The 144,179-nt window shown below is 44.1% G+C and overlaps 2 protein-coding genes across 4 annotated transcripts; both read left to right on the forward strand.

Annotated features, from left to right (window-relative positions):
* Positions 1 to 5,630: 5,630 nt before the first annotated feature.
* On the forward strand, positions 5,631 to 59,281 carry Dusp22 (dual specificity phosphatase 22). 2 transcript variants are annotated; one of them, XM_027409303.2, is made up of 8 exons: positions 5,631 to 5,651; positions 9,183 to 9,216; positions 13,547 to 13,629; positions 40,834 to 40,883; positions 53,234 to 53,308; positions 55,887 to 56,058; positions 57,041 to 57,113; positions 59,235 to 59,281. In XM_027409303.2, the coding sequence occupies exons 1-8, from the start codon at positions 5,631 to 5,633 to the stop codon at positions 59,279 to 59,281; spliced, it is 555 nt and encodes a 184-aa protein (XP_027265104.1). The 2 variants fall into 2 exon arrangements, with proteins under 2 accessions (XP_027265104.1, XP_027265103.1); XM_027409302.2 differs by lacking the exon at positions 59,235 to 59,281 and having other exon boundaries at positions 57,041 to 57,223.
* A 42,487-nt stretch (positions 59,282 to 101,768) lies between these two features.
* Positions 101,769 to 114,776, forward strand: Irf4 (interferon regulatory factor 4). Of its 2 annotated transcripts, none has more exons than XM_035441520.1 (8): positions 101,769 to 101,984; positions 102,892 to 103,078; positions 103,906 to 103,994; positions 104,653 to 104,797; positions 106,381 to 106,488; positions 108,653 to 109,006; positions 112,496 to 112,608; positions 114,636 to 114,776. In XM_035441520.1, the coding sequence occupies exons 1-8, from the start codon at positions 101,769 to 101,771 to the stop codon at positions 114,774 to 114,776; spliced, it is 1,353 nt and encodes a 450-aa protein (XP_035297411.1). The 2 variants fall into 2 exon arrangements, with proteins under 2 accessions (XP_035297411.1, XP_035297412.1); XM_035441521.1 differs by having other exon boundaries at positions 104,656 to 104,797.
* Positions 114,777 to 144,179: the final 29,403 nt, after the last annotated feature.

Consider the following 144,179-nt stretch of genomic DNA (forward strand, 5'->3'; position numbering starts at 1 on the left):
CTTTGGCCATGTGAAGAAGCAGAAGTGAGTCTCAGAGTGGTGGCTGCTTGTGCAGGTGCAGTAAGTCCCAATGGATGGAGTCCTCTGACCAGGAACACTTAGGGGCTATCCCACCCTGCCCCCCACATTGCAGCTTCTATGGTCAGTTTGAACAGGGTTGAGGAAGGTCTGGAGACTATACTTAGTGTACTAAAGAGAGGCAAGAGACACACCTCCTGGGTGTGTCTTAAACCCAAATGAGTTGGAGTGTTGGGGGTGGGGGCAGGTAGTAAAGCAAGGCTCTAGTTGGATCTTACATCAGGTCTGTCCTGTCAAATACCAAGTTAAAGTCAAATATTCTACAGGGGCTAAGGAGGTATCAGTGGTTCAGATATTGCTAGTTGTCACCAGCCTTAAATATTTTTTGTTTATGCATTATAAATTTTAAGGGAACAAGTTTATTGTTGCAGAACCTTTCTTGGAAGACATAGATAAGGACTTAGGTCAAGCCATTCGCTGCAGGGAAAATAACTATATACAATATCCAAGATGGAAGTGACTAGGCCAGGTAAAGTTTCTTACCCAAAGCTCAGTCAACAGACTCTCAAGGAGTGCAACTCTGGAAATTCATGGGATCTGACGCATCAGCAGTGCACTGAAGAGCCGAGCCCAGCAAGTAGAAAAGCACCCTCACAAGTTTAGCAGTCTCCTCCCCAATCTGTCTCCCTCCTCTTCTCTATTCCCTACCTTTCGACCCCCTTTCCCTGCTCTCCCTCTCTTACTACCCCTCCCCTTCCCTCTACTAGAGTGACACTGTATCTGTTTTTAAAATGGAAGTCAGTAAGAGTTTGGTCACTACTGGATGGATCCAAGAGTCACCACTCTATGGCTCCAGCGAAGTTGATACTGCTCTATGGAAAAAAGAAAAGACAGACTTGAGTGTGTACACACATCCTTCCAGCACTTGGGAGACAAAGGCAGGGAAATTATGACTCTGAAGAGAGCCTTGGCTATAGAGAAATTTACAGGTTAGCTTGAGCTACACAGCAAAACCACATCTCAGACAAAAAGGAAGTAAAAAGGAAGAGGAAAGGGAGGGTGGGGAGCAGAAGGAGGAAGACAGGTAGTGTCTGGTGTCTGGTGTATAAATGCATGAACAATTAGGGAAACTCGTACCTGGGACAATTTAACAGCATCATGGCTACAATTCTTTCCTTATCTAATAGAAATTTCCCCAGACCGGAGGTTTGAAGAGGAAAGACCCCCATAGGCTCATATGTTTGAATACTTGGTCCCCAATTGGTGGAACTGTTCAGGAAGGATGTGTGGCCTTGTTAAAGGAGGCGTATCAGTGGGATAGGCTGTGGGGTTTAAAAGGACTATGCCATTCCAGTTAGCCTGCTCTGCCTTGTACTTGTGGATCAAGATGTAAGCTTTCAGCCTACTGCTCCTGTGCCAGCCTTCTTGCCTGCTGCCTTGCTCCCAGCCTGCCTGACACGATGGTCATAGACTCTAATGTGGAACTGTGAGCCCCAAATTCAACACTTTCTTTTATAAGTTGTGTTAGTCATGGTGTCTTATCAAAGCAATAGAAAAGTATCTAAGACAGAAGTTTAACAACATCCTGGTGTGTTCCTTCCTTTACTAACATAAATTTTCTCACATTAGGAACTATATTTTGTGTGCTGGATGCCAAGTTCAACAACAACTTTACTTGGGAATGGCAGTGTAGCTCAGTGGTAGAATATGTTTGAGGCCCTGGCTTCAATCATCAACACCAAAAAAAAAAAATAAATGTGCAAATAAACAATTGCCCTCTGCCTTCAAGAAACTACAGTTTTGGCAATGGCTGGTTGCACTGGCAGTACGAGGTGTAGTCTATGAATTGTGTGTTAAAGAAGCATTATTTCCACCAACTTTTAGCAACTAGTGTTCTGTTTTTGTGGGACATTGACTTATAATGTGCTCACATTCCTTCTAGGTCTTGCCAATATTCCTGGACTTTACAGGTCAACAGACTATTAACTCTCAGATAAAAGCCTGGCAGCATCTCTGTGGATCTTGACAAGCTCCTTTCACTGGTCTACCCAGTCACCTGGGAACCAGGCCTCTTGCCCCTTTCCTCTGAATCACACTGAACATATCTGAAGTTCTGAGCACTGAGCTCTGTAAGACTCTTGTTGGAAAGAAGGAAGCTATCTTCAGAAGGCTGACTGAAAGCTGGGAACAGGTGACTTCTGAACGATGAGGTCATCCTCTACAGAGGTCAACCCTGTGGCTAGGCTGTGCTATAGGCTCAGAGGCCTCATCTGAGCATCTTTCCTCTGGATGGAGCTGCAGAAACAGAGAAAACTATCTATGCTTATGCTTTTGAAGTTCCGGGCTCTGCCTTGTTTCTTTTTCCACACTAACTAGTGTCTGTGTTTCTTTTCCTTTTGGTGCTTTGCCCAATGCATAGTGCACAACCACTCACTTGAGTAGAAGTTTCTCTGAATTTTCTAAAATTAGCATTAACATGCCTAATGATCTGACTGGTTCTCTTGAATCTCTGCTTGAGGACTTTTATACATCATGACAAATAATTGTCATTGTAATCCACATGCAAGTATGAGCTGGTCACAAGACATTTATTGCGTCATGAGTACTTTACTCATCCCTGATGCTGACCATACTGAGGGCAGAGGAAATGGTAGGAAAAAAGATTATGAATGGAATCCTTTTATGGAGTGAAAATCCACTTGGCTTCTGGCCTTTAAAACTTTTATGAATGTGTGAAAACACAAGTGAACAAACACATTCTGCCATTCTGCACTGGGTATGAAATACACTGTGTTTGTTTAGATTTGTCCTCCTTTTCATAATCAGAAGCTATCGAGAGAAAAACTCATTGAACTGCAAGAACTGAAAACCAGATACCAATCATGTTATGATGGAGGGAATTGAGTTTAGGTTCTAGAATTAAGGTAGGAGATGAGGAGAGACATTACTCATTATGGAACTCTCTCTCTCTCTCTCTCTCTCTCTCTCTCTCTCTCTCTCTCTCTCACACACACACACACACACACACACACACACAAATCCATACTCTTTGACTTCTGATGTTAATGATCTTTTCCTCCTCTCCTCAAAAAATGAAATGTAAGGATTTGAGATGAGTTCTGGGCATGTGAGCTTCTGGAAGGAGCCAAGGCAAATGCAGGCAAGAGTGCCAACTTGACTGTCAGGAGACAGGTATGAGGAACTGTGAGCTCATGACCTAAGCTATAATCATAGTAACATCAATAACAATAATAGAAGAATAGGCACACAAAACCATATTCCAACTAGATGGCAGAATTAAAAACTACATATTGCATTTGTCATTTATGTGTATGTACCAACTTATGACTAATTGTGCTTTGTGAAGCTGGCCATTCTACTGGAAACAATGACTTAAGGTGAGTGAAGGAGATTAAGCAATTGGCTGGTTGCCTTCACAAACTCATAGTCTAGTGAACCCATTTTAAAGAGGAAAATGCTGAGAAAGTGAATCATCTTGCCCAAGATATTCCTAAGGGTTGGGGATAGAAGCTGATCATGTGATTCCCCTAGTAGTCCATCAACTATGCTGACCCTAATCAGTAGGAGTGATGGTGTAATGGCAGGATGCTGCAGAGGGAAGAAGGCAGACTGCCCCACTGACCAGGAGGAAGAAGCCATGACGGTGATAGGGTAGGAACGTTCCCATAACAAGGAGCAGAATCAGGCCACAGACTCATCCTGCAGGCAGAGACAGTGCGAGTGCACACGGAGGGAGGGAGTCCCTTTTACTGCCCAGGACAAGAGCGTACAAGGAGAAAAATGACGCCACACAGAGTCAATAAGCTCTTCCCATATTTTCATAGCACTCTTTAAAAACTGTAAAACTAATTTTTGCATATATTTGTTTACTATTTGTGTGTGTGTGAGTGTGTGACCACACTCACAGGTGTGATCAGAGGACAAATTACAGAACTTGGTCCTCTCTTTCCACCATGTGGTTTACAGGGATTGAACTCATGTTGCTTTGGTAGCAAGAACATTTACCAGCTGGGCCAACTCAACAACAGCATTTCTTTGTTTTTGTTTGTTTGTTTGTTTTTTGGTTCCTGTTTATTTGTTTTTAGAACCTCCCCACTGGTTTCTCAGCCAAGAATCCATTAATTGATTTAACAAATGTTTAGTCCATTTTGTGCCAGTTGCTGTCCCAGGCCATATGGCTAAGCAGTGAATAAGACAGAAAGGCCCTTTTCAAGAGGTTGTTATAAGGCAGGTCAATAATAAGCAATTAAGTATAATTTCTGATCCTAAATGCTATGAAAATTAAGGTGCAGTAATGTTATAGTTACCTGGAGTACTCCTTATACATTGGTTTAGTAGAAATAAGATTCTATAAGACGACCTTTATTCTAAGACCTCAAAAGAAGCTATGCAAAGATTTGGGGATTGAGATGTCAGTAGCACAGGACCCTGGGCAAGAGCAAGCCTAGGAAGCCTACAAAACAGCAGAGCAGCCTCTGAGGATGAGCTCAAGTGGATGGAGTGGCACATGATACAAGGCCAGCAGAATCGGACCTGTCACATCAGCTTGGAGAATGGCACATCTTCATTCAACAAGTACTTCCTAAGTATCTACTGAGTGCAGAGCATTGTCAAGAATACAAAATGAAAACGAGAAACCTCTAGCTCAGTGTTTCTCAACCTTCCTAATGCTGCAACCCTTTAATACAGTTCCTCAATTTGTGGTGGCTCCCCAATCATAAAGTGATTTTCCTTGCTATTTCATAACTGTTAATTTTGCTAGTTATGAATTACAACTATATAATTATTATATAAATATGATTATGTTCCGCTGCTCTAGCTGAAGGATTTTTGTGCCAGTAAAGGGAAATTTAAAATTTAGGATGGATGATAGGTGGCCCTCAAATAATTTTATTACATGCTAGAATGTACATAATAAAACATGATACAGGGCCAGCAGAATTGGACCTGTGGCATCAGCTAGACAAAACCGCAATACAGGCATGTGGAGTAGGGGGCTCCCTGGGAGCAGTCATCTCAGCACACTCTCCTGAAGGAAACCGTCGACCATTAACAGCCTCCAGCTGCCTTCCTGTCCTAGACCAGGCTTGTATCTCCGCAGAGGTGAGTCACCTAGCCCACCTTTCCCAGAGCATGCTCCTTCTCGGTCTGGGTTGGGTGGGGCAGGGCCACAGGAATCCCCCCGCCTAAAACGTTGGCTCAGAAAACCCAGACAGGGGAGCCCCGAGCCCAGGCTGTGCTCAGCACCTGATTCACACAGGCAGTCAAGGCTCGACACTGCCGGTAACTGGCATCAGGGAGCCCCAGGGGAAAAGGCCTTTGGGGACATGGGGACCCCCTACCGCAGCCACCGCCTCCACCCCAGGCGCGCTTGCGCCAACTGCAAGCTCGGATGCGCGTGCGCGCTGGGCGTCCGGCCGCGGGGCCCAGGGCCGCTCTCCCCGACGTGCGCAGAGCCGGGCCGCCATGCCGGGTCTCCGGCGGAGCGCGCTGCGAGCGCCGCCCTGGCGCCGCCTCCCGCCGCCCCGCCCGTCCGCCCGTCCGCGCGCCGTCTCCTCCCGCGAGCGCGGAGCGGCGAGCGCGGCACGGCCATGGGGAGTGGGATGAGCCAGGTAACGTCCCGGCCCGGCCGCCCCTTCCCTTTGCGGCTTCCGCCATCAGGCCCGGCCCGCACAGTCTGCCCTTTGAGAGCCAGGGCCCGTGCTGGATGTGGTCTGTCCCCCTCCCTTGAGACCGGGCCCCTTGACGCCTGCCACCCACAGCATTGGTGAACTGGGCCAGATGGGTGGCGGCTTCTGTAATTTCCTCTCCTCTTCCCCAGACTTGTGTGCGCGTGCACAGATAAGCCGCTCTGGTGGGGAAGTTGATGAAAACCCTAGAACTGACCTGGCTTTCGGTGTCTGGAGCTGGTTGACCCTGGGTTGTGGGGCTTCCGTAGGGCAACCTGTTGGCTGGCTGTTGTGTTCACTAGGCCTTTTAGAAAAATCTTTCCTTGACTCTGTTGTGGCCCAAACCCGCTGGGTCAGTTTCTTCACCCCTACCCTCTAGGTTGAGGATGGTCTGGTGGTGACAGCCCTGGGGGGGGGGGGAGGTCTATTTGTGTCAGCCTCAAAATTAAGAAACTTGCTGGTTTAAAGAAAAACCTTAGTATGGTTTTAGGTGCCCGTGACTAAGACAAGTTCTCCTGTACAAATATTTTAAATATTCTTGGGTTTGATGAGCTGCTGGTCTTGAGTCCCACCCCCAATCTGCATCTTATTTCCACATACATTCCCTGTCATGTTTGTGGACACTAATGGTGTGGCTTGCTTTCTCCCTTCTCTTTCCTCCACTTCACCCATTCACATTTGTCTCTGCTTTGGAGTGAGATGCACTGCAGTGGTTTAGTTATTACCATGAGAATGAAGGTTGAGGCAGAGGTCCAAGATGCATGACAATAGGAAAAGGAACCTGCCCTTGGTGGAATCTTGCATGCTCCTTCACTTTCCACAGGGTCCACGATTTTGCATGTTGTGAACCAGGATCTCACTGGGGTATTTTGGTGACTAAGATTTAATTCATTTAAGATCTCTTTTGCGCCAGGCCTTGGTGGTGTATGCCTTTAATCCCAGCACTCAGGAGGCAGAGGCAGGTGGATCTCTGTGAGTTCGAGGCCAGCCTGGTCTCCAGGATAGGCTCCAAAGCTACAGAGAGAAACCCTGTCTCGGAAAAAAAAAAAAAAAAAAAAAAAAAAAAAACCCTTTGCCAGTGATCAAGTTTGAAACAAACTCCCTCTCTTGGATATATGCTTGCATTATGTTCTCATTAGTGTAAGGATCTGTCAGCACCATGAGCCTTCTGCTTTTAAAATTAGATCAGTGGAGACATCCATCTTTGGTTGGAGGCTCCATTTGCTTTCCCACTGACTGGGGGTTGTGCCTCAGCTTTCCTTTGGTAGTCTAGTTTGCTCTACCGTCCACTGCCCCTTTTTGCATTTGGTTTCTTGTATTTTATATTATAATTGAAAGAATAGATTTAGGTATATAAATGATTGCCTGTGGAATATTAACTTCACACTTAGCAAAAGTTGTAGTATTCATATTTATGTTGTACTATTTAAAAGTAATAGATTTCTTGACTATTTTATTATCTTAACTACCTTGGGCAGAAACAATTTCCAGTGTAGAAATGGAAAGCTATATGTACAGAGAGATTTAGATCCTTGGATGGTTCAGCACATTCTGACTTCGGAACATGAGGCAGGTGTAGTGCTTTGGTGAGGAAACCAGTGCAAAGGACAGAAGTCCTTCACAGGCCTTCTCAGTGTAGGCCACGGCTTATCCAGTAGAAATATATCGTGAACCAGATATACCATTTAAAATTTTCTAGTAGAATTTCTTTGAAATTTGGAACAGATGATGATCATCTTATGAATATTATGAAGCTGAGTATATTAAAGCATTTTAGCAGTAACCAGTAAGTAAAATTATTCATGCAATACTTATTTTGTGCAGAGTCTTAGATTCTCATTAGGTACTTGCTACATTTTAAATGCTGGTGCCCATCATGGGGCTCTAACCCATGACCCTGAGATTAAGAATCTCATGCTCTGCCGACTGAGCTAGCTGGAGTTCTTAATTGGTCTAGATAACAAAAAGCCAGAGTCAGATATAGAGGGAAATGCTGAGAGATCAGAGAGAAGGAGCAAACCACAGTACACCTTATCGCCTTAGCCTCAACAGACAAGAGAGAGATTTCCTGTTTCTCCCTGCTTATATCCTGTTTCTGCCCCACTACATCACTTCCTGTCTGGTACAGACCTCCAGACCTCGGTGGTTAGCTAGTGGTAAGCTCCATTCTCTGATCCCAGACAGGCTTTATTTGTACAAGCAAGATATCACCATAAGTGGATTTAACCCTATGGGAAGAACTGTGTTGTCATTGTCAGCAGGCACCCTGGCTGGGTTAGTTATTCATGCATCCATCCAATCACCATTTAAGTTGTACCACTCTATGCCTGCTGCTACCAAGCATCAGTGCTGATTCCTGTAGTGGGGTAAAAAATACTGAAACAGGAAAACTCTCCCCTAGGCACTGGTTCTAGTCATGAAGGATATCAGTTTATAAAGTAAACATGCTTGGGCTGGTGGATGGGTATATAACAATAATGTCTTTCCTATATTCACTGAATCTTGTCTTTACTCATTTTTTGAAATCTTATACTGGGGATTGAACTTAGGTTCTCACATAAACTAGGCAAGTGCTCTTCCACTGAGCTGCGTCTCCAACCCTTTTTGATTTATTTTGATTCAGGACCTTGCTGTTATGACCCAAGCTGGCCTTGAACTTGTGATCCTCCTGTCCTAGCCTCCCAGGTAGCTGGGACCATAGTGATGTACAGCCAAAAGCTGTCAAGGAATTTCAGCTTGGTCCATCTCCAAGATACTGTTTTGTTTTACAACAGGAATGCTATGGTACCTGTTCTACTCTGCTTCATAAAAATGGGGACCTTGGGAGACTGGCACTGAGGAGGCAGAGGACAGGACGACTGTGTGGCTACAGCATCTGGGAATATGTAGAGCCTGGAAATTGTGGCAAGAAGGATTTGCTTTTAGTTTCCAGAACATTTTTGTAATTGAATTTTACTGTCTTTGCAAGAGATAGACAGGAATTTGCTTGGTACTTTGAAACACCTGCTCTATATAGCATCTTAGCATCTTACACCTTTGAATTCTTCTGTGGGGACATAAGGAATTTTCTAGTCCTGCAGAGAAGCAGGCCTGCCATAGCATCATTGAATGGGGTCACAGAACACTGTGGTGCTGTTAGTAGCACTTGGCAGTGGACATTGTGTACAAAGATCTTGAGCATTGAGGGCATATTTGCCAAGGAAGTGAGGGAGGCACAGTGGGGAGGAGGGTGGTGTTCTATCTGAATGCCCAGAGCACATGCTATCCTGGCCCAAACGCAGGGAGCTGAGGTTACAGTCTCACCCTTTGAGCAAATTTCCTTAGTAGTTGTGCCTAGGGAGGTCCTGGGAATTGGATATGGTGGGTGTGGGGCCCTGGGCTTAGCTGGGAAACCTTGTGAGAGCCTCATCTCTTTAGGCAGTAACATTGTCCACTTGGCATACTGTGACAGTCATGCCTGTGTCTCTCTTCCAGATCCTGCCTGGCCTGTACATTGGCAACTTCAAAGGTAAGTGATAGTTCTTTTTTTTTTTTAAGGTTGTAAATACATATATATCACATTATGGTCATCTCCATGGATAGGTCAAAGCTCTAAGTTTTTTGGTTCCCCCCCCCACCCCGTGGTTGTGTAACTAACACCATCCATTTTCCAGAACTTTCTCCTCTTCCCAGGTTGAAAATCTGAGCCCCTGGCCCTCCAGAGCTCAGTGAGTTGGGCATATGTGACTCTGGTTCGAGGCATGTCTGACACTACTCTTTTTTGAAGGAGCCCAGGAAGATCTGATTTCAAGCTTACAGGCTTTTATGGCTAGTGAGCTACTGTGCACACATGCACAGCTCACTGCCGCAGTGGCTGTGCGTTTCCATTTAGAATGCCCAGTGATGTGAAGTCAGTAAGTACCAAAAGTCCACTGTCATCCTCCAACCAGACGGATGGAGGATTTTGTGCATGCTGGAGTCCATGATGAGCTTCATGAGAGACAGTGATCCCAGAGTAGTTCAGCCATGCAGACATACTCTGAGGCTGCAGAGAGAAGGCAGGTGCGGCATCCTTGCTTGCCTGTCTTCAGGGACCCAGCAGCCCATTGGGTCATGTGTAGTCTTTATTCACACATTTACAGTTTTATCACCAAAGCACAGTTTAAAATGGCAAGCTGCTGCAAAATGTATTTTGTGGGTAATGAAAAGTTTTAAGTTAATTGTGGTCATAGTTGCACAACTCTCAATGGACTAAAAACCACTGACGTGAATGTGTCCTCTTGAAAGGGTGAGTCTTATGGTGTGAGTCATACTTTTGTGTGACCATAGCCAAAAGGCTGAGACACTGTTGTGTCTTACAGTGCAATAAAGCTAAATAACAGTCTTAAATAGTCCATTAAGTATATTGTCCCTCAGTATCTGCTAGGGGCTGGCTTCAGGACCTCTCACAGCAAACTAAACCCAAATCAAGTCCTTTATTTAAAGTGATACAGCACCCTCATAGAACACCAGTTGTTGAGATGGGGACTAGCCAGCCACGGGCCAACCAGGGTCCTCAAGGCCCTGGCTGGTGAGAAGACATCCATGGCCTGGTGCCTTGTGGTACCTGGCAAGTGGGGCTATGACAAGCAAATATGTGGTAGAGACATGGGAGAGAAAGAGAAGCAGAATGGTTCATGTGCCTTGGAAAAAGGCAGAAAGGAAGAAATGAAGATGGTGGGGGAGGTTTGCTTGCCACCCAGGGCCATGGTGATATCCATACTGGGGGGCTGCTGCCAAGGGCCATGTCTGTGTTCCTGGTCTTACAGCAGCCAGGGTCTATGTTGATGTCTATGGCTCCTGTTGCCATCAAACAGAAAGCTGCTTTGTACACTGGAATTTGAGCTCGGGTCGTTGAATCAGTGAGGAGAATCATCGAATTAAAAACAAACATTTTAATATTACATGCTGATTCTAAAGGTCTGGGCCGAGACCTGGGGCTGTGTTGGAATTCAGGGGCCACATTGTTGCTGGGGCCATGCCAATCTGGGTGGCTTTTGCTGGCAACTGTGACCATGGTGACAGACCCAGACTGCTGCTGTGGAACATGTCTGGGTCCATAGTCCTACCATGGCTGGAGTCTCTGCCTTTTAGCTTTACAGCTGTTAGATCACTGCAATTAAATCTTTTTCTTAAAAAAAAAATAGTTAAAAAAAGAACCTCCATTGTCTCCTCTTTATGTAAACCATCTATTTAGATGGTTACCTAACACAAAATGGACATTGTATGAGAGTTGTACTGTATTGTTTAGGGAGCAATGACAAGGACAAATGGCTGTGTATTTTCAGTCCAAATGCAGGTTTTCAAACATCTTTGATCCAATTTTAATTGAACTTGGGGATACATTTCTCATGACTACAGAGAGGCAACTTGTATAAAGTCAAACAATAGCTGCTAAAATTTAAATCTTGTCAAAGTGGAAGATCCTCATATTTAGTGACATAGCCAGACTCAGAAAGACAAGCGATCCCTTCATACGGAAAGGAGATGAAAGTGGAGGGGGCTTAGTATAGAGGCAGGAGATGAAGCACAGGACAGGGCGGGAGTGGGCCGAACATGATTAAAATACTGTGTATACATACATCAGGTGTCAGAATGAAGCCTTCTATTGTTTGCAAATGATACCTGCCAGGAAGTTTTTCTTGAAATTTAAATCCTGGTGGACTTGGACTCCAGAGGAGACCTGAGAAACATCAGTGTCATGAACCTGCTCCATCAGGCTTTCCCTCCTAGGTCTGTGGGCCCCAGAGGCTACAGCCTTATCAGCATGTCTAAGCTGCATATACAAGAGGAAAGTGGGAGCCCATACCTTGATGTGAATGTGTGGGTGGCTGTGGGTTCCTGAACTGTTCCTTTTTTTAAAAAACATTACTTATTAAGGTGTGTGTGGGGGGTGTATGCACGCGTGCGCGAGTGCGCGTGTGCACACATGCTGTTTGTGTGTGTACATTCATGCCACAGTGTGGGGATCAAAGGTCAACTTTGAGGTTCGGTTCTTTCTTCTCTTTACACAGGCTGCAGGTATTAAACTCAGACTGCTAGGCCTTCAAAGCAAGTGCCTTTATCCTCTGGGCAATTTAGCCAACCCTTTGCCTAAACAGTCTTCCTCCTGTTTGTGTTGGTCATCTTTTTGATCCTGGAGTAATCAACTCAAAAAGAGGAAAGGTTTGCTTTGCTTTATGCTGAGCAGGTTTCAGCCCATAGACAGTTGATCTATTGCTTTTTGGAACTGTGTTCGTATATCATGTTGGTAATGGGGGTGGGGGTGGTGTCGGGGGGGAGGAAAGGTTCTTTTCACCTCATGGCAGCAGGGAAGTAAAAAAGACAGTGGGGGAGACTAGTATCCTCTTACCTTCTTCAAGGCCATGGCCCACTGGACTTAAAAATCACACCTTGAAGGACCTACCACCTTCCAGTAGCACTAAGCTGAGGATCAAGCCCCATGTGAGCCTTTGGAAGGCTTCTACAGTACATTCTATAGGGCGGTGTGATTCAAAGCTATGTTCCCCTGATGGATGATGGTGGTGCTGGGCTGTGGTTGAGGTCACTGGTAAAGCAGAAAGCTGCTTTGTACACTGGAATTTAATCTCAGGGTGGTTGAATCAATGAGGAGAATCTTCAAATTAAAAACAAACATTTTAATATTACATTTAAAGACCTTTTTCCTGACATTGCAAAATATTTAGAAGATTGTTTCTTAGTGTTTGTTCTATCCCAGGGCTTGTTGATAATGTAAATGACCTAGTTTGACAGTAGACCTGGAACTAGACTGGAACCCAGAACTAGACTGTTTGATGTGCCGCCTAAAGAGGTTGTTCACAATAAACCCTTAGATGCACACACACACCCACTGAAGAGACAAGACAATCTCTCATTATCCCACATCTTGATAAGTATGTTTACTGTTTGCCCCACGAGATGCATTTCTGGCTGTACATGTTTGTGCAAACTGAGTGTACTTAAATTTGGTGCCTCCGTTTCCTCCTTGCCCAACAGGCCCTGGGTATTTATTTTCCCATGTCACCAGCTATTCTTGAGGAACATCACCATGGAATACTTGCATTTTGGTTTCTTTTCTCTTGTATCCCTTTGAAGAGCTTGGCCAAGGCTAAGGACTCAGATGAGCGGGCCTTCTTCATTCTTGCTGGACTGTTTTGTAGATTAGCCAAGATTTCTGAACTCAGAGTATCCCCAAATTAGTCTTCCTCCTACAGCTGGAAGCACAAGAAAGTGCTTCCTTATGAAGATGACTTAATAACCAGTTGGTACTTCTGTATGGAATTTCTGGAAAACTATCTGGATTTTTGTTTGTTTGTTTGTTTTTGCTGTGCTGTGGATATAGATATTGTAAACCTTAGTCCTATCTCACGCTTTACTGCTGTCAGGGTAAGAACTGTCCATTATGCTCCTCTGTCTCCTGCAGCAAGTGGGTCCTTGGGTTTTACTTTCAACGTAAGTAATAATTAAGAGGTAACTGTTTTATTCTAAACATGCTTATTTTATGTGTCTCATGTAAAAACATACTATTGTACTGTACTGTAACATTTTCCATTCCCATCTTTCAGCAGCCTCCCGATTACAAAGCTTTTTAATCTGAGTACTGGACTTGAGCTCAAAAGTTGCATCAGTCAGAAATAAATTAAGGCAAAATACATAAAAGTAGTAGTCCTAAATCCACCAATCTAGAGTGTTCTGAATATGGTTAGTTATGAAGTATCAAGAAAAAACCTGCAAGTCATGTGATGTTTTCTGCCTAGACTTTTAAGAGTAATAAGCTCACAAAGACTATTAAAATGCCCATGTCTTATCTTTGATGGCAGATGCAAGAGATGCAGAACAATTGAGCAGGAACAAAGTGACTCACATCCTTTCTGTGCATGACAGTGCCAGGCCCATGATGGAGGTAAGAGGGGTTCGTGTGTGTGTGTGTGTGTGTGTGTGTGTGTGTGTGTGTGTGTGTGTATGTTTGTCCTCTGTGTGTGTGTGTCCATGTTTGTTTATACTCTGTAGAAGTGTACATGACATTATTGAAAGCAGCCATATTCTGACACCAATATGTTCCTGTGTTCACTGGCTGGATTACTTTTGTACTCAAATCAGATTTACTCCTGTGCCTACTTGAGGACATCCAGTGTTCTGACAGAGAAGGTGTCCTTATTATATACTCCTGCTGCATTGCTTGCTTGGCTTTTTTCTAACCATCAGAAACTAAACTGATATTCCATTTCCCTTTGAATATGAAGGATATTTAAAACATAATTTATGATGGGTCATACCTCTACTCCTAGCACTCAGGAAACAAGATGACTTTGAGTTCAAGGTCAACCTGGGCTACACAGTGAATTCCAGCCTGGCTTAGGCTATAGAGTGAGGCCCTGTGTCAAAAATAAAATAAAGTTCAGGCTGAGGGTGTCTTAATGGTAGTGTAGCCAGCACACATGAAGATCTAGGTTCCATCCCTTGAGCTACAGGAAAACAGCTAAATAAGTAAGACTGATTGCTGCCTTCAAAATTATATCTGTCTTAGTAGGATGCTAATAATTCAAGTTGCTCATTTCCTGATGTTTTCCACAGAAGTTCTAATACCATTTGTGTTAAGGAGTAAAGGGGAAAGGAAGGCAAATAACCCCTATGATTTTCCCAGGCCTGGTCTGAATGGACACTGTCGGTAGGGAGCTGTTGTTTTTAGTTTTAGGGGTAAACAGGGTGTGTCTGTTTGCACACTAATTCCAAAAACATCTTCAATTTTACCCTGATGGGCCGTTTGAGCTGTTGCTCAGGACAAAATCTATTTCTGTTTCTGCTGTGACATAGCCCAGATTTAACCTCTTTGTAGAAAACAATGCCGGTGTGGTTGTGATACACGTTTTTTCTACTTTAGGGTGGGGTGTTGGGAGGGGAGGGGTGCTTGTTCTGAAAGAAAGAATCCTGGTTCAAGATGTTTTCATTGACAGTCATATCATGCAAGAATAGGTAGTATTTATGTATTTATTTTCCTAGCCTTTGGAGCTTCCAGGGTGTAGCCAGTCCAAACCAATCTAAAGTAGGTAGATGAGAATGGAGGCTGAGAAGCTGACTTCAGCAGCTGATCACTGCTGCCCAGACCCCTCCCACTCCATCTTCCCAGTCAGAAGCTCACACTTCCTTCTGCTGTTTCCAGGGGTGTTTGCTGGGGTGCTGCCTTAGCTTCAATGAGAATGACAGAATACTTTTTTATTTCCCAAGTCCGTCAGTTACTCTGAAAATAGTTATTCCATTTTTTAATCTGTTAATGGTAGTTTGTGTTTAAAATATAGACAAGCTAAACTACAAAGTGGTCATGGCTGACTTCCTCTTAAATCACAAGATGAAGCTTGAGGTTTCCTTTATTTTAATAAATTGCATAGCCGTCCTTCCCACCCTCACCCGCCAGGTCTGCTGTGCTATTGTCTACTCATTTAAATGGAACATGTTGTCATGTGAACACTGCTCTTAATCTTTTAACTTGTGTCTATATACAAGGTATTGAAGTGTTAGAAGTGAGGCCACTCCAGTCTTTCTTTCTGTCAAAATCCACCCCCTCTACACACACAAACTCAGGCTGGACTAGAAAGTAAAACAGATGGAATTGTAACCCAGGTATAGAGAAGGCATGAAAAGTCAGAGTTCTGGGCAGACTGTGGGCCTCCATTCTTAACACACTACATGTCCCTTGTATTCTGTGTCTTTTGTCTATAGGAACACATTTTTCCTTTACAAAGAGAAGAGGGAAATGAAGGGAGAGGGAATTCATTGTGCTCCTTTGTTAGTTTTTATTTTTCCCAGAGCATCATCATCCGATACCCACAGTTTACTAGCCTGTGCATTCAGAATCCTCAGAATATTGTGTCATAGCCATTGGATACTGTTATTACCTCAGTTTGATAAAAGTGCTCCTGTGGGATTTCATGTTCACTCAAGGTTATACTATACTTTTATAGCATAACATAGTTTAACATTGCCCATATTATTGTATTCATTTTTTATGTCATGGGTGATCCCTTGCTATGTTCCTATAAAGCTGGTCAGTAGCCTCTGCAGCTGCGTATGTGGTGTGGTGTGTGTACACAGTAACTAAGTTACTGGGATTCTAGAGGTTTCGGGACTTTGTTTGGCCATCTTGTCTCTGAAATTACAAATTCAGCTCCAGAAACCATGGCCTAACCAATCTGGAGAGGAGACTGGAAGTTATTGGTGTGTGGCCTTCCACAGCTCTGTGTTCTGCTGGCCCTGATCCTTGAAGGGGAAATGGGGCAGGAATGAAGGTAAGGTGTGGGATCGTGGACTGGGTTACATAAGCAGGCTGAGTAGATCCCCTACATAGTGGGGAACCCTACCTGAGGGTAGAGGAAGGGGTGAGAGAAGAAAGAGCTGAGACTCCTCATTTTCTGAGAACTTCAAAACCAGGCATGTCTATGAAATGCCCCTAGATTACTCTAGGCAGCCTTTCTCTGGAGCAGACAAGAATTCAGGAGGTGGTCTCTTCCCCAAATCAAGAGATTTTAGTCACATAACATCCAGGACTTCCAGAGGCATGGCTGCCAGGGAGCCGTACATGGGGTTCTATAGTGTAAGTACTTTGTGGGTACCTCAAGAGTTTTAAAGCATTGAAGTTACTGTCTTAGAGGCCTTTAGAGTCTTAGATCAGCTTTGATTGCAAGAGAGGCCAAGTGAGAGCATGTGGTCCCATTGTTGAATTGATGAGGGCATCTGAGAATTCTCTGAGGATGAACTGCTGTGGGTATGGAGTGTGATGCTTTGGGGAAACAGTTTGGAAATTTAGTATACCATAGACTCCTGTGGAAATCCAGGTCAGGTTGAGAGTTGCCAGGTAGACACGTATTTTCATTCTCTCTGAGCAAGGATCCTGTGTGTGCGCATGTTGGTGTGACACATGACTGCCACCAGTATTGTGTAGCTATATTATCAGAGTGACCAAAGAGTGCTCAAGCATCTGCCACTCTAAGGCCAGAGAGACAGTACCTAGACCCTGTGAGCTCAGGCTGCCTTTGTACAGATTGCACCTCCCCACGTCACTGTACTTGTATGGCTGTGAGATTCTGCTATCTGTAGAAGGGAAGGCTCTGTAGTTCTAGTACCTATTGGATATATATCCTCTGTGAATATAGCAGTCTGTTTTCTGTCACAATTTCTGACCAGCACAGTATCCTAAACTGCATCTACCACAGGTCAGATGAAACCTGTTTAGTCATTATGCATTGCAGATTTTATTTTGCAACCAAACTAGGAGCTCATGCTTTGTTATACTTTAGCTTAACTACACATAACTCACCGTTATTTGGATAATTTGGGAGAAAGTTCCCGGAATAACACTTGAAGTGTCTAACACTCCTACCAGAGTGCCTGGAGGGAAAGACGGGAAGCCTCTGATCTCAGGCAACCAAAGCTGCTGAGCCACTGTCTTTGGTCAAGTGGAAGCATGGATTTCTGATAAGACAAGGTTTGTGTAGCCTTTGGTGCATGGAATAAAATAGTCCAGGAAGAGAAGCCTGGAACTCCAGTTATGCTCCTCACAAGAGTTTCTGAATAGATAGATCTTCCAGAATGAAGGCGCTTTGCTTGCTTGCTTATTGAACTCAAGAAGAATCCCAGTATGGGCAAGCTACAAATCTAAGGAAATGCCTGGGGGAGAAGAATGGAAGAGAGAAGGAAAAAAAGCCACACCGTCATGCTGGAATGGAAGTCTAACACAAGCATCCCAGCTTTGGAGAAGGAGTATGGGAGGCCAGTGTCAGGGAAAGCAGCTTTGAACACACAGAAAGAAGACAAGGAGGAATTCACCTTCCTGAGTTACTCAAGACAATGCACAGAGCTGCACTGTGATATGGACAGAAATTGTGGGAAGGAAAGGTACCTCATTAGAGGACTGATTCTTCTGCCTGTTTCTAAGGTGAGCCTGGCTTCCTAGGAGTGGTCCTTTAGCCAGGGAATTGGCCAGGACCAACTGGACTATTAGGTCTCATCCAGGCCAGAGACTCTGTTCTCTTTACCAAAAATTTTCTCTTAGTAGGTCTTCATTGCTACTTTAATCCCATCCCCAAAGCCATCGTCTCTGAAGAGGTAACCCTAAAATCATTCAGGAACTGGGTCAGGCTCAGAGCAGAATGAAGATCCTCAAAAACATCATAAAAGGGTCTGAGGAGATGGCTTGGTCAGCAGCGTGCTTGCTTTGTAAGCATGAAGGCATGAATTTGGATCTCCCAGTATCCACCTAAAAATACCAGGTCCACAAGTGCATGCACTGGGAAGATAGAGACAGGAGAATACCTGGGGCTTGTTACTAGCCAGTGTAGCTGAACCCATGAGCTCCAGGTTCACTGGAAACCCTGTCTCAAAAAATAAGGTGTAGATTTATTAAGACATCTCACATTGATCTCTGGGCTCTACTTGCACACACATACATGCACAAATATGGACACACATTTCACATATAAACATAAAGCGGCACACAAACTTAGGTTCCTTACTCACTAAGGTAACCCCAACTCCCTCTGAGATTCTAAAGAGCTATAATCCCTTTTCTGTTCCTCTGCCTCTCACCACCACCATATGTGTGTATGTACTGGTGGAAAATTCTTGCTAGGCAGGTGCTGTAACAAGAAGCCACACCCCCAACCCAGCTACTACCTTTTGTCTGACAAATCCCAGCAGATTGGGTTCCTGTAGTTGTTCTCTCCTAGTTTAGGCAGTTTGATGAGAAGCTAATTCTTCTGTCCTAGGCCAGAGATTTTTTTCCCAGCATGCTCCCTGCCTCAGTCCTTTGTTGCCAGGGCTGATGCTTCTAATGGCAGTGTTTCTACATTAGGGAAGTTGTTTCCACATTAGGGAAGGGTGTACTTATTGAGCTCTCACTATCAGTGTGCAAATGTGCCTGTTTCCCAGTGCCAGCACAGTTTTCATTTTTAAGCATGTATTAATTATACAAACTAATGGATTTCATTGTGGTATTTCCATACCTGATTGAAATATACTTTGATAATATTCACTACCCTCTTGTATTCTTTTCTCTTTTTATTTAGCAAAATTTCTCTTTTATTTTATTTTTTGAACAAAGTCTTACTCCTTTCCAAGACAGCTCTTCCCCATGGAAGCATGAAGTCAATGGCATATTTGCTCCTTGAGCATCTACTATGTGCCAGGCCAGAGACAGGCACTGAAGATACTGAAAGTGTGTTCCCCTCCACACCTATCTGCTTTGGCAGGAACTTTAATGCATAGACAAGATTATATTCTGCATATTTTATAAGTACTCACAGTCATTACAGCCTAGTGAAAGAGAACTGTGGTTTGAGGTAGGTGACAAATCAAATAGGAACAGTAGAACTGAAGACCCATTGCAGATATGGAGTTGTTGTACTGAGTATGCATTTGAATGGCCTTAAGTAATAACTAGGAATTCATATAATCTGTTTATGGTATTATAGCCAGAAGGAAACTGGTAGAGGGAACCAGAATGTAAGCCCCTCTGTGTGACCCAGACACTTCATTGTCATCTTTTAGATCCTCCAAGACCTCTGAGCCTAGCAAGCAGGCTGACTAATGCATTTATAGGCAGAAACCATCAACACATAGATTAATTTCAAATAAAACCCCTCTAGATCCGTAGTTACAGTATTTAGGGTATGAAAATTCTTCATCTGCTTGGGCTGTGTCTGGGAATTGTTTGTGTTTATTAAGTGTTTCCTTATTGGGTTGCAGGGATAGTAAATGCTTGCAGTCAATAAAATGCTTGCAAAAGGACTTGAGTTTTATCCCCCCCCCAACTGATGTTAAAACTAGGCATGGTGGTAGCTATGTGTAATCCCAGCACTGAGGAGGCAGCCTGATCCCTGAAGCACACTGGCCAGGTAGCCAAACTTTGTTGGCAAACTCCAGGCTGAAGAGAGATCTTGTCTCAAAAAATGGTGGATATCACCTGGTGGAACAAGACCTGAGGTTGTCATATTAACTCCACTTCCAGGCTCAGACATGTGCACCAGCACATGCATGAATACATGCAAACAAGCACACAAAAGAAATGCTTCCTTATTTGAGAGACTAGCATGAGCTTAGTGTCTTAAGAACTTAAAGATTGCTTCAGCATTGAGGAGAGGTGAAAAATGTTAATGGTTTTCCAGTCAGAAACTTGATATTGTTTGTAGGTGCTGAGGAAGTAATATTGAGCAATGAAAGGTTTCTCCCTTCCCCTGAGAAAAGAAACAGAACCCTGTCTTTCTGATGTAAAAATTTCAGAGTTTGTTTCATTTTTCGTTCTATGTATTTGACAGAGCACCTGCAGGAAACAACTACTTTTAGCTATTAATAGAAATGCTTTAAAAGTGCTCTTATTCCCTCACACAGCATCTTCACATCAAAGATTTTAATTTTGCATTGATAAACTCAATAAACAAAATTTACATACATGTGTGTTAGTTATATGTTTAGCAGGTAGATTGAATGAGCTGGAGTTATATGTTTAGCAGGTAGATTGAATGAGCTGAAGTTTGGTTTGAATGCTTTTTGGTTTTAAGCTTGAATTTGTATTTTGAACCCTTTTAATATATATGAGTTAAATAATAACCATCATGTTTTCATAGGTAGGCATTTGTGCATTCATTCATTCATTCATTCATTGTATGGTAGATTCTCACTATGAATCTAGGCTGGCTTAAATTCCCTATTCTGCCTCAGTCTCTTAAGTGCAGGAATTACAGGCATGTGCCATCATGCCTACCTGGGTTTATTCTTAGTGATTCTGTTTTTATTTTCCTTAACACTAAAGATACTTTTGAGCTATCTTTGCTCAGCATCTACTTCTGTGGTTTTGCTTTACTTGGCTGCTTCTGTTTATTCTGACATACGCTGTTACCTATCTGTCTCCACGGCTGTTTGCATTGGCATACCTCTTTATGAGGGCACACTGACTAGGATGAAGTGCTGCATTACATGGACAGTCCTGTGCTTTGACCATGGGACTAGACTCCATGGCTGATAGAAGGACTCCTGCCTTGGTCCTCCAGCCCTATGTCCCTCTGAATTTCTCTTAAGAAGTTCTCTTGGCTTCGGAAATATGAAACAAGCCAGAACCAGTGTTAACTGGTGTCTAAAGTTTAAGGAAAAATGCTTCTGTTGCCCCTCTTCTTCCCAGTGTGGTTCAGAATGGTAATGCATGCATGTGGTGAATACTGGTACAGTCCAGCCTCTTTTCTTCAGTAATCACTGCTGTCTGTTCATTTCCTGTGCAAGAGAAAGGGGGTGCTTGTCTGTCTTCATCTGTTCTTCTTTCCCTCAAAATCCCTATCTTAGGATTCTTTCCATTTCTGTAGTGTCTATCCTGTGTGTTCTTGGCTGGGACATGAAATTTGTCTATCCACGACAAGATTTGTTTGATGTTCAAAGTCTTTATGGCCCATGCAACAGTTTTGAATTGGTGGGTAGGCGGCTGCCTTTGTAGAAGCTTTCTTTGGTTCCAATGGTGTGCAGCTTAGTCTGGAACACAGGGATGCAGATGCTTGCCAAAGAACTGGGTACATTTTAAGCCCCATCCCAAAGTGAGAAACCATGTCTTTGGTCACATGTGGCTCACTGGTGTAGTAAAGCAGACCTGTGTCACCAATGACTTCCTCGTGCCCAGAGGCTCTTGTTAGTGTGTTACAGTCTCCCTCACATGGGCTGCTGTCACAGTTCTTTACTTGCCAGAAAGTCATGATGTACATGGTACCTACTTTTGTCGTGCTGCTGGAGCCTGCATTGTAGAATCACTCACCTACAATCCCCTCAGAAGGTTCAGTGACTTTCTCATTGACCTCTAAATACCCTTCAGCTGCCTTTGGTTGGCAGTGGAAGAATGAGCCTATAAAAAAAGACCATGCATCTTCGTAACAGTCAGTTCACAGAAGCTTTGCCATGTCCAAGGTGGTCACATGAGGGTGAAAGAGAAGGTCACAGACTTCTTGGAGCCCACAATAAAGTCATAGAAATTGAGGTTACATTTAGGGCAGAAATTCATGTTCTGGAAAAGAAGAGGTAGCTACCCAAGTGTACACTCAGGCGTTACCTTCTCCTCTGCCTCTCTTGTCTGGTGCCCACTGCACCCCTCTCCTTAGGACACAGAGATCTAACAGGCAGAGTGTGTGTGGGCATTCAGGCTTAGCCCAAGCTGTGGAAACTGTAAGTCACATTTCTCCTGACACAAGAATAGACTCCCCAAAGCATTCATTTTAAACACACAGAGGTGTAGAGATGTTTGGGTGCACTGAAGTTCGGGACACTGTGTTAGTAATGGCGTAGCAGTGGGGCCAGTCTCAGCCCATGCATATGCATATGCAAAAGAAGGGATGCCTGTGTATTTGTATGAGAGAGCTCGGAAAGAAACAGAAACAAATAGTAGCAAATATCTACAATATGATCTCATTTGTGTAAAATTCAAAATCAGCATTATGTTTCTATTATATATATAGTTGTAAGTACACAGATAAGGGTCTGAAAGGATCATACCAGACTCCCAAGAATAAGATATTGTTTTCTTTATGTTCTCTTACTCCTTCATTTACTTGTTCCAGTAAGAGCAATGATTCTCAACCCTCCTAATGCTGTGACCCTTTAATACAGTTCCTCATGTTGTGGTGACCCCACCCATAAAATTATTTCATTGCTACTTCATACCTGTAGTTTTGCTACTGTTATGAATCATAATGTAAATATCTGATATGCAGGTGGTCTTAGGTGACCTGTGATGGGAAGGAAAGGTTAGTGCCTGTGATGACAACAGGTAGATTGCATGTGCATATTCAGGCTTAACTTGAAAAGATTCTGTATTATCACTGTGTGCCATGGACTCATGTGTGATATGTGGCACTAAACATCATTTGTGGTCTGTGGTCAGCAGATACAAAGAAAGTACATCATCCACTTCAAGTTGTCTTAATCTTCCAAGGTAGCCCAGGACATGTTTGTTATGATGGAGGCTTTATTCTGAATATCAAAACAGTGTGTTTCTACTGGATTGACTGCACATAAGGTTGCATTTATGCCTTTCTTTCAGGACTCACAGATTGACCTAGTGCTACAGCGTAAAGCACTGGGCCAGGGTTCCTGCTTAGATGGCTACCATCTCCACCAATCTGGGTGATTTTGTTTCTTATTAGCATTGCACAAGAACCAAACTACCCAACTGATAGTGAAGCCCAGTACCTTTAGAAACAAGCCACTGTTCATCCTGGGATTAATTTCTGGTTGATGGTTGTTTCTAGCAAACTTAGCGGGTTCTCACTTCTCTAGGAGAATTTCGAGATGTCATCTAAAAATCAGTGGTACCTATTCTGCTCAGAGATTGCAGTACCTTTTGTGTGTTAAAGCAAATTTGTTTGAAGTCAACCCCAGACTTAAATAGATATGACTCAAATAGAAATAATTACTGTAAGGATCGAAAACTGTCTAGTAATCGCTCTTTCTTGAACCCAGCTGTCTGAGCTTCTTGTGTGGGGGCAGCCAAGTACAGAAGAGATTGACTCCTATTTGCCTGCTGATCTGCTAGCAGTTTATTTGCAACTGGAGCATTAGTATGATAAAACTGCATGGAACAGAAGAAAGGCTGGAGACCCCTAATACCAGACTGATTCTTGGGAGCTGGGGGAAATGGTGTTTTTTGAACCTCCAGAATGAAGGAGCTCCATGTCTGCCTCCTGGCAGTGTAGCAAGACTTTCTGCAAGCATCTTGTCCCTCTTCTTCAGACTTCTGTAGTACTTCTCCTCACTAACCTACCTTGTATAGGGAGTGCAGATACAAAGAGAAATAAGAAGAGGTCCCACATTGATACAAGCACATAAATCTTCACAGTGTGTAGGGAGACACCATAACCATGCCTCCTAAGGGCTGGCTACAGGTGTGCCTGACCACCCCTGTCAGGGCGTGGTCAAGGTGAGGTCAGGATGACTCAGGATAGGTTCTTTTTTTTTTCCCAAAGATTATGCTTATTTTTTTCATTTTTTATTAGTTTAAATTAGGAACAAGCTTGTTTCACATGTCAATCCCTTCTCCCTCTCCCTCCCCTCACCCCCATCCCTCCTCCCCCACCCCTGACCTACTCCCCACCCCATCCACCCTCCACTCTCCAGGCAGGGTAGGGCCCTCAACCAGGGCTCCGCAAAGTCCATCACATCATCCTGGGCTGAGCCTGGGCCCTTCCCCATGTGTACAGGGCAAGAGTGCATCCCTTCACGTGGGATGGGCTCTCAAAGTCCCTTCTTAAACCAGGGAAAAATACTAATCCACTACCAGGGGCCCCCTGGAGTGCAGAGGCCTCCTCATTGACATCCATGTTCAGGGGTCTGGATCAGTCCTATACTGTCCTCCTAGACAGCATTTGTGGTCCATGTGCTCCCCCTTTTCAGGCCAGCTGTTTCTGTGGGTTTTTACAACCTGTTACCGACCCCTTCAATCTTCATTCCTTCCTCTCTTCAACTAATTTCCAGAGTTCAGTTCAGAGTATATCTGTGAATCTCTGTCTCTGCTTCCATCAGCCACTGGATGAGGGCTCTAGGATGGCATAAAAAGTAGTCATCAATCTCATTTTAGGGGAAGGGCATTTAGGTTATCCTCTCCTCCATTGCCTGGATGGTCAGTTCCTGTCATCCTTGTAGGTCTCTGGAAATCTCCCTAGTGCCAGATCTCTCCTCGGACCTATAATGGCTCCCTCTAATATGGTATCTCTCATCCTGCTCTCTCTCCTCTATTCTTCCCCCAAATCAATATTTCTTCTCCTCCATTTCCTCTCCTCCACTCCTCTTCTCCTGCTCTCATTCTGGCAGCTCCCTCTCTCCTACCCTCATGCTCCCAATTAGCTCAGGAGTTCCTGCCTCTTCCCATTCCTGGGGTCCATGCATTTATCCCTTAGAGTCCTTCATGTTTCCTGGTTTCTTTGGTGAAGAGGATTATAGGCTGGTAATCCTTTGCTCTATCTCTAAAATTCATATATGAGTGAGTACATACCATGTTTGTCTTTTTGTGACTGGGTTACCTCACTCAGGATGGTTTCTTCTAGTTCCATCCATTTGCCTGCGAATTTCAAGATTCCATTGCTTTTTTCTGCTGAGTAGTACTCCATTGTATAAATGTACCACATTTTCTCTATCCATTCTTCAGTTGAGGGGCATCTAGGTTGCTTCCAGGTTCTGGCTATTACAAACAATGCTGCTATGAACATGATTGAACATATGTCCTTGTTGTATGAACGTGCATTATTTGAGTATATACCCAAGAGAGGAATTTCTGGATCTTGATGTAGACTGATTCCCATTTTTCTGAGCAACCGCCATATTGATTTCCAGAGTGGTCTTAAAAGTTCGCACTCCCACCAGCAATGGAGGAGTGTTCCTTTTTCTCCACATCCTCTCCAGCATAGATTGTCATTGGTATTTTTGATTTTTGCCGTTCTGACAGGTGTGAGGTAGTATGTCAGAGTTGTTTTGAGTTGCATTTCTCTGATGGCCAAGGATTTTGAGCACTTTCTTAAGTGTCTTTCAGCCATTTCATATTCCTCTGTTGAGAATTGTCTATTTAGTTCTGCACCACACTTTTTAATTTCATTGTTTGGTATTTTGGTGGCTAGCTTCTTGAGATCCTTGTGTATTTTGGAAATCAGCCCTCTGTTAGATGTGGGGTCAATGAAGATCTTTTCCCATTCTGTGGGTGGTCGTTTTGTCTTACTGACTGTGTACTTTGCCTTGCAGAATCTTCTCTGTTTCAGGAGGTCCAATTTATTAATTGCAGACCTCAGTGTCTGTGCTACTGGCGTAATGTTCAGGAAGTGGTCTCCTGTGCCAATTTGTTCAAGGGTATCTCCCACTTTCTCATCTAGAAGATTCATTGTGACTGGATTTATGTTGAGATCTTTGATCCATTTGCACTTATGTTTTGTGCATGGTGACAGATATGGAGCTACTGCAATCTTATGCATGTCTAAATCCAGTTCTGCCAGCACCATTTGTTGAAGATGCTGTCTTTTTCCCCATTGTATAGATTTAGCATCTTTGTCAAAAATAAGGTGTTCGGAGGTGTGTGGGTTAATATCAGGGTTTTCAATTCAATTCCATTGGTCTATCTGTCTATTTTTGTGCCAATACCAAGCTGTTTTCAGAACTATGGCTCTATAAAGCTTGAAGTCAGGAATGGTGAAGCCTCTAGAAGATCCTTTATTGTACAGAGTTGTTTTGGCGATCCTGGGTTTTTATTTTTCCGTATAAAGTTGAGTATTGTTCTTTCAATGTCTGTGAAGAACTGTGTTGGGATTTTGATGGGGATTGTGTTGAATCTGTAGATTACTTTTGGCAAGATTGACATTTTTTACTATGTTGATTCTAACTATCCAAGAGCATGGGAGATCTTTAGATTCTCTAGTATCTTCTTTAATTTCTTTCTTTAAAGTCTCAAAGTTCTTACTGTACAGGTCTTTCACTTTTTTGGTTAGTGTTACCCCAAGATATTTTATGTTGCTTGTGGATATTGTGAAGGGTGATGTTTCCCTGATTTCTTTCTCATTGGATTTATCATTTATATATAGTAGGGCTACTGATATTTTTGAGTTAATTTTGTATCCTGCTGCCTTGCTGAAGGTGTTTATCAGCTGTAGGAGTGCCCTGACGGAGTTTTTTGGCTCACTAATGTAGACTATCATATCATCTGCAAATAGTGAAAGTCTGACTTCTTCCTTTCCAGTTTGTATCCCTTTGATCCCCTTTTCTTGTCTTATTGCTCTAGCTAGAACTTCAAGTACAATATTGAAGAGATATGGAGAGAGTGGACAGCCTTGTCTTGTTCCTGATTTTAGAGGAAACACTTTGAGTTTTTTAAGCAGCCGCAAGCACATGGGGGCCTCTTTACTCTGGCCTTGCTGCTCCTCGCCTGCTCTTGCTTGTGTTTGGCTGGTGTTTATCTGAATAAAAATATCTTGGCCGTATGGACTACAGATTATCTTCATTATCGTTATAACAGTGATGCAGAGTTGCAAGTATCTATCAGATATAAGAGGCCTCAAGACACCTAGGAGGATATGGCAGTTGAGAAGATTGTAACAACCAAAGGGTGACAATTTTGTGTGGTCCTAAAGGATTATCCGTTTACTAGGTGGTGATGGTAAGGATGGTTGAGTTTGGGTGTGACTCATAGTAAAGAACAGTACATGTAGTGACATGGGCATGCAGAGGCAGGGTGTGTCCTGGCTTGCATGAAAGACTCAGCAGAGCAGATTTTAAGGGTGGTGAGGCTGGAAAAGCAACCTCAGAGACAATCATCTGTTCATCAGGTTTAAGAGTTGTGTGGGAATTAAAGACTTGCCCAAGATTTGTACACCAAGTCAAGTGACTTGGGCAGACTGCTTTTCCAGTCATATCAATGTAGAAATAGAATGGGAGGAAGGAAATACATGTCCCGGAGACCCTTGGAAGCTCTTCCCTTATTCCTAGCTAGAAATAAGGGTTCGACCTGGAATACTAGGGAGTCATATTTGTTTTCTAGAAATCACAGATGAGATTGGATTTGGGACTCCCCCACAAAATGATACAGCAATGTTGAAATGAAAGAATAGGGAAAGATTTTGAAGCAAAATGATCTAAGAGAAGGAGGGACTAATAGTAGTCTCATTAGACAGACACATGATATGTATAAAATCAAAGAGGTCAGTTACATAAAGAGCAGAAGAAATATTCCATCAGAAAGTTGTAACAACCATTAACCTATAGCTGCCTCATGAGCAACTTCAAAAACTAGAAAGCTATTTCTCAAGTAGTGTTTGGTTATGGGGTGGGGCAAGGGAGGTGTCTGGGTAGCTTACATAATAGCTTCATGGGGCAGACACTTGGGCCATTGATGGATATGCACACCCCAGAGCTGTTGGTGACATGCTCCTGCTATATTCCAAAGTTTGTTAGAAATGCAGGTCCATCCATTGCTCCAGAGAGAGTGTAGGGTGGGCACAAATATTTGAGCATCTTCTCTGTAAAATATGTAGCCTCTTCATTGGTTCTGAAATCATGTTTGTTATATTATGGTATTTGAAGCATAGCAGAGGATGTCATCAGTCACCAGATTGACACTGTGAGGTAACTCTGTGTCATTCCTGTTTATCTCTTGTACATTCTAGTTTACCTCCATTCTTCTGGTTACAGTCTTTGGGTTCTTTGCAGATGCACCACAGGGTACTTTGACCCTGGACCAGATGTAGGGTTTATATTTTGGGTTTTGTTGTTGTTGTTGTTGTTGTTGTTGTTGTTGTTGTTGTTGTTGTTGTTTAACCTCAGGCTAAGAGTCTCTAGTTCCTTTGTAGACCCTTATCGATGTGGCTGTTACAGGCAACCAAAAGAGGAGTTATATTACATATAAAGAATTGGGACAGGATTTAATGGGCATGTGATGTCTATTAAGGTGTTTAAAGGGGAAAACTGGCTCAGTTTGATGGAAGTAACCAGTTAGCATCTACAGAGGGAAAGTGTGTCTGTGGCACAGCACAGTGTGTGGCTGGGCACCCTGAGCACTGGGATCAGCAGGCCAGTGTCTATTCCAAGGGGCTTCATGTGTTGCAGGCTCTTTAGGAGGAGACTTCAGAGTCTACAGTCAGAAGTTTAAATGGCAAGTGGAAACTATTCAGTGGTAAAGAGCTAAATCAGGGCTTAAGTTTACTATGAACAACATTATTGTTCTTCACCATAGGAAAGATGATTGTTTAAATGGATCCAGGTTTACTTAAAATTAGTTTAAGCAAATCTGCTGTTTTCAGGTTCTCTTAGTATTTCATTGCTAGGTCATGAAACAGGTGGATCAGTGTCTGCCCACACCTGCAAGGGAAGTGATGCAATCTACTAAAAATTCTGAGTGTGAAGCAACAGTGCCTAGCTGGTTCCTCAGTGCAGGCCAGACAAGCAAGCTGTGTCCAGAGTGCTTTTGAAATGTGCTCTTCTCCCTGGAGCCCAACTCCCAGGGATGTTCTGGGGGCTTGTGTGTTGAGGAGGGTAGCATCTACCTCTGAATGTACATTGGGCCATTGCTTGTCTCCTTTCAGATGTTACCACAACCATAGCAGATACTTCCAGCCTTGATCACAGACCAGCTAAACTGTTGGTCACCTCTTGACCACTTCAATGGGAATAAAACAATGCAGGGTCCAAGTTACAGAAAGCCAAACTGTAGATTGTTCACGGTGCTGGGCTCCCAGTGCTCCCAGGATCCTAAAACCGCTCTTCTTTTTTTTTTTTTTAAACTTTTTCCCCTTTATTTTACATACTAACCACAATTCCTCCTCACTCCTCTCCTTCTGTTCCTTCCCCTGACTCCCATCTCCCCCCCTCCCCATCCACCTACTACTCCTCCATCTCCATTCAGAAAGAGGCAGGCCTCCCATGGGCTTGACCATGGCATGGTACATCAAGGTAAGAATAGACCTGAGCTCCTCCTTCTGTGTAAAGGCTGGGCAAGGTAATCGAGCAGGGGAACAGGTTCCCAAAAGCCAGTTAAGTGCCAGAGACAGTTCCTGATCTCACTGCTAGGAGCCTTACAAACAGACCAAGCTACACAGCTGTCACACACATGCAGAGGGCCTGGGTCAGTTCCATGCAGGCTCCTTTTCTGGAGTGTTGTCTGTCAGCTCTCCCAATAACATCTCTCTTTTTTGTATTTCTCTTCTTCCTTCTCTCCCTTCCTTCCATTTTTTCTTTTGTCTTACTAAGGATTTAACACAGGACTTCTGCAAACTAGACAAGTACTACCCCACTAAATTACATCTCCAATCCCTTTTCAGGCAGGGACTCATTAAGTAGCCCAGGCTACCCTTGAATTCATTCTAGCCCAGTCAGGCCTTGAACTGGTGATCCTGCCTCAGCCTTGCAAGTAGCTGGGGTTACAGACCTGTACCACCATGTCTGGCTTGGAACTTCTTTTTCTTTCCCCAGACTTCCTTGCAGTTAAACTGAGATGAACCACAGCACCCTTGGTTCCTTTGACAAGAACCAGGACTGGTGCCAGAATGAGGAGGGCATAGGTGAGAACCAATTGTCTTCCTTGTCTCTTAGTCATTCTTGGGTGAGGTAGCTTGGATGAACAGAACCAAGCCCAGACATTGAGACTCCCACTCTTTCGTTGCTAGCATCATGTGGCAAATACAATCTAATTTCCCTAAATCAGAGTTCATTTCCAAGGAGCCAGTTCTGTGGTCCCAGGGAGAGGCAGTTACTTACTAAGGATGGTGAACTTCAACTGCATTGTGGTGTGAATTCTACCCTCAAGAAAAATGTCTCATGGCTAACCCAGCATATTTAACTTTCCTGAACATCTCTCTTTGTCTTGTTGATCCATTAAACTGAGATTCCCTGCCTCTTCTGGTGAAAATTGCTCTTCTAGCCTCTGCACAAACCAGTGTCTCTAACTGCTCATTCTGAGTCCCTGGTGTCTCTCTGCCTCCTCTGTGACTACCATGCTCTCTGTCCTGGGGCTTCCCCAATATGAACTCTGACCAAGGTGGCCCAGGGCTTCCATCTGTGTCCAATGCTAGAGCATACAGCTGGCGAAATAAAAATAGCCCATCAAATTGCTCACAGTGAAAGGGGGAGAGGTGTGGTAAAGCCCTGCCCCATCAAAGGGAGGCCCTAGGACACTAGTGCCCACGCTAAGCCAGCTGGACCTGTAAACCTCAGGCAGTACCATGACAACCATGGCAGCATTTGTATTTCCCACAGTGCAGAAGCATGATGCTCCTTGTGTGGAGGAGAAATGACAGAGTGCCATCCCTACGTGACTTCTCTCGAACTGCCCCAATCTGGAATCCTTTCTACCTTGAAAGCTCCTTGCCCTGCTCATGTGATTCAAATACTTGCTAAATTTGACCTTTACTTTTGGGAGCCTGAACCTTACCTTCAAGGAATTGGTTAGCCCTTAAGAGTAACACCCAGTTTTGAGTCAAATGTTTACCTCCTGCTGAAACATGTCCAAAGTGCGACCCAGAGAAGGAACAGAGGGCCAGACTAGTGTGTCATGGATGCTGTTTAAAAAGGGTTTTGACAGCACTTTACATATCCATGCCTGAAAGCAGAGGTAGTGACACCTCAGTAAGCCAGACCTTTGTTGACTGTGCATCCTTCACAGACCAGGCACTGGAAGAACCCATTGGCTGTGGCATCTGAGAAGAGGCACTGATAATGTTCCACTCTGTGCCCTGTGGAACACATGGTCTTAAGGGTCAGCCATGTCCCATTGAGAGAGTTGAGGCTGGCTAGGCAGATAACTCTCTTGGGGACACAGCTGCTGGTTCACTTCCTAGTCTGTGTGACACTGTTTGCTGATAGCTGAGCAGATAGGTAGGACTACCATCAAGTGAGAGCCTCTAATCGCACACCTGGTCTCAGCCATTTCTTGAGCACCTACTGTGTACTGGTATTGTACTTGGGGTCTTACACATTTTTATCTCATTTCCTCATTTTATAACCCCCCATTCAATAGCAGAGCAAGGAAGAGGACGGAGTGCAGCTATTGTTTAAGAAGGGTGCAGTTCTAAAACAGCAGTATGGAAGAATTGGAAAAGAAATGAGCCAGGAAAATGACTTCATGTCATCAGAATGAGTGTATGAAAATGGTCTGCCAAGACCAGGGCTCAGCACACTTTTGTCTGTCAAGGCTGGGAGAGTAAGAGTTTGGGATTTGAAGGTTCTCTTAAAGCTTCTCCACTGGGCTGTGGACATGGAACCGTAGATTGTATATAAGGAACATGTTTGACTATGCTAGGCAAACACAGGCCTCAGTTTGCCCTCCTTGCCTTTACTGTCAGTGCCTAGGAGGAGTCTCTGTTACAGTGGTCATAGCATGATTCCAGAGGCCAGATGGCATGAAACTTGAGCTTTGTTAGCCCAGGTTAATGGCTTCTGAATGTGTGAATGGCTTTGCCTTATACTTAACTTATACTTGTTGCAATTTTCCATTCTTTTTTAAATTAAAATATAATTACATCATTTTCTCCCTCCAATCCTTGTTCTATAATTCTCTTTTTAAAATTCGTGGCTTCTATTTTTTTAGTTGTTTTTTTACATATACATACATACATATATTATGAATATATGTGTGTGTATTCATCTTCCTTAATTTCTAAGTGCAACCTGTTTAGTCTGTATAATATTACACACACACACACACACACACACACACACACACACACACACACACACACACACACACGATTTCAGAGCTGACACCTCAGTATTGGATAACCAATTTGAGGGATCTTCCCTGGAGAAACGTATTTCTCCTGCTCTCAGCATTCCTTGTTTGCCTGTAATTCTTTGTCTAGAATTGATGCTTCATGGGATTTCCCTCTTCCATGTTATCATGACTGTTGGTGTCATACTTGTTTAGATCTTCTCTAGCAGCCATCTCAACAAATGGCAACCATTACAGAGAACCACACAGCCCATTAAAATGTAGAGAATAAGTGACCATGTGGTATCCAGCCCCAGCCTAAACTTTTTGTTCTTAATGAGCATTTTCATCATATGTCCTACTGAGACCATTATTAATATCACCAGTGAAAGTTGAGGTTCAGGCCTTCTAAGATGAAGGCGCTAGTGTGGCTGCATGGAACCATTGATTCTAGAGCCAACTCCAAGCTTCATAGTCAGCTTAGGGACTGTGCCTTTAGGGTGCACAGGGTTAACATTCTGAAGATGCATCCTTTACTTCACTTAAAGGCTTTTGCTACTGACTTTCAAGGAGCAAGAGCTGAGAGACTGAGAAAATGACCACTGTAAGAGTTTGGAATAAAGCAACCCAAGCCTGACATGCTGGGCTAAGGTCTGATTCTGGGGTCTCGGAGACGCTCAGAACACAGAGCTAGAGTCTTTGTTAGCAGACTTGGTGAGAGAAGCTTGCAAAGAGGTGCTGCACTATGTTGAAGTTCTGCTGAGCAAAGGCCATTGGGAGGAGTCTACAGAGAAGGAATCACAGAGACTGTAAACCACAGAGTTCAGGGGAGAACAGGGACTCAGGCAATCCACTGGCCCTGAGCAGGCCAAGCTGGGGGTGGACAGAGCAGATTGTGATAGGATGGGGCTATGGACACACTACAGGACTTGAAGTTGGATTTTCTTTACTTTTCAGATTCAGAGATGCTACTGAGTATTTTTAAGGCAAATATGGCCAGATTATATATGTATTATATAATGTATCTCTTAGAGAAATGATGTTTTCCTTAGTGATGCTCTCCTATCGGTTGGTTTCTAAGCAGCACTTTTATTCACAATCACTTTGTTATATACTTGGATGGCACTACTCTACTCTTCATGAAGGTACACTGAAGGATGCCTCAGTTTGGAGCACATGTTAAACTGGACCCAGCTATTCTGAGTCACAGCTGGTACATCAACTAAGCCTCACACTGAAGCAAACCCAGAAGAGGTGGGAAGGTGGGGCAGCCCTGATCTCTCTCATTGCCTTCCTAAAATCCATTCGAAGTGAGCCAGAGGAAACCCCTTGTACTGAGACCACTTTGGTCTTTCTTTGAAATACTTTGGACAAAAATAAACATCAGAATCCTCGTCTTGTCACTCTGACAAGTCAAATGTATGTTGCTTTTTGACTAACCTGAAAGCAGCAGCAGGTGTAGAGGCTTCTTATTTGCATCTTGGCTCACAAAATCAAGCCCAAGGCTAAATCTTACCACTCCACTCTGACCTTCCCACTCCCCCTAAGCCCCACCAAGGACCACAGTGTTCTTGGAAGTTGTTATTTGTAGTATATTGCCTAAATTTAGCATGCAGAAAGAATCAGTGGCAAATCGGTACTTTCAGAAAATAACTTTTCAGTTCATAATCTAGACTTAACACATGGGTTATAGAGTATCACTACAAGGCCGTGTTCTTCACTGGTGATTGTCTTTAGTAATTCCATTGACATTTTTGCTATGATACTAGAAATTTTAAAAGGAAGTGACCAAGAATCTAGACCTTACCTATCCTTTACTTTCTATACTGAGTATTTTCTATACTGAGTATTCTAATTCCTTGTCAAATGGCACATGGTGTGTTTCTTGATTATTCTTCCAGAGGATGTAACATTGACTTGTACTTTCTTTTCCCTTTAATGCAACATAGTGTTTTCAACTGTTATGGGGATGAAAATTCTTAGATTGAAGAAAGACATCAGTCAAAACTCATGGACCAGGCAGAGTTTGACTTTCACAACATGATAGAAGAACCAGTCTCCAGTGCCTCTTTGGAATAGACACCCTTTCAAAGAAAGGCCTTACGAAGGAGACTAAAGTGGTCTCACCTGGAATGTGCATCTCATGGAAGTTTCAAGTCAGCATTTGTCATTTCTTGGATCTGTGGCCTCCAAGAATCCAGTTTTTCTAAGTTTTTCTTACCTTTCAGTTTAGATGAAGTGCAGAATGTTGTCTGCAGGGATCACAATAGACAGGGAAGGAAAAGGAGTTGGTGTGTAATGCAAAGCAAATCTGATTTGGGAAGAAGAGGATGCTCCAGATATGGATGGTGGTGATTTACAGCCATGAAGATGTTTCACCTGGGAAAATCAGGTGAAAATGGTACCTTGTATAGTGGCTATAACTATATTCATGGGCATTTAAAAGATGAGTTGGGGGGTTGCCTAAAGTCCACAAGGTCAAGGCCAGCTCAAGTAGCATAGAGAGTCTCCACTTCAAACAAATAAACAAGCCTGGTGCCATGGGCCTGTAACTACAGCTACTCCAGAGGCTAATCTTGGCAACTTAGTAGGACCCTGTCTCAAAACAGAAAACAAAAGGAGGGCTAGGAATAATGATTTGGTAATGGAACATTTGCCTAGCACATACGAGGCCTTGCCTCAATCTCTAGTTCTGAAAAAAAAAAAAAGTAAAATAAGTTTAAGGTAGTAAATTTGCATTATGTGTGTTTATTTTACCATAATAGAGAAGAATGTAGTGCTGATACCATGGTCAGTATGGGTGTTGGGTGTTTCCAGGTTCTTGGCTTCTAATCCAAAGGACTGGAAGTGAATGCTTACACAGATTTGCAAAAGTAGAAGGAAATCTATTCAGAGCTACACAGTAGAAAAGATCAGAATACACTGCAGGAGAGCAGGGCTACATGGGGTCAGATACTAATGGGCTCCCTTTTGTGGACTCAAGAGAAGAATAACTTTGGTTACTAATGGGTGTGGTTTGGATGATTCTCTATTGAGTGATAATCTATTTTTTCTACTTGCATGTTCCCATATGATTTTAATATATGATGTCCAATTTTACATAGGCATAAGATAGTAAGTAGAGGATGCTCCCTGAAAGTTTACTTGGGCATACACAGTTTTGCTTTACTGTGTATATTCTTCATACTGCATACATTGGGAATATACTTGACTAGAAACTGTTTAAATTGGATTGTATAAGGAGTAGAGTAATTTATATAGAAGGGGAGTGTACATGTATCCCAGTGCAGGTAGGGATCCAATGTTGCTAGGTGCTTTGTTCAGAGGAGGCTGTGTGTACAGAATACATACAGGTAAGGGATCTAGGCTGCCCAGTGCACTACTAAAGAGTGGAGGTGTGTATAACCCAAACCAAGTAGGGTCTCAGATTACTAAACTATTTCCTTCCCTGCCTAAGTTCTGTGGGTTGTTTTCACCAGCAGAACACACTTTTGCTATGCGTTTTTAGAGTTTTGATTGTTTCTGTTTTAAGACAGTGTCTCATGTAGCTCAGGCTAGCTTCATAGCGCTACATAGCTGAAAATGGCCTTCAACTCTGGTCCTTCTGCTTCTGGCCCCCAAGTATTGAGATCAAAAATGTGAACCAGGGCGCCCAGCTGGCTTTGAGGGTTTCCCAACAGTACATAAAGTTGTGCACTGGCTTCTGATCAAGTGAGGTCAATCCAAATTTTAATTTTATTTTTTCCTTCTGGGAGTGGAGAATCAGTAATTGGTCCTGTGGTGAAATTAGTTCTTGGTAGGGTTATAGACTTATTCTACCCTTGTTTCATTAGGCCTTGTATGTTTGGACCTGGAAATCTGAATTGACTTGCTTATCAAAGAAAAGACTCAGTCTTTGTAGGAGGAAGCCCTTTGGTTCACCCATCCTGTCTCTGGTACTAAATTCTAATAGTGACTTTGTTTTTGGCAGCTAAAATAACTTTTCCATTGTATGGATTTCTAGCCCCTTCCAGAACTTACTCTCTTCCATTTTTTTTTAAACTTCTACAAGGGTTCGGTTGTGTTCTTTTTAAAAAGCAAAAAAAAACCCAAAAAACAAAAAAAAGGGTACATAGTATTTATGCATATTTTGCCCTGTGTATATAATGTGCAGTAATCAAATCAGCAACTTTGTCACCGCCATCCTCTCTGCTGTTGCCGCCTCTGCTTCCCTGCTCCATTCTGGAGTCGTTGTCTCCAACATCCCCTTGACTATTGCCAGGCTTCTCCACATCCCTCCCTCCCCCTGCCTGTCCCAGTTCTAACATCCCCTAGGCCACCCGTGTGAGAAGAACAGCTTTAGCTCCTGTGTATAAGGAAGATCCTTCCCATGTATGGTCTGTAATGTCCTCCGGGCCCGGCCATGCTGCTGTGAATGTAAAACACAGTTCTGTTCATAAGTACGAGAAAGAGAATGACTGTGCACAGCTGGATCTTCTGAAAAGCAGGTCACCCAGGTCACCTGGATTCTCAGCAGACTCTTACTATGTCTGGGCAATGTGGGGGTAGTTTTAGAAATCACACTTGAAACAAGCAAGAGTTTGGCCTCTTTCCTGGTTTTGTGATCAGAAGCTTGGCCCCTTCTTCTCAGGTATGTCTATCATTCTAAGTGTAATTTTTAGTTTCAGTCCAAAGAAAGGCAAAAACCTACCTTTAGTGGTTATTATACTTGCTGAAACAGAAAACTGAAAAATTGTGGATTTGAGAATCTGACAGTCTGGCTTATTCAGATCAAGCCTCTAGTGTGCTTTCTGAACTTTCTTCTTCCCCAGTGATGTCTGTTGATGTCATTTCTCTCTGAACTTTCTTCTTGACCCAGTGTTGTCTATTGACGTAATTTCAAAACCCAAATACAAAAATTTCAGCAGGAAGCTTCTCAGAGCAGATCTTTGTAACTCTTTACTCCTGTCCTGTATTTTCTGGCTTTCGAGCCATGTGGCTCCTGGAGTGATGAATACCTAGCACGTGCAGTCACCCACTGTGGGCACTGAGTGATTGCACCGTCCCTGCCCTCGATGATGGTGCCACCTCATCAGTTTGCTGCTGTTCTCTGGTTATGTTGGTCCACTCAGAAGGCCACACAGGACAAAGACTTGAGTTCTCCTTATCTTCCTATAACAAATGGGACTCTTAAAGTACAGGCAGGTCACTAACAATTTCTGTGTTTCAGTGCAGCACGAACTGCCTGCTCTGTGACTTAAAAATCTGTGAGTTGAAATTTAATAGCTCCATAAATGTTAACTGGCTTCCCCACCAGCTCACTATTCTGAAACACCATAGGAAGTGCTCATTTTTTCCTTTTTCTTTTTCTTTATTTTTTAGGAATTTCATTTCAAGGAACAGAAAACCAATTTTATTTTTATGTGTTTCAAATATTAGTGGGAACATGAGGCAAAAAATATATAGCAAACACCATATTCTGGCAATGCTGTTGCTATTTTTACTACTGGTATATTTTTCAGATTGTTGAAGTTTCTAAGTTCTTTTTTTTAACTCCTTTTTGCTGTGCTTTCCATAATGTAAGTAAATACATCCTACCCTTCATCTGTCTCTCTGCAAAGCTCTTCAGAGCACAGTCCTCTGTAAAGATCAGAGAGAGGAAACATCTATTCCACACATTAGTGCAAGGGTGCTTTTAAGTCAGCCCAGTGTTCTGGTGGCACAGGGCTCTCAGTGCTGCTTTCTGAATTAGTAACTAACTGTAAAGCTGTGCACATGTGCAGGCATCTGACGCCTTTTTTAGGTAGCTGTAGTTCTGCCTTCTGTGGCCTCAAAGATATCTGTGCTTTGTTAATGACTAAGTCATGATAAATAGATGCTCTTGGGGGCGAGCAGCTAAGCCTTTTTGACAGTTTTGACTCCTTCCATGACTGGATTTGCATTTTTCTTATTGTAGGTCATAGCGAAGTGGTTTGTGTTCTGTTTGAGTGTCACTAGAGCATATGTAGACAACGTGCCCTTTGCATGGCCTAAAACCCAGCAGCTCTCCCTCTTCCCTGATGGCACTTAACAGCACATACTCACACCCTGCACTCTCCTCATGCTGCCGTCTTTATGGAACTGATTAGCACTTTTCCTCAGCACTCAGACTTTGAGTGAATGCCTACCATGGGCCAGGCATCATTCTAGGAAGTTAACTCTTCTTGTGGTTGTACATACAGTCTTTGATGCTACATTGTCTTGTCTTTTTCTGTTGTGCTTTAAAAGCACAGGGCCCTCAAATGTAATTGAGAGCCACACATTCATCTTTACAAGATGCATGAGATGGACGCTGAAGCTGCCACCTGTCCATCTCAGCTGTGAGGGCAAGGAGTCTCCAATGGCAACATGTTCCTTCCTTATCCTTGTGGCTCACACAGAGAATGCCTTCCACCTGCTTCCTATGGCTGGTAGAGTACTAGCCAGGTTCTCCTTTGTGGATCCAAGCTTCTGTGCATCGGGTAGCACAGAGGTAAATGTGGCCCTATCTGGCATAGCCTAAAGGAAGCACAATTATTCCCACTTACCCTGATAACAAGGGTTCAGGACATATGCTCTCAGGAGGCAAAACACTATTTGGCCTAACCTCTGTCCATTCTCTTCATTCTCTGTTTTTGTTTATCTTCCCAGTACATAGGCTGGACTGACTTTAGAGCCTATTAGAATGTGGTGTCTATCCATCAGCATGAGGGAGAGGTAGGCATTTTTGTGCCATCCTGGAGGATCCACTTAGCCCTTTGACTGTCTGCAGTTGCCAGATTGAGGTGGCAGTAGTACACGTGAGAATCCTGTCCTCTGCAAGTGTGGCCTACCATGAGGATGGAGGAAGTATGTGGGAAGGACTTCACAAACTTTGGGCCTGACCACCTAACTCATATCTCACTCAAGAGCCAAAAAAAAAAAAAAAGGAGGCACTCCCATGGGAGCTGTGGGAAGCAATGGTTGTATGGATTCAACTACAGGCTTGTTCATCTCAGTGGAAGAGAGGAGGGAAAGGACTTTTTGTCAGAAGTACTTCCTTTTCTAGTATCTTACCCTTCAAATTGTCTTCTCATATGCCACCAGGTTTGAAAGAGCTTTAAATGTTTAAAATAACTGGTCAGCGTTCTCAGCATAGCACAGCTTCAGGAGCCTAGGAAGGGAAGGGAAGCAGAAGGGGTTGGCTGCCCAGTGTGGTCATACAGAAGAGAGCCCACTGCCTCCCTTCCCTTCCTTTTCCTGCCAGCAGCGAGATCCTCCATTCTTGGCCAAGTCCATTTGCTCTTGGGCAAAATGTTCCTATTTAGATAAACTCATCTTCCCAAAGATTCAGAAACCTATACAGAAAGATGCAATAACTGCTATATGTAATGATTTTCTTTCAAATCATGATTGAATAACTTGGCTCCTTTTTCAGTTTGAAAAGCTGCACAGAAATGATGAGGGAAAATTGATTTTTATTTTTGAGTTCTTTTCTCATGATGCTGTCCCCCAATAATGACAAATGGCAAGGGAGAGTGTTGTACCATTCAGGTATTTATTTGCTGACCACATAGCACACTCTGAACCAGCTTCAGCAGAAAGGGGAAGATAAAGAGGCAGTTGGAGGCTTATAGTTTGCTCATGGGAGCTGTAGAAATGGGTTCTTTCTGGGGGGCGGGGGTAGGGGAGGACAGGTGGGAGAAGGGAACTAGGATTGTCATGTAAAACAATCCTGTTTCTAATTCAAATAAAAAAGTTGGGAAAAAATAAAAATAGAAAAAGAAATGGGTTCTATGCTGAAGTCCCAGGACAAGCTCATCTTTCTCATTATACAACTGTCCAGTGTGTTCTACCTCCACCTGTACTAGCAAAGCATGAGCTCCCATGCTCTGTCCCTTCCGATAGTTCAGATCTTGCCTTCTGTAAGGTTACCAGAGCTAGAAGGCCTGATCCTGAGCCTGCACCCAAGCATCAAAGTGGGTAGGCAAGATGCCTGTACTGTAAGCTGTTTAGTTACAGCTTCAGTGACCCTCCTGGGTGACCAGATCAACACTGAAAGTTACAGAAATACTTTAAGTAAATCTAAAAAGCAGGTTGTTTTGTAACTTCCTCTCCCAGGGAACTTGGCTGTGTCTGTATCATCATTGTGCATCAAGCTGACCTCTCATACTAATTAGTTCTTTTCTCTGGCTTTCCAAGACATAGTGACAAGATTCTGTGATGTTTAGCATATATAAAAGAAAGTTCATGAATGGTTCATCTATCCTTTACTGTGTTCCATTGCCATGGTTGATGAAATCTGTGTGCCCTGTGTTGGTTCACATGGAAGACTTTAGAACTACAATGTCTATCTTTTCTGTAGAGAAGTAAACCAGTTTTGTTTCTTTTTATAAACAAAACTCCAGTTTAGCATGATTTAAAAATCATTATTTTGGGGAGATTTTCCCCCCTCAAATTAGTTTATCATGCAAGCTTTTAGTGTTCTGCAAAGCAAGCAGCATTGTTTCAACGTTTCAAAGGCCTAGTAGTGGAATTGTAATTCTTACAGCATTAAAATTGACATAGAAGGCTATGTTTTCAGCCCTTTTTAAGGTGTTGACTAACAGTGCCTCCTTTGGGGTATTCGGGATCCAAAAGAAATATAGAAAAGTATGAGAACAGGTGCTAAGATGGGCTGTGAGCTTTAACACTGAAGTACTCAAATATCTGCTGCTTGCAAATCAAAGTGTGATTATTAACATGCCCATGGAAGAGAATCAGGAACCTGAGTTAAAGAGTTTTTCCTCGCTTCCTTGGCAACAAAAGATGAATAAAAACTTCTCCTTTTTATTTTCTTGGTTTTTCTGACCTGAGTTCCTTCAAATACTTTACTCCACTGTGTATCATATTTTTAGTTTTATTTGTTTATATACATATATATTTTTTATCCTTCTACAGGGAGTTAAATACCTGTGTATTCCAGCAGCGGACTCACCATCTCAAAATCTGTAAGTTTTTTTTTGTGTGTGTGTGTTATTTGGAGAAATTAAAAACAAATGCAGTGTGTGTTGCAGCAGTTCTTGGGCCAGCTTAAATGCAAACACAGGATTCTGAAGCAAAAAAGTAAGCACCTGTGAGTATCTGTGAAGGTCCTACTATCCCCAGGAGGATGTGAGTCTGCAGAAATCAAAACTGGCTAAGCCAAGGCAAACTATGGCTGGAGGCACCTCATTATTTTCCAGTCCTACTGTAAAACATGAAGGATGAGTGTCCACAGGAAGGCTCTTTCTAAGACCTGAAGTCTAGGGTGATGGCTCAATCAGTAGAGTGCCTGCTGTGCAAGCCTGAGGACCAGAATGCAGGACCCCAGCATCCATGTAAAAACTAGCACAGGCACATATCTATAACCTCAGTGCTAGGAACCTACAGATAAATTGAACTCCAGAGTTCATTGTTCAGAGAGTCTAGCAAAATTATTGAGCCCCAGGTTCAGGGAGGGATACAGAAAACACTGGTCATCAACCTCTGGCCTCCACATGCACAGGCACACATACACACACACACACACACACACACACACACACACACACACACACACACACACACACACACACACACAAAACGTGAAGTGTCGAGAAGGTGGCTTAGTAAAGTGTTTCCCTTGCAAGCTTGAGTACCTGAGTTCTGATCCCCAGGGGTGTTGGCAAATCTCTGGAAACTCATTGGAGAGATTGTCTAGCCCATGAAGTGAAATCCTAGGCCAATGGAAGACTGTCCTAAACAAGAAGTAGAAGTACTTGAAGATCAACCAGTACCCAATACCCAAGTAAAGAAGCAGGCAACATTAGTTCTAATATTTTCTTAACCCAATGTATCTAAAATGTGGTATTCAAAGTGAAAATATACATGTTAAATATAAAAATTCCCAAGATAGTTCATAGCCATGGCCTCATACTGTCACAGCATTGTGGTGTGCATTTTCTGCCCTGAGATGTCTTTTCTGTTTGCTCCAGCTGCATTGCCAGTGGTCTGTGTTCACATAGAATTTATGTCAACACACCCCCTCCTGACCCAGTCGGACAGTACAGACCTAAGGCCTGGCCAAACAGAGTGACCCCGTCTTTCTGTTTACCATGACCAGTCTGTTGTTGTGATTTCATAATTTAATAAATCTTTGACATCATTTTAACCCTGTTTATCTTTTTTCCTCTAAAATATATGCCTATGATTTATTTGCTCCCTTCCTTCCTTCCTTCCTTCCTTCCTTCCTTCCTTCCTTCCTTCCTTCCTTCCTTCCTTCCTTCCGTGTGTGTGTGTGTGTGTGTGTGTGTGTGTGTGTGTGTGTGTGTGTGTGTGTGTGTGTGTTTAATGTCTGTGCATGAGTATTTGGGCATGTGTGTGCCATTCTGTACACTTAGGTCACAGGACAACTTCCCGGAGTCAGGTTTCTTCTTTCATTCTGTGTTCCAGTGATCTAACTCAGGTTTTAGGCTTCTTGCAGAAGCATCTTTGTCCACCAGCCTGCCTCACAGGGTCTTCCTTGTCATTTTAACCATTTAAGAGAGATTCACAATTATAGCTCACCTCAGTGGCAGCATCCACATTGAGCAATAGTGCAGCCTTGATAGGCTGGGATGGAGCATTAGAGTTATAAGTGCAACAAGCACCCTCAATCCCACATTATGCCTAGCATGAATAGGTGATAGTTTCCTAGGCCTGCATTTGACCCTTGCAGGCTGAGATACTAGGAACTCCATCACTTTACAAATCCCACTGAACCTGGCCTTTAATTCTTTGGCTGTCTTGGTCTGGATGTTGGGAGCCAGCATGACAGCTCTACTATATGTTACTATATGTCATCAAAAACGCCCCAGATTCAAATGGTGTTTTTGAGTCTGGAAGACCACAGGGTTCATCTTCCATTGTGCACAAGTGCTAGTGCATACAATCTGTGTCCTTGAGGCAGACTATATACTTGTGTTTCCTGTCCCAACTGACAAGCTTCTCTAAAAGATGCTGAAATGTCAGCCATCCCTAGGTCTTCTCTGCCAGAGAATAAAGAAATCATGGATCAAGCTGTAACTTTTTAAGACCTACTTATTGCAGGAGTGGTAGGGTAGGTGTACAGTTCAGTTGGACAGGGTTAGAGGGAATAGAGTTAGACCAAGAAAGTACTGAGTACATGGAAAGTTGGTACAAACATGTTCTTCCCCAGGTCAGGGATTGTTTCTACCCTGACCCTTGATGTTTCAAAGAGAGGTAAGACTTTAAGATTCAGAAAGGGAGAAACAAGATTTTACTAGGAAAACAAAGTAGTAGCCTACCCTGGAAGGAGAAGCAGCAACTTTAGAGAACTTCCTTGGTTACCAGTCGTGTCAAGAAACAGAAGTGGTTGGAAGGGCATGGTCCCTGAGGAAGGAAGTGAGGCGCTGCCTTTCTCCGAAGACCACAGCAATCTTCTGCCCTTGTTTTGGTGACTATTTTTGGAATGATTGCTTTGCTCTCATCTCTAACCATGATTCGACCATGCTGTTGAATGTGTCAATACCTGATTGGCAGGAATTAATCAGTAAACTATCCTGGGCATGTGCTGTCAGGACACACGGCCTGTTTGAGCAGCTGTAAGATTTTAGCTTTTCTAGGGGCTAAGTGCCATCTTCAACTTCCACAACAGTGATCTATTGCAAGCAGTGACAATCCTGCAGTATAGACAAGTGGACAAGACAGCTGTCAGAAAGCCCCATGTTTAGAACCAGTCCCACCCACCATAGGCAAGTCATTTTAACTAGTCTACACTTAAATTCTCTCATCTGAAAACATCCATCTCTAGGATTTGGGGAGGCAAAATCATATGTACATGAGCATATCTCTGTGAACTCTAGGCACTTTGAAAATTATAGAGCTATGTCTGCTGTCCTGAGTATCTTCAGAGTTACAGGAATGATTGTGGAAATGAGTTTTGGTCACAGCTTAAGTTTTGTTTATTTATTGCCAGTGAAGGTGATTGAGTGTCTTCATCTCTTTTCTGTTGCTATAACAGAACATCTGAGACTGGGTAACTTATACAGAACACAAGTAAGTTTTATCTCACAGTTCAGGAAGCTTGAAGTCCAAGATTGGGCAGTCACATCTGCTGAGCCTTGTGCTGCTTGATAATACTATGGTGGACAGGCAAAGAGTGAGTGCCTATATAGAAGAGATGGAGGAGGCCAGTGCTTGAGACATTCATGAGGGCTCTATGCCATGACCCACCCACTTTATACCCACCTGGCCTGTCTCCCAGTACTGCCAGATTTAGGAATTAAGGTTCCAATAAACCATTAGGGGAAGAGGCATTTAGACTGTAACAGTGATTGCGATTCCATGATAGAATCAAATGCTTTCCCTGAAGTTGGCAGTTGGAATACTTACCTCTCTATGATCTAACTCATTTAGAGTTTCCTGTTTTTACTACTCACTAAATATGAGGAGGTTACGATGAACCTCCACTTTCTATATCACCAACTAATGTGGATGGCCAGGAGATCAGTATGCTTTTTTATTTTATTTTTAACATAGATCATTTTTAGAAAAGATTTATTTATTTTAATTTTATGTGTATTGGTATTTTGCTTGTTTGTATTTCTGTATACCAGGTACATGCAGTGCCCACAGAGGATAGAAGATGGTTTTGAATCTCCTGGAACTAGAATTACAGAGTTGTTAGATGCCATGTGGGCACTGGGAATTGAATCCAGTACTCTACCACTGAGCAGTCTCTCCAGCCTCAAGATAAATATTTTTAATGTTTTGGGTTTAAAAAAAAAAAAAAGCAAGAGAAAGCTTGAGTAGTTTGTAAAACTTGCTATTGGTAACCCAGAAGCTTATCCACAGGCAATCTTCGGCTGACCACATTAGCTTCTGGTGCTTGTTCCCTCCCTCAGTGACAGAACAAATCCTGGAAGTTTGTACTGCTCACTGTTTTAAACTTAGATACTGGTTTTTAAAATGATTTTCAACTTTGGAAAAAATGCATTATTTCCTAGACTGGGGACATACTTAGTGGTAGAATGATCTCCCCCATCTGGTAAGATAAAAATTAAATATTTCTCTCTCTGCAAAACTCTAAACAGCAGGAATTTGGGCTGATTCTGCTTAGAAAGAAGTGTGTGACCTTTGACACATTAGTCACCTGATTGTCAGTTGCTATGAACTGCAGAAAAGTTGGTTTTCTTTTTTGGCCTTAATCCTAGAGAATCTCCCCCATCTGACCTTCCATGAACTTAAAATGCAGAAACCTGGTTTGAGATAACATTAGTAGAAAATTTTAGCTCAGTTCCCCCAGCCACCTAGCCTGCCCAAGTCAGGAAATATAAAAGTTCAAGTTCTCCGTGTCCCAATAACCTCACAACCCTAGTGTGGTATGTTTTGCATGATGTTGTCTTAGTGAGAGATATGCTAGAGTGAGTGTTAAGTCCACGCTGTGCATGTGTGTCAAGTGGCCAGTGCTGGGGCTTAGTGTATGAAGGTTTGGAGACCCATTTGTGTTTGTTTTCTCTAAAGCAAGTCATTTTAACCTTCTCACTTAATAATCTGCCTATCTCCTGGGAGATTTAGAATATTGAGATTCTTAAGAAATTGGGTATTTTGTTAATTCTTTAGTACTTGTAAAATAAGGTTGTAGTCTGTATTCAAGTAAGGAATCCTAATGCATTTTCCAAGTAGATGCTTAGATATGTATTCACTTGCATTTGCTTATTCTGTTTTTATTACACATTAAGTTGGTGTTTGTAGCCAGACAGCGCTAAGTTGATAATTCTTTCCTTTTCTGTGAAGTTTGAGGAGTTGTGTCATAGGCTCTGGAGCCTATAGCATTCCATGGTTACAGCAGTCTCTGGTGTTCTGTGGCTTCAGAGCCAAGCAGTGTCTGTGTGGAGAGGTGAGCATGAGCACCACACAGAGCTCTGTAAGGACATCAGGGAATATTTTGCTCTTAGTTTGCCACCTAGTCATTTTGTCTATGTTGTCTGTGGATAGCTGGTGTTGTCTGTACTCCCATTTTTCTTTCATTTGTCTTTTTTTCTACTTCTATTGTTAATGAGCAGTTTTTCAAGGTCAGAGGTGGGTGAGCCCTTGCACCACTGTAGCTGTGCTTCCAGATAGTTTTAGAGGTCTTTGCATCCCTCAGTAATGTTCTCCTACTCATGGGATAAATGAAGAACTCTGAAAATATTATTGTCAGTGTTTGCTCCAACAGCCATCATTCTGCTCAAGCGAGAGTCCTCTAGTCTCACACTGTCTTGTTACTCTTGAGTTAAACTATTCTTTTGTGAAATGATGCCATATTTGTTCTTAAACTATCTTTTTAGATAAATATGTCTAGCAAAATGAAAAGTATGGTATATACATCCTCCAATTCTTGTTAAGTGGTGACAGTTCCTGGGGCATAAAGTTGTTACAAATGTGAAATTTCTCTATTTAATGCTGGGGGTTTGCCTTCAGAGATCTAGCTGAAAGATGGGCAGGGGAGCCTGGGGTATCTGGGCCAATTGCCCCGAGGAAGAATATGTCATCATAGAGTGATCAACCCCTTTGCTTTAAAAGGGGTGGGGGGGACCATAAGGTGCATGCCTTTGCTGGGATTTTCTCCACACACATTTGGATTCAGTTGGAGAGGAGAAACAAAGCAAAGGTGTGGCCTTTGTCATCAGCACAACCTCATTTGATACCACTGGCCTTGAAGCAAGACCCACCACCATTCTAGGTGGCCATGTCACTGGGCTCCAACTCCAGTAAGCAAAGGGCTGAACCTAAGGACTCTTTACTGCCTCACATTAGGGATCATGGCGTCTAAAATCATGGCCTTAGAACAGCAAGAATCTCCACATGAAATGTCAGTTGGTGTGTCTTACAAGCTTCATCTGCTGTCTTTTATTGAATTCTCAGAAGTTTGGCAAGGTCCATCTGTCCACTCTTAGCCTCTGAAATGGAGAGGGGGTAGTCAGTGAGAAGAAAGAAGACAATCCGCACCATCTGGGCTCCCTGCTTAACCCACATGAAAACCATCTCTCCACCAGAGCTCCCCACCACCCTGAGGTGTTCTCTTAGGGCTGTGGGCACTATCGGGCCAGTATAATATACCTGTAGGCATGCTTCCTTCTGCAGACAGGCCTTTGTATGGAAGTGAAGGTTAACTGCCAACCAAATGAAGAGCACAAAGAGGGAACTGGTGTTCATGTCAGCAGCATGTGGTGGGACGCGGCTGCAGATTTGTGCTTCTGCTTCAAACTGCAGTTGAAAATAAAAGAACCCAGACTCTGGGTATTTCCCACTGTGGAGGAGGGAGTTTAATGACCAGAGCTTGGATTTATGTCATTTTTCCCTGGAAATAACCCCCACACACACACCTCTGTCTGGGCCAGTCCACCTCATGGTCTTTCTTGTAAAAGGCATTTCTAGGAATGCCTGCCTGGCTTGGCCTTGTGCCCAATTTTGTGTCTGAGTCAAGTCTAATGGTGGAGTTCTACATCATCTCCCTGGGCATCACTGTGCTCTTAGACTGAGACGTTGGTGTTCCCATTACAGATATCTGCCCTGGGGCTCCAGAGTTCTTACTCCCAGCACAGTGGAGGCCATTAACAACATCCCGATGGCCATCCTTGGTTTGGCACCCATCACATGCAGACATGCAGACATGCAGACAAGAGGAGGGAAAGGCTATTCAGGGGGAATAGGTGGGACCACCTTCCCAGACCTTTCAAGGCTCCTTTACACATTACCGTGGGATTGTTACAGGTTTGGTTATTGCTCAGCCCAGATGTGGCAAGGCTGACTCTTGAATCCAAGTTCTACCTCACAGTACATGGGAAGCCTGATTTCATAATACATGAGTTTGTGACGTGCCAAGGTGTGAGAAACAAATGTAAGAAGTTGCTCCCAGGGAGGCCTCGGTGAGGAATTGGCCTGCCCTCTTAGCAAGATCTTAATGAGCCTATAGAGCAACCGCTTCCTGAAGCCTCTGAGTCCTGTGTGCACTCAGAGAAGCTCTGCTGGCTTTGCACCACTGTGCTCACTGCAGAACGGTGAGGCAGTCTGTGGCTTCTTCCTTCATCTGGGTGGCATTCACTCATGGCTTTCTGGTGTTGCTTTTGTGGCACTGGTACTCTTCCTTTTCCCTGCTTATAGACCAGTGTTCCCCAACCAGAACGGAACCCACCAAAAGGTAGGACCTGGAGCCTGGAAATGGACTCCTACATACTCTTGACAACTATAGTGTGAACAGCCTGATGAACAAAGGAATGTGCTTGCCCTCTGGTGAACACCTGGTGTTCAGCTGTTCAGAAGGGGCTTTGGAGTCTGGATAGCCTGTCATGTCTGAGGTCTGGAGTTCAGCCCCTGTCTACTGCAAGGAGGATAGACATCTCTGTATAAGCCATGAGGCAGATTGCAGCCTAGTAGCTTGTGTCTGTGCTGTGGTTAGCATTTTATTGCTGCAATAAAACACCATGACCAAAAGCAACTTGGAAAGGAAAGGGTTTATGTCATCTTACAGCTTGTACACCATCCTAGGAAGTCAGGGCAGGAACCAGTGCAGAGGTCATGGAAAACAGTTTACTGGCTTGCTCATCGTGGTTTGCTCAGCCTGCTCTTATAAAACACACAGGAACACCTGCCCAGGAGTGGCACTGCCCACAATGAGCTGGGTCTTCTACATCAATCATTAGTCAAAAAAATGCACTATAGATTTTCCTGCAGGCCTATCAGGAAATTTTCTCAATTTGGGTTCTCTTTTCCAAAAATAACTCTAGTTGTGCCAAGTTGACATAAAACTAGCCATCACAGGACACTTCTTGTCTAGGTAAGTAGCTTGGGCTTTTTAAATTCCTGAGTTAGTTTCTGATATGAGAGATAATGGAGAGAAGCCTGAGTGTGGGACTCCCAGGGCTGCCAGCAAAGCTCTGATACCCTGTGAGAACCTGGCTTCCCATTCTATGCTTTACCCTGGAGTTCTCTGCTTCTACTACAGCTCTTAACATGACTTTTGTAGGTCTGTGGTTAGAGGCTAGACATTACACATTTCTTTCCTCAGAGAGACCTTCACAGAAATCCTCTCCCATAGCCTTCTCTTTCTTTCTCTGTGGCCACAGCTGGCAGAAGCAGATTTTCAGAACCTTAGTACTTTGCTACCCCAAACTAATCAGTATACCTAGCCTGCTTGGCTGTGGTATCAACTGTGTCCAGGATGCCCTGGTCAACTCCAGTACCTAGTTTGGCTTGTAGCGTGGGAGGCTCTGCTCGCCTGTTTCAGCCCTCCAACACATGCCCCATGCCTGCAGACATCCTTTCACCAGCTGTTAGATTGCTCCTGCACCTACCCTTCCCACCTGATCATATATGGGACTTCTGAGTACTGGTGTTGCTGAGTGTACAGTTTTAACAAGGATATATTTGTGCCTGCTTTGGGCCATTTGGGAACAGTGCTGCAGTTCTCTGAGCCCTGTGTTTACATCTAGGAGTCTTTTCCCTGGGAAATTATCAGAAACTGGTCTGCCGTGCTGTGCTGTGCTGTGCTGTGCTGTGCTGTGCTGTGCTGTGCTGTACTGTGCTGTACTGTGCTGTGTCATGCCATGCCATGCCATTCTAGAGACTTCTATAGCAGTTAGGTGCCTTTAGGTTGGTGTACTTGGAATTTCCACTTGCAGTGACTCTTGTAGTTGTTGGTAGGCATGGTGTGTGTTTTGTATGCATATTCATCTCAATAAAAATGCCTCCTACCAGCCAAGCAGTGGTGGCACACACCTTTAATCCCAGCACTTGGGAGGCAGAGGCAGGCGGATCTCTGTGAGTTCGAGACCAGCCTGGTCTACAAGAGCTAGTTCCAGGACAGCCTCCAAAGCCACAGAGAAATGCTGTCTCGAACCCCCCCCCCAAAAAAAAAATGTTTCCTACCTGTCTTAGTTATGGTTTCTGTTGCTGTGAAGAGACACCATGACCACAGAAACTCTTATAAAGGAAAATACTTAATTGGGGATAGCTTATAGTTTTAGAGGTTTAGTCCATTATCATCATGATGTGAAGCATGGGGGCATGCAGGCAGACTTGGTGCTAGGGAAGGGGCTGAGAGTTCTACATCTTGATCTGCAGGCAACAGGAAGTGAACTCTCACAGTGGGCATAGCTTGAGCATATGTGAATCCTCAAAGTCTGCCTCCACAGTGACACACTTGCTCCAACAAGGCCATACCTACTCCAAAAGGGTACACCTCCTAATAATGCCATTCCCTGTGGGCCAAGCATTCAAACACAAGAGTCTATGTGGACCATACCTATTCAAACCACCACGTTGCACTCCCTGACACCCATAAACTTGTAGTGATAACATAATGCAAAATGCATTTAGTCCAACTTCAAAAATCCCCATAGTCTGTAACAGTCTCAAATTTGTTTAAAGTCCAGTGTTCAAAGTCTCTTCTGAGACTCATGCAGTATATTAAATGTAATCCCCTGTAAAATCAAAATTAAAAAAAAATCACATATAATGGCACAGGATATACATTACTGTTCCAAAGTGGAGGAAAGGGAAAATAGTGCAGAAACATTGGACCAAAGCAAGACATAAAACCAGCTGGACTTACTCCAAACTCTGCATCTCCATGTCTGATGTCAAAGAGCTCTTCAGAGTTTTGTTGACTGCAATACACTTCTTTATCTTGGCCTGATTCCACTCCCTGTTAGCAGCAACATCCCATGACTCTGGCATCTCCACCATTTTGGGGTCTCCAAAACAATCCAGGCTTCACCTTCACAGATTCACACAGTGGCCTCTCTGGGCCTCCATGTGGGGACCCTCCTGCCACATGCCTGGCCTCAGTGGCTTTCCTTAGTTTTGGAGGGAGATTCCATACCCCTTTTTTCTGTTCTTGACTCTAAAACCAGAACCACATAGCCAAAGCTGCCAAGTGCTGCTGCTTCCTGGGGCTGTAATATGGTCTCTTTGTTCAATTACATCTTTGCCAGCTTTCTATTTTTGATGGTTTCCTTCACTGTCTAAGCTTGGCTGTTTTGGAACTTGCTCTGTAAACCAGGCTGGCTTTAAACTCATGGATCTGCATGCCTCCATTTCCTGAGTACTAGGGTTAAAGATGTATCACTATGCCTGAACCTAAGCTGTTCTTTAATTTCTTTTCACAAGTTGGAAGCTTAACTGGGTGGGATCTTGTCATGAGGTCAACACTCCCCCTTACTCCATGTAACATCAGGCATTTTTTAAATCTATCTCCTTGTACACAAGATTTAACTCCATTGTACTTCCTGGTGCCCCCTTTCTCCTCAAATTGTACATTTTATATTTTTCCTTGCTTAGCTTGCTCCTTTTCATTGTAGATCTTCCTAAGAGTAAATCCTAATAACTGTATGAGGGAGGCAATACTAAGCTGTTTTGAGATTTCCTCTGCCAATGGAATTCAAAACTCTTCATTTAAAGCAGAATTTTCAGACAAGGGCAAAAATCAGCCACATTCTTAGCCAAAATATCACAAGAACAAGTCTCTAGAGCACATACTAAAATTCTTATCCTCTGAATCCTCTTGAACTAGGCTGCCACAAGTTCAAATAACCATCAGCCCCACTGTCTTCCATGTCACTTCTAATGTGACCCATTAAGCCCCGCTTAACACATTCAACTGTTCTTCTAATCCAAACTCCCAAAGTCCACATTCCTCCAAATAAAAACACAGCCTGGCCTACCACAGCAATACCCTGGTACTAACATCTGTCTTAGTTTGGGTTTCTATTGCTGTGAAGAGACACCATGACCACAACAACTCTTATAAAGAAAAACATTTAATTGGGGCTGGCTTACAGTTTCAGAGGTTTAGTACATTATCATCACTGTGAGAAGCATGGCAATGTGAAGGCAGACTTGGTGCTAGAGAAGGAGCTGAGAGTTCTACACCTTGATCTGTAGGCAACAAGAAGTAATCTCTCACACTGAGTGTGACTTGAACATATAAGAGCCCTCAAAGTTCAATTCTGCAGTGACACAGTTCCTCCAACAAGGGCACACCTAATAGTTCCACTCCCCATGGGTCAAGCATTCAACATAAGAGTCTGGGGGGCATTTCTATTCAAACCACCATACTACCTCTTGCCAGCATAACCCCAGTGAGTTCTTCTGTAGCAGTAGCTGGATTTCATTTGCTCTGTCATTCTTCAGGGAGAATTATTCCTTACCAGTCGTCTCCAAGCCTATCATAATCCTTGGTAAATGGCCAGTACTCAGTGCTTATAGAGCAGGGGCAGCTTTGGGTGTTTCAGTGCTTTAGAAACTACCTGAAGGTATAATACACCTGGCAAAAGGTTCTAGGCCTATCCCTAGAAACCTTTACTTGGCCTATGTTCCATTGTAGGTCTCTGCCTTTATGGTGCAAGGCACACATACAGCTGAGGAACTTGACCACGGATCTCCTGAATAGTTGTGTGCTGAACAAGTGCCCAGAAAAGAAGTGACCCAAAAGGATAAGGATCAGAAGAAAGAACTGTGACAGTCAGCATCATTGTAAACTGCTGAGTTTGCAAAGCTTACTGATACTCTACCTTGTCTCCTCTGTGAGCCATTATCCTTGCTTTCTAAGTCATGCTTCTAAGGTCACAGAGAGTGGCAGAATGGGTTAAAACTAAACTCTGCTTTCCCCACAGCTGCAGTGATGAGAACAACCAGGGAAGTCTCTAGGGAGATCATTACAGCCAGCACCTCCAAGCTCTCCAGGGTGTCAGAAATGAGCCAGCTTCTAGGACTTTGGAATCCCACATGACAGGGATACCTTCCTCATCCAAGCTCTGAGGCTGTACAGTGCTCACAGCCAGTGTGAGGGGCAGAATGAACATAAGAGGTTAAGCTCCATGTGTCAGTTAGCAGCAACATATGATGCAGGGATGGCTTGAAGATTTATTCTGGAAAATTTGGATGATTGTGAGCCTTCTAAGCCTCAGTGTGCCTGTGACCAACTAAGGCTGAAGCAGCTCTGATCCTCCAGGATGGTCTGGCTCTACATGGGGCAGACTAAGACAGTGACTCTCAATCTGTGGGTCACAACACCTTCGGGGTCAAAAGACACTTACAAGAGTCACCTAAGACCACCAGAAAGCATAGATATTCACATTACAATTCATAACAGTAACAGATTTATAATTATGAAGTAACAAGGAAAATAATTTTATGGCTGGGGATCACCACAACATGAGGAACTCTATTGAAAAGAGTCTGCATTAGGAAGGTTGAGAGCCACTGCTGTAAGACATCTTAGGAAATCCTAAAAGATGTTTCTTTTCATCAGATGTTAAATAGTACATGTCACTTTTCACCTTTTTTTTCTGCATAGGACAAGACATTTCAAAGAAAGTATTAAATTCATTCATGAGTGCCGACTCCAGGGTGAGGGCTGTCTTGTGCACTGGTAGGTATGACTCTTTATTGATAATGTTGTCATAAGTTTGACTTCTAATTAGTGCCTTTTTATCTTAGCTGCTTTTCTAATGCTGTAATAAATTACCCTGACCTTACAAAATAAAGCATTTAACTGGGGGCTCGTGGTTCCACAGTTTGAGTTCAAAACCACCATGGTGAGGAGCATGGCAGCAGGCAGGCTGGTATACTGCTGGAGCAGTAGATAGAAACTTAGGACTTGATCCCCAAGCATGAAGCAGAAAGCTAACCGGAATGGCCTGGCCTTTTGAAACTTCAGCGCCCAGACAAAGTCACTGTCCTCCCCATTGACACCTCCTCCAACAAGGCCATACTTCCTAATCCTTCTCAAACTGTTCCACCAACCGGGAACCAAGAATTTAAGTATATGAGCCAATGAGGGTCTTTCTCATTCAAATTAGCACACTCTCTATGTGGTTATTCAGTTCATGTCCTAACAGCACTCTGTAGATCTGAAGCTCACATCCATACTGTTCTGCTGCCCTGCTCTGCAGTAGTCCTTGTTTCCTCTTACTGAAAGAAAATTGGTTTTGCTTTTGTTTTTGCTTCAGTCACCGCTCAGATTTCTAGAGGTTGTTGTCAAGGTTAGTAAGCACAAAGCACTGTCATTCCTAGCTTGACATTTTATTGGAACAGTATCTTACATGTCAGCTGGTTCTGTTGGGCTCACACCAGACCCACAGTAGCCATTCCACAGCCCTGCTTCCTCCTGCTGACTCTGGTAATAACTGTGGCTCCACAGAGATACATTTCTGTAACAACAAAATAATTCCTTTCCACTTTCATGTTGGGCTCTTGTTGTGTATGTTTGCCTCTAGTACTTTGTAGTGATCCAGGCAGACTTAGGATTAAATATTTTATTGACAGGCACCCACCTTTAGTCTTTGGTACTTTATATCATAAATGGAAAGTCAATGCTCCATATCCATTGGTTCCAAATCCATGATTTCAACCACAAGTCAAAAATATCCAGGAAAAGTGTGTCTATACCAAACATGTACACGCTTTTCTTGTCCTTATTTCCTAAACAATATAGGATAACAGCATCAGCTGTTGAGCTGCCACTTGCATTGTCGTGTGCTGCAGTGTCACCTAGGGATGCATAAAAATGTTTGGGAGAGTATGCACACATGGCACCAAGTTCTGTGCCTTTATGAGACCTTGAACACCATGGAGGATCCACAGTGAGTTCTGAGACCAGTGACTCATGGTCAGAAAGGTCACCTGTGCGTGTACATAAACACACACACTGACAAGAAAGGCAAGGCAGCATACTTAGTAAATGCAGTGCATGTGCAGTGTTCTGATTTTCACCTGCTGAGTTCTGAGTATTATCATTGGTGACGATAATAATAGCTTGCAACATTTTGAAACCATGGCTCTGTCATAGTTAAGGTAGAGATTGATCATATCCCCTCTGTCTTGAGTGATGTATAATATCAATTAACTGAAAGTATAAGTGAAAGCAGCAGCACCCTCCCCCACACCGCAGCACAAGCAATGTGAAGTGGTAAGTCTTGGTGCCTATGCTGGTGGTAGTCCTGCCACCATAGAATAGACAGAGAAGCCACACCCAAAAGCTGTGAGCCAATAGTCCACCAAAGCAGAAAAGGACATGAGATGGTTCAGTAGCTTTAAGAATGGTATTTTGCAGATTTATACAGGTTTATATTTATACATTGCATATTTGTGCAGTATTTTTTGCTATACTGTTTTAAAAAGCAGATAGTATAATCAATGCAAGTGATTATTGTTTCAACCTTCCATTACATTTGGATTAAAGTGCCTTGGGAGTGCAATTGGAAGCGGTTGATAGAGATTCTAAAACACCAATCCTGGGCTCTCTCCAGACTTCAGATGAATTCAAATCAAAATTGTAGCCAAAGAGGATATATTTGTTTAAAATTCCCTTGCAGTTCCTAATAAAAAGCTCTATTGATGAGCTGGTGCTCAAGGGGGGGGTGTTATTGTTGTCATTAGAATATTCTAGGACTGTATTCTAAGAATTCTTGTTTAATATATTTGTGTATGTCTGATTTTTTTCAGAAAACAAGAATACTCTTCCTTATGTTCAGTCATTGATAGGGCACTCTGCAGAAGTACAGCCTTCTGTGTCTTAACTTGCATATGCAGCATTTAAAATTAACCCCTTGATGGTGTAAACCAACTAACAAACCAACCACTGTTGCTTGCCATGAAGCCTTCAGGATTTGAGAGGAATTGTTGCATAGGGTTGGAAGCCATAAGCTCCTCACTGTGCTGCGGTACATTATTGCCCAAAGAAATATAGACTATCCATGCTGTTATCCTATAGAAAAACTATAGAAAATGAGGCTGAAATGCCTACAGGATGGTTAAGCTTCAGCAGAGCTGGGGTAGAGCAAAGTTCTTGGTATATTCCTGAGTAATTCTCTGGTAAGTCCTTGCCTGCTTCCATGAAAGCCTCAATGTAGACAGACTTTCTAAAATGAGGTCCTTTGGATAGGTGGAGTGGTGGATCTATAGTTCTCAAACTGTTCTTGCAACATGTAGCTGTCTTGGTTCTACAGCCTGGCTGGGGTCTCCAGGAGTGTGACACTGGTGATTGCATACATCATGACTGTCACCGACTTTGGTTGGGAAGATGCCTTGCATACTGTTCGAGCAGGGAGGTCTTGTGCCAACCCCAACCTGGGCTTCCAAAGACAGCTGCAGGAGTTTGAGAAATATGAAGTGCACCAGGTGAGTAGTTCTTGGGGAATTTTACAGATGTAGATAGCCACCCTGGGCCATGCCTTGCACTTTGAGAATTGTGGCACTTGGAACTGAAAGGCCCCCATGGGATCCAATGTCTTCCCCTGAATCCCTGAGGGAGTCTTCCCAAATCCCTAGGAGAGTCTTCCTGCATCCCTAAGAGTCTTCCCACATCCCTGAGGGAGTCTTCCGGTATCCCTGAGAGAGTCTTCCTGCATCCCTGAGAGTCTTCCCACATCCCTGAGGGAGTCTTCCAGTATCCCTGAGAGAGTCTTCCTGCATCCCTGAAGGAGTCTCCCCACATGCCATGCTTTGTGCTCCTGTGCTACAGCTGTGCTATGTGGCTGTTTCTGGTTCTTCGTGTCAGCCTGTTTCTCTCCCTTTAGGTGTGGTTACCATTTCCTGGTTTGGCCTACTTTCTTCTTATTTTTCTTTTTCATATCTTAGCCTTTAAGCTATTACAATCAACCAGGTGAGAGTGGAAGCGAGTATTTCCCATACTAATTATGGCAACTCAAGTATCTGGTTCTTGGCTGGGGTAAATGGGGTCACCTTTCTATGAGGTCATTCTGAATTGCAAACCATAACTCTTCCTGAATTCTTTTCTTCAGTCCTGGCTGTCACAGACAGATGGCACAAGAACACATTTTTCTTGCATCCATTTTAGGCCCCTTGGCTGCAGGCATTAACTGCTCCAAGTCTGCTATGTAGATGGATAGTTCAGCAGATTTTTAAGTCTTTGAGCCCAGATTGTTGAAGGAAGAGCTCTTTCTTTTGCTTCCCATTGGCTGTCAACCACAAAACTCTGATTGCCTGATACCCTATTATTTCCATGCTTATTTGTGGAAACTTTACCATTTCTTAAGTGAAAGTCACTGTGAATTTGTGTGTGTGTGTGTGTGTGTGTGTGTGTGTGTGTGTGTGTGTGTGTGTGTGTGTGTCATTTGGGATTTGTTTCCAACTTTTACAGTATCGACAGTGGCTGAAAGAAGAATATGGAGAGAACCCTTTGCGGGATGCAGAAGAAGCCAAAAGTATTCTGGGTAAATATAAAGAGCAAGGGCGGATGGAGCCCCGGCCTAGCACCAGGCGGTGGAGCAGCTTTTCAGCCCTGTCTCCTCTGACCTGCAATAACTACACGACAGAGACCTAACAGAGAGATCTGATGTTTCCTTCCTGCTACGGGTCTTCTGGGTTGCCTACAGGCTGGTGTGCCTGGTGTGCTGGCTACTGCCTCTGAGGACTACAAAAGGAGGCCACAGCGAGGTGGACCACTCAGGGCTCCTTCCCCAGCAACCCTACCCTGCCCTGCTCAAGGTCTTTCACTCTACCCATCTTCACCAATCTTGGCCTTTCCTGAGCTTGCTGCACCTGGGATGCTGCTGAACTGCTGTGTATTCATCGTGTGTGTGCAGAGTGTGTATGTGCATGCATGTGTGCAGAGTGTGTATTGCATGCATGTGTGCAGAGTGTGTATGTGCATGCATGTGTGTAAGAGTGTGCCTGCCAATGTAAGTATGTGCATGCATGTGTGTAAGAGTGTGCCTGCGAATGTATGTATGTGCATGCATGTGTGTAAGAGTGTGTATGTGCATGCATGTGTGTAAGAGTGTGTATGTGCATGCATGTGTGTAAGAGTGTGTATGCGCATGCATGTGTGTAAGAGTGTGTATGTGCATGCATGTGTGTAAGAGTGTGCCTGCCAATGTATGCATTCTGGAAGAGTATACATGCAAATGTGTCTTGGCATATGAGAACTGGGTGTTGGTGGTGCTGAAAGTTATAAATCCCCTGCGGCCAGGATTAGGATGGCCATGCTTTTGTTCAACTCCACATTGAAGTCATTTGAACTTGGCCTCTGAAAAGCTACTCACCAAGTAACAGCCCAGACCTTAGTAATGAGAACTAAGGGCAGGAGCAGCTGGAAGCAGTGGTGTTCCAGAACCTGAGATGGTTTGGAGGAGGAAGGGACTGGACCCTCCCATGGAAGGGTGGAATAATCCCCACAAAAATACTGTGTGTAAGGACAGGGGAGGGGACTTCTGAGAATTGCATTGAGCTTGCTAAGTCTACCAGACCATAGCCTCCCTGCTGCCTCAAGTCATACTCCACTTGCCAGCCAGTCATAGTCCTGAGTTCCACTTGGTGCCTGCTCTGTGCAGGACCAGCATCATTTGAGCCACATAGCTCAGAGGTCTGGCCTGCTTCCTGTTTGCTTTTATACAACCCAGCCTCCAGCTGGCCTCATGATGCAAGGACCCAGTCTCAGGTCTGCATGTACCTGCAGGAGTTGGAAAGAAATCATAGATTTTAGACACCATAGCAGTTTGTGTTTTAAAATCCCTGAGCATTTACTGTGTGAGCTCGTGGACTTGATCTTTGTTTGGCCTCAGCTACCTCATTAGAATTATTTCTCTCTTTTCCTTAAGGCTAGGGTTTCTTCGGTATCCCTGTCAATTCTGCTTCATAGTTGAAAATGTTATTAGTCATGTTTCTTTTGCTTTTGAAACCAAAGAGAAAGACATTTATGTCATTGAGCTATTAAGCTTTTTCAGTGTGGGCTTCCATGAGGTTTTCTGGTGGGTCAGCCCCCAGATTCTGGCCATGAGAACTCCTTAGCTTGAAGTTTGTGGCAGCAGGCACCCCAGGAAGCTATGCACAGTCCAGTCCTTTATGCCAGCTCACATTTCTTAAGCATGCAGAGCCATATGAATGAAAAAATACACTTAATTTCTCCCTAAAAAGATGCTGCAACCGGGTTTCTCTGAATCCCATCACAAAAGGAGTCCCTGAACAAGAAGTGCAATCCTCTTGTGTGTTTAGAGCATGTCAAATTTGAGCTTTTGAGGCCCAGAGAAAGTGAGGTTGCCAACTCTCTGTGTGTGCGGGCCCTGTGTGTGTAGTGAGAAAGGTGCCCGTGAACTCACTATCTCCAACTAAAATAATCTATTTTTAAAGAGGAGCTAGGGAAGCTGGTAGGAGCGCTGCTAGAGCACCACAGAGTAGATGTGAGACCCTGGTACTGAAGAGAGAAAATCGAGTACAAAGCAGTAGGGCAGTAAAGTAAAGCCGAATTATGTGTAAACATGTGTGAACAGCTGCATGTATTTCCATAGGTTCTTAACTGTCTTAACTTGGTTGCCAGTAACGTTCTTTCTCCACAGCCGCCCCGGGAATTCTGAAGTACTGGGCCTTTCTCAGAAGACTGTAATGTACCTGACGTTTCTGAAATATTGCAAAGTTCAGGCTGGTGCTGCCAAAAAGAAAAGTGACGTAGAGTTTATTTTTAAGTGTCCTGTAGTAATTTGTTAACTTGTTTGTCTTTCATTTTAAATTGAATGCATGTATAATCATGTTGGAATACATTCATAACTATGGAGATTTTGTAGCAAGAGAAAATATCTTTGCCTTAACTCCACTGCTGTGGTGTCCCTTCAACCTGATGGATGCTCGTAGAATAATCTCAAGAGCTCTATCACACTACTGTGTTCTGTTTCATAATAGTAACTGCTTCTCGTGAACACCACCCAGTGTGGAAAGCTAGCTCCTGGGGATATGTAGTGCAGACTCTGCCCTCTTGTTAGGTTCTCCTGCTCCAGAGATGTCTCTCAGCATGTGTTTTAGCCATGGTTGTTCTCCATGGCAGAATTGCCAAACACTACTCACTTTATTAATAAAGGGCAAGTCAACCAAGTCTAACATCATGTGCAGTGTATTCTTACGTGACATATGAAGATCACGTGTGCTTCTCTGTGCAGGATCACAGTGCACCTGGTCTTGGCTCAGAAGACATGTTTCCCTCCAGAAGGCAGACAGCACATGTTAGGAAGGACATATAACAAACTGTTGGAAGACTAAAAGAAAACGAAAAAATGTCTTGGGATTTCTGGGGCTGGAGGTATAGCTCAGAGTAAAGCCCATGCCTTCTGTCTTTTATCCCTAGCAACAAGAAGAAAACTTCATTTGTGGATGTAAAGAAATTCAGACACATAAGTGAAACTTTTCCTTCGGAAGGAAGATGAGCATTTGGTCTCTGGGCTAGTGCATGTTCTACAGGGATACCCTGTGCAAGCAGTCCACAGACTCATTCCAAATCCATTTTCAACTCTTAACGTGAAAGAACTCAAAACTCCTTTACAGAGCAATGTAAGGCCAGCTACTAAGTTTTCCTAATCTAAATCTAGTGAGAGTTAAGTTAAGGGAAAGGCAGGTGATGTCAGGAGACAAACCCGCTGTGAGACTGTGAGGACCATGAGATGGCGCAAGCCAGGTTCCCTCATAGTCTCAGGAGAACTGTCATGCCTACGTCGGTGTAAGAAACACAGTAGAAAAACAGGTTCTTTGGCCACAAACCAAGTCCACCTGAGCCAATACTACTTGTAGCCTGATATCCCTTCCTGCCTATTTCTCACCATGTAATCACATATGATGCTAACAAATCACCATTCTTACACTTTCTAACTTAGAAAAGGAAGTATTTCACTCCCTGAAGGCCCAAACCTGAAACCTGCATCTATCTTCATGGTAAGTTCCTGGGTAGCAGTCATGTTGTTTTTGTCTGGAAGTTTCCTGCCTTAGGATGGCATTGATGTGGTTAAACTAGAAGCCCGAGCACTTTGTCTTCATGACATGGAACTGTACACATATGTGGGTCTTGTAAAATTAGGTGGGTCATGGTCCAGTGCAATTCTCTGGCTGGCTTTCTGCAAACACGGGTCTAGGTCTATTACAGCCTGTAACTTAGCATCGATATCCACAAAGGGAAACAGAATTCACCTCATTCCTTCATTGACCTGAGGCATCTGTCTTCATCCCAGCTGGGCCCCAGGACAGTAAGCTAGGATAGAGATGTAGAGATGGCCAAACAGTGGGGTAGTGTAGTCCAGCCTTTTCTTTGGGACCATCAGCTCCCCAATAATGACATGGAGACTTACTATTAATTATAAAAGCCCAGCTGATAGCTTAGGCTTGTTAGTAACTAGCTCTTACAACTGAAATTAACCCATTTTTATCGATCTGCTTTTTATCTCAAGACTTTATTACCTTTACTCTATTCTGTTTATGCTGCTTCCTCTCCATCTGGCTGGCAGCTCCCTCTTTCTTCTTCCCAGCATCCCTTGTGCCTGAAGATCCTGCCTAGCTATTGGCCATTCAGCTTTTTATTAAGCCAATCAGAATGACATATCTTTACAGTGCACAAAAAGATTATTCCACATTAGGATAGAACCAGTGCCCTTGATGCCTTGCAGTAGAAAACACTATTCCAGTTTTAGGGAACAGAAATGTTAAGGGAGGGCATCTTGAAAATAGTGCAGCCTAATTTGAAACCTGACATCTAAGTCACAGAGTCATGTGATGTGAAGGAATGAGAACCTAGGCTGAGGCTGCACAGGTGAGGAAACATGAAGGTGTAAGAACTCAGTCTTGGGAACCACCAGCCATCCCCAGTGACTAGAGAGAGGCAGAGCACAGGCAGGGGTGAGGCCTGGCTGGCCAGTCCAGTGCTGGTATAAGCTCGACTCCCTTACCTGAAATGCTAAGGACTGGAACTGGTTTGGATTTGGGGTGGTTTACTGATTACAACATTTTCATGAGCATCATGAGCTATCTTAGGGACAGAGCTCTCCATAAATCTAAAATACATTTACTTCATATATACCTTGAGCAGATAAACATGATGTATTGACTCGGGAGGTAATTTTTTATAATTTTTTATACATTGTCAGCACATCTGTATTTTTACTGTTGTTTTTTGCTTGAGATATCAACTATGGGATTTTTTTTCCATTTGTGGAAATTATCAGTGCTCAAAATTGGATTTGAGAACATTGTGGGTTTCACATGTTTTAGGTTTTAAAAGCAATCAACCTGTAGTGGCAACCAGTTGTCACCTGCAGTGGCCTCACTACCATCTCTTCTCACTGGCCTTTGCTCACCTTTTGTGGCTTAATCCTGAGCTGAGGACATCACAAGGAACTAAGGGCTATCGATTAATTCTTTGGACCCTTCAGGAACTCATTGGACGGTGCTGAACAAGCAGTGTGTGATCTGTGTGCACGTGGAAGGCTCTCTAGTGTCCACACAAATGATATGTGAAATAGTATATTCTGAGACAAATTAGACCGTCCATGGCTAAAGGACAGGTTCAGGTTGTCCTGAATGACGTGTTCCACCATGAAGTCAGTTACATTCATGATTTTTTATAGTTAAAAGATGAAAGTCAAAGCTGGGTGTTGGTGGTGCACGTCTTTAATCCCAGCGCTCAGGAGGCAGAGGCAGGTGGATCTCTGTTAGTTCAAGGCCAGCCTGGACTACAGAGTGAGTTCCAGGACAGTCTCCAAAACAATACAGGGAAACGCTGTCTCGAAAAACCAAAAAAATAAAAAATAAAAAGAAGAAGAAGAAAAAGAAAAGGAAGGAAGGAAGGAAGAAAGAAGGAGGGAGAGAGAGAGAGAGAGAGAGAGAGAGAGAGAGAGAGAGAGAGAAGGAAGGAAGGTCAAATTAGTGCATATACCAAACTCATTAGCAGTGACATCAGATGTGCAGGTTTCAGTAAAGTGGGGGGATCGCGGCTGTAGGTCTCAGATGGTATCCAGTGATATTTTTAGCTTTGAATTTGATGGAATCTACTGATCTGCTAAGTCAATTTAATCCAGATGTTTTGCCTGATAGAATGATGTCAGATATAGAGGGGGATGATAAATGACTACTGTGGGGACCAAAGAGCCCAAGATGATGTTGGCTCTAGATCTAGAGCATTCCATCTCTCTAGAGCCATCTGTTACTCAGTCTAGAGAATTTTCATTTCACACTCAGGTGTTGTTGAGAGTGGATTAGAGGCCCATGAAGAGGCAGGTGTGACCACCATCCAGGTGTGAGAGAAGTGGCACCCTGAGCCAGGTCATGCTAATGGTGATGAGACCCCACACACACAAGCAGGTAGACTGGTGTTGAGGGAGACTAAGAGAGACAAGAATTGAATGACTATGGGGGGGGAGTAAGAGCTTAGGGACCTACCTGCTCTCTGGGAGCTGGCAGCCAACACTAGTACTTTAGTACTGTGTCTCCTGCACTACAAGGTAGTGTACCTGTGCAGTGTTAAGGTTAGGTGTAGGGGAAATGCTAACGAGGAAACTGACAGGTCTCCAAGGAATCTCATCCCTGTGTGCAAACAACTGCGTGCACTCAAGCTTGTCCACCCACCCAGAACACAGTCCCAGGAACTGCAACTCATTCACCTTAATGTACAGGTCAGTCTCCTAGTTATCAAGAAGGAGACACTGACTTTCTAAAGATTGATTTTGTCTCCTGGCCAAGCTATCTCCCCCATTGTCAGAAGTCCTGGGGGATCGCCTTGGCAAGATGAGGTCATCTGGGAAGAAAGTACCTCTTTTAAGAAAATCCCTCCATCAGATTATCCTGGAAGCAATTCTGTGGGGGCATTTTCCTGATTAATGTGGGAGGACCTAGCTCCCTATGGGTGTACTTCAAGCCCTGGACACATGGTCCTGGATCTATAAGAAAATAAACTGAGCAAGCCATAGAGAGCAAGCCAGAAAGCAAGCAGCATTCCTCCACTGCTTCAGTTCCTGCCTCCAGATACCTACCTGAATTCCTGTCCTGACTTCCCAGGATGATGGACAACCAGCTATACGATGATATAAGCCCTTTCCTCCCAAGTTGCTTTTGACCATGGTGTCTGTCACAGCAATAGAAAACAAATTAGGACAGACCTGTGCACTAAGAATGTGAGCCTGGGAGCAGGGGACCTTGCCCTGCCCTGGATGCGTACTGGGGCAAGAGTGCTGTTGCTACAGCCAATACTGTGTACAGGGAAGACTTGCATGTTTCCTGGGTGCTCCTTCTCCCCTTGCTAGGCAAGGCTGCTTCTTCCAGCAAGACACCTCTGATGGGTGGCAGGCAGATCACCATGTTCATACCACATGCTCTGCCAAAGCTGCTGACAGTCCATATTTCTCAAAGTCCCAATCTTGAACTTTGGCATTTGCACTTTTTACCTGAGGAATGACTCTTCTCATTTTTATCTTGGCAGGAAACCCATTATTATCCACAGGTGAATTTGGTTGATGGGATTGGGAACATACATGCATGCACTCAAAGTGTTTGTTTTTATTGGTGCTTTTTTTTGTTTGTTTATTCATTTCAAAGAAATCCTTAACCTCCATGGGAGTAACATGTGCCATGTCTAGGAAATGCTGAGCTCAAATACCTGGACATTCAGGTCCTCGGTTGGTTGGTACCTGTCAGTGACCTAGGAAGCATATGAGCCCATATCCTACAGCCAGAGCTGGTTACCAACTGTCACTTTGCATGCCAGCCTTTGGTCATAGAAATAGGGAACACACAGAGAGTCACACCCTTGCCATCCCACATCAGATGGCTCCTCCCATCCTGACCCTGAGTTATTAATAATTTTATTAAGAATGTGCTTTCAACACTCTGGTATTTATATATGTACTTAACAAGAAATCACCAAGACTGCAAAGGGTGGTTCCGCTTCCCTTATTGCCAGAGAAAGAGAGAAACAAGAAATGTGCCCTTGACTCCTTACTTGGAAACTTCTTTCCCTTCTTCCACTCAGTGGCATCTCCTGGTCCTCAGATGGACCAGCACACAACCAAGGGCAAGGGGAGTGTTATACATGGGCACCACCTCATGCCCTGACGGCTGTTCACATTGCATTCTTATCTCCCTGTCACAGCTCAAGACCTTGAGACCAGTGATGCCAAGTAACAGGGTGAGGTTATTTCAGTGTCACTGTTGCCAGTATCATAAATTAGTGCCCTTTTTTTTGCAGCTCAGGTTCAGGGAGCTGCAGGAAACATCTGATAGTGCTCTGAGTGCTGAGCCCGCATCTTTCCATCATGGGAAAGATCTGCCAGCATATGTTTGAACATCTGCAAATTGAGGTTTATTTTGGCTCCAGGTCTCTATGCAAACTATTGATCATAAGAGTTAGTAGCTCACAGTTAATTTTCCTGAAACTTTTAGTTTGGTTATTAGAATCTGGTCACCAAAAGAGCTATTTTAGCAGATGTCTGAAAGTATGGGCAGTTCAATATCCTAATTGTGAGAGGTGTTGGCTGTTGACTTACAGGCTGGGTTACTGCAAGACATGTTTGGAATAGACCGGTTTGGACATGCCATGGGCAAAAGTCTGTTTTTAAAAATAGTGTCAAGGCTTGGGGAATGGTCTTACTGGAACATTTCCTTCAAGGAACCATTCTGGGATACCATTCTGACTGCCCCCAACGAACCAAAACAATGTATAAGTGCTGCTACTTGCTGTTCAGCATGTATCTTAATTATAATCTTCATGTGTATGGAACATGTCAGAAACAGGACAAGTGACTATCTCGGCTCTCAGAATCCTCCTAGCATGGTGTGCCCTCCTCTCAACCACTGCTCTTTTCCCTAGGATTTGCTAAACAAGCACCAGACTTTGTGGTGAGATGCTTTGCCCTGGGGAAACCCAGAGCACTGGTTGGCAGCCATGTTGGAAAATGGAAATCAGAAAGGTTATTATATGTGCATCAGAGAAATGCTACTTTCTGCTTTGCAAAGGGTGTGTCCTTCATGGTTCCAAGCCCAAAGGGTACACGTTTCCCTCAGACCTTGAGTTTAGAAAGAGCCCTGTCATGTGCCTGGGCCTCAAGTAGGATCCTCCTTGGTCTTTTGTGAAGCCATACTGAGACGGTGGCAGAGGGAAGACAGAGAGGTGTGAGGAGAAGGGAACTCTGCTGAGCTGTGGGTGTTGGCTACTTGCAGATTCAGCTCTGTCTGACACTGTGGTGTGGGGTGGCCTGAAATGGCCTCACAGCTTTATAGTCACTGCCCTCCCTCCACAAAATGTCCTGTTCTATGCATTCAGAGCCTCCTCCAGTTGTCTTCTACCGGCCCAAGAGTGAGAGGCATAGGTTCAGGTGATACAGAAAAGTGAAGGTCATTCCTTGGTGAATGGACTGGAGCTCTGGGGTTGACCAGACAGGCCTGGGAATCACAGGCCAGGCAGGCTTGGCTGAGGCCCAGTTTGATCCAGTTCTCTGGAACACTTGGGGGAGTCCCAGAAGAGTCCACCCATCCATGTGAGGAATTTCTACTGTAATCTGTTGCAACAGAAATTCCCTATGAGAGAAGAGAGGGGCCAGATGATGCCCTGTCTACTGGAACAATGATGTGACCAGCTTCCTAGGTAGCATTTGCATTTGTGAATTTTCTCATCCCTAGACACCTCCCCTCCAGAGGGCACGAAAGTCACTGAATAATGATCAGCTGTCATTGAGCCCGTACCCTCAGAACAGGGACTGAGGCCCTTTCTTTTGAAATATCATGACAGTCTTGTGAGACAGGCCTTATTAGTATTCTCATTTAACAAATGAAATTAAGTCTAGTGTCACAGCAAGAAAACAATAAAGTTAGGACTAGAATTCAAGCATTGAGATTTGCTGAGTAGAAGTGCCCCAAATTCTTCTAGTCCAGTGGTTGTCAACCTGTGGATCATGACCCTTTTGGAGGTCAAACAACCCTTTCACAGGGGTTGCATATCAGATGTCCTATGTATCAGATATTTACAATTCATCATGGTAGCAAAATGACAGTTATGAAGTAGCAATGAAATAATTTTATGGTTGGGTCACCACAACATGAGGCACTGTATTATAGGGTGGGAGCATTAGGAAGGTTGAGAAGCACTCCTCTAGTCCAGTTAAGGTGCCAACACCATCTAGGGGGAGAAGCTGACTCTTGTTGGCAATGTCCAGCTGTGAGCTTTCTGTGACCCATGCTCCATTGTTCCTGGAAGGTAAGGAATGGACTGTAGAAACTTGGAGACTCCTAGCAGAAAACCCCCTCTGAGAACGCAAATAAAGGGATGATCACCAAGGAGAGAGCCAAAGGAAGCAGCGGCTGCTATAGCTAGAACCTGCCTGCAGCTAGAACCTTCCACCCCTGAGGCCAAGGGGAAGAGCTAGCAGACAGTGTCCCCAGAACCCAGTAAGCTCTGGCCCCTATGGAGAAGTCTTCACAGAATGCCCCTTGAGAAGTGCAATGAGGTACAAGATCTGGATGGATAGATGCTCACTGTCTGGTGACCTACTGTCTTATTTGGTTTGGGTAGGATTAGCAATTAGCATGAATGGGGCCAGGCATTCATAACAGTTTTAATTGCTGCCAGCTTCCAAGAAACACCTTGGAGTCAACCTACTAACAGCTAAAAGTGATCTGGGGTAGAAGTTCTGATCTGCTACAGAACATGCTAACAGGAGCTTTTCCTGTAACTTCTTTCATCTTTAGAAAGCATTCTAGAAGCCTTCTTATCTTAGGTTCCTTCAACCTGTGCTCTTTCTTGTAGCCTGTCTGGAGTGGTGACACTCTCCAGGGGAAGTTCAGAGACAGACTTGTTGATCAGTCTAACGAGAGTATTACATAAGCATACACTAAGCTCAAGGTGTAAGCACAAGGCCCTTTAGAACCTGTGTTAGGACAGGTGCTGAGCATGGAGGAACCTGGAAGAAGGGTCAAGGGCATCCTGAGAGTGAACCTCATAAAAGCAAAGGGCGAGCTCGGAATTCTTGAACACTACCTTTGGACCTGTTAGGAAGTGACCGTGACCCACAGGTAAGAAGGGGAACGACTGTAGGGCTAGGCTCCATCTACCTGCCTGTGAATTGTGGGCACTCTTTTGTGTCCCTTGTGTTTCACTTGTGATCACTGATAACTGTCATATAGCAGGATATCAGATGTACCTGCCATACCTCTGTTCACAAGCTCCTTCATGAAAAACAAAAGGAACTCATGTATTACTTTCCTGCTAACCCCCTTTTATGGGAACCCAGATAATTGGTGATTTTCTGGAATGCCCATCTCCCTGTTTTCAAAACTTGCTTCTTTTTTTTTTTTTTTTAAGAGCTCTCAGATACCTAGGACTTGGCCAGCCAGTTCCCTCTCATTGTTTCTACAGAGAGAAATGAAAACTCTGACTTTTCACATGACCTTTCGTTTTCCTGACCCTTCCTCAGATTTGATTTGGAGACCTTGGCGCGAAAGTTGCTGTGCCATGTGCAGAGCTCCTGTGGCTTCCCCTCAGAGAAGAGAGAGGGCATAGGAAAGTCGAGCTCTCACAGGAAGGAAGGCTGGCCCTTGCCCCTTTCTCTTTGTCAAAGAATTCATATTGCTGTGGTTTAAAATTGCTATATTCCCTTGAACACTGCAGAGTCACATTTAGAATCTTTCTGTTGATACAGTTTACTAAGACCATCACATCCACCACAGAAATAGCTGAGTTTGCAATGATTCCCAGTCATAAAACATTCCCTCCTGAGTCTGGAATTACCACACGTACGTCTATGGTGTAGGACACCAGCCTTCCCAGACTTCATACCTTTGAGGGCAGGACCTGGGTCTTACCCACTACTTCGGATGGCCTGGGGCATTAGAAGAGCTTGACAAGGAATTGCCAAGCTCAGTGCCCATCTCCCTATACCTGTTGTCAGTTAAAGGTAATGTCCCCGCCCCCAAGCTGTGCTGTGGAAGTGTGCCAGATCCCCTCAGCTGGTTTACTTGTACTCACGAGAGGCTGGGGCAACATCTAGGGCAGGAGGGAAGCCCAGGACTATCGACTCCATTGTAACAGCCACACTCTGGCTTCTCTGCCTCTGGCTGAGTTTGTACCAGACCTCTGACATTCACTTGGTCCCTTTTCACTCACATCCATGCCCTTACTATGGGATAGCCTCAGCTTCCGGCTTGTTTTCATTCATTGCCTTTCTCTTAGTTCCCAGAAGTTCCCAAACAGTGCTAGCTGTTTGCTATGAAGCTAGCTGTGAACAGAGTTCACTGGACCAGTTCCCAGCATTCCTTGAACAGCTTTTCCTTTAGAAATACCCAGAGTTCTGCTCTGTGGGGGAACCGAACAGACACTGAAGCACCAGCACCTCACACTGAAGCCAACACAGACAACCACACTGGCTCCTGGAAGCGCTTGTTCACATAGCAGGGTCGCATGGCCCCGGCACAGAGCTGTTCGAAGTAGATTTCACCCGGGGTTCTTTGGAAAGAAGACTTAATTCTGGGTTTTAATTCTGCCATGAATTATTATTTTATTTTTTATTATTTTATTTAGAGTGTAATTATTTTATTCTCAAGTTTCATTTGGTCCGTTCTGTATGCTCTGTTAACTGGTTTCCATTTGTGGAGTACATTCTGATGTATTGATTGCTCCTTTCCCACAATTAGCCTATGAGCGTCACACAGTTACACCTGTGATTTACAGTCAATAAACACAAACAATGAAAGAAAGAAAGAAATGCAGAGTGTGGGTGGGATCCCAAGGCCCAGGAACTAACTCAGACAGGGAAGATGGAATGTGACTTGGGTCAGGCCCAGCTACAGGCACACACACACACACACACACACACTCACACACACACACACACACACACACACACACACAAAACCACTGCCAGGGAGAACAATGCCCTGACTATGTTTTTAGAAATTAAATTTTTCTATAATGCAGACCCATCAAACTTAACTGAAAATAATTGTAAAACCACAGTAATTGTCCTCCGATCTCAGAGGTAACATTGTTTTTGGTCCAAAACATTAAAAAAAAAAAAGAAAAAAAAAGAAAAAACCTCTAGTCCCTGAAAAAGAATGACTTTTTCAGAAAAATTCTCTGGGCGGGGGGGTGGGGGGTGGGGAGTGAGTTATGACATGAACAGCTTGAAAGAGAAAATGGCTGAGAAGAATGGGGACTCCACCTCTGTCACTGTTATCTGGAATGGCCCTTGCTTATGGTCTACCACTGTTCCAGCACCCAGTATGCACCTCTGCCCCCTGTAGGTGTGCACTCACAGGGTAGAAGGCAGGAGTCCATGAAGGGGATATGGCACTTGATGACTGTCCATGGGAAACTGTCCACCGAGACCTCTAAAGCTTACAGTTATGAATCTGACAAGGGGAGGCAGGAACCTGTGTCTTGTTTCCATACGTCATGAGATCTTTGCTTCTAAACCTTTTGAACCCAGCCCAAGAAAACACCTATCACCAGGAAATCAAGGTATGCACTCTTCCCGGACAATGCATGGGAGAAGCCCTGCTGTGTGGAGATCATAGCATCTGTTGACAATAAAAATCCAAAGGGATGTCTTCGTGACACTTCCCAGGAAGCTGGTGGGAGCTGGTGGATTAGCCCATGTCCTCCACTAACTCCAGAATTCCAAATCAGGCCTGATCAGGAATGGGTCATATGCATTGGCTTTATCTAAAGTGGTGCCAGGCACTAGGTGGGCTCTTTGCCTCCCTGGCTGCCTCCTCCTCCTCAAACAGCCCCTGAGCTGTGGGCCTCAGTTTGTGGAGCCAAGAAATAGGGCCCACCTTCCTCAGTTTCAGTAACGTATCAGATAGACAGTCAACAAAAGAAGAAAGTGCCTTTCTTTGTGTGACTGTTAGAACTTTCTAACTTACCCCTTCTCTTCAACGTCCACAATAGCTTTCAAATAAAGGGACGAAATGAATTTGCCCTGGTTATCTTTTTTTTAAAACTCAAACTTTACCAAAATGAGGTATTATGAAATAGTGCCCCTAAGCCTCAAATTCTAAACCATTTTTCACTTTGTTTAGGGATCAGGCCAAAGATGCTAAAAATATTAAGTGTTCCCTCTTGTGTGGCTGTGTCTTCATTCAAGGTAGTGCCCTTAGCCAGGCTAAGAGAAGACCTCCCAGGAGAAACACACACATCCCACCAGCAGCCCAGTCCTTGGATGTTTTTAGAGTACAGCAGCCAACATTCGCCAAGATGTGCTGCAAAGTTTACAGGGAGAGTGCCCAGAGCTTTTTGAGTAATAACAGCAACTGCCATTTAAGCCAAAGGACAGAGAAAGAAAAAACACCCGTGCTTGGGGTTTGTCTTTGATTTTGTCTGGCTATGGGAGAGTTTTGAATGGGCAATGGGATTCTGCATGGCTTCTAACCCTTCTTCCTCTTCAGATAATCATGTCATACCAGATATCCTGGACCACAGGTTTGAATTAATTCATGTCCTAACAGAGAATGCAGGCTGGCTATAAAACACACCATGCTGGTTGCTTGCCACCTTCCTGGCCTTGTTGAACATGAGTGGCCATGCATACACACTATTTTCCATAGAAAGATACAGACCAGGGCTAATTAAACAACCCGTTGAGTTGCATCTGGTGCTAACAGACTGCAGCTGTCTGACCAGCAAAAATATTGTGAGCCTCTTGTAACCGTCTTTGGGGCCAACAGAAACACAGGGAATCTGACCCCTGTTTAACAGGGACAGTTCATCATGATGGATGTCCCTGTCTGTACCATGTCCTTCTGTTGTCAACCTCCTATTTTTCTTACTTAAAAGAGAAGAACTGGTTAGCAGGATTTTAAATACCAGAATCCTCACCCATCTAAAGTATAAATTCATTGACTGAAAAAAGTCCACAAAGTTGATTGGCCATCCTCGGAGTCTGATTTCTGAATATGGTCACCACCTAGTGAGACTGGCCTGTCCTCTTGCACTTAGTTCCCAATCCTACCGCCATCAGAGCCCAGCTCCAACTTCCCTTCTGTTGACATTGCATTGACACGGAATCACACAACACAGGGTGCGCAGTGTCCCTGTCTGGCATCCTCTGGTGTAATGTTGCTGACATTTGTCCTGCTGTGACCTGTAGCAACAGACCTTTTCTTTTCCTTGACTAGTTGGCTTGTTTTTAACTTGACTCAAGACTCATGATGAGTGGGCGTGACCAGTGACTCTGCTGGGGCTGATCTTACCCCCTGGAGGAAATGTGGCAATATGTGGAGATGTGTTTGCTTGTCACACCTGGGCTAGGGAATGCTTCTGGCATCTGTTATAGAGGCCAGGTTGCTGCTGATTCCAGAAGTACAAAGAGCAGCCCCTCAACTGAGAACTCACTGGCCAAATATGAGCAGCACTGAGTTCGGAGATCCTCCCCTGGATTCCCACTACTCATTAGGGCTTCTTCTTTAAGTTAGAGGGACGTGGTGCTAACCTTTCCACTGAGTGGACTTGTGTGTCATAGCGTGGATGTTTTGTCTGATTTTTATGTGTATCTAAAACACAGATGCTTGTGAAATTGACCTCTTTTAGCCATTATTCTATTGTCTATACTTTTCACCAGAGGGGAAATGGGGGAGGGGATGAATAATTCCTGTCTCTTAGTTGAGGTCTATATATATATATATATTATATATATATATATATATATATTAGGTTTAAAACATTTAGACATTTTTAAAATAGCAAGTATTGGCTGGTACAGATAAAAACCCCAAGATGACATGAAACAAAATTTTGCATCTATGTTATTCTCAATGAGAAGAGATAACATCCACACGGGTGGAGTTGGAAAGAAAACAGAGCCAAGAAAACAAAGCTAAAGCTCTTATCACCCAGCATTTGGCAGAGCATGAAACCCTCTTTTAGCAAGAAGAAATCAGCCAGAATTAAAATATTTCTTTTATCTGAGACCAGGGACTTGCTGGCTGCTTAAATCTCTAGGGTGGCTGAGATGCCAAGAGGTGGAATTCTATCTCCCCGTTCTTTGTGGCTTTATGCAATGATGCATTAGCAACAAAGTACTGTTTGGAGCTCACTAACGTAAAAGGAGACTGATGCTGCCTGAGTCAGAACATTGTGCCCGCCCAGCAGAGGGACCTTTGGGAATTTGACAAGTAAACAGCCGCATTTCGGCTACCCTGGGCAGCTTCTCCTCCCTTTGACCCCTCTTTTGCTCCAGTGGGCAGCTCTGCCTCAGCCCTGTGAGGCTCAGTGGTGACAAGAAAACACAGATGTGTGTAAATGTGCTGCAGAGAGGCCAGAGAGCATGGATCAGGGATGGCCTTTATCCCCCTCTCCTGCCCACAGCAATAATGAGCCGTGTTGGAAGCAGATACTGGAAATGGGGTCTAACTCAATGGTGACCATTTACTTAATGTATACAAGACCTTGCTTTTAACCCCATCACCACAAATAGGGAAAAAAGAATAAAGAAACATATCTTGGAAGTAAACTGAGGGCAATTCTCTCTCTCTCTCTCTCTCTCTCTCTCTCTCTCTCTCTCTCTCTCTCACACACACACACACACACACACACACACACACACACACACACACACACAATTAAAAAAAATCTATCAGAAGTAGAAAAACGTTCCAGCCGTGGGTTTCAGGAAACTTTTAGGCCTTCTTGAGCTTGCTACACAGTAGGGCGACAACCTAATCCTCCATCTTCAAATAAAATCAACACCTTTCCTAAAACTAAAAATAGCAGATGTGTATTGCCCAAGTAGCCTGTGTGCAAATGAAACACAGAAGAAAGCAAGCATTGTCTCCATTCTTTCTGACAGAGAAGCAGCCTCAACACCTTGTCAGCCTTCTCCCACCAGCTTGCCAGGCAGTGATTGGACAGATAGATACAAGTGGATCTGTGTGCACAGACAATGCTCTCGATGGATACTGTCCTATTGCAAGCTGTTCTCACTCACCAGTGCACATGGCATTCTGTGTCAACATGCCTAATTCTATGTCATTATAATGGCCTTGTTAATTCACAACCAGTATGTTTGATATGCACTCTCTTTGAGGTTGGAGCCATCTTTCTTTCTTTCTTTCTTTCTTTCTTTCTTTTCTTTCTTTTCTTTTTTTTTTTTTTTTTTTGTGTGTGTGTGTGCAAGTGTGTGTGTGGTTTTCGAGTCAGGGTTTCTCTTTATTGCTTTATAGCCTGTCCTGGAACTCACTCTGTAGACCAGTCTGGCTTCGAACTCACAGAAATCTGCCTGCCTCTGCCTCCTGAGTGCTAGGATTAAAGGCCACCAATGCCTGGCTTGGAGCCATTTTTCTAGCATCACAGATTCTTCCAACAATGTTGGCTGTAGCGCGTAGTCTTCTTCATCTTGTGGATGGGCCAGCTGGTCCCTGTCCTGTGTACCTACATGCTAGTGGGAAGAAAGAGAGAATCAAGACACAGGAAGTGAGAGTCAAGGAGGGGCTATTGTTATGGTGGGCACTGCCTGTACCCTTCTTGGGAATACTTGGGAAAATAGTGTTTTCTCCTTGGGTAATTTTCCAGAAATACCAAGGAATCACAGGTGCTGCACATTTAACTGCCCCCCAGAAACACAGGACAGGATGAGACTGTGATTAGTGTGTGATGACAGAGCCAAACAGGCTGTGCCTCCCTCCCCACCGCATTCTTACTCTTATCCCATTCTGTCCTTCCACTGAGAAAAGAAATGCAAATGTGCTCCCTCTCCCTCCGTCCTTCTATCCCTTCTCTAGGAATCTGCACTTGCATTTGTGAGGACAGGCCACAGGTGTTAGTGGCAATCTTCAGTGCCTCTATTCACCCTCCAAAGTCCCCAGGTGGGTGACTCTCTGAGAGCCCCAGGAAGGAGTACCTGTTCTCTGCAGTTACTCTTTCCCTCAGGATCTCTGTCCCTCTGTGACTGATGGGGACATCCTGTCTCCTTGGAGGCCTTTGCTGTCAATGGAGACTACAAGGCTCTCTGAGCAGGAACCTGCCTCAGCCCAAAAGGAAGACAAGGTTCCTGTCCCCTGACCTCACCTAAATCCATAGATGAAGCCAGTTATATAAGCTGCTTCCTAACCCTTCCTTCCAGGGTCCTTTCTCTCTGGAGACATTTTATTTTGTAGATAAGAGGGCTTGGGTTACTATTATTTTTAAGGGCAATGCTGGCACTCGGGAAATGTTTTTCCCAGCTTTAGAAGAGGCCTACACTGACCTAAAGTACAGCAGGGTAGGGGTAGGGGGATTGGGCATCATTAAAAATAGGCAAACTGCCATCTGGCTCCAACCCTTGGCTGAAGCAGGTTCCCAAACTGCCAAGAAAGGAGACACTGTCCTGTGTTTATAAACTGCCTCTGCTATGAAGAGCACAGCACAATTGACCCTATGATGTAATTTGTTTGTTTGTTTTTAATTTGACCAAAATATTGGGTTTGAGGTTGTTTTTAAATATGGACACACCAGAGACTTCAAGAGATTGATTGATCACATATCATGTGACTATAGTTAAAGTACTGTAGACTTAAAAATAGTGAGTAGGTGAGGTGTGGTGTGTTACCACTGCCCAGAGCATTCAGGGGCAGCTTTTGAACTCTTGTCCCTGTCCTGGGAGATGGGTTCCGTGTCTCTGGAAGGGGAAAGAGACTGGTCTCCTCATCTCATCCGAAGGAGGACATGCCTGGAGGAGAGTGGTACCTCTTCCCACTTCTCACTGCTTCCTGTCAACTGCAGGCTAAGGATTTTAGACTTTGAATCATCCAGTCTGGTTCTCCAGCCATTTTTACTCTCTAACCAATGAGAAACCTGCTCAGGGTCCCTTAGTTTAAATTGACAGATCAAGGACTCTACAAGAATCTTTGTGCAGAGGCTGCCTATGAGATCCTGCATCGTAGGCCAGGCATTTATGGTTCACCTGCCCAGGGCCAGGGTCTCAGGGAGCCTCAGAGGAGTAGCGAGGAATTCTGCATACTGTCTTGTCTCCAGAAGGGCAGCGGGGAAGCTGGGGGCCCAAGTTGTCTGCCACCTGAGTTCTCAAGCTTTACTAGATTTTTTTTTATTAGTTCAAATTAGGAACAAGCTTGCTTCAGATGTCAATCCCTTCTCCTTCCCCTCCCCCCAACATCCCACCTGCCGCTAGCCATCCCCCCTCCACTCCCCAGGCAGGGTAAGGCCCTCAAAAGGGGCTCCCCAAAGTCTACCACATCATCCTGGGCCAGGCCTCCTAGGCGCTTCCTCATGTGTCCAGGTCAAGAGAGCATCCCTTCACAAGGGATGGGCTCTCAAAATCCCTTCTTTTTTTTTTTTTTTAAGACCTTACTTATTTAATATGGAGAGTGCTGGATATCTCTACAATTTTGTTCAAATGACTGCAAAACCTGGAAAAGCTGTTGCTGTTATTGATGCGTAACATACTGCCACCATTGGTGTGTGTGTGTGTATATATATATATATATATATATATATATATATATATATGATTTTTGGAAACTTTAGCTGTGCTGTCAACTTTGGAAAAAAGTATCCCAGTTGAGTTGGCATTGTACAAAAATTAACAGCCATATTGGTCTAGAAATGTTGAACTTAACTTTTTCCACTTGTACAGGAGTAACGCACTGTATTAAATATACTAGATTTTTTTATGTGCAGTCTTTCTGCCTGTGTGTATGCATACCATTTGAATACCCTTAGAGACCAGGAGAGGGAATTGGATACCTGAGTCTGGAGTTATAGTTTTGATCCACCGTGTGTGTGTTAGGAACCAAACCCATGTCCTCTGCAAGAACAGCCAGTACTCTGAACCACTGAGCCATCCAGCCCCCTTTACTTGCTTCGTTTGAAGAAAGGAAATATAAAATATGTAAAGTATACTATTACAAAGAGTCAGAATCCTACTTTAATCACTGATAATGTTTTGTCATGTTTACTCTTTTTGTAAAAGTAAATATATATATATATATACATATATATACACATATATGTATGATTACTGTAAATTTCAGATATATTCTCTATAACCTTTTCTTTTTTGTTCATGTTTGGTGTTTTGTGTTGTGTTTAGAGACAAGTTTCACTATATAGCTATGGCTGGCTTCAAGATCAGGATGCCCCCACCATGGCCCCTGAGTGCTGGCATTATAGACACATACCACCAAGCCCAGCAAATGTCCATAGACTTTTCAAAACAAGCAAAAGAAAGCCTTATCTAGTTTACGAGTGCACGTATAAAGGTTGAAAATAGGTCGGGGTGTAGATCAAAGTCTCTTGGAAGGCAAGAGCAAGCAAGGTCTGAGGTAGGCTAAAGCAGGAATGAGACTGCATGCCACTGCCCTTTGAGGCCTGGCTTGGCTGTGCAGATTGTGAGGTCCCTGTGAGATTCAGTTACAAACCCCCAAGTCTGCAGGTAATTGTCTAAATGAATTGCCTAGTGCTTGTCATAGCCTTCCAGGTCCTTGACACAGGCTGCCTAGGACAGGACAACAGGCTGCACTGTGGCATGATGAGGCAGTGCCTGGAGCCTGTCTTGCTACGCCCCAGGGTCTGGTCTCCATGCTGGAAGTCCTGCTGTCCCTTTAGAGTGCCTTGCCCACTTTGATGCCTCCACCCCAGGTAACACTTGAGCTGACTCCTGGTCTGGCATGCTGTCTAGTAGGAAGCCTACTGGCTCTCTCTTCCCCAGGGCTGAGCTTTTCAGAACCATCTCTCATCCCCAGACACATTCTTTGTTGCTCTACAGACCTTCATCTGTGTAGAATCAAGGAGACTCCTCTTGTATGGTGCGTTACCGCACTGAGGGGGCGGGAAGGACTTCATATTTGAAGTTAGGGATGGTGTCTTACTTATCAACCAACCTCCAAAAAAGATGCCTGTCATTCAGTGAGTGTGGGGCTTTCCTAAGTCCATGTGATCTGACCCTCTACAGACAGCAGACTCAGTGTGTGTGTGTGTGTGTGTGTGTGTGTGTGTGTGTGTGTGTGTGTGTGTGTGTGTGAAATTACACTCCCACCCCCATCCTGGGAGACAGAGTCAATTTCAAACATCCATTTTGAGCATTCCAAACATAAGGATTTGTTTCTCTTGGTTTGAATAGTTTGCTTGGGGCTTAAAACTGGACTCCACAACCCCACTGAAGGAAGATACATACAGAGAGCCATTTTTGTCCCTGGGGAAGACACCCCAGCCACCTGCAGGTCTTTAGAGGCCATCTCCCTATAGAACCTTCTCTTGGGACACATGGCACCTCACAGGTGCCCATGTGAGGTCACTGTCTCTGTCTAGGCTGAGGATCATTTCGGTTTACATTTTAATACTTAACATTACAACAGGAAAAAATAGCTGTGCAGATGTATAAGACACCTCTGCTCACTCAGATGCAAGCTCGAGGGGGGGTGGGGGGGGAATGGGGGGACTGGTCCCGGAGCAGTACTTGGTAAGGCACAGATCCTTGGCACCTGCTTGCTGAGGAAGTGAAGGCTTAGGGCTGAAACCAGCTTTCCACAAAGCCCATGCTGACGTACTGTAGGTAAGAAGGCTTATATGGAGTCCCTGCCTTCCGGTCACTCCAGGCCTCCAATGGGGAGCTTCCTAAGGCCAGCAGACAAGCTCCCCTTACCTGGGCAGAAGCACCTTGCCTGTAAATTACCAGCAGAGTTAAGGGACATCTAGAAGCTAGTCCTCAAACACTCAGACGGATCACAGCTTAGGGACTGTCTGGGATCTAGTCCTCAGACATGCAGAAGGATCACAGCTAAAGGATTTTTCTTACAGTTTCTTGAGTACAGATTAGTGAAAAGGACAGGAGAGGTGGTGGGCAGTGACCATTGCATCAGATGTCCCAACAGCAGCTGCAGAAGGAGTAGCCACAGTGGTACAGGAAGAGAGTACCAGAAGGCAACCTCAGGGATGCCAGCGGCCACAGAAGTAATGGCAGGAGAGACTGGTATTAGACAGTGGCCATGGCAGCAGAAGCGTTGCTGACGGTGGTGGCAGAGGTGAGGATAGCAGCAGCTGAAGCAGTAGCAGTGGTGGTGATGAACAGTGACATCTATCAGCACCTTCTACATGGCCAAGATGCAAGAACACTAGCTGTGATCACCCTTACATCTTAACCAGCCGTTCCAAAGCCCACACAGCTCTTCCCTTGCCCCAGCTCTTGCAGCAGTACCCACCGAGCCCCACCTCCTCAACACTTGCCCACCAGCAGAGTCCTGCAGCCCTTTCGGTTCCTCAAAGGCAGCACCCTCTCCCCTTTTCCACCACACAAGCCTCCCTCCCTCCCCTGTGGGCCTTTCCCACATCAGTCCCTTTGGGTCAAGCTTGATGAGTCCCTGCCTCTCTGTCTGTAGAACCATCAGGGACAGTGTCGTCACTGAAGGTTAAGAACTAGCCAGCAGGAGCTCCCATTGACCAGAACCGGGCCAAGCAAAGATGATAGCATCACACTGGATCTGGGCTGGCAGCACACAAGTTCCTCAAGATCATGTTCCTATGGAGAAACAAATGGGCTGGGGTGTGGCTCAGTAGTAGAGCACTTGCCTAGCATTCACAAGGAAAAGTGCAAAGCCTGTTCGGGTGGGGCAGGGCTGTCATCTGTCTCACAGGCTGCTTCTTAATGGTGTCTCCACTTAATAAAGCAGTGTGTGGCAGAGTTGTATTAGCATCATGTCAAAGAGATGAGGAGCAAAGATGGAGGAAGCGGAGCTGACTGCACTGTGGACACCAGAGCAGGCTGCACCTTCAAAGCCTGATTTCCTACAAGCTTCCAAAGGCAACCCCCTGATTTTCCACAAGCTTCCAAAGGTAACCGGGAGTCTCTATGGGCTCCCAAGTTCTTGTGCTGCAGAGTGAGTTGGAACATCTGATGGTTCTATAAGATCCTGAAACCCATGGCTTTTCTTGTAAAATATAAATTATTCACACTTCACTGTGCCACACTTGAGGACGTTTTGTGACTCCAGCAGTACATCTCCTAGTGTCAGCAATGCAGTAACAGCAATCACAGAGGGGTGTTCAGACCAATCTGAGAAAAGCACACTCACCTATTTAGAGGGTTTTGCCAAACGATAAGACACCAGATAGCGTTCTCAGGTACTTAGCTCTGGAGTGAGCAGCACTAACGTGCCATAAGCCCATTGCCGAATTTATTGTCCTCAGCCTGCTGAGTGCTTCCCTCTCTGGCTCTCAGTTATTTGTGCATGTATTTGGTAAATACACGCTGACCAAATTCTTACACATCCAAGGCCACTGATGCCACTGCTGAGATGTCCCGTCTCCTGGCTGCCTGCACTGCGCTCGGCTGTGTGAGTGCCTTGCACTGTCTTGGATCCTGTTTCCTTAAGAACTATTTTTAGGAAAAGGAGGACAGAGGTTTGATTCCTGGTTCCAGGCTCCACAGGCTGGCAGAAACTGGAATTGCTGCGCAGTTGGTTCTTCCTCTGGCCCTTCTCCAGGACGTTTTGCTGAGTGATCAAGAGCCAGTAAAGGAGACGGGAGTGGTTGCTCTAAGTACTGTGGAGCTGCTGGGCTGTGTGGAAACTGCTCTAGGTGGTATGGAGTGGTTGCTCTAAGTACTGTGGAGGTGCTGGGCTGTGTGGAGACTGCTCTAGGTGGTATGGATTGTGGCTGGGTCTCAGCAGCCAGCTCCTTGTCCTGTGGTGGTCAGCATTTCCTACAGAACGTAATGGCAGAAATCAATGATGACGTTGAAAAAGCTCCAGTACAGGATGGGTTTCAGGGAGGAGTGGTTGATGCCAGGCCTTGAAAAGGAGAGAATATGTGATGAGCCTGAGACATTTTTGCAGTCAGGGAAAAAGGAAGTGCTTGAAAAAAAAAAAGAAGAAGAAGAAAGGACACGTCAAAAGGCTGCAGAGCCAATCAGGGCCAAACGGGTGTAATTTGAACAAGTTATTAGAGCACTATAGTCCAACCCACAGTGTAAAAATACCCCTGAGTCCAAAGTGACATGCAATTGGATGAATAAGTAAGTAGAAAGATGAAGCATTCCTGCCCGTGGAAGAATTCAGGTGAGCAGATGTGGAAGTACAAACTAGAAAAGTACAAAATCACCATTGCATGTGACAGTAATGACTCTAGGCAGACCACCCACAGTCACTGAATCACTAGGCACAGCACGAGGGAGAGACTGTATTTGCATAGTCTGGACTTATCTCTCCCAAGAGAGAGACCAATTAGAAAGAAAAACCAAATCACTAATCAGTGGGGAAACCCTTCAGTTATAACCCTGAAGGACTATCCTGGGCAACAGTGACACTAATAAACCCTGTTACCGTCCGTTGCTGTCATGCACTGAGGACATAGCATCGCATCTGTGGGATTTTTGTCAAAAGTGCACTGACCTCAACGGAACCAGAACAAACATCAGGCAATGGAGAGACATTCTGCAAAATCGCTGACTAGTGGTATCAAAAGCGTCTCAGCACAAACGACAAGGGAGCACCCAAAACCGCCAGAGGGACCAGCCGTTAAAAAAATATTTAAAGCTCTGCTCTCCTCCAAACCAAAATGAGGGCCAAGCACAGTGGTACTCAGGAAGCTAAGTCAGAAAGATCACTGTGAGTTCAACGAGGCCAGCCTGGGCTACATATCAAAACCTTCACACACACACACACACACACACTTAAAAATCACCAAAATAATAGAAGTTGGGATTTTCTGAAGCCCTGGCAGAAGCTAAGGATCACCTCTCCCTCTGGGTTGGTGTCCAGGGTAAAGCTGAAAAAGAGAAGGCACCCGAGTGTAGCCACTGTACAATAATGAAACCAAAATAACACCTTAAAATTAGCCTTGTTATCCACACAGCTACAGCCACTTGATCTTCAAAAAAGTGCCAAGAGCATATATTGGAGAAAGACAGCCTCTTCAAAATTACTGTGCTAAAGAAAAGAATGAGCCGCATGTATAAGAATGAAACTAGCTCTGCTGTCACTCTGTACCAATAATAATAATATAACAATGATAAAAATAAACAATTCAAATTGGATCAAAGATCTTAATGTAGCCCTGAAAAACTGTTAGAGAGAAACACTCTAGACAGAGGCACAGGCAAGGGTTTTGTTTTGTTTTGTTTTTTCTTTTCTTTTCAAAAAGGACTCTGGTTGCATAGAAAATAAGCCCAAGGATTGACAAATGGGCTTGAATTAAGAGCTCCTCCACAGCAAAGGAAACAGAGTGAAGAGGTGGCCACAGAGCAATGGGGACATCTCTTGTCAACTAAGCATCTAGCACAGATTAATATCTAGAATCTATAAGGAACTCAAAACAACAAACACCAGAAGGAGAAAAAAATCAAAAAACAAACAAATTATCCATTTGATGAGTCATCAACGAATGGAAGGCTGGTTCCCAAAGAAGGGCAAGACTGTGAAGTGCATCTTCAATTATCTACAGCATTAGCCGTCTTGTCAATGCAACCCAAAACTTCCCTGGGAGTCTTATCTCACCTCACTGAATAGCTGTCATCAAGAGAACTCCCCCAAATAGCACTGAGGCTGAGCAGAGAGAAACCTTTATACATTGCTGGTAGACATGTAAACTGGAACTGGCACTATAGAAATGAGTATGCAGTTCTGAAAAAGAAAATGTAACCATTATATAATCTAGCTTTTCTACCCCTGGGTTTGCAGCCGAAGGATTCTAAATCGACATACCACAAAAATACTTCACATTCATGTTTTTCTGCTGCATTTTTCACAACAGCCATAGTAGGGAACCAGCCTCGAAGCTTATCAACAACACACAATGGGGGTTTCATTCAACCATTAAAAAAAAAACAAAAAACTAAACATATTATTTGCAGGAAAATGAATGAAACTAGAGATCATCTCTTAAGCAAAATAAAAGACTCAGAAAAACAAATATTGCATATTTCCTCTTATATGCAGGATGTATATTACACAGAGAGAGGGGGGGAAGGAAGGCAACCAGCGGGGTGAGGTGTGGGGAGCAAAAGAGATAATGACAAGCGAACGATGTGAGGGGAGAATGTTGACATACATGCATGGAGAGGTTATAACGAAAGCCATGATTTTGTATGCTACTCAACAACAAAATAAAGCAGATTTAAAAAAAAAACTGGCCTTATTTTTTAAAACAGTCCACAGTTTTCTCCTTTGTCTTTTTTGGCTAGTATCTGTGCCTGATACTATTTCAAGTCTGCTAAGAAAAAAAAATAAGAAATAAAGAGTGTGATCCTTGCTCTTGGAAGTTCCTAGGGAGAAATAAGATATAGCAAGAGAAATATGCAGTCGAGGATTTAAAAGAATGCCTGGGGCTGCAGTGATTGCTCCATGGTCAAAGAGTATGAGCTGCTTTTACAGAAAACCTGGAGTTAGGTCCCAGAATCCACTTGACAACCACCTGACAGCTTACAGCCACCTATAGCTACAGTTCCAGAAGATCTGACACCCTCTGCTGGCCTCTGTAGGCAACCAGGCATGCACATGGTTCACATAGTTCCTGTAAGCAAACACTCCCATGCTTAAAATACAAATAGAGTAATAAAAAGAATACCCAAGGAGGAAAAGAACCCCTGGATCACTGATGCTGAGAAGTTAAGTTAGTACACCCACTATGGGAAATAAGGTGAAATTTCTCAAAACAAAATAAAATATGTGAGTCAACAATCCTGTTACTTAATATATATCCAAAATTTAAATGAGCATGGGAAAGAGATGGCTGCACTCCTGTGTTTGTTTTTAGCACTCAAGATATCTAATCAAACAATATGTCCACCAACACAGGACTGGATGAAGAAAACAGCGAATACACATGATAAAACAATATATAACCTTCAAAGGGAACGGAATCTGGACACTTGTGATGACATGGATGAATCAGGGGGACATCATGTTAAAATAAACACCCAGGGATAGAAAGATACATTTCACATTCTTAGAAGCAGATGGTGGATATAAAGATTCAGGAAACATAGGCTAACAGATAAAAAATTTTAGTTATACAGAGAAAAGGGATTTCTGTGTCCTATTGCACAGCATAATAAATATGGTTAATAATATGCAAAGCAAATATTATAAGGTGGGCTCATAGGAGAATAAAGTCCTGCTGTTTATAACAGCATGGATAAATGTGGGAGCTGTCATGTGGTGAAATAGACGAGGCACAGGGTAACACAGAAGAATCTCATTATGTGCATAAACTAAAGACATCCAACTTGGAAGCAAAGGGTAGACGAGCGGTTAACAGAGGTTGGGGACCTGCGTGGGGAGGGCCAGGGTTGGGGGTATTAGTTAAAGGACACACACAGCACACACATAGTGAGAGATCTTACTAAGTACCTGTGGCACTGACCCCACCCATTTGGGCGTGGTCACAGGTACATCTGTGAGCTGTGGCATTTTGGTCTGGGGTCAGGGACAGGCTTGCTCTCTATTGGTTCCAGTCAGGTCACAGAGGCAGTTGAGCTTGGATCCTCCCAGTATTCTCATGTGATTTCCCCCCAATAAAATGAACCTACATCATCCAATCCCGTGTATTGTAGCTTAATTTGTACTACCACAGACATAAAATGTCAGGAAGAAAAGAAAACTCATGGGACCTACATGGTGACCAGAGTTACAGACAATGGATTATATACTTGAGAATTGTTGAAGAGTAGATACATGTTCTTGCTAAATAAGTAAGTGAGGAAATGCAGATCAGCCAGTTTACTCTAGCCATTCCTCAGTAGGTGCACGCACCAGAGCATATTATTATGCACCCAAAATGCTGTGGTTCGGAATGTCCCCCAAAGCCTACGTGTAAAGGCTTAGTCACCAGCAATTGAAAGGTAGCAAGACCTTAGGATGTGTAGTCTAGTGGAAGTTGGGCCACTTGTAGCTACCACTTGAAGGGGTTACTGTCTCTGTGCTTCCCAGCTGCCATGATGCCACACCCTTGACATGACTTGCTTTGCCATCTCAGAACCAAAGAAACAGTGCTAGGAACTACGAAATGACTCATGATCCAAAACAAATTTTTCCTCCTTTTTAATTAAGTATATCGTATGTTTTGTCACAGAAATGAAAGAAAAGCTTACTAAACGATAATTAGGGATAGTTTTGTGGCTCCAAACTTCAATCCTAGAACTTTGGAGGGAGAGGCAAATGGGTATCTGTGAGTTTGAGGACAGCCTGGTCTACAGAACAAGTTCCAGGACAGCCAGGGCTACATAGAAAAATCCTCTTTTGAAAAAAAAAAAGTACAGTTTTTATTTGTCGATTCAAATTGAGGGGAAAAAAGGAGGGGAAAGCAAGGAAGGAATGGAGAGAGAAAGAGGAGGAGGGTGATCAGAACAAAACAAATAGCATGTTTTGTGGTTTTCAATTCCATACCATAAAAGTATATATTTTATACAAATTAAAATTATACTGCAAGCCTCATCCCAGTCAGAAAGCCAGTTACCACCATCAAGGAAAGAACAACAATAACAAATGCTGTGAGGATGCAGGGAAAGGGAACCCTTTACACTACCAGTGGAAACATAAGTTGGTCCAGTCACTATGAAAATTCAGTGCAGAAATTTATTAGAAAAAAAATTCTTAAAATAGAACTACCATGTGATTTTGCTATACCGCCCCTAGGAACACACCTGAAGGACCTAGGTCAGCACTGCCATGTTTACCACAGTTGCCCTGTGTACCAGCCTAAACATCCACAGACAGATGAGTAGATATGAAGGTGTCATGTGTACACACACACACACACACACACACACACACACACACACACACACACACACACGGAATTTTATTCAGACAGAAAGGAGAATGAAATTCTGTCATTTTCTGGAAAGTGAGTGGAGCTGTAGAGTGCATTAAACTGTTGGACTCAGAAAGACAAATGGCATGTTTTCTCTCATATACTCAATCTAGGTAATATTAATAACTATATATGACTGAAAGTAGAAGGAATACTTGGAGAAGATGGAAGAAGTCTAAAGGAGCGAACAGGAGAAGGTAATTGGGAGAAGGAAGAAAGACAATATATCATGTGTTTTTAAATCCTATGCAAGATGCACACACAAGTAAGCATATATGTATGATCACATGAAGACAGAAGGACTATTTGGGAGGAGCCACTGGGAGGAAAGAGGGAAATGGGTAGTAGACCAGCAAGGTAAATACATATATTGGAATCCATTATTTTATGCAATAAATTTTTAAAAGAAAAAATTCAATTTTGGCTAGCACATCTTTTTCAGAGTCCCCATAGATACTACACATCCTATAAATATTAACTTCAGGTGACCCTTAAAGGTGAGTGGGTTAGGTAGCACCATCCAGAAAAGGAAGCTGTGGCGGAGCCTGAACTGGCTGGTGAGAGGTCTGCCTTCTGCTCTGCGGAGAGCCTTGACTCTCCAGTGGGTGGAGGCGAGAGGCAGCAGTGTAGTTCTGTGGAGCAACGATGAGCAGCATAGGTCAACAGACATTGAGTGAAGACAGTATGGTGGAGACGCCAATCCTTGAGGTACTGCCTCAGCTCCCTGGGATCAACTGGACTGTATGGTGAGACCTAGAGGTCTGAGAAGGAGGAAGGGGTTCTTGGTGCTTGGTGGATCATGACATGAGCACTGGCTGAGGGTGCAAAACACCCACAATGACCACAGTGGAGAGATGTCATGAGGGGACTGACCACCTTGGCAGAAGTGCCGAGAGGCCTGAAGGCTTAGAAAAGGGATGAGGCCACTGGAATTTTGCCAGAAGAATGTCACTGGTGGTTTTGGTAAATACAGTTCCTCCAAGGTAAAGAGCAGACATGAAGAGCCACTCATCTGGCAGTGTGCTACGGACAGGAACCACGCTCCACTGTGTCTGTGTTTCCCCTAATACCTAGCACAGAACAGGACAGTAGGTTCAGCCCAAGCTAGATGTCAAGTAATCCAGAAAAAGACATTCATATAAAGATAGAAGCAACTGCCATCAAAGACATACTTCGGGAACCAACTATCCAACAAACAGGAAGAGAAACGGGCTGCCACAGGAGAGGGCACTGTTAAAGCCAAAAGAGACAAGCTGCCCCTGGGCTTGCTGTAAAGCAACATGGTTAGTTAAGCTTGCTAAGAACAAATTTTCTCGTCTTAAGAAATATCTTTATAGGTTTAGTAAGATTGTGTGTTTATCCCCAAAGAATGTTCAACTCGGGGCGGGGGAGAGAAAAAAAACATTTATATAAATACTGTGCGGCCCCCAACCACGTTGGTAACATGTTGGGGATTTCCCTAACTGCCATATCTTTTTCTCAGAGTTAAGATCACATCATGCATGCAATTTTGCATCTGCTATCTTCCCTTAACCTCGAATCATAAGCTTTTCCCCAAAATTAACGAAAATTTTCATAAGTCTAAGTTTCCAACTGTGCAGATGTACCAATGCATATTTAGTTGTTCCCCCATGATTCAGTATTTAAAGTGTCTCTTCGTGTCCCTCAGCTGGTGCTGAGATGAATTGAAGACACTGAAAGCAAAATGCCTATCTTAGCCACATGGTTGGTATCTGCTCTGATTAATGCATGTGAGATGCATTAATTCTATGACTGTATTCTATGACCAGCCGCTTGCCCATCCGTTCAGAAAACAACCTTTGCACACCTCCACATCCTACTGGAGATGACTCCAGAAAAGAAGATAATCAAAGACCCCTGTGTTCTGGTCAGAGGAAGTGACTGTAGAGCATACTTAGAGTAACTGAGGCAGAACGTGACCAGCCACCAGAGCTTTGTGGATAAGTCAGTGTGTGAGTGCTGGAAACCCCTATAGACTACCTTGAAAGTGACCTTTGAGTAAAGACCGGAAGGAAGGCGGGGGCAGGCAGCATTCCAAAGATTGCTAATGAGGGTGGATGTGTTCTTCTGTATTGTTCATATGGGGCATTTCTCAATGAGGCATGTGGCTGTCAGAGGCTGCCCTCACTGCCCAGATGGTTCTTTTGACCTTGGGGAGCTTGGCCAATTCCCCTTCACCTCTAGAATGGAATTATAATGTCCAGTTATATGAGAAATTACTGAGGTTTGGTGAAGCAAGTACCATAGCCTCAGACCATATATCTGCTTGATCCTTGTGCAGGTTGATGATCCAAGATCCAAAGTGGTTAAAGCTCATACGTGGTATCCTCCTGCCTCCCAAGGCTTCTCTCAGTGAAGCCTGGGGATGCAGCTGCAGTGGTCTTTTGGCTGAGCACCAACTCCAGGGTCCCTTTCCAGAGCTCAGTGTCTCAAAGCCAACACAGGGCGAGAATGCAGAAATCACTCCATTCCTAGAAGGTTTCCTCAGACAGTGTCCCACATCATGCACACCCAACGAGGATCAGTTTCCCTTTCTTCAGGCTGCTGCCCTTGTGCCTTCCAGACAGGCAGCATTTCCTTCCTGAGCACAGGAGCCTGCTACCGGCTTCCAAAGGAAGTAACCCTTGCTCTTCCCACCCTGAGTGACTCCAAGCCAAGATAAATAGACCTGCAGGGAGGAAGTGCTCACTGTCCATGGTCATCCAGAACCTAGTTCCTCCTGACCTCTTCCTGGCCCCAACCTAACCAGTCAGAGTCAGGAAAATAGAGAAGCCGGCTGCTTACCACAGTATCCACTGTGTTCAAGATACTTCACCATCCTTGTATTCCCCCTGTGTCTGCGGGTACACCTTACATGTGTGTTTCCAGGCTCACCGTTTCAGAGTATTCTGGGGAGTCATGGTGGCAAGAGCTTGAGGCAGCTGGTCACATTAAATCAGTCGCCAGGGAACCTGTTAAGGCTGGACTCTCTCCTTTTTGTTCAGCTCAGGACTCCAGCCCATGGAATGATGCCATTCCATGTGGGTGGTCATTCTAGTTTGAGTTTTAGGCCTCAGAGTGCCATAAAGGGGCGGCAGACCTCAAAGACGTAGAACTTTGGAGTACAGTGGCAGTGCCACCAATCTTAGGATGATTTTTTGCAAGCTCTACTTCTTCACAAAGCAGCTAAATACGGTAGAATATGTCATTGACCTGTCAAACAATGCTAAGCCCCACACAGAATGGGGGGGGAGGCTCTGCAAAGCAGGGGCATGGCCAACAAAAAGAAGTACGCACTGGCCCTTGGGAAGGATAGTTCATGGCAACAAGGAGAAGGGAAGTATGAAAGATGATGACCTGGATTCTCAAATCCAAGAGTGTGGGCACCTGCTTATTTGTCTTTTAAAGGCCTGCTGCCATAGTGAGGAGTCCACATGCCCTGGAAAGTCAACTTCCCTCTTGGAATATTGTGGCATGTTGAGATGTCTTCCCCTACTGGCCAGATGGAAAAGTCAGCAGACAGCTCTCCTTGTCATTTTCAGGTTTCACTTGATGCCACATGCCCCCAGGGTACCTGAGTCCTGGGGATGCAGCTGCAGTGGTCTTTTGCTGAATGCATCAGACTGGTCACAAAAGACTGACAACACTCATGTCCATGATAGTGCCACCTTCGCTAAAGTCTTCATGGACAAACTGTGTTCTGAAAACTCATCTAGGCTTATGCGTTAGCACCCGCTGAATATATACTGATAGAGTGAGTGGCTGTCTAGAACAGGTGTCAAAAATGAACACACCCTGAAACTTAACTTTGTTTGGGGGTTTGTGCTTGATTTTTCAAAGGGAAAAAAAATAAAGCAACTTGGAAGTTTCTATGGGGAAAATGTTGATTTATGGTTTATAGAGGTAAATAAGTCAATGTACAAGAGGCCATTCATTACAGATTCCATGATAAAAAGCAGGAAGAAGCGTGAACTCAGTAAAGGAGGTGTTATAAAATTACAAGGTCATCCAAATAAAAAAGTCTTAAAATTCAACATGTTAGGTTCCTTCTTTGCAGCACACTCCCTCTGAGCATGCTCACATGCTGCTCAGAAGAATTCATTTTTATAGGTTACCACACTACCAGGGACTACAGTGCACCATGACTGTTCCCCATCCATCAGAGTCCATCTGCCCAAGAGGACTCATGGGAATACTTGAAGTTGGCCCTCTGGGTGAGTGTGTGGGTCCTCTTCTGTATGAATTGATTTCTTTTACACTCAGTGGGTGATATCAACTAAGAACAACATATTCTGTAGCCACAAGTAGCCAAGGCCTTGTATCTATTCATAAGAAACTACCTTTGGGTCATGATTTTGCAGAGTCAAGGGAAAAGCACAATCTTTAGAACAGGCAGTGATTTCCAGATGGAGTATTATAACCTCAGTTGGTCTGAGTTGGTGAGGAGCGGGTTTCCTTCAGTCACTCTGAAAACTTGCAACAGACTAAGCAAAGAGAACCCCTTCCAAGATGCTTCCAAAGACATACGGGGAAACAGTGCAAGAGACCTGGGAGGTGTGGAGAGAGGAAAAGAGCACCAAGATGATCACATGTTCAGAATCGAGGCAGACTCCATCTCACGGGGGATCATGGGGTATTTTTTAACAAATTAGTGCTGTCAATACTGCTTGTGGCTGCTGCCTGGTACAAAACAACACATTTTATATAAATAATCTATGTCACACATTTCTTTAGAGATTAGCAAATGTTTTGTATAGTGTCCAAAATATTGAATGTCCTCAACATGAACATGACCTCAGACCATGCCCTTATCACCATTAGCACTTTCACTTTCTTAATATTTTGTATATTGTCCAAACTGTCCCTAAAATTGGAATGTCCCCAATATGATCTCTGCCTATGTCCACAGCACCATTAATATTGTCATTTTTTTCTTTCCAAAATTCCAAAGTCTTGAGAGGAAATGCATAAGTGACATCAAAAATGTTCACCTTGCTGTGTACCTGGCCTGATGGTAGTGGAGACAGAACAAGCATCACTTGAGTGACTCCATAATCTTTTTAGTCACTCTTAGACGAAAGGAATAATCACAGACAGGCTGAAGCCTCCTCTGAGAAGGAGAGAGTGAAAGGGAGACACAGGATGCTTGCACCTCAAGTGCTAGTTTCCCTAAGGAGGAGGTCGAGGTGGGTTATAGGTGAGGCAAAGGCATTGGTATTTGTGACCTATGAGAAGTAAATCAAAGAGTAAACAAGGGGACATCACACTTCTCCACACTCCAGGCCAGGTCTACTTGGATGGGTCTCCCAAATACTGGGGAAAGGAGCAAATGAAGGTGGACAAAGAGAAATATCACAGATAGTGACCCCAGAGAGGTTAGATGAGCAGGCCAAAGCCTAGGAGCACATGACATCTTCCAAGTGTGTGGTAAGGCTGTCCTCAATCTCAGCTGGTTCCATGGTCATCTGGTCTACTCTAGGTGACCTCCCTGCTGACAACATATTCCTCTCTAAAATGAGACCAGAATTCCCACATGTCTCCCCCACCTGACAATGGAAAAAACTGACTGAGGAAACTAACCTGGTGCAGCACAACTCTTTGGAGTATCAGAGATGAGACTCACCTTCCTTCTGCAGGCTGCTACTGAGCTGAGGGTGTGTGTCACGGCACCCTGTGAGATCAGAAAGGCAGGGATTCTCATCCAAAGCCAATGCAGGTCTGTGGAGCAGGCCTCACTCCAGTTAAGAAAAACTATGTATTTCCCATCTGCCATGGAAGGTCTGTGGACACTGCCGTGGGGGCTTGCCCTTAGAGAAAAAGCAGAGAGCTGAAGAAATGTCAGCCCTTCTCTCAAGTTCAAAATTCAAAGGGTGAATTCAACATTTAGCTTTCAAATACACTGTTTTCCATAGCTGTCACTGGCCCCGCAGTGTAGGTGGAAGGCACAAATCTAAGGTCCTGTCCAAATAGAGCCCTGGCTGCCGTTACTATGCAGTCCTCTCTACTTGAAATGGGAAAAATCAGCTGCCTTCATAATGATAACCTTAGAATATTGAAGAGAAAACATGTTCAGATGTTTAAATGTACATAGAGGGAAGTTGAAAGAGATTCTTCCAAGTGATCTAATACTGAAATAAATTGAAATAAACCTTTCAACTCTCTTGCTAAAATTGGTTTACTGTGAAAATCACTTCAAATGTTTGTGCTGTGCAGGAGTACAACATGGACTCAGTTGGACTCCAACAGTCTCCACTTTAAAATTGCCTCCCTAAGCAGCAAGAGCTGGAGTGGTCCCAAGAACCAGGCTGGGAAACTGGTCTGTTAGCCTCTGATTCCTCGGTCTGGAATTTTCCTTCACCTGTCTGGTCAGGAGAAGCCCAGTTCTGACATCAGAGTTCTACTCAAATGTGGCATCTCACACAATAGTTCCATTGCACCCTCTGAATAGCCCAGTGCCCTTGTCTATTGTGTGACATGTGGGGCATTTTTCTGTCTAAACCTCAGGGAAGTACGATGCTCTCACACAAGTCATGTGTCATGTGCTGGCACTCACTGGCTTATCACAGCATACATAAAAGAACACTGGGCACATGTGTATCAAAATATTGTACAGCACCCTAATAATACACACAATTTTATGTCTCTTTTTTTTTTTTTTGTATCGCCTAAAAGATAGGTTTAACTTGAGAAATGTTGATCCCCTAATGTGGGAAATACCTTCTGTTTATTTGAATGACATGAAAGCTAAGAATGCTTTGGATCAGAAACCACATCCTTTGCCTCTCTGCCCCAGCAGGACCCTACTGGCAATCATCAGATATAAGCAACAAAAGTTTTAATGTAACTGTTTTTTTTTTTTTTAGTTTCTCTTTCTGTGCTTTGATGTAGGATAATCTGCATTAATAAACTATGTCAAGATTTTGAAAAAGAGAAGTGGAGGAGAAGGGGTGGGAAGCAGGAGAGGAGAGGAGGGAGAGATGGGAGGGGAGAAGGAGGAAGGGGAAGAGGGAGGAGAAACAAGCAGGTGAACTCTATATAGAGAAGACAGGAAGGAAGAAATTCCCTGCAGCATCCTTTCTGGATGCAGGAGGTACTGCCCAGGTAGCCCTTGGGAAAGAAGGGCTCTATCTTTGGCTGCAGAGGGAACTGCTCTCCCTACTATGAAAGGGATAGTGACACTTTTCTCATGCAAGTCACCCTACTCCCATTATCTGCACCTCCCCCACACCATCCTCATGGCTATGCAGAAACCAACAGCCAGAGTCAAGTGACTAGACCTGTGAATAGTAGGGAGGATGAGGGTTGCTTCCAAAAGGAACCACAGTGTGGATGCTCTCCAATTTACCTTAGTTTGACTTAATAGTTTTGTTTTCGTTTTTAGTAGCATGAAAATGATATACATCTGGTAAAATTATCCTTTGAACTCTGAACTCTGATCCTTTCCCAAGTTAGCCACAAAGAGCTGATTCCATCTAGCCAAGCTAGGCAGCAGCAGGGGCCTCAACTCCCAGTCACAGCACTGTCCCAAGAGGAGACAAGTCTGCCCTGTGTGCTGTCCTCTGAAGCTAGGCTGTTTGAAAGGTTAACTGTAGTAATGCACTTGACTTTTGGTATTTTCAGCTTATGGTGTGTTTGGCACAGCACCAGCAGAAGTTGAGGAGCATCTATACCTATCTGGAAGGAGCCCTCACGAGGCTGGTTCTGGGGAAGTGAGGCCACTGGCTCAGTTGATAGAATAATCATTTTGTGGTCTTGCTTGGAAGATACAACATGACACACTCAGAAAGACCCCTAGAGATGCTAGAAACTCACCACTCTGAGATTCCCAGAAGGGAGGGCAACAGCCCACAACAAGCAGCAGACATCAACAGCCGAGCTGTGGGGAAGAAGGGATGGATGGATATGGTATACAACAAGCAAAACCCTTCACTTCTTATTCATCTTCAGAAAGCCAGCTCAAATGACCAGCAGCCTACTCACCAGCACTGTCCATGCTCAATGGATAGTCTCTCAGATAAGAACTCTGAGGGTAGAGGTCCAGAAGACATAGAGAGCTGCACTTGGCTGGAAGCTGAGATGGGCATTTTAAAGGCTCCTCTGGGGCTGGCAAGAAGACACTATCAATATGCTGATTGTCTGAAGATATGTGGTTCATGAGATGCAGATGCCCAAAGGGACTCACTTGGATACCCTTAGTTCTTCTCTGTCAGTGTTGATGGGCAAATATAAAGGGAGTGCAGAACTGGTGTTGTGATTTGAATGTACACACACACACACACACACACACACACACACACACACACGTATGTATGTATGTATGTATGTATGTATGTATGTATGTATTTAGCCTACCATTTGGAGGTTATGGCATCAACATCAGTTTTAATTTATCCAGACAAAACTCCATGCCTGGTGAGGACCCCATAGCAGATCACAGTAGCTGGGTTATGTGGGAAAATGACAGATACCATAGCAATTCTAAAAGCCAGAAATGGGGTAGGCTCCCTCTTGCTCTTTAATTGCAGTCCTCTCATGATAACTAACCAGAGGCTACATCAATCCCTTCCAAGGGCACTTCCCATAATGGTCCAGTTACTTTCTGCTAGACCTCACCTTTTGAAGGCCCCACCATTACTCACCTTCAGGACACTGAAGACCAAGCTTCTAGTACATGAAACTTGAGGGGCACCAAATCTGAAAATATACAAACTACAGCACTGGCAAATAATGAAAAAAGTTTGGAAAGGACAAGAGGAAGCTCTTGATGAACCAGGGCTGGAATTTACCCCACTTACCTCCCTCTTCTGCATTCCCACCAGAATATAATCGCCAGAAATCTTCCTTTTCTTCTGCTTGTAGAAAGAAGAGCAGGTGATTCACAAAGAAGAGATTTTCATCGTTCACAGTTCTGGAGGCTGGAAAGGCGGGGAGCACAATGTTCACATCTGGAGAAGTTGGGAGCATGATGCTCACATCTGGAAAAGCTGGGGGCATGATGCTTACATCTGGAGAGGCTGGGAGCCTGATCATTGGTTGAATCATAACAAGACACAGGCTGCCATGTGGTAACACAAAGCAAGCAGCTAGTTCAGGCCTCTCTCCTTGTCTTTATAATGCCTTTTCTGTCAACATGGGGCCACACTTACGGCCCCAGCTAATTGGACTTACTTTCCAAAGCAACCACCCCACCAAATACATTTTCACTGTAGAATTAAATTGCCAGCCCCCAGCTGTGAGAGGACACATTCAAACCCTAGCATCTAATCTGCATTTGACACTTAAACAAAGTAGCTTCAAATACTTCACGGAGCAGACTTACACTAAATAATTGCTCGTGTTTTATCTGAAATTTAAATTTAATTCTGAATTTAATTGTAGCATTTTTATATGCTACAATGGGCAAGCCTACTCTAGGCAGAGAGGTAGACAGATGCCTGATGTGCTGCTCCTGGCAGGTAGAAGCAGAAATGGATCAAAGAAGATCAAGACTTGGACTTTGGAGGACAGTATCCCATGATGCCCAGATTTGCAACAGGGGAATGATAGCCTTGTTCCCCCAGGACCTGAGAGGTTTGGTGAGGTCTATGGATATTGTGCCAGCTGAAGAAACCACTATGTTCAGTTCACCCCTCCATCCAGGGACAGCACATGGCCTCCCATGAAGCTAAGCATCCTTTCCCCACTGCTTGCCCCGCCTCTCCCATTACTAACTTCAGTCCTATTCATTCCAAGCACTTTCTAACACAGGCTGGGCATCTGTAGTTTAAAAGTGTAATGCTACAAGTAGAAAATTACACATAACGAAGCCTCTTTTTTTTGTGTGCAAGTATTGCATAAAATTACCTTTTGGCTATGTGCCAAAGATATGTATAAAACAAGGGATCACATGTTTAGAATCGGGTCGTGCAGTAGTTACTTTCCATGTTGCTGTGATAAAATGCCCAGCTAAAGCAACTGAAGGAAGGGTTTATTTGGGCTAAAAGTTGATGTTACCAAACTTGGATAACCTCAAGTTCAAAAGAAATCAGTCTCATGTAGCTTGTCTCTTAGATGATTCTAGATGCCATCAAGTTGACAGTATTAACACAGGTTCCAACCAAAAGACGGGTTCCAATTTGATTCTCAGTCTGAAGCACTTCTGATCTCAAACCTTTTGGATATGAGACACTCAGCCAGTGAGCCTCCAGCCCTGACTCACACTCCCTCTGTGAGTGGTAGTGGATTATTGATGGTACCATTTCCTAATCTCAGCACCTGGATCTTCTGATCCAACCTCATTAGGTCTCATGTCCTCTTCCTTTCCATCCCCTTCCTGTTTCCCATGCCTACTCTGCCTGAGACCTCATCTCTCTCAGTAGACTCTTTCCAGGACTCCCAGTCCTTCCTCTGTCTGCCATTCCTAACCACAGCCAGAAAATCCCTGTTTTGCTGTGGCCCTCATCTCCTAACTGAGGATGTGGGTCAGCATCACAAGCCAGTACAGGTTTCTTCCTGAATCCCTCTTCTTTGCCAGTGACCAAGGATGTTTCAAACTGACTGGTCCCAAGTAGCCCATACTAACAAGAAAGAATTCACACCCCTAAGCCTGAGGCTGACCATACCCAATGTAAAATTCCCTGAAAGATATGCTCTACCACCCCAAGTGCCCCAGCATCAGAAATAATGCCACCTGTGTGACAAGTCTGTTTTTCAGTGTTCTGCTTGAAGAATAGCAGATACAGTTTAGACTAATCCAGAATCAAGCAATGCTACTAATGGGTGAAATGAGACAATGCCATTTGCCTTTCACCCATTGCTTCAGTTTTCAGAAAACTGTCCACAGCGATTGCACACCATTTGCATTTTTGTTGGCTTGGGAACAGGAGTTGGCAGTATTAAGTGGTTCCTTGCTTGGAGGCACGTCACTATTTACGCAGCAAGCATAATAAGTCAGAGAGAAAAGAGTGTTACAAGGAAACTTCTTAGAATGCTGCTGATAAAGGGAGACAAAAAGGGAACAACCCGCTGTTTATAAACATGACGAAATAGAAGAAAGGGACAATGTTACCCTAGAGTCATAGACTGTGTGACTCCTTGTTACATAATTGATTAAAATGACAAGTCTCATTTCCTAAAGCCTAAAAGTGGTTATTTTCTGCCTAGCAAATAGCCACATACATCGACTCCCGGCATCAACTGTGTTCACGACAGCTTCTGCTTCTTAGTAGCTGGATGCTTGATACTGGAGCTGTGCTAAATCACTGAAACAGTCTGAGAATTTTGCAGTTTCAGTTAAGAAGCTATATTCAGGACTACATAAAAATAGTTGTATGAATTATTGCCCAATTATGCATCACTTTACTAAGAATGTTCGGTTTAGCTCCTGGGATCCACCTACCTCATCCTCTCAATTCTGAGGTTATATGAACACAAAGCTACGCTGGGCCTTCTTACACGCATGCTAAGGACTTGAACTCAGGCTCAATCCTTATGCTTGAAGAGTAAGCACTCTTACCCACTGAGAGCCATCTTCCCATCCCCTGACTTTAACCCCAGGGGCAGCAAGCAGATGTATAAATGGGAAAGACTGGTTCACAAAAGCTGAGTTCTTGGCCAAGTCACAGAGATGGAGAGTAGCCCTTCTGGACCTCTCTCACCTGTGCACAATTGGACTGAACGTGTGCTACCCTGAACACCATGAAGGTATGGCTGAAGGACAGATGTCATTGTGTCTGTGACACTTCCTAAGTGCTGACATAGTCACAGTTCCAAGTGAGTGAAAACTGCAATGTACATAACTTCTTTGTTAGGAACTGCAGACGGTGGGTCACCATCACTCTTGAACATGGAAAAGTTAGATGACCAGCCAAGCCTTCACTCCCATGAACTCTCATCACCTCCTCCCTGCCACTTACCATAGAGTGGTCAGAGGTCATACATGGGATTCTCTTCCACTTACCATAGAGTGGTCAGAGGTCATACATGGGATTCTCTGCCACTTACCATAGAGTGGTCAGAGGTCATACATGGGATTCTCTGCCACTTACCATAGAGTGGTCAGAGGTCATACATGGGATTCTCTGCCACTTACCATAGAGTGGTCAGAGGTCATAACTGGCATTCTACACACATGCAGTCAGAGTATCAGGTTTGTTTTTTTTTTTGTTTTTTGTTTTTTTAATCAGAGGTAACCTGCATCAAAACACTAGAGCATTTTTTTAACTTTCCTGTTTTATTTTTTAGTTTTTTACAAATGATTAAAAGCAGTTACATTAATTATTTTTTCCAGGGACAGATTTCCACTGATTTTTTATATAATATAAATCATTGTTCTTGTTTTAAGGAGAGAATTCATGAGAATATACATTTATCCAAAACAAGATCTTGGCCTCTTGGAGGGGTAACTGCTTTGCTTTGGGTTGCTGGGGTTGAACCCAGTGCCTGCCATGAACTAGACAAGCATTCTACTAGCAAGGTACACCCCTAGCCAAATAATGATTTTTTGTGTGTCTAACATGGGCTCTGTATACCATTTTTCTCATATATGAATGTGTAATTTTTAAAAGGTCAATTCATAAAGTAGTGAATGTGGGTGTGTTCAGCTTTTCTCATAGTCTCTTTATGGTTAAGTGTGAATGAACAGTTTACCCCTTTCAGACCTGCTTCCCCACTCAGTGGCTCTTTAGCCAAATAACCCAGATAATCTCCATGTAGACCATGACGTTCTGCCTTTGGGGTAGGTGCTCAATCAACTAATTTCCTATGACATTTTAGAACGACTGTCTACTACTTCACTATGGAATGTCAGTTCTCTCAAGTCTCAGTGGGAAAGAGGATGAGGGAGCTCTTAGTCTCAAAACTCTCTTTTTTCGTCAACTGTGACTATGATTTAAGAAGTTCTCAGCAAGCAGCTGGCAGCACACACTCCGTCACTCCTTTCTCTCCCCCAGCGGCAAGGCGAACATCAAGAACTTCAGTGATTCATAAGGAAATTGCATTCATCCAAAAGAGAAACAAAACTGTGCAGTTTGCAAGGAATGGTTGGGATTGGATCTCAGTGTGTTGTGTGAAATAATTGAGTCTCTCAAACATGTGCTGGGGCAAGGGTATGAAAGTAAAAGGGCTTAAGGATGTGGGACAAAGAAGAAGGCTCCAGGGGTAAGTGATAGGAAATGGCAGTTGAGGGGGTGAATGTGATCTGACTATTCTGTATCTGTGTATAAAAACGTCACAATGAAACCCATTTCTGGGTGTACTTAAAAGATGCTAATAAAACAGGACATTTTAATGATTCGGATAGCTTATTGTTTGCATTCACCTCACTTTAAATATCACCTTTAGGGGATCCATACGACAAACCAGAAGATGGCGTTGAAGATTAGTAATCTTGTCTTTAAATGAGATGGCCATGTGAAGTCTCAAAAGGTTTCTTGTAATGACTGTTGTTCAAAATTCTGAAAACAGAGGGTGTGGATGGGTGAGGAAAATGTTGAAACCAATCTAAGCCAAGGCAGAGGACACGTATATGAAAGTGCAAAAAAAAAAAAAAAAAAAAAAAAAAAAAAAAAGAACCTCGGGTTTGTGCACACTTTAAAGAAAAGTCATCCCCCAGTGGCAATGCTGTGTTATCTGAAACAGCCATCTCTGCTTTGCTCAGAGATGTGTCTCCAGTGCCAGGACAGTTCCCAACAGATACAAGGTGTTCAAAGAATATTTTTGAATGAATGAAGCTGTGAAGGAAGAAGAGGGGAAAACGGGTGTGACCAAAATTTTCTTTGAACGAAACTCTGTTGTTTACTACCCAGGCTCTGACAATGGAAAACTGACTGGGGTGAAATAAAGACATGGCATCCTGTTAATTTCTGAGAAAGCCTGTTGGTGTTAGGAAAAAGCATTACCTGTGGGCATCACTGGGTCTGTTTTTGCTGTGGCTGAACTCGGCTATTTCTTCTAAAGTCCAGAACCCATGGTAGAAGATTAAAAGAAAAATAGAGAAATAAGTGAAATGAAAAGGCTTTACAAATAAATGTTCCAAGTTGATCTGTGGTGGCCGTGATCTAAAACTATATAGAAACTGGTGATCTGACAGCTTATCTGAAAATATCAAGTAAACAAACATGCTGCAGACATCCAAGGTGGGCTGGAGAAAGCCAGTGGTGAAAACTTAGGGAGTTAAATTTGGAGGTGGAAGACAATATGGAAAATGAAATTAACTCCTTAGTCCACTTAGCTCTTACTTCTATTTGGGACGTTCATGCCCCACCGGGTAACTGCCTCTCACAAGACTGAGGTTAAAATTACCATTTTAAGGTGAATTGACATCCGGAAGTGCTAACTACCCTACCAGAATACTTAGGGATCCCCCATCTCTTTTATGTTGCCATAATTGAAACTTTGGGGGCTGTGCGCTGTCTGAGTCATCTCAATTCATCAGTTTCATACATCCAAAGTGTGTAAGCATTTCAGACACAGTATTTGGACCACGGTTTACGGACTTGCCTTTCTATTTTCTTTTTAGTGAGCGTGATTGTGATTCTCTAAACACTGCGGAGAGACCGGGCTCCCCGTTGTCCATGCCAAGGTTGCTTCCCACTTCTCAGTCTCTCTCTTCTGTCATACTGTGAGAACCAAGTTCCCTGGGCTCCAGACCCTACATCACTTCCCGCCCTGACCATGCCGGTAGAGAGGTAGAGATGAGCGGTTACTAGTTATCAGCTAGTCTAGGAAGTTCTAGTATTCAGCCGAGATTCCCTTTGCGAGCTTTGTCCTCCACTGGAACGGGCACTCAGTCACTGAGGATTTCCGAGTACGTCAGAGTCCCAAGCCCCTCCACTAGAGGGAATGGAGAAAGTCGGAGCTTGTAGGTAGCGGGACAGCCCCTGACCCTAGGGGCTACAATCAGAAGCTCCTGTCCCAGCCTGATATCCCGCTTTGGCCAGGCACAGAGCAGGGATGGAAGGCGGGTCTCCGTTTAGTGGAGTCACGCCTTTGCAGGCGGAGCTGTCCCGCCCTGCCCAGCGCCGAGCCCCGCCCCCGGCTCTATAAAGTTCCTCTTTCTCACCTCGCTTACCGAGTTTCACCACTTGAACTTGGGACCCTTTGCTGCCCTCAGCTCAGAGTACGGGAGAGGTAAGGCCTGGAGTCGGGCAGAAGAAGAGTGTGAGGCTGGTGACAGAGGACAGGGAGGGATCGAGAAGCCGAGCTTCCATCTCTAAGCCCAAGCCCCGAGAGAGCGTGGAGAGATAGGGGTCCCCGGCTCCTGCAATCTTCGCTAGCCCGGGACGTGTACACTGCGGGTTCTGTGTGAGGCTACTTGAACAAGCGTTCCAGAACATCCCCAAGGGCTGGGCTGGACGAGCTGACGTGCCATCAAAGGGTCATGCCCTGGCGGCAGTTTGTCTGCTGGGGGACAGCCACTGACCCTGTCTGCTCCCATCGGAAGCTCCTTTCCCAATCCTGATTCAGAAGGGACCCAAACTATCCAGGGCTCCAGCGCACGATTTCTAGGCCAGATGGCCAAGGAGAACCAGGAGTTCCAAACTTGGGGCACTCAGAGCCCCTTCCCCCACGTCCTCCTTCGCTTCCCGCGCAGGGGAGCACCCAGTATTCCCAGCCTCGCCTTCACCCTCCCCCTCCCCCCGGGGTCGCGCTAACGCTCTGCATGCTCGAATCTCCCGATTCTTTGCTGCGCTGCTCTCCCCATACCCAAACTTCCACTTGTTGCTTCCAGGGTCCACGTAATCGTCTCTGGCTGGGTAGGTAGGTCTGGCGTTACTCCAGGGACAAAGTGAGAGGGTGGAAGAAAAACGCGGAGGGAGAGAAGAGCTAGATGTTCCACACCTACAAGGAAAGCATGGGCACAAGACCTGGATAAGGGCTAGTCCACGTGCCAGGTCTTTCGTGCCTGAGGCCGCTAGGGCAGCCTGAACCCCCCTCCGGAGAGGAGGGAGTAAGGAAAAAGTAGGGTGAAAGCATCTTGGAGCCGGCGGGGAGGAGGGGGCAAGTAAGCAAACGGGGCGCCCAGGGTGGCACAAAACTTGGCGTGTTGTGTGTCTAGGAGCTTGCTATGGAGCGCGCTAAAATAGTGAACAGTGAGTGCAAGCTGAAGTGAAAGGACCAAGTTTGAGGATGATGCGCGCCAAGGGATGCTCCCCACACCTTCACCAAAGTACCTTCTCTTGGGGTACTCTGGCGACATTGAGTGGCACTGCACGCGAGCATCTCACAGCTCAGAGACTCCGGGGCCTCGTGGTTACTACAAGAGTTTGGGACAGGGTGCCCCGGAGAGCTATGCGATGGTGGCTGCAGGGAAGTTTGTCTCCCCGCAGCGCGCGAGCGCAGGAGGTGATTGGCACAAGGCATGAACCTGGAGGCCGGCAGCCGGGGTGCAGAGTTCGGCATGAGCGCGGTGAGCTGCGGCAACGGGAAACTCCGCCAGTGGCTGATCGACCAGATCGACAGTGGCAAGTACCCCGGGCTAGTGTGGGAGAACGAGGAGAAGAGCGTCTTCCGCATCCCGTGGAAGCATGCGGGCAAGCAGGACTACAATCGCGAGGAGGACGCTGCCCTTTTCAAGGTACCAGCACTGGGAATCCCAGGCCCGGGGAGAGTCGGGGAAGAGAGGCCAGTCAGACAGTTTGGAGGTCGGGTGGGTCCGGTGAGGCAGAGACCAGAGCGCCACTCATCGGGTCCTACTTGCCAGAAGCCCAGAGAGAAGGGAAAGAGGCTTCAAGCTCTCTGGGGATTACACAAACAGACAACCAGGTCCTCACACTAAGTTTGTGTGGAGGAAAGTACTTAGAGCTCCAGGAGCATCCCTGGGGCCCAGCGGTGCCCTGAAGCTGGGGCTCCTGCTGCACAGCAGATCGGGCTGTTTCCTGCCACTGTCACCATCGACTACTAACTAGGACCACTCTCAGCTTCCCTGTCACTATGTGGCTACTTTTCTGAGTTTCTCTGGGTTTTGTTTCTTTGGTTGGGCTCCTCTGATGACTGGTTCTAGTTCTGGAGGTTTCCATCTCTGTTTCTGTTCTTTGGGTGACTGTCTATTCCAAGTCTTCCTTTGGGAGCCCCCACTCCCCATGCGAGTCCCTTAGGACTGATGTCCCCAGAGAGTTGGCTCACTGAACTGTGAAGCCCCCAGTCTCCGCCTGCAAGCAGGGTAGGGGAAGGGGACTTCCTGCGGGAATTTGTTCATAGTACCTCAGTGAGATGTCCTCTCTGGGGCCTGCCCCTCCACAGCTCTGCACCTAGTCTTGTCCACAGTTGCTGCAGGCACTGGGTGCGTACAGCCCACACTAGGGGTCTCCCTATCTCATGGCCGGGTCCTAGGAGAGAAGTCTTTGCTTAGAGGATTCCAGTATCATCATGTTCCATGTTTTGGGCAATAACAAATCTGAAACACCAATCTTCCTTTCAGAAATGCAATCTATAGATTCCTTGTGACGATCTGAACTTTGACTTTGCCTTTTCTTCATTCTTAGGCCTGGGCGCTATTTAAAGGAAAGTTCCGGGAAGGCATCGACAAGCCTGACCCTCCTACTTGGAAGACAAGATTACGATGTGCTCTGAACAAGAGCAATGACTTTGAGGAACTGGTAGAGAGGAGCCAGCTGGATATTTCAGATCCGTACAAGGTGTACAGGATTGTTCCAGAAGGAGCCAAAAAAGGTAGGGGATTTCCCCGACGTAGGTCACAGGATAGAGGCAGTGTGACTCTCACAGAGCCTTAATTCCTGCTCAGGATCACTTTCTACTTCTGTTTTGTAGACTGCTACCTCCTGTCCCATGGCCAAGCCCAGCCGTCTCTTTGCCCATGCTCTCTGGGTTATAAGTGAAAACCTTGTGGTGTTAGTTGAGGATTGCTTCTCAGACTTTAAGCCCCATGCCCATGTGGGTGTGTGCACATACAGGCGTTAAGTGTTCCAGTTACTTCGTTCAGTTAGGGTGTGGACCAAATTTCCAAACAAAACTGCAAGATCCATCAAAGTTTTCCTTACCTAATATCCTTTATTAATCAAGCATTTTTTAGAGGGGGAAAGCACACTAAGCATCCCATAAATATTCACATTTATTGTAATAAAAATGCCGGAGTTTCTATGGCCTGATTCGGTACTTATGAAAATTCAGATCTTCACTTCCCTCTTTCAAAGATTCCAACTAGTGTGTCTAGATCAGAGCCCAGGAGTACGCATTTGTTGCAACCATTCAGGATGCTTCAGCTACGTACTATCTTGATCAGAAACCTTGGTGGATCACAGTGCCTGCAGAGTATTTCTTTCTCTGACTGCCAAGCACAAATCAGAGCCTGTTTAATCAGTTTAATGGCACAGACAAATAACTGCTGGATGGAATTGCTTGAGAAAACACCTGATTGGTTAACATGGCTGTGCATTCTAAGAATAAAGTACTCAGGTATTTTTCTAAGATTTGCTATTCAGTTAAGTCAGTTCCTTCTTTTACTCTGTGTTGTTTCTTCTTCTTCCCCAAACACACAGGAGCAAAGCAGCTTACTTTGGAAGACACACAGATGGCCATGAGCCACCCCTACCCCATGGCAGCGCCTTATGGCTCACTGCCAGCCCAGGTATGTGGGGGACTTGTTGGGCTTGTGGAAGGCTAGGCTGAGTCTTTTAGCTGGCTCCACAGAGAGGGAAAACACAAATGAAAATAGCAGGGCTTACTATTTGCTATGGCTGCTACAACTGTGAACGAACCCCTGGTCGTAGAAGGATGTTTCAGTTTCAGCATGGTGTCACTGTCCCTGGTGGTTTAGTTGGGGAGTTTGATGTGTCCCACCTGTTGGGATGTGCTTTTCTACTGAGGGTCAGACCTTCTGGCAATCAGACCTTTTGTGGAAGTCAAGGATGTTGGAAGTGGTGCTTTATCATGTGAAACCACAGGGCAGCTGACTTCTCTAGGCTTCCCCGATGTGAATTACAGTACTGTTTTATTCACTTTGGTGGCTTAAAAAGGGCAGACTTCTATGCAGTATTTTTGGTGCCAGGCTCAGCCATATGATGAAACTTTACAAAAATCACAGATTTACACAAAGTCTCCATTGTGCTTTTTGACCCTCTATTGCTGTTTCCTCCCTAGTGCGATAGACAGTTCATGCCACTTTTTGGACAAAATTACTTGGCTTCTGGCCAGAAAAAAGGGGTTCCCAGAGGAGTTGGGATGACAATGAAAGCACCCCAACACCCACCGGTGTTTTCCTCTGAGCAGTGCCTGTGTTCTGTCAGCAGGTTCATAACTACATGATGCCACCTCATGACAGAAGCTGGAGGGATTATGCCCCTGACCAGTCACATCCAGAAATCCCATATCAGTGTCCTGTGACATTTGGCCCCCGCAGCCACCACTGGCAAGGCCCATCTTGTGAAAATGGTAAGGAATGTGCTAGGGAAGGAGGCAGAAGAACACCCTGGGCTCAGGGTGTGGGCAACTCTGGGTGACCCTCCCAGGCAGCACCACAGGGCTTTCCCCTTCCACAGAGATGCAGAGAGACATCACACGAAGCTTGGGGCTGGGGAGGAATCTTGCCTTGTCCTGTAGGATGCTGAAGTCTTCAGAGCCATGATAGGCATCACTCTGTGTGGAAAATTAATTAAAGGAGCCCAGAAATCATTTCAAGAGACTGAAAAATGCCTGCTCCATTTTCAATAAATAGAGAAAAGCATGGATATTTATTTATAAGTGCCCAATGGCAAAACATGTCAATTATAAAACTTGTCTACTTTTTCTTTCAATTATTTGGTCAACATGTTTTCACCCTCTATAACATTATGCTTTCTTTGTCATATTAGGATGGAGGGATAGATTTTTGTCAGGCTTCCCTCTAAATTGTCCCTTATTACTTACTGGTGGAGAGCCATACCATCTCCCTATCCTATTCCTTTCAACTCTCCTGTAAAGGGACCATACTACAGCTGTGCCCAGGCCACCTCTGCAGAGACTTCAGGAGATCATTGCTAATTCATGTCCCTTGAGGAGTGCTGAGTCATTTGTAGCTGTTCTTGGTACTAAGGAATAACCAGAGCAAAAGTAATCCACAAAACTTCTCTGCAAAGCAGTGCCAGGTTCCAAAAGACCCACAGCACACATGCCCTAGAGGTTAGATGAGCACCCACAGAAGAAACACCAATTAACCGAACACAGAAATTTTCACTGAAGAATGTTCAGTGAAGCTTTGATCATTAGGCATTTATTTAGGCACGTGCACTGAACTACACCCCACACCCCTTTTCAACTGTGTATTTTAAGGGAGAGTCTTGCTAAATTACCCAGGCTCCATTGCTCTTTGACCCTCTTGCCTTGAACTCCTGAGTACCAGGGATTACAGGCCTGTACCACCAGACTGGATATAAAACAAGCTTTTAGGACTTTCAAGTTCATTGTTTTGACACTGTTCACCACTCGTGTGGTCCTTTTATATTATTCTGGGAATAATTTCCTTGTCACAATTTCACCCCCCCTCACCCCCAGAACCTACATTTTATCCATGCTTAAGCTATTCTTGGTTTAATATGATATAACTTCTCTGCTGCCAGGGAGCATGATTCAATTTTCCCCAAAACTTATAAAGGGCAATGAGGATTGGATAATTTATTCATTTTTTAAACTATCCTTATATAAATTTGAACCCTGGCTCTGCTGGGAACTTGCTGTGTGGGCTGGTGCAAACCCCTCTGCTTCTGAGCCTCAGTTTCCCTGTTGACAAGTTATGGATGGAGCTCCATGTTTCCATCCAGAGCTGGGCTGCCATTCCTTCCTCCATCACCCTGTATTTTTCCCACTGAACTTGAAATTTGGCCTTTGCCTCCTAGTCACATGCTCTGCTGGCAGTGGGTGTTTAGAGCCTCTCAAGCTTGAGTTGGAAGGTGACTGGGCGTGGCTCCTCCCAACTCAAGAGCCTCCCTGAACTTGGACTCTCTGTTTAGACATCATCTGATTTTCATTTGCAAATGCAGGTTGCCAGGTGACAGGAACCTTTTATGCTTGTGCCCCACCTGAGTCCCAGGCTCCTGGAATCCCCATAGAGCCAAGCATAAGGTCTGCTGAAGCCTTGGCGCTCTCAGGTGAGTGTAGCGCTTCCTTTAAGGCTCCGAGGGAGGTGGCATCTATCCTCTGGGTAGATTTAGACTCTTGGGTGAGGATTTAGACTCTTACTTTGGAGGCCCTGTGGTCTGGAGCAAACATTGCCCAGGCAGTATGAATATCACAGTAAATAAAGAACACTATTAGAAATCTCTGCTGGAGTACTAGCTAGCCAAACACTATTTGAATGAAGTCATTAACATGTACATCATTACCTACCCAGCTTTCCAGGAATGTGTAGTCAGGCTCCTCCTCCAGCCAACATACTTCACAGTACAGAGAGGCTTAGACAAAGTACAAAGACTTTTCATTTCCAAATGCTGTTTGCCTTTCAGGGTTAGCCAAAAACAGGTGGTCCTGAACTGCTTCCAGGGAACACTGGTTCTGAACCCTGGTTTCTGAGAAATTCCTATGGCCCCAAAGGACCATATTGCTCTGTCTCCCCTGCAACTTCAATAGAATTTCTGAGCTTGCATGGATTTGATCTGATTTTAAAGTTTCATTACTAATTAGAGATACTGCCCTGTTTTAAGGAAGCCCCAACACACTTGAAATATGCATCCAATGTCCATTGAGTCTTTAGATGATTTTTGAACGTTTTCAAATGGAGTTTGAATGGATATTAAAAGTAGCTTGCACATTAGAATTCTCACCACGCCTATGGCCAAGTACATTTTGAATGTTTTAGACACTTCCCTTATTCACAAGGGTGGAAAAAGTCTTGACACCTAGTTCCTTCCAATTCTGATGCTCAAGGAGACTTTGTGAGCCACTTAAGAGCAGAAAAGGGACACTTCTGAGCATCAGGGCTTGTCACTGACTCTAGAAACCTTCAGACCCTCTCTGGAACACCTAAGACTTGTATGGGTGCCCCAAGAGTAGGAAATAAATAGCTATTTATATCTCTGCAATCTTGTGATTCTGGTGACATTAAATGAAATGAAACCTGCCCTACCAGTCACCTCAGATGGCCAATGCCCCCTCTCTTTGGGTGCATTGCCTGACTTACCGTTTATAGCAGCAGAAATGGAAGACACCATGATGTGGGCTGTCTCAGAACCATTGAAGAACACGAGGGTTTTGTGGGTTTCTTTTTCTGGTTTGCATAATTAATGATCAACCCAGAGTGCACTCTTTAGAAAGCTACTCTTTCCAGGCATTGTTTGGGCTCCAGCCACCACATGGGTATCTGTCTCTGCCGGGGAGCCCTTTGCACACCCAGCTTGCCCTTTAAGCTTGTGGGTGGTGTTTTAAAGCGGTTTCTGAAATCAATAAACTCACCCATCAATAAATGCTTGTAGAAGCTACAGCTTCTACAGCTGTAGAAAATATAGTTGTTGGGCTCTTTTCAAAGTTGAACACAGAGTTTAGAGGGATTTCAGGAGATTTAACATTAACTATTGGCTCTTAGAGCATTTTCACATCAATTCCTCCCCCTACCCCAAGAAAACTGACTTAAAATAAGAAAATAAAAGTATTGTTTTTCATAGCCCAGAAGTTGTTATTTTAGTGTTTACCTCCAACATATCTGTGTGGGTTTGTTGTTGTTGTTGTTGTTATTGTTTTGTTTTTACTTAAATGACATCATGGTGACACTTAGGGAAGTTCCAGAGATGTTGACACATTTACTTTTCTTCTGAGATGACTCTGTAGTTTTTACTAGTAGAAATTAATCTTAGAGTTCAACTCCAAAATTAAAATTGATTTGGCTGGAAGATGAATTCCCATTCAGTGGTGTTACTTCATATTTTAGATAAAACGCCATCCAAAAAACCTTCATAACAGAGGTGCTGTCTTGTAAAATTGGGCTGAAAATCCAAGCAGTAACCCTTCCCCAAGATGAGTAAATAAATGACCACATCAACACTTGAAAATGGCCATGTTAGAGAAATTAAGTTTCTTTTCATGGGCTTCTCTTAGATTTGAATGTGCTTGCAGTCTAAGAGTCTGCAGGGGACAAGAGCAGCTAACATCTCCCAGACTTCGTTGGTCCTAGCATTTCCTACTTGTTCATGGAGCATCTTGGTTACTAGTGTTCCACCTGCTGTACTTCATATCAGTGTAGCTAATTGAGTCTTTGGACCCCTGAGCATTGTGGTATATGTCCCAGGTCTATCAGCACTGATTCCAGAGTTCTGTTCACAGACTGCCGGTTACATATCTGCCTGTACTACCGGGACATGCTAGTGAAGGAGCTGACCACATCCAGCCCTGAAGGCTGCCGGATCTCCCATGGACATACCTATGATGTCAGCAATCTGGACCAGGTCCTGTTCCCTTACCCAGAGGACAATGGGCAGAGGAAGAACATTGAAAAGTTGTTGAGCCACCTGGAGAGGGGACTGGTCCTCTGGATGGCCCCAGATGGGCTCTATGCCAAAAGACTCTGCCAGAGCAGGATCTACTGGGATGGGCCCCTGGCATTGTGCAGTGATCGGCCCAACAAACTAGAAAGAGACCAGACTTGCAAGCTCTTTGACACACAGCAGTTCCTATCAGGTAATACACCTCACAGTCCGTTAGAATAGAGGTGGCAATGGGTGCTGGCCAGGAAGGTCCCAAATGGTAGGGTCTGCCTACTCCAGGCAGGGGTCTTCCTCCTGAGATCAGTGAGCTCAACCAGGAATATGGTTTCTTCCTGGTTTGTGTCTTACCTTTGTCTGTTGTGTGCTCCCCTTACTAGCAGAGGGCCAGGAAGAGGGTCCCTGTGAGCCTGCTGAGACAGCCTATGGTGCAGGTTGATATCTTAAGTTATCCTTTTTATTATCAGTCCTTTTATTTTTGAGGCAGACTCTAGGTAGCTCAGGTTGGCCTAGAACTGGAGATGCTTTGGGGTTATATATGTGCACTGTCACACCTGGCTAATGAATTAAAATGTGGGTTTTCGGCAGCACATGCCCCTCCCTCAGCAAGGTTCCACTGTACCGGCTCTCTGCTCTCAGCAAGTTTATCTGCTGACACTACAGCTTACTGGGACTTCCTAGAAAAATCAAGAAGGTTAGAAGCACATTGGTAACATTCTTGGTTATGAGATGTGTCACCCTTATAAAAGTGCCACACTGCAGGTGGTACCAAGGCTGAGAGTGTAAGAGACGGCTTCAGCAAGGGAGAAATGCTGAGAAAGCTTGGCCTTATCTCTGGCATTTGAAGGCTTCAGTCATGTTTTCCAGAACCTGCACTTCTGACTGTTTGAATTTTGATCTTGTTGAGTTCAGTTAGCCCTGGGCTGGCTTAAATGAAGTCATTAGCTATGCCACTGTGAAGTACCATCCAGTGGGCTTCCCTACTGTCCAGCAGAGGATGTCTTTGGGAGAGTAGGCTGCTCTGTTGGCTGCTACCAGTCTCCCCGTTGTATCCTGGGCTTGCTTTTTCTTGATGCCTTTTTCCAAACAGCCCTCACCTCTGGCTTTTCCTGTGATTTCCATTTCTTGAACCTGAACCTGTTTTGCTTCTCTCATCTGTGCACACCATGGTGGTTTAGAATGTATGTACACTGGGTGATAGCTAAATCGCACCAATTATCGCCTTGCATGCCTATCTCTTTTTCCTTATTTTGGTAAGACCATTACTTGAAATCTGCTTTCGGCTATTTTCAAGTACATGGTCCATTACTACAGTTGAGAGAATATACCATTGTTGAGCGTGTGTTCAGCAAACTCCTCTTGTCTTAGTGAGAGTTTATATTCTTTGACCCACAGCTTCCTAGCTGCTCCCCGCTTTGGGTGAGCACCATTCAGTGCTACTTTTATGAGTTCAACTATATTAGAGTTCACATGGGAGCATCATGCAGTATTTGTCTTTGTTTGCACGGTTAATTTCACTTAGCATGATATTCTCCGGGCTCATCTGTGTTGTTACAAATGGGAGGCCCTCCTTTTTTTTTAAAGACATAGTAATATTCTGTTGTGATCTATACCACCTAATCCTCTCATTATCTGTGTATTCATTGGTGGGTGCTTGGGATGACTTTTTATCTGAGCTGCTCTAACTGGTGCTGTTGTCTATGGAAGTGCAGCTGTCTTTCCAACACTGATTTACTCTGCCTCGGATGTGTACACAGAAGGAGGACAACTGAATCTTCAATGTGCATCTTCCTTCCATTCATTTACAATGAAGACATAAAGCACCAGTGTTCTTGGTGCTAGTGGCATTTCCTCAGCCTTTTGGGCCCCAGTGGCCAATATTTGCTTAGGCTCATCCAAACACTTTCATTTCCCAAAGCAAAACATGTTCCTTGACAAATATCCTTCCCTAAGAGTTGGGGCACAGGAAAGGGAATTATCTCAGGCTTAAGGCAGCCACATGGTGAAGACCCTTGGAGCCGGGCATGATCTCAGCCTTGGCCAGACTCCTTTGCCTCCCTTGGGGTGAGTTCTAGAGTTCATAGTCCAAGGCAAAGAAAAGCAACTTCTTGGGATGATTGGCTGCACATCCTTGTTTGCCCTGGGGTCTGGAAGTCCTCATGTGTCCTCTTAGAAGGCTACCACCAATTCCCTGATTGACTAAGGAAGCCCAGAACAATGGCAATCACCAGAGACTAGGCTGGGAGGTGCACAAGTCTTACTTTTTTCCAGTGGGGATCCAGTCAGAAGACAGGCACCATAGTCGAATGGATACCATGGGCTGAGCATTCACTTTCTAGAACTTATTAGTTATCCATAAGCAAGAGCTGTTTGCTTCATTTGTAGTGGGGCCTGTTCTTTTTGCCATCCACAGCCTCCACAGTCCTCAAGCCTCACTGAGGCTCAGGGAAGACAACACTGCAGCTGAGAGGCAGAGCAACCTCCGCACCTCCCACCCAGTGGTATGGAGTGAATAGGCTGAGGTGGGCTTTCTCAGAGCATTGGACTCACTTGCTACTTGGACTAGCGCTGCTACCTGTGGTGTGGGTGTCTTCCCAGTCACAGGACCATGCACTTCACACAATTGTGACTAAACCATTTGGGTTTGATTTGAATTCTGGAAGAAGAAAGAGAAAGAAAAGCAGGAAGTCGGTTCTGTGAGCTTCTAGAAGCTCTTCAGTTTCAGAGAGCAATGGAAGTCTTTGATAATCTACCCATTCAGGATTTGCACCCTACTAGGGACAGTCCCTGTAGGCTATAGGGTTGAACATTCACATCAGATAAGGGCAGAGTCTTCAGGGCTGCTCTGCAGGGGCAGCTTCTTTCTGTCAGTTTCTTGCAGACAAGACCTGGGAACCCAGCTCTGGGAGGAAGAATAAGGGTTAATGTCAGTGATTGGATGTAGCTTTCTTTTTGTTCTTTGTAGCAGTGCTGGGGGTGGAACCCAGGGCCTTGCACATGTAAGGCAGGTGCTCTGCCAGCAGTGGTACCCCCAGCCATGGACAGGTTTCTTTTCAACAATATTGTCTATTTCATGTCTCTCAGGTAGGAACAGCTTGCCAGAGGGATCTCATCAGCCCCCTTCTCACTGCATCATTCTGTCCTCAAAATGAGACTGAAGTCTACTCAGGTCCTAGTTTGGAGTTTTAGATTTAGTACCCAGTGGGACACAGCTGCCAACAGCTGGTGTGGGACACAGATACCCGTGGTGCCCAAACACCACACGGCCTTCATGGTTAGGCAGTGATGTTTAAAAATAACCGTAGGCCACCACAGCATTTTGATGTTTTAAGTTAAAACGTCACTTTTGTGTGTGATGTTTGTTTGCCTCAACAAAGCTACTTTTCTTTGTCTCCTCTGTCCTCCCTCTTTTCTTTCTCTGACCTTGTTCATTTCTGTGAGTCTAGTGCCGCTGAAGCAAGTTCTTACATTTCAGTCATGTTCCTCAAGAATAATGAAGTAAAATGGCCATATGAGATCATATGTGAGCTAGAACATGTGGTTTCATGTCTGGGGTCTGCCCTCAGGGCTGCTCTTAGGAAAACAGAGCTTGGGCTCTCCCAAAGAAGAATCTTGGTTTCCATTCAGCCCACTTTACCAAGTGTCTGAACAGTTGTGTTTTTTTTCTTTTCTTGTGGGTTCTCAGAGCTGCAAGTGTTTGCTCACCATGGCCGGCCAACACCCAGATTCCAGGTGACTCTGTGCTTTGGTGAGGAGTTTCCAGACCCTCAGAGGCAGAGGAAGCTCATCACAGCTCATGTGAGTATCCAGTTACATCACCGTCAAGTTGTGCATTGTGGAGCAGGCCCTTTTAGAGAAGTGGCAAATGAAGAGTAAATGTCAACTCACCTGGGAAAATAAATGCAGCTCTTAAAATAGCTTAAGAGGAAGCAGGCCCCAGTGAGCAACACAGCTTGGGGACCCACAAACTTCCAGCCAAAGTTTGTCACCACTGAAACAGCAGGTGGATGCCTTGAACCCAAGGTTCTGGAGCTCCGGAATTCTTGGTCTTCCCTTTTATAGGAATTTTAAGTAGTTGGTACTAAGAGCTGTGTGCTCTGACAACTCTGCTTTTCATGTGGCTTTTGAAATGTTGTCTACTCTAGAAAAACTTTCCTGAGTGGACGAACTCTCCTCACTGGGAAACTATGTGTTGCATACTATATCCAGATAGTTCCCAGGACCTCTTTTTATTTTGGAACTTAGGAAGTTATTTAATAGCTGGACAAGGGGTCCTGGGAGGGGGTCTGGTCTTTCCAGCAGTCCAGGTAGGCCAATCTGTCCTCACAGCTAGTCCCATTTAAGATGGGTACAATCGTGCCCCAGAAATATCTTTTGCAAAGAAAAGATAACAGGTTTATTTAGATAACACTTAGCACTCATTTAATAATTAAAAAAATAGTTCTGAATACTTGATGTTTTTAATGAGAAAATTTTACTTTATTACATATCTAGAAAAGAAGCCAGTACTAAGGAAATGTTACATCCCCAAATATCTTCAGTATCTAAATGCAAATGAGATTTTAGTTCTGATAGTATTTCTCAGTGAAAATTGAAGGCCGGGCATACATATAGCTCAGTGGTAAGCAATTATCTGGTACTGGTAAAGCCTTAGATTCCAGACCCAGCTGGGGATGGGGGTGGGACACTGATGTCAAGTATCCAGCCTCCCTTCATGATTGCAAAACAAAATCCAAGAAGCAACAAAACTCTGGTGCTGGACTTGAACATTTTCTCAGTTCTATCTGGTGGTTGGTACCAAATGAGGTTGTAAATGCGTGGGCGAGTCTAGCATTGATAGTGTTTTAAAAGTAGTAAATTTATCAATCTGATTTTAATGATTTTGGGTGCAGTGGGGCCCTATAAGAAAAAGGCAAGGATAGGCCTACAGGCAAAGGGCCTCAAAATGCTGCCATAGATGGAAAACATACTCAGGTGCACACTCAGGGACTCAATTCATGTCAATCATTCCATATCAAATCACAAAAAGTCTTAATGTGGAGATGATGGGTTGGTACAGAGCATTCAGCCTGACCTGGTGAAGGCTGGCTTTGATTGGAAATGTGATCTATGCTCATCAACAAGCTAGATCCACCAGAGCCAGTGAACACTGTTTGCATTAACTCTGTTTTGTGTTCTGTTTGTCAGCTACTCGTGGTTCAGAGTTGTTCATATTGCATAGTCGTTTGGTCATTCCAGGTGATCCCCTCTCCCTGTCAAACTCATGAACCTAACTTGCCCTGAGTTTTACTTAGTCTTTTAATTTGATAATTTCACCTAATAATGTCCAGTCATTTAGTTAAATAAATTCCAAGAGGCAATTGGTTTGAAAATGTTAATGAATATTTAAGTTCAATTATAAAATCAAGAGTTAGCTGGGCGGTGGTGGCACACGCCTTTAATCCCAGCACTTGGGAGACAGAGGCAGGCAGATCTCTGTGAGTTTGAGGCCAACCTGGTCTACAAAGTGAGTTCCAGGACAACCTCCAAAACAATACAGAGAAACTCTGGCTCAAAAAAATAAAAATAAAAATAAAAATAAATAAAACCAAGAGTTCTATTTCCAGGATATTATACTCCAGGTATTGTAAGGGCAAACAAAACTGGTTTTTCAAATGGCTCTGAATGTGAAAATGCTTTGTTATTTTATATAGCTTATGGTTTTGCTTAGTGTCTGAGGGTCATTTCATGATGCATCAATTGTATGGTGCTGAAAGGAATGTTTTTAAATGTCTACTAATGTTTTTTAATGTCCACTAATGTCTTTTTCAAAATGTCTCTTAAAGGTGGAACCTCTGCTAGCCAAACAACTGTATTATTTTGCTCAACAAAACAGTGGACATTTCCTAAGGGGCTATGACATATCTGAACATATCAGCACTCCAGATTACCACCGATCCCTCCGCCATTCTTCCATTCAAGAGTGAGCCAGACACTGGAAGGATCTGGTTCCACTGTAAATACTCTGACAAGGCAGCTAATTGACACCCCTTTTTCTTTGGAAGACATATGAAGTGGGTTCACAGTTGAAGACGACAACAGCAGGGATTTGTGAAGAAAGGAAACCAGCTCTATCTGCTCAACAGAGAAGTTTGTCTCAGAAGAATGACCGTCATCCAGGTCTCGACAAGCGCTGGTATTTTGGTGACTTGCCCTGGCTTATAACTGTGAAACTTGATCAGTGATGTGTTTACATGTACTTAAATGCGGGCTTGGGCCTGGTATAGATGGGCTTTTGCTTGAGGACTGAAAAACTGTGTCAGTGTGATTTTCTGACCAGAGGAGGCAGAATTCAGTATTATTGGTCCATTTCTCAGGGAAGTAAAGTCTAAACTGGAGACTACTCTGTCCACCCACAGAGAAATGTATTCCTGGATGGAGGAGTGTAGTTCTCCTGGATCATGCCCACTGAGTGAAGGGACCTGAATCTCAGCCCCAGTCTAGGCTACAATGTCACAGTCATGCAGAATCTCTCCAAGTGGACCCTGAATCCCATTTGCTCCCTCTCCATGGCCTTCCCTTACAGTTAGCTGGTGGACTCTGTAGTCACATACTTGAGCCAAAAAGTATCAGGGATACATCAGATGGGACATTTATGTATGTCCTTCTATCTAACAATGACTAGGAAGCATTTCATTTTTTGTTGTTGTTGTTGTCTCCCTTTTGGGTTTTGTCTTTCATTCTTTAGAATTGTTGCGGGTTGTATTTTGTTTTTCAGAAATAAAGAAAGGAAGGAAGACAGAGAAAGAGAAATAAATCAAGAGACTGAGTACTAGAGACAGTTTTTAAAAGTTCCGTGCCATTTCCCCTTCTATTTGTTTTGTTCATCATCAGCAGTCTCCATGGCAGCACTGGAGGGGAGAAGCTTTTATGCAGGTTGGGTACTGTCAGGACACCAGCGGTTCAGCTGACTGTACAGCTGCAGACTCAATGGGCTGTTTCTGCTTATTTTGTATATTAGATGCTTCCTTGTGCCAATAATAGTTTGACAGAGCCTCAAAATTACTGGGCTTTTCCAAAAAATACATTCTTTCACAGAATTCCAAAGAGCCCATTTGTCTTCATAAATCTGGCCCCTTGCTTTCATGTTACTGTTTTGTTTAGGTGGCTTCCCCATGCTCCAGGATTTTTCTCCTACCACAGTGTAATTTCTTTTTCTTCCAGGCTCAGCAAGGGTCAGCTGTCAACATATGACACTCATTTTTTTGTTTGTGTGTTTGATTGCTTGCTTGCTTGTTTTTTTTTTAAACACAGCACTCTTTTTATTTTTAAAAAGGAGCCTTTGATAAATAATACACATTACAGAAAACATCAGCAATTAGAGAAGAGTAAAACTTAGAAGCATTTTCTATTTAAACCTTCCTTCGTAGAATTAGCTCTGAGAGTTCAGTCTGTTCTTTAAACTGCTTTTAGTTTTCTATACATATACATGAAGTTGCTTTTTTAAAGGAGAGAGAAAGAGAGAAACATGTGGAGACACCCTCTTATGTACCTAACTATGCAGACTTACCTCATCTTTTGAGTGGCATGTGGAATTCCACTGCAGTGTGCCTGGCTGTGGTTTAGACATCTCATTAGCTACTCATTGTAGATGATGATAGCAGCTTTCTGAGTCTTGTGAACTGAAGTCATTTATACATCTTATAGATGCAAAACATTCTGGGGTATATTATCCCAAGGGGAGATGAAGGAAAAATTGGGAATTGCCTTTTCCCTCTGAGGCCCCAAACCGTAGTTATGGCCCCTGAGAATATTCAACCACACCCACATCTGGCCCTTCACCGAAGTTCTCTGCCTGGTCCTGTGTGACCATGCCTCTTCTTCCCCCAAGCAGACACGTGAATCCTCTTATTTTTCCCTTCATGTTATGCTGCTTTAACAGTGAAGCTGAATTTTCTGGAACATTCTTGATGGTTTGGACCACCAACTCCTAGCTCATTTCATAGCCATGCATGCTGATGGCTTCAATCTTGACGGATCTGTAGGAAAGTGAAGCACAGAAAGATCAGGCGAACACTCCTGACACAGAAGCAAATGGCTTCCTCATCCCTTGTTGAAACAAACTGAGATGTGCATACTGGAATTTAGTGTGCCCTGAAAGGTGCTGTTGAAGAGGCGGGGCTGGGGAACACTGCAGTGCAGGGAGAAAGTATGCAAGTCTCCTGGGTGCATGCCGGTGGCTTGTTTCTTGTCAATGAGCAAGTCATTAATGTCTACTTTAAAACCAAAAGCCCCAGATGCCTCCGCCGTCCTGAACAAAGAAGGTGATACCCTTTGAGAGCCAGCTAGACTCTGGGATTGGAGCAATGAGGGGCCCACTTCATTGTGAAAATGCCAGGACTGCAGAGGCCTGGAGAACTGCCTGGGTGACTGTCTGCCAGGCACAAGGAATGCCAGCAGGCTGAGTTTGGAAGCTGATTAAGGCATGTGTGAGGTGACCTTACTCTGTAGAGGACTTGAGTATGAGCCTCATCAGCAGAGGATTCTGGGCATCATGTCCTACACAGCAAGGGCCTTCACTACTGCTTTAAGAACTTATTTTTTCATGGGTGACATTTTGACAAAATTCAAACAAGGCTTAAATGTCCTATCATTCCTCTCCAATCAGTCTTGTTTTTCTTACAGGTGGATACTTTTTGTTGTTGTTGCTGTTATTGGTGAAAATTGTGAAATTGTTAAGGTCTCTGTTTTTGTTATTTATCTCCCTAAATCAAGTGGATGCTGTATCCATTTTTGATGTTGCCATAGGCTGGCTACCACACACATCTTTTTGCAAATTGCCTCTTCACTAGTTGAGGCCTGCACTGTAAGTGCTAACTCACCTAGTCTTGCAAAGTGCTGCTCGATGCCATGAGATTGCAGGGAAGGTTGATTTTCCTGAATCCATATTCACAGTTTTGAGAAACATGTCTCCAGAGACTACTAAAGCAGAGCAGAAGGAAAAGGTTGGCAGGCCAGCTCTATTAGACACTGTTATATGCTTCATATTCCTCAAGGTGGACCAGCCTGACTCACAGCAAAGGACAACCATGTCCCCTCCCCCTGCTCCCATGCCCTGCACACCCACTTCCCTGTAAGAGAGCTGGGGACCAGGACTCAGAGACCTCTGGCTTAGAGCCCATACTTCGCCATGTTTTAGCCTGGAAGGCAAGGATGCCCACACTGTTCGCATACACCATGAATTCTACTGTAAACGCGCTTTACAAAGCAAATTGTGTGTTTTTAAATATTTGATAAATAAAGGATTTCTAGGAAGACTGACTGCAGAACATATTTAATGCCATCCTGACAGCCCTTGAAATACTTCCTCCATCTGCTGGGTTCTTGGTGAGGCTGTCAGCACCCTACTTCCTGGCTGCCTGTGTGTCCTTGAAATGGAGCTCTAAAGTGTTCAGCTGAGAAGCCGGGAGGGGGAAGGGAGGGAGTGAAGGAGGGAGGAAGGGGGGGAAGGGAGGCAGAGAGGGAGGGAAGACAGCAAGCTAGATCCACAACTGTGCCATTATGGGCCTAAGTCTTCAGTTGTGTACTAGGGGAGCACCCATTCACTCTGTGCTCCCTCTGTCCTGACTCCTCTTCCATAGAGCTGTGTTCTGAAAGGCCTGGTGGACCCAGGGATTTTTTGTTTCATTTTAAGAAAAAAAAATAATTTATAGTACTTGTGTGTGTTTGCCTATGTGTAGGTATATGAACATGCAGGTGCCCATGGGGCCAGGAAGTGGGTCTGATCCCCTGTGGCTGTTGTTACAGGGGTTGTTAGCCACATACATGGGGGCAGGGAATAGAATTCCAGTCTTCTGGAAAAGCAGCAAGGACTCTCAACACAGCTGAGCCATTTCTCCAGCCAGGCAAAGTAGTTTTTAATTGTTTTAATGCTTTGTTTAATACTTCAAGTCCCTCTGAATTTGTCATCACAGGGGTGACACATAGCGAGCCAGCATTCTGATAAGACAGATTTGGAGGGACAGGGTGTAGGTAGACTCCTAGGTGTTCCCTGGAGCATCTTGGCTGAAATTTTGTCTAAGAAGCCAAGCCAGAGAACCTCTTTCCCAGCTGAATCTCTTTCCCTGACATGGCTGTGAAGTTCTATATGGTCTAGTCTCACAGGAGAGGCTGTCAAGCCACAAACATAGCTTGGGCTGTGAAAAGCTCAGGGCTTCATGGAGCTCTGGGGAAAGGTTTTAGTGTGGCTGTAGGATACCCAGAATATTGGGATAATTTTGAATTTACTAAATGGTAACCAATTACCCCACTACTTCTACTCAGGAGCTCCCTGTGTCCCATAAGCATAGATGGATTCAAGTCAGTACACAAAGCCAGGATTTCACCAAGTAATTCTACTACTCAAACCTATGCTTGTTCAAAGGGATTTTTCTGGTTTAAGTTCTTAGGTACTTTTGTATTCCTACTGGGCCCCAGGTATTAGACTTTTCCTTCAAGTACAAGTTTGGCTATTTTCTTTCCAGTACAAGTTTGGTTTCCTGTAATCAATTGGTAGTGCCAGGACAAACAGAGTTGTGCCTTGCACATGAGCAATACCCATCTGTCTCAAAAAAACAGAGTGTCTTCTCTGAGATATAGGCACTACAAGAACAGCTATCTAGAGATACTTTCGAGGCTGTGGAGATGTAACTAGGAGCTGGACAGATCATGTGTGAAAAGATTTCTGAAGCAGAGCTGGTTGGGGAGATTAAGGCAACAGTGTACTCTTGAGCCTGAAGTTCATATTCTCCACAGGCGACCTAGAGGAAATTGACCAATTGATATAATCCCCATACTGCATAGGAACTCAGAAAGTATGCTGTTGAACTTGGCATAGTCTTGGGTGGGTGTGATTGGAAAGAGACCTGCTAGTTACAAAGGTCAACACAGGCAGGTAGGCATTCCATATCCTGTTAGAGCCTCAGTCACAGGAAGCCCTGTGCATGGGGAAAAAAATGACACTCTAAAGATGAAGTTGTAATTGGCAAGTAGAATATCTCAGACTACACAATCAATGCTCTAGGGCTGCTCTCTGAAACTTCCCGGGGACACAAGTGAAACACCTATGTCCTCTACTGCAAGTTAGCATAAGGATTGCTGAGAAACCATCATATTTGTTACTGCACTTGGCTTTCTCCCTAAAGAGTCACGGGGAGCATGAGTTCAAGTGAAGACAGGTCATCAGGAAGACTCAGGAGAAACAAAATAAACATACAAAAAGGGTAGAGGAAAGAAAAAGGGTTGGGGGACACATCCAACCAATTAGATGTGTAAACCAAAGCAAAGATACACAAAACAGGAAACAGTTGCCTCCCTGACACCTCCGCAGCTTCACAACAACTTAATTCTGGAAAACAGAAGATAAAATGGTAGAAAAGAGATTACATGATCTCACTTTTATAAAGGATAAATGCCAACATAGAGGAGTTTAATATGGAGATGAATGAAGTGAGGTAATCAATTCAGGTCCTAGATTTTAAGTATGCAAAGAAAAAATATTAAAAGCTATAAGTGAGGGACAAGAATGTCTGAAAAAGTCCCAGGAAAACCTACTATTTTACAAGCTTCATAGACACACACAGAATAATGCTTATCCCTGAAGCTGTATGCTGCCAGAACCAAGTATGAGATATTTCCCCTTGAGTTATTGGTCAGAGGTGTCCTAGAAACCCCCAAAACAATACAGACCATTGTCATTGTTGTTGGTTGCCCACCAAAACTTCATAGTAAAATCCCATGCTGAAGACATTACCCACATTGGTCATAGGAACAGAGAAATCAAGTTGGTACTGACCAGGAAACTACCTAGTTTTCATAGTACTGCAGGCTGTTACATAGGGGATGGGGGAATGTCATAAGCAATCTTATCCAGCTGTGACCCCGCAAAATATAATAATGATTGGTATGGCACAATAGTGGCATGAATGTTGTATAGGTAGCCAACTACTTTCTGATTGGATTTAAGGTCTATTTCACAGGAGGAAACTCATGCCTGGTTACTGTAAATCTGTTCAAGAACCCATAGTAGATTATCTCATAGGCCCCAAGATATTATTCTATTAAGTGGGCATAGTTTCAAACTACTCCCTAAATTGGTGTCTTTATACTCATAGATCGGTGTGACTTTCAAACCTCATCTGAGAAGTTTCTTCGTGGAATAGATGGTAGTTAATGTAGAAACTCACACATGGCTGAAGGGAATAAGTGTCAGTGGAATTCTCAACCACAGATGGAACATCCAAATCATACCCCTCCAAGGACCAGGGACCATTAAGGAGAAGGGGGCAAAAAGATGGCGAACTCCAGATATTGAGGAGGACCAGAGTCCAACAGTGTCTCCTAGACACAGAAGAGCTGTGGCATGCTGCACTCATGAACAAGATCAGTCAACATTATGGCATAGAGGGAGAAGATGTTCACAAGCCCTCCTCACTCCTAACCAGGGAGCTATAGACAGTTAATGACTTGTTCCTAAGTCCCTCCCCCCACATAACTGAGGAGCTACAGGCAGTTGATGGCTTCCTGGGGGTGGGGAGAGTCCATTTTCTTTAAAAGTGTGTCCCTGGTAAGTCAACCATGCTCAAGTGAATGGCCTCACACCTAGGAGTATATGACAGAGTTAATTGGACTTGATGTGTTATTTTAAAAAGAAGACATGAAATTGGGTTCATAGAGAGGTGGGACTGGCTCTTGGAGGAGTTGAGGAAATACTGTGGGTTGATGTGTTCAAAATGCATGGTATGAAATTCTCAAAAATCAATTTAAAACATTTTTTTAAAAAAAACTACAAGGGAAAAGTGTTTGTTAACATGTAAATAAAAAATTCATCCGAGTGTCATCAGATCAACAACACCAAGGCCAGCCTCTCTTGTCTTTTCAGAGTTCTCTGTTGTTGTGGAGTAGAATATTTCTTTAACTACGTACAGGTGTGTTGTTTTGTGTATGCTGCATTTGTTTAACTATGTAAAGATGGGCTGCTGCGTCACCTTGCCTGCCTAAGGCACCTAATTGGTCTTATAAAGAGCTGAAAGGCAGCAGAGGGATAGGTGGCTGGTAGGCAGAGAGAATATGTAGGAGGAGGAATCTAGCCTCAAGAGAGAACGAGAGAGAAAGAGAGAGAGACAATGTCAGGGGCCAGCCAGCCAGGCAGCTGCCAACGAGAAAGACATGAAGAAAGCAGGAAAGTAGGACATACAGAATAAAAGAAAGCTAAAGAGTCCCAAGACAAAATGTAGATGAAGAGAAACAGGTTAAAATAAGTTAGAAGAGCTAATGAGACAAATCCAAACTAAGGCCAAACATTCACAATTAATAATAAGTCTCTGTGTCATGGTTTGGGGGCTAGTGTTCCAAGAAAGCCTGCCATACTCTGTGATGGTTAACTTTAACTTAGTGTAATCTAGGATCATCTTGGAAGAGAGTCTGGATGAGAGATTGTCAACATTGGCTCAGTCTTTGAGCAAGCCTATAAAGAATATCTTTTTCTTTTTCAATTTTTTTATTTGAATTAGAAACAAGATTGTTTTACATGTTAATCCCAGTTTCCTCTCCCTCCTCTCTTCCTCTACCATCCCCCCTCAACTAAAACCCTACCTATCATATACCCTTTCTGCTCCCCAGGGAGGGTGAGGCCTTCCATAGGGAGTCTACAGAGTCTGTCATATCCATTGGGATAGGGCCTAGGCCCACCCCGTGTGTCTAGGCTCAGGGAGTATCCCTCTATGTGGAATGGGTAGTCCATTCCACATAAAGGATAAAGGATAAGTATTGATCTACTACAAAAGGCCCCATAGATTTCCGAGGTCTCACTGACACCCACATCCATGGAGTCTGGATCAGTCCCATGCTGGTTTCCCAGCTATCAGTCTGGGGGCCAAGAGCTCCCCCTTTTTCAGGTCAGCTGTTTCTGTAGGTTTCACTAGCCTGGTCTTGACCACTTTGCTCATCACTCCTTCTTTTCTGCAACTGGCTTCCAGTTTAGTTCAGTGTTTAGCTGTGGGTGTCTGCTTCTACTTCCACCAGCTGCTGGATGAAGGTTATAGGATGGCATATAAGTTAGTCATTAATCTCATTATCAGGGGAGGGCATTTAAGGTAGTCTCTCCTCTGTTGCTTAGATTGTTAGTTGATGTCATTTTTGTAGATCTACAGAGAATATCTTACTAAGTTAATCAATGTTGGAAGTCCCAGCCTACTGTGAGTGGCATCAGTCCCTAGACAGGGTGGTCCTAAACTGAGTGTAGAAATGATCTAAGCACAATAAGCTTGTATGTGCACATTCATTTCTCTCTCCCTTGACTATAGTTTTTATTTGACTTGCTGTGTGATGTGTTTGCCTTGACTCTCACAGTGGTGGACTGTAACCTGGAATTGTAAACTGAAATATAACCCCATTTCCCCTTAAGTAGTGTGTTTGTATGTGTGTGTGTGAGAGAGAGGTGGGGGAGGGAGGGATAGAGACAGAGGGGGGAGAGAGAAGGGGGAGAGTGTTTTTTCAAGACAGGGTTTCTCTGCAGCTTTGGAGACTGTCCTGGAACTCACTCAGTAGACCAGGCTGGCCTCAAACTCACAGAGAGATCCATCCACCTGCCTCTGCCTCCTGAGTGCTGGGATTAAAGGCATGTGCCACCACTGCCGGTGGAGAGAGCATTTTATAATCACAGAAACAGAATGGAACTAGGAGTTTCCCAACTAAAATATACCAGATATCAACTGGACTTAACAGGTACCACAGACTGGTTCATCTAAAAGATACAAAGTATATATTCTTCTCATTTGCCTTAACTTTCCCACAGTAGTGGACTCGTGTGTGTGTGTGTGTGTGTGTGTGTGTGTATATATATATAATATATATATATATATATAATTATATATATATATATAGAGAGAGAGAGAGAGAGAGAGAGAGTTTAATAATACCAACAGAAATAAAAGTAGGTGTTTCCAAAACTTCACAACTAAAATATACCATATATCAACTGGACTTAACAGCTATCAACAGACTCATTCATCTAAAAGATACAAAGTATGTATTCTTATTTTCCTATAGAATCTTCCTTAAAATTAATCACATTATAAATCAGAAAATAATCCTTAACAGACTCAAAATAATTTTTTTTTTGGTTTTTCCAGACAGGGTTTCTCTGTGTAGCTCTGGCTGTCCTGGAACTCATTCTGTAGACCAGGCTGGCCTCAAACTCACAGAAAGCCTTCTGCCTTCTGCCTCTGCCTCTGCCTCTCCAGTGTTGGGATTAAAAGCATACATCACCACCACACAGCTAGCAAACACAAAAGAACTTTTAAAATCCCTTGTGCTTCATTATACCATAGTGGAATAGAATTAGAAATTAACAGAAACTATACAAATTCTAGGAAAGTGAGCAATTTACTTCTGAATGAACTATGAGTCATTGAAGAAGCAAGGGACGAAATTTTAAAATCCCTAGAATCAAATGAAAATAACATACCATCACTCAATGAGTTGGTATTTGAAAAGATAAACAGGTTTGATAATTCTTACAGAGCAAAGAGAGATAACTCTCAAATTAGGAAAATAAGAGACAAAACAGGAGGTCTTAAAATAGACTGAAGTGTAATACATAGGTTCATTAGAGAATACTTTGAAAATTAAAATTTAAAAGCTAAGAATTCTAGAAGAAATAGATACATTTTAAAACACATATGCTCTATTAGTAAATCAAGAAGATATAAGCAACATAGACAAAAAACCCAATAAGATTGAAGCAGTAATTAAAAATCTCTCCACAAAGAAAATTACCAAACTAGATAGATTCACTGCTTAATACTACCAAACCCGGGAAGAATAGAGGAGAGAGAGCAGGATGAGAGATACCATATCAGAGGGAGCCACTATGGGTTCGAGAAGAAATCTGGAACCAGGGAGATCTCCAGAGACCTACAAGGATGACTCGATCTGACAATCCAGGCAATGGTGGAGAGGATACCCTAAAAGCCCTTCCCCTAAAATGAGATTGATGACTTCTCTTGAGCCCTCATCCAGTGGCTGATGGAAGCAGAGACTGATATCCACAGATACACACTGAGCTGAAATTGGGAATTTAGTTGAAGAGAGGGAGGAATGAAGAGCGAAGGGGTCCGTACCAGGTTGGAGAAACCCACAGGAACAGTTGGCCTGAACAAGGGAGAGCACATCGACCACAGATGCTGTCGGGGAGGCTAGTACAAGACTGATCCAGACCCCTGAACATGGATGTCAATAAAGAGGCCTCTGCACTCCAGGGAGCCTCTGGTGGTGGATTAGTATTTTTCCCTGGTGCAAGAAGGGACTTTGAGAGCCCATCCCACGTGAAGGGTTGCACTCTGGCCCTGGACACATGGGGAAGGGCCCAGGCCCAGCACAGGAAGATTTGGTGGACATTGCAGAGCCCCTGTTGAGGGCCCTACCCTGCCTGGGGAGTGGTGGGTGGATGGGGTTGGGAGTAGGCTGGGGGTGGGGGAGGAGAGATGGGGGTGAGGGGAGGGAGAGGGAGAGGGAGAAGGGACTTACATGTGAAACAAGCTTGTTCCCTAACTAGAACTAATAAATAAATAAAAAAATACTACCAAACCCTTTACAGACTTAACAGAATACTCCTCAAACTGTTCCACAAAATAGAGATGGAACAGGACCAAAGTCATTTAACAAAGCCAATAAAACCAACCCAGATTCCAGACCTGGATAAAGATGCAACAACAAAAACCAAAAAACTGTAGAGTAATTTCCTTTAAGAATTCTCAGCAAAATCCTTGCAAACCAAATTCAAGAACTAAGACACTTCATAATCAAGTTAATTTCATCTCAGGGAGGCAATATTGGTTTAACATATGCAAATCAATAAATGTACTATATAATAAGCTTGAGTACAGGAATCAGAAGATCTTCTCAAGAGATGCAGAAAAGACATTTGAAAATGCTACACATCAATAGATGTCCTGAAAAAAACTAGGAACAGAAGGAACATAAAGACATTGTAAAAACCTACAGCCAATGCTGTACTAAATGGTGGAAAACTCAGAGCACTTCTGCTAAAGTCTGGAACAAGACCAGGTCCCACACTGTCTCTATTATTATTCAACATACTACTTTAAGTCTTAGCTAGAGCAACAAAATAAGGGAAATAAATAAACGGGATACAAATAGGAAGGAAGAACTTGAGATATGGCTATTTTTAGATGGCATGAATACACCTAAAGTCTACTAAAGACTCCATAAAAACCTCTTAGATATGATTAAATACTTTCTGTAAAGTAATAGGATATACAGACAATATACAAAATCAGAAGCTTTTCTATATGGAAATATGGAACTAGCTAAGAAAAAAAAAGAGTAAATGTAACTATTTACAAGAGCTTCAAAATACCTAAACATGAACCTAATAAAGAAGATGAATGGCCTTAAATAAGACCTTTAAGACAATGAAGAAAGAAATTTAAAAAAGATATTTGAAGATGAAAATGGCTTCTATGCTTATAGAATGGCATAAACTAATATTGTAAAACTAACTACACTACTGAAAATAAATATAGGTTCAAGTCTATTCCCAACAAACTTCTAATGTTATTCTTGACAGAAATCCAGAAATCCTAAAGTTTGTATGGAAACATAAAAGTTGTTAAACAGCCAAACCAATCCTAAGCCAAAAGAACAATGCAGTAGATATCACAATTCCTCATCTCAAATTGTACTACAGCACCACAGTTATAAAAACAGCATGGTATTGGCACAAAAGCAGACTAAACTAAATAGATTAGAGTAACCAGAAATAAACCTATAGAACTACAGTCAAATAATTTTGACAATGGTGTCAAAAACATATATTAGAAAAAAGATAGCTTCTTTAAATAGTGCTAGGAGAACTAGATAGCCATGTGTTACAGAATGAAATTAAATTAATACGTCACATCCTGTACAAAAATAGACCTGAAATGCATAAAAAACCCTTAATATAAGACCTGAATCTGCTAAAGGTAACTATCTCAAGACAGAAGTATAGAGAATGAGTTTTTGAAAATGACATGTGTGACACAGGCAATAACCCCAAGGACTGACAAATAGGACTAAAGGAAATAAAAAGCTTCCCCATAGGAAGGAAACAGTCACTAGAATGTAGATTCAGACTGTAGAACAGAAGAAATTTTTGCTACTATACTTCCAATAAAGGGTTACTATCTAGAATATTTAAAGAACTAATATAAGAAACAAAAAAATTCAAGCACACACAAAACCAAACCAATTTTTCTAGTCAATAAAAGAACTGAATAGACAGCTCTCAACAGAAGAAATGCAAATGACCAACACATTTTAAAAGAAGCTGTCAACATCATTAACCATCAGGAAAATGCAAGTTAAAACTGTACTGAGACACTTGTCCCGCGCGCTCTCTGTATTTCTCGCCAGCAAGAAATCATACGCAGGACACTCGGATCCTTCTGCAGGAAAGCTTTAATGCGTCTTGAGAGGAGAGCATAAGCTTACCAGAGCGGAGACCCTGAACCAAGAAGCCCGTCCCCTAATAAAGGAGGGCAACCGCCGCCTTGGACATGTCACCCCATGATTGGCTGCAGCTCATCCGGCCATATGACGCCACGGAATAGGCAGAGATCAAGGAATGGAAATTTACCCAGCGCCTGCGCAATAATCTTGTTTACATTCGGTGCCTGCCGGATGCAGGCGCCATCTTGTAATGGAGAATGCAGGGACGGCTCCCTACAGATCCCCCTTTTTTTATTAATTAATGATAAGGCTTTATATTTTTACAAGCAAATAGGTCACCCAAATGTTGAGGGATAGAGGCAGAGGTTGTACCTTCCCAATCAAATATTAAGACTGTGTACAAGAGTCGCCATCAGGCTGTTAGCTTGACCCGAAGCGCTCTCGACCTGTCCTCTGCCGTTTTTCTGGGAAAGGGAGACTAGGGCAGGCAACCCTTATGCAGGACAACATGCCTCCCAGAGAAGCCTGCATATTGGGCAACTCTCTGTGCGATGCCTTGCTCGACATCCCTCATGGGCTGCTCAAGCCAGGCACTCTACCCTGTGCAATGAGCCTAGGCTCCGGGTGTGTAAGAGCTGTCTGGCCAGCGGCCTATTGCTTCCTTGTTCCAAAGCTACAAGCGCTTGGGCGATAACCACCTTGTCTCTCTTAGTTTGAGCCCTGAGCTTACAGACCAGCCAGAGAAGCAACATCAATCCGCAGCAAACGGCTGCACCAAACAATCCCACCTCCACCCATTTCCTTAAAATAGGAGACAGCTGAAGCAATCCATGATGACAGTCCCTCCGTCAAGGACAGGAGTTAATCTGGATAATAGCGGCTCTCAACTCCCGGGGAGAGGGTGGAGTTCTGACTTTTGAGGGTCCAAAGGGGCTCTTCGGGTGAGTCTTTCCAGGATCCACAGGGGATTCTCTTCATCCTGTGGAAAAACACATATCGCTCCCCTGGATCTTATGAGAATAGGATCCGGGCCTCTCCAAAGACCAGTTAAGACATCTTTCCATTTTACCATCTCCTTAGACCTTTTAGGTTCTGAGGTATGACGCTTGGCCGCTGTATGGCCCTGAGCGTCGGTGTTTAGAAAATTAAGGGTAAAGAGTGCCATGGATATTGCAACTCTTGGCACCGAGGGTAAGGATGCTCCCATTCCCTCCTTTTGTTTGATTAAATAAGGCTTAAGTGTGTGATGGGCATGTTCCACAATGCCTTGTATAAGGTAGGCCAGTTAGATGGGTAATTTCCATCTGTAGAAGTGTTGGAACTTTTGAGAGGTATAAGCCGGCCCATTATCTGTTTTTAAGAAGCATACAGGTGGCTAGGTAAAGTCTTATTTCTGTAATACAGCTGAACTTTCTTAAACAGTAGCTTAACTTCTTTCTGAGGCAGGGTTTTTTTTTGTGACTTTGGAGCCTGTCCTGGAATTCGATCTGCCGGACCAGGCAGGCCTTGAACTCATAAAGATCCATCTGTCTCTTACTCCCTAGTGCTGGGATTAAAGGCGTATGCCGCCAACGCCCAAAACTTAAAGGCGTGTGTCACCAACACCCTGAGCTTAAAGGTGTGTGCTACCAACATAATAGATTAGCATCTTTTACAAAACAAGAACTTTACATTGTCAGGCTTTGTTTAAAAATAATTTTAAATTGAAGCTCTTTAAGTATAAACATTAATAAAATTAAACATTTGAAAAACTGGTTTTAAAAAGAAATTTAAATTTCCTTAAGGTCTTTCTGTAATATATAGAAGCATTAACATTTTAAATCTTAATTGAAAAACTTGTTTCTAAGATGGTACCTCTAATTTCCATGTGGTAACCTTTAGGCAAGATGGCGGTTTAAGTATCCTTTTCTTAACTTTAGCAAAATGGCTACCATCAGTCATGTGACCAGCTACAAAATGGCCGTACCAGGAAATAGAACATTTTAAAACAAGCATACATAAATTACTTGAGCATCTTTAGGATATGAGGCTTTTCCCAGGCATCCCAGGCCTCCAAGCAGTGTTGAATAACATGCACGGCCTTTTCCCCTATCAAAGACTGGGAAAGCCATCTGTAATTTTCTCCGCTCCTCTGATGGTAAAAAGGAGTCGGTACCAAATAGTGGGGGTGCTGATGGAAGCACACCCGCTGGCATTTTTGGCAGCCGATATCTATCGGGGTGGTATCGTGCTGCTTCTTTCTCTAGCTCTGCTTCCTTGCTAGAGTCTAAAATCTCAGAGTCTGAGCTGCTCAGCTCCAAGGCTTCCAGTTTCGTTGCAGGGCAGAGGCTAGGTTTTAAGTCTTTATTTCTCTTAAATTTACCGGGGTGTGACCGGTTATCTCCTATTTTCTCTCCCTCCATTTTTGTTTCTTTTTCACCTAGCTGAGCTGTTTCCTCTAAAACTTTATCTCTTGAGCTTTTAGAGTCATCAGAGCTATCAAGATTTAAAGCTTTAAACTTATTTACAGAATCATCTAACAAATTACTCACTCCCATGTCATTAGACATCCCAGGAGGTCCTTTTTTCTTATTTATTGCTGTTTCTCTTAACAAATTATTCACTCCCTTGTCACTAGACATCCCGGGAGGTCCTTTTTTCTTATATTTTATTGTTAGGCGCGCCCCATCTCTCACCATATTCGGTTTCTGATATGTAATTCTGGACTTCTTTAAGATTGCTACAACAGTGAGAAAAGTCAAAATAGCTCCTAGTAAAAGCATAGAAGCCTCTATATTAACCTCCCACAATAGCAACATTCCCAAGCCAAAGTCCAGAAAAATCATACCTCTCCGAATTTACCACCCTGCAGTTCTGAATCCGCCTCGTTAGAGGGGTCTCCGAGGTGCTGGAAATGTTCACATGTTCCCGGGTTTCAGCACCATATGTCCCGCGCGCTCTCTGTATTTCTCGCCAGCAAGAAATCATACGCAGGACACTCGGATCCTTCTGCAGGAAAGCTTTAATGCGTCTTGAGAGGAGAGCATAAGCTTACCAGAGCGGAGACCCTGAACCAAGAAGCCCGTCCCCTAATAAAGGAGGGCAACCGCCGCCTTGGACATGTCACCCCATGATTGGCTGCAGCTCATCCGGCCATATGACGCCACGGAATAGGCAGAGATCAAGGAATGGAAATTTACCCAGCGCCTGCGCAATAATCTTGTTTACATTCGGTGCCTGCCGGATGCAGGCGCCATCTTGTAATGGAGAATGCAGGGACGGCTCCCTACAGACACTGAGACTTCATCTCACCCCAATCAGAAAGTAATCACCAACAAACACTGGGAAACAAGACAACTCGTCGGTGTTGTCTTGAACCCATAAAGCCTCTATGGAAATCAGCATGGATGTTTCTAAAAAAAAAAAAAAAAAAAAACTAAAAATAGAATCACCAATGACCCAGCCCTTTTATTGCTGGAAGATACCAAAAGGATCCTAAGTACTGTCTCGAGATACTTGCCTGCCCATGGTTATTGCCATGTTATTTGCTAAAGCTATGAAATGGAATGACCTAGGTATCCATCTAGGCAGGGAAGAAGGAAAATCACCAGGACCTTCATTTCAGGATGAAGGTAAAGTCTCAGAGTTCCCTTCTCTGTAGGTCCAATCCCAGGGCTTGTCCTAAGGCTGGACCACATCACTGGCTGCCTATATCTGCCTAGGTCTCATCTCCCTCCATTCTCTTTCCCTGATTTTTTCTGTAACTCTGTGGCTATGGAGATGCCCACACATGCATCTCATGAACTCCTGCTCCCACTGAGGCTTCTCTTCAGGCCTGATACTTCATCTCCTTCAAAGATGGGCAGAGGAAGTGAACAAAATAACATTCACATGAAAGCCTAAGTCTTTGCTCCTTCTTCCTCCTGCTGCCATCACACTGTGGCTATCACCTGTCCCCACCTAGACTGAGCATGTCATCTGCTCAAGGTCTTTCTTAGGTGAGACACCTAGGCTTGAGAAAAAATCTCCTGATATTAAAGAAGTCTCATAGAAATAGGGCACAGAGTTGAATAGCATAACCCCAGAATTGTGAGAAAGGTCTTAGAACCCAATTCTTTATCCCAAGAGAAGCAACCATGGATGGAGGTGCATTGACTAAGAGAGGAGACCCTTCCTTCCTTCGTTGTTCCTAAGCTTTCCAGAGTGGCATCTCTCTCCAGAGATAATTAAGCCCAACAGGAAGGAAGGCCCCACTCCATCATTTGATATTTTCCAGCTTTACTTTATGCCTGCCAAGAAAGCAAAAATAATGTGCAAAGGACTATGTCACTGAGGGTACCTGTTTTGGAAGGTGTATAACTGGAAATGAATGGAAAACATTGCAATGGGTATGCTTTGTTGTTCTACATCTTTATTCCAGTGATGCTGCCCTCTTTGTTTAGATATCTTAAACTCAGCTGTTATGTCAGTATTAGTAATTCCAATTTCTTGTTTAATTTCCATACAAGATAGGGCTTGCCTGTAAAGTGCACTGACAGGCAGCAGTCTATATTTAGTGAAGCAGATGCTATCTACAAATTACAGGGAAGTGATTGCATCAAGGTCCTGGGTTGGTGAAAAAACCACAATAAAGAAATGCGGAGCAGGAGAGAAGCAACATTCTAGAAGTCACTAAGAACCAAAGTTGGTTGACTTTGACTGGTGAGGGTTTCTTGGTCCCCAAATGTCCTCCCATGCCTGAGCAGCTTGGCCTTCATGCCCCTGGAGTTAAAGGAAGAGCAATCACATCAAACAATTTCCTCTGTACCCTGAGAAAATGATTATCTTCTCCTCTGGACAGTTAAGTGTCTAAACCTCAAACCACTTTTGCAACTGGTGCAGGGGGTGGGGTGGGGGGAATGCTAGGAAGGTGGAGAAATGGGGCATATATCTTATGACTTACCTAAACCCATCAGAGAGTTTCATGCCACTTTTTCAGAGAAAAAAAATAAACAAACAAACAACAACAAAACAGAGGCACAGGGCAGGCATGGGGCCTGCCAAAGGACTGATCAAGTTGAGGATCCAGGTCTTCATTGGCCATGCCATGTTCTTCTCATTCTGAATACAGAACTCACTGGGATTGTCACCATAGACAAAATTCAGGCTGCCAGGGTGAACTGCCTTTATGATGGTAAATTACCCAGCAGGTCTTAAAATAAAAATATATGGTTATAATACATTTTATAATAGTCTGTGTAATCCAATGCCATCTTTTCAGCCCACATTCATTTAATTATTAGGGATTCAAGCTACCTTACTTTTTCTTGCACTTGCTGCACACTTTCATGCTGAACAGCTGCATGGCAAGTCATCAGTGATCATATATGATAGATGGCTGTCAATGTCCTGCTGGCCTGTGAAAGTCAAGACTCAAGCATGTAATCAGAAGTTACAGCTCCGAGTTCTGAGTCCTATGGAGACTTAAGGCCACCTCCTAGCTTTGTGTCCAGGTTTTCTCAGGTAGAAAGTCAGTCTGGCAAACCCCACAAACCCAGGTGGCTAACAGCATCTCACCAGCTGCCTGGCCCTCCAAAGAACACTGAGGTCCTCCATTGTTGATAGGTGTTCATGTGGAAGTGCCAGGAAACATGCTTTCTTGGCTTGCCACTCAGAGTTATTTAGGATTCACAATGGCAGAGGTCATCAGTGCTCAGTTACTTCACTCAGTTGGAAACAAGCACATACTGAACATTTCTCTATGCAGGAGATATTGGCTTGACTATATCACAGCTTGATAATTAAGTGTCCAGATGCTGCACTGGGTAGAGAGGATGAGCACTCTGTACCATGCCTAACTGTTCTGAAACTCTGAACCTTTTCTAAAACAGAAAGCCTGTTGTCACACTTCTTGTTGATCATGATCAAGGCAGTTATTAGCCTGGATGGACGAGTATAGAAACAAGACACCTCTTCTAGAGCCAATTGTATAGCCAGTCGCCACAAAGTTGTACCAAAAACACACAAGTATTACATAGGTGTATATAATTATCAATACATGTATGCTGCTTATGTGTAATGACATACCTAGAGTTGTACATGTAGACCTACACAATAGTATGTGGAGGTCCTGCCTTATCATTATGTCATTGGAGGAAACAGTCCTGTGAACCAGTCATTAAAGTAAAAGTCAATGGCACAATCCACTGACAGGAAAAAAAACTCAAAAAACAAACAAACAAACAAACAAAAAAAACCAAACACGTGGAAAGGCAGAGTGTTAATAAAGAAGGAAACAAGGCTGGGAAGACAGATACAAAGAAAAGATTAGGGACAACATGGGGGCCCTAGGCAAGTAACCAGCTGTGCTGTGCACCAGACACTAGCTTCACCCCACCATGGCCTACTGGTGTTTCCTGTTCTGTTCTTACTGTTCTAAGTGGGCTGAATACCTGCTGATGTACCCCTGGGCTGCCTCAGTGCTGGGGACATCCCCAGGAGCCCCACAGTTTATGAAGATAAGATATCAACTTCAGTCTTCTGAGTTCCTGGGCCACGCTTACCCAGAACATGAGTTGGCTCCCCAAAGTGGTATTACTACCATGACTGATAGCTGAGAAACATGCTGGACTAGCATATGGAGCCTGGGCACATATAGCATGGCTGCCGGGGGATTTCTGTGCTGGAATTCTATTGACTATGATCTATATGTCCATAGATATGTTTTAGAGATGATCAACTCCTCATTGGTATCCACTGAACTAGACATTATGGCTTTGGCCTTAGTCCTATTCACTAGACAAAGAAGTTGACCCAACCACAGAGCCAGAGGGATACCACAAGCAGTTTCAGATGGCTTTTTCCTCATAAATTAAAATAACTCTAGCAAGATGTACTCGCTGGTGAAATAAGGGTATAAAGACATTGGAGTAATCAACTACTTTTAAATTGGATTTAAGTTTAGCACCACAATATAAAACCCATATCTGGCACATTAATCCTACCAAGAATATATGGCTAGACAGGTCATGGGCATGGGGGGAGAACTTACTACTATTATTCTATATATAGTATTAAGCCAACTCTTGGTGACATGTCATTATATCCATAGAACAATGCATCTTTCAACCCTCATCTGAGAAGCTTCTATTTGCAGTAAATGGTGGTTAACATAGAGACACACAACTGGCCAACGTGTAGAGAATGAAAGACTGCAGAATTCTCAGCTCTATAGGAAACATATATACCACATTTCCCCTTCCCAAAGCTCGGGGATCATTTTTGAAGAGGAGATGGAAAGGTTGTAAGAGCCAGAGGATGACTACAAGGAAGGAGTGTGTTCTGGACACATTAGGACAGAGAAGCCTATATGAAACTCACAGGAGTTGCAACAGTATGCACAAGGACAAGTCATAACAAGTATCAGCATGAAGATGGGAGTTGGGCATAAAAATCCATCCCTATCCATGGAGCTGTTGGCAAGTATTAGCTGCTTGGAGAAGGGGAGACAATTTCCTCTAAGACTCTAGCTCTCAGAAAATTGATCACAATCCAGTGAAAGAGCACACATCCAAAAATATTTGGATCACAAATAGATTTTTTGTTTTTTGTATTTTTTTTAAAGACACAATGTTGAATGAATAAGGATCTGGGAAAAGTTGACAGAGGTGATGAATATGTTCAAAACATGGTGTACAAAATCCCAAAAAATTAAATATACATATATATATGAATTCACAGCCCAGGAAGCCATGAAATAGGACACTTAACTGCTTCCATCCTGTCCATCGTCAACACCATGGGGAAAGGGCTCCCAAGAAGTGTCTGCCTTCAGTCTCATGGAGCTGGGCTGCTTCAAGTCACATGCTCATAGAGACAAAAAGAACTTTGCAAAGGCCTGAGAGACAGTGTGTGTGACCACATCCACCAGAGTGTAGGATCTCCTTAGCAAGGCCTTCAAAGAGAAATACATGGGAGAAGGACCAGTCCAAATGGCAACACATCCTTGCCCAGCATGAGAAACATAATAGCAGAAGTGAGCCTGAAGGCTAGGCCTTAAATAGGTGGTCTGTTCTAGTTTCATCAAATATTCTCCACAAACATTTTCTTTCCTTGGTGGAGTCTGAGTGCTGGTATGTATAGATGGCTTTGAAGGAGGGGATATGCAAAGCATTTGAGTCATCACAACTCTAAGTTACAACAAACTCATTGCTTCACTAAGATAGACATAGATGGGGCCATCTGGGGAAGGGGCTTGTCATTGTTGTTCTCTGTGTGGTAAATAGACATTTGTTCATATGTCCTCATGAAAAGTCAATGTGAACAAGTTCCCAAAATCCTGCAACATGCTCACCATGGGCCAGGCAAATTCCTTTAGTCACATCTTTGCTGCATCCTTCATGACAACACTGGCTTCTAGATGGCTTTGTGACAGGTTTCCAGTAGCCACAGAACCACCTGTGCTCTTCCCTACCTGAGGCTGGCCTCTGCCCTACCTGAGGCTGTGTGCTGCAATAGGCTATGTCTTGCTCAGGTGATACCCCAGGGACCACCAACTGACTGGGGAAGAATTTTGCTGGTGAATCACTGAAACGAGCCTAAAAATATTCAAGGGCATGGTGAAAGTCCAACTTGTGTTGTCCACATCTCTGCCTCTCAAAGGAAGGAGTAGAATCTTCATGCATGTCAACCGTGTCTTTAGGGACAAGTCAGGTGGACCTAGAAATATTGTTTGTGTAGACCTCAGATTGTGCCCACAGAATAAAGAGTACATTGTCACAGTGAGTATTGCGTTGTTAGAAATGGTCTAGCAAGAATACACCAGTATCATTTATTTATTTGTTCTGTCTCTTCCTTACAAAGTGTGGTAATAATACATACCTTGGCCTGAGGAGCCTTATGGCTGGGCAGGGCAGTGAAGATACACAAGAGGCTGTGATCATGGGGTCAGATAGAGGCAGAATGGCCAAATGGAAAGGCTGAGCCGTGACTCATTTCTATGATGTGCGTTTTCATTCTCTGCTGATCAACTGTCAGCTTGTAAGGGGAAAACGCCCAGGTCACACACAGTTCTTCAGTTATTAGAAATGCTATGTGGTTCCCCTGATCCTTGGCCATAGCTCCTGGCATGATTTGCAACACTAGAGGCTATTTCCCTGCTAGCAGCCTCATTTGTTTTTGATTAGAGTGAGTGAGGAGGGGAGAGACACAAATCTCTATCAGCCCGAGGCACTGATGGGTGGAGGAGACTGGCAATGTGGCAAGAGCTAAATCTGGGGCCCAGGGCTAGAATATAGATGGTCAGGAGATCAATACTCTCAGTCTGCCACCTCTTTGCATGTGTTGCAATCTCCAACCCTCTGTTGGGACCTGGAGTTCTACTTCAGAACAGTCTCTTACAGGGACAGCCTAGGCTCAGTCACACTAATAGATGGGAAACCTCCAAGTAGAACCCGTGACCCATGGCCTTTGTCTCAACCTGGCCTGGCCTCAGCTCTGCTTGGAAGACACCTGCCACACTACAGATGTTTTATGTAGTGGTGTAGAAGAATGTCTATTCTGGGCTTCAAAATCAAACCTGAACCAATTACCTACTGCTGACATGCCCCTGCATGGTAGTTGGCTGATCTCCCCAGCAACTGTGGTGAAGGTCAAGAGAAAGCACTGTACCCTGTCTTAGTTAGGATTTCCATTGCTGCAATGAAACACCATGACCAAAATGCAAGTTGGGGAAGAAAGGGTTGATTTGACTTCTATATCCACATCACTGCTCATTATCAAAGAAAGTCAGGACAGGAGCTCAAGTAGGGCAGGAACCTAGAGACAGGAGCTGATGCAGAGGCCATGGAGGAGTGCTGCTTACTGGTTCACCTCACGTGGTTTGCTTATCCTGCTTTCTTATAGAACCCAGGACCACCAGCCCAGGGATGGCACCATCCACCATCAGCTGGGCCTTCCACCACTGATTACTAATTGAGAAAAGGCCTTACAGCTGAATCTCATGGAGGCATTTCCTCAACTGAAGCTCCTTCCTCTCTAATGACTCTAGCTTGTGTCAAGTTGACACACAAAAGCAGCCAGTATAACTGACCCCTTGTCAACTTGACATACAAACACATCACAATAAAGCCACAACCTTTCCTTTCTTATCATCCCCAAGATCTCACATTAAAAGCATAAGTAAACTTTAAGTCCTACAGTTTTAAAGCTTCAAACACATTAACTTTTTAGTCCCCTTAAAATAGAAAATTTCTTTTAAAATCCAAAGTCTTTGAAAATTCAGAATCTTTCAACCATGGGCTACAGTAAAATATTTCCTTGCTTCAAGAGGGAAGAATCAGGGTACAGTCACAATCACATCAAAGCAAAACCAAATTCCAACCCTCCAATGTCTGGGACCTACTCATGCTCTGATGGACTCTTCCAAAGGGATTGGGTCACTTCTCCAGTTGCACCCTCTCCAGCACACACAGCTTGTCTTCTAGGCTCCTGTTGGTTCCATCATCTACTCCTGCTGTTGCTGTTCTTTGTGGTCATCCCACAGCACTGGCATCTCAAAAACACTGGGGTCTTCTGCTTCAACAAACTGCGTCACTTTCACCAATAGCCTCTCACAAGCTCTCTTTATGGTGCCAAACATCAGCTTCTCTGCGTGACCTCTTCAGTCCTGGGCCTTCAACTGCCACTGAGGCTGCACCTTCACCAATGGCCTCTCCTCGACTCTCACAGTGCCAAGCCTCAGCTGCTCTCCATGATCCTTTCATACCTTCAAAACCAGTACCATCTGGATAACTCTTCACCATGTCCAGCTGCCAGCACAAGCTACTACCTTGACTGCCTCTGGAACATAGCTTCTCTGTGTTCTCAGGAAACACTTCCCAGAAGATTTCACGTCAATCCTGGTCTATTCTCAGTCACCACTAATTTCTTAGCTCTAGCTAACCAACACCGGGTGTCCCAGCAAAGCAAAGGTTTCACTTTAATGCTACTGGTCTCTTGTTAATCACTGCCAACTTGTTAGCCCCAGAATGACAGACTCTTAATTCAAAACTGCAAACAGTCCTGATAGAGTTTTTAAACTTCCCTCTGAAACTTCATAAGCCAGGCCTTCATCTTAACATTCTTGTCTTCCAAGCTCATAAAGAACATCTAACTGAGCTTAACAGAAATAATAAAAATAAGCCATAAAAATGTGAATAAGAATATTAACTTTAAAGAAACCCAACAAACAAAAACTATTTATTTCCTCCATCTTCTCTGCCTCTCTATTGCCTCTTCATTCCTCTTAGTGGCATTGGGAGCTGTGCTGTATCATTCAGTATACCCTTGTCCCAAAAGTTTTACTTGCTAATCTTGAATGTTCATTGTGTAGTGTGTTGTTGTTGGTTAGGTTCAAGGCCTCCGGCTTCTGGTACACCATCTACCATCAATGCTGGACCCTTACCAAAACTCCTCCCAGATATCCTTCTGTTGTCCCTAGTCATGGAGATCCTATGGCTATGGTTCCACAGGGCCAGTCTGCTCATGTGCTCCAACAGATCATAGATGGGGTGGATGTTGGGGAGAGCCAATTCAAAGCCCTGGATGTGTACCTGGGTTGTAACTGAGGTGGTCAGGAGTAGGGTCAGCTTTCTCAAGTGCAGGGGTTGGGGGTGGGTAGGGGGCATCTCTCCTAAGAGGGGTGGGACAAGCAGGGGCAGAATTGGCTCTCCTGTTATCCCACAAGTGGGGGCTGGCTCTCCCTGGGCCAGTGAGGGTTGGGGCCAGTTCAGCATGGCCCCTGTGCTTCAACATATGGTTCAACACATGGTCCAACACATGGTTCGCCTGGGCCCCTGTGATAACACAGGCAACAGACATCAACACAGACCCCAGCTGCATCAGGACCATGGATTCAGACAAGACCAGCAGCAGCAGCAGCTTGGGCCCAGTTGTCATCCTGGCCCCAAGTGGCAGCACAGGCCTCTCAGATCAGAATGGGCCCAGCAGTAGCATGTTCCCCGGACTCCAAGGTAGTGGCCAAGACCCAGACAGTTTGTCTCTTTTTATCTGATCATCCTGTTATTTAGATCATAAATACATCAAGTTTCATCCATGCTATAGCATAGGCAAGAGTTTCTTCCTTTTATGGCTAAATTGAATTCTACTGCATGCTATATTTCAATCTAGCCACTGTTGGATGTGTGGGAAGCTCCTACTTTTGACTATTGTAAGTAATGTTGCTATGTATACATGGGTAGCTGGACATCACAGGCTCCTCCCTGCAGCTTGTTTGGGCACACCCCCGGAAGTGGAAGAGATGTATCCCATAGTAAGTGCACACTTGATTTAAAGGAATGGTCTTACTGTTCTCCACAGCAGCTGCTTCATTTTATAATCTTGTCATGACTTTGGATGTTGTTTTAACACTTAGAGTCAGGTATAAAGGTATTATTTTGAACCACAGTGGGGATGGGTGTTGTCCGCATCCTTGGGAGTCCAGGACAGGAGCACCTGCCTTCAGTTCTTTTACCCTCTTCAAAAATGTACCCTATCAACCAAATTTGAGGAAGTCATCTTGTTAGGATAATGGTGAAAAAGGTGCACCTGGCCACAACAGCTCCCAAGAATCCTATAATCATGTCCTAGGAGCCAGAGTGACTAGGCTTTCCTGCATCAGGGAAACAAAATGGCAACGTGAGTGTAAGGACTTGGTGTGGACCTGGCAGAAGCTGAGGCGCCCAATGTTCTTTTAGGACATATCGGTGCTCTCTCTCTCTCTCTCTCTCTCTCTCTCTCTCTCTCTCTCTCTCTCTCTCTCTCTCTCTTGGTTAGGTGGGCAGACATAAGAAAGTCAACTGAAGGGTGTTACAGAGTCACTGAAACTGGCTGCCACTTGATATATGAGGGACAGAGAGGTCACCTGGATCCTGGGGTGTGTGTGCTTGGGTTCATCTAGGGCATCCTGACTGAAGGAGAAGAATATTGAACAATCAGCACCTGCCCCCCCTCAGGGTACATGCAGTGGAGTTGACAACACAGATAGCAAGTGCACACACATGTGTGAAGTGCACAGGGGTAGGGGTTGTGTATGTCCTCTGTGAGGGAGTTAACAAGGCCCATTGAAAACCCACAGACACACTCAAGTTTGCAAACTTGCTATGGGCAGGGGGAGAGATCAGTGCCCTGGCCTTCCTTCGCTATGGCTGTCTGCATCTGACAACTAATCAGGACCATAAACTATAAGCTTGGGCTGAGCCTAGTCCTCTGGATTTTATTTATTTAGAAATCAATTCTGACATCATTAGCCAGTTTTTACCCATACATCGGATGTCCCAGGGATACCTCACACACCTTACATTTTACAGTCTTTATACTTATCTGCAGAAAACACAAATACTCTCAAACTACTGGTCACATTCTCCTCGCACCCCCATACTAATCTAGAGGGACCAGAACATGGGTCATCATCCATCAACAGATGCAGTAATTTTCACCTTATGGCAAGAGTTCTTGACGGCTACCACCCCAACCCCTGGGATTGTTATGGAAACAGATGCTAGCCATTGTGTTAAGCAGGAAACCCATTTTAAAGCATGTAGGTCTCAGCCTACTTCTTATTTAAGAGAAATGTACTAAGCAATTGCAGTATCTAGATAGCTATCATTTTTCCTCATTTGGGCTTATCTAAATTGACCAGGAAAAACTGTCTTCCTAATTCCCAAAATAAAGCACCAAACACACTTTACCAATCCACTTGAGCTGACAATAAGATTATTTTTTCTGTGTATCTGCATCACACCCCTGCAATGGCCCCAAAGAGCATCTTACAATATTAGAAAACATGAGGAGATGACATTTTCCCAGGAGAGCCCTGTTGATTGGCTGACAGGGTGTAGCTAGGTCACTCCTGCCAGACTGGGCCTTGGAAGCTCTGGAGTCTGAGGAGAGGGTGTTAAAGAAGCTCTTCTAGGAAGTCAGCTTGTTGAAAATAGTTGGGCAATACTGTCTCACTGCAGCCACACAGAGATGTGGTTGCGGTCAGCGGCTTTGTGATAACCAGCCTTCTGTGACCTGTGACCTGTGGCTGAGATACCAACACGTATCCGACATCTATCCAGCACTTTCCAATCAGGCAAAAAAACAAAAACAAAAACCTGCCTCACACCACCTTCCATGCATATCAGCTCCCATGCCTTATTTGCGGTTCACAGGAGGAACTCTGTGAACGGGCTTGGTAATGTGGGCACATCAAGGACTGAACTTCCCTCCTTGGGACTTCTCTTCTGTCCGCTGAGATTTCTGCTTCTTGTCACATCTTCCCAGTGAACAGTCTTTGCTCCAAATTCTTGGCTAGCACGATGATGTCCTTCATCTTCTAGCAGTTGAGACTGAGGGCTAGGCATATCACCATGGCCTCGGAGAAGAATGGTCTGTTCCGCATGTCACTCCTAGGCTGGGAGTTTGATGGGGCTATCTGAGCCTTAGAAGAAGGCATTCTAACCTATCCATCCATCGCATCCCATCCAAATTTTCTGTCACTATAATAATAATGTCCCTATAATAATAATTTCACTGGAATTTATTTTGCCTCACAGTTTTTGAGATCTTAGCTGATGATTGCTTGGCTGCATTGCTTTGGGCCTGCGGAAGGCAGCACACTATGGGAGTTTGGTAGAGCAAAACCACTTTCTCAGCCAGGAAGGAGAAGGAGGAAGAGAAAGAGATGGCCCTATAATCTTCAAGGGCAAGTCCTTAACCACCCTGAATCTTTTCCAAGGTCTCATCTGCTAAAGGTCCCACCGTTTCCCAAGCATGACACCCCTAATGAGCATACCTTGGATATGTGGACTTTTTGGAGATAGCCAAACCACAATGCCACGTGTTTCACTTTTATCTTACCTCATCCCATTTCCCCCCCAGATGCATTAGTGTGTGTGGCTGTGACCACAATTCTTGACAGGAACAACTCCGCTGAGGAAAGGGTTACCCTGGTTCTAACTCCACCCAGGTGGAAAAAGCATTGTGAAATTATGGTCATGGGAACATGAAGTGAATGATTCTCACTTCACAGTGGACTGGGAAACAAAGAGAAGTACAGAACCAGGGACTAGGTATAACCCTTGGAAGCCCACCTCAGCAAGACCCCACCCACTTCCTACGGTTTCCACAGACCTCCCAAAATAATGCCACCGGCAGAGGGGCAAACATGTAAAACATTAGCCTGTGTGTGTTGGATGTCGTTTCAGATTCAAATCATAAAACCCTCTGTACATTGCACCTTTCTTTCCCGTTCCTTCCAGGCTACTCCTAACCCACCCTTTCTCTTTCTAGGATATCCTATTGGATTCCAACACTCCACCCCATCCCATCTATGTTGGACTCCAATATCCCATCCCAGACTCCCACTACCTAGGGAAGCCAGGAGGCTGCAGGCCACCAAAGAGACTATCTATAGCTTCATTTCCCTTTCTGTTCACGGACATTGTGGCAAGACTTCATTTCTTTGAAGTACAGCTCCCCTTTATCACCTAATATGACAGAACGGAATGACTTGTGTCACCTCATGTGGATACCTTAAGAGTAGGTGCACAGTGTTCCAGTGTCTCCTTCCCCTTGCCAAGGGGCACATACATGTATTATGTGCTGGAGGCTCCTGCCTGCCATCAGCTCATAGTTCAGTGCCTGCCTTGTTCCTTCTTCCCCTAGCCCGCTCAGCTGACCCAGCCTACCCACCACACACCACAAGCCTCCCAACTCCAGTGCTGTGCTCTCTGCTTAGTACTCTGAGGGTGAGATCTGGAAGGCAGAGGTGCCTGTGAGTTGGCAGGGGCATTGCATCACCTCCCTTCAGGTTGCAGGTAGTGTGTCATGTGCAGTTTTGCACAGGAACTCTATCTGCATCATGCCATGGCACCGCTGGACTCTTCCATAAGGGTGGGGTCACCATCTGTTGTGGTTTGCCTGGCACCAACTGAAGGCCTCCCCACACATTCTGTCTCTTCACAAAGTCCTCCTGTGCCTCTAAGATCAAGAAATGTGACTTCTTCCATGCTCCACAATGAAGTTCTGGACCAAGCTCTCTGGGTGGGCTGGCTGCTGAGTCACAGCCTGTGTGGGAGAGGTCAAGATGCAGGTTCAGAACAGAGGAGACACGCCACATGTACCTGGACCCACTCCTGGGAGTGCCCAGACTTGGGACATGTGCTGGGCTGGAAGGAACAGCTGTTTCTGATTTTCCCTTTACTGATTCACTGTGACAGGTTTTTACAGCTCTCTCTCTCTCTTTCTTGGTGTGCTGTGCCCTCTCAGGCACTTCCTCCCATGATGCTGCTACATGGAGGGAGGTGTACACTACAGCAGCGAAAGCCCATTGCCCATGGGTGGGATGCTGCATCTGCCATTGTGCCTCCTGGTCCCACATCTTGCTAGCCTGGTCTTACAGAAAGTGCCTGCTCTCTATGTGTTTCTAAAGACTAAGGGATACCTTCTGTGCTGTCAGCACCCAGGCTCAGTGGCACACCATGTATCCTCTCCTTGTGTCCCAGCCACAAGTCCGCCACAAATCCACCAATGTGAGGGGACAGTCCTGGGCTCCAGGGAAGTGGGATGCAAAATCCCTACTCTGAGAGGATACTGAGTTTGAGTGTGGACATTGTCTGGCCTCCCAGGCCCTGACTGTTTTCACTCTCCCATCAGACACACACTCCCAACAGGCAGGGGCAACCACAGATGACCCAGCATCACAGATGAAGTCAGCATTGGTCAATGGACCATTTACGCATAGTTGTATTTTTAGACCCCTAGGAGCAAATCAAGGTCACAGATTACATGTCTTATGAAAACAGGCCCTCATAAAATCTTCTCTTATGGTGTTCAGCTACATAGTCACCCTAAAGCTTCTAAGCCTCTGTGACAGCCATATTTGTCTTTAGTTTCCTGATCAGACATCAAGAGATCAT

The sequence above is a fragment of the Cricetulus griseus genome, chromosome 3, assembly GCF_003668045.3.
Source record: "Cricetulus griseus strain 17A/GY chromosome 3, alternate assembly CriGri-PICRH-1.0, whole genome shotgun sequence".
Lineage (NCBI taxonomy): Eukaryota > Metazoa > Chordata > Mammalia > Rodentia > Cricetidae > Cricetulus > Cricetulus griseus.

Bases quoted from the DNA above. Each gene is read 5' to 3' on its own strand.
- Irf4 (XM_035441520.1), top strand. From the start codon at position 101,769: ATGAACCTGGAGGCCGGCAGCCGGGGTGCAGAGTTCGGCATGAGCGCG. The intron at 104,798-106,380 runs GTAAGGAATGTG...TTGCAAATGCAG, and splicing joins AGGCCCATCTTGTGAAAATG to GTTGCCAGGTGACAGGAACC. The intron at 109,007-112,495 runs GTAATACACCTC...GTGGGTTCTCAG, and splicing joins CACACAGCAGTTCCTATCAG to AGCTGCAAGTGTTTGCTCAC.
- Dusp22 (XM_027409302.2), top strand. From the start codon at position 5,631: ATGGGGAGTGGGATGAGCCAG. The intron at 13,630-40,833 runs GTAAGAGGGGTT...ATCCTTCTACAG, and splicing joins GTGCCAGGCCCATGATGGAG to GGAGTTAAATACCTGTGTAT. The intron at 56,059-57,040 runs GTGAGTAGTTCT...CAACTTTTACAG, and splicing joins AGAAATATGAAGTGCACCAG to TATCGACAGTGGCTGAAAGA.